Consider the following 120,494-nt stretch of genomic DNA (forward strand, 5'->3'; position numbering starts at 1 on the left):
AATATGAAAATGTCCAGAGGTATCTCTCTCTCTCTCTCTCTCTCTCTCTCTCTCTCTCTCGACCATCGTATCAGGATACGGGCTAAAATCTATGAAATGACGAGCGTAGAGGATTTTCGTTTGTGTCATCCCATGATGTCTTTGGACTTATGAATGATGGTAAAAGTTAAGTCAAACCAACCAAAGAGAGAGAGAGAGAGAGAGAGAGAGAGAGAGAGAGAGAGAGTTTGTGGTCAGTGTTACTATTACTAAAGCAGAATAATGACTTAGATCAACTGTAAATATAGTAAAATATTATAATTGCCTCTTGTTGGTTCCTCATTTTGCTTAGTTTCTATTCTTCATTAATTTCCATGCGTCGGTACGTGAATGGCTAAGCATTCGTGTGAATGGCATAGTTAACCATGTGTTTGTAGTACTCTACCTTTTATCATTAAAACCATCTTTCATGTTTAAACCATAAGCGTGGATTATATTGATTTAATCAATGTAAAGAAAAATATAAACTAAAAAAGGAAACATTCAACTTATCAATATGCAAAGGCGATGGTGAATAGCCACAAAAGGCATAGAACTACATCTTGTAGCGGACACACTCGGGATGTAAGGAGTTCATTCACTCGGTCAATATACAGCTGCCTGTAGTAAACTCCGTTCAAAGAGCAAATATATGTAGTTGTACGTGATATAAATAAAATATCTGTACAGTATGTACAAGCCTCGTTTCCTTTTAATGAAAAATTTATACATATCGAGTTATGTCATTGACAGCGTACACACACACACACACACACATTCATACATACATACATACATACATATCTGTGTGTGTGTGTGTGACAGTAGCAACTGTTGATATGTTTATAGCAATATTGCAAAATGGTAATATTATAAGCTGGCTAATTGTTTGTTTAGATCCCAAATAAGTTATTTAACTTATTGTGGCATCGGGGCAGCTGTTATTTGTATGTATTTCTGAGGTTTCGGCACGGCATTATAAAGAGAAGAATCAAGGCCTTCCGGGGCCCTAAACACTGAAAATATTATTGTACCCCCTACAAAATGTGAAAATTCACATTGATATTAAAAAGCTACAAATGTGGGAATATACCAGTGTAGCCATCATTCCAAAGCAAAAATCCTTGTACATGCAGATTGAAAAGGTCATACATAATTCATTAAATTTGTATCATCAACAGGTAATTTGATTTTTTTGTCTGGTGGCTCTGTTGGTCTGGTGCCCTAAGCACGTACTTAATGTGCTTAATGGGTAATTAATCCGGCACTGCCTACAACCATTAGTATCACTGTTATGTATCAATTGAAAGTCCAAGCGTCTAACTCTTCTGGCTAATGTTACAACAGGACTACCATCTTAATAATTCTTTGATGGTAATTATTGTATTCACTGTGTCGTCCATTTTGTCTTACTGTCACAGAGTGTTTTCTTTTGTCATAAGAATACCCTTCTGGACTACGATGTTGTTGATGGTAGCGCTCAATCCAAATTTGTAAGACTGAATGTATTTCGTTAAATTGTTCTTTCATTCGACAGTACTATTTTCATAATCACGTAACATGGTAAAATAAATGCGCAGTCACACCCAACAGTATGGATTAATTTCACTTTTGAATCTGATATATATTACTGAAATTTTACAATGACTTTTTTAATCTGTGCGATAACTTTTCTGTACTAAAATGAATAGCTCCATTAAAATTCTAACAATATCTGATACAGTGGAGAGAGAGGCTGTGGACTATTTGTTTTGTATCGCACTTGTGCACCTGAAATATAGATTACAGAAGACAATGTATTGTCAATCACTCTTGCTATTCCCTCACCTTGCGTCCATTGCTGACTTTGAGAGAAAAATACTCCAGTCAGTAGGGTTATCTTTGTCTACCAGATGATTCATTTTCTCAGCTGATAATGTTCACCAATATTCAACAACTCCTGCTCCGTAAGTATATGTACGTTTGTACGAAGCTAACAACTAAATGTGAAGCTTCCATAAAATTCTTGTTGTACAGTTTGATGTTCTTCTGGTCCATTATCAAACAAATATTGTTTATTTTCCCTAAGATATATCCAAGTCATACTGAGGAGGAATTTTGAAATCGTCACTGATCAAATTGAATTAATCCATGTATATGTTATTGTTATTTTATTTGAATGCATCATCATTACATAAAGGTACTTGAGATTACAAGATCACTTTTTACATCTGGAATTAAATTGATATGACTAATTATGGTGCGATTTCGTCAATTAATGCCAGTAGGCCATTCCACAACCAGATGTTGCCACCGGCACCACCCAGCTTAGTAGTAGTAAATCTCATGGAACAATGTGTTATACATCTGTTCACATAATCATCAATGTTGAATTGTGTAAGTGTATCACATATCTCGATAAAATGAGTTGTTCGCACAGTAAGATTGTATCCCGCGAAACGCATTTGCAATATTAACATGTCTTAAAGGGATCGAAGCAATTTATTGTATTAAATTCATTTGCAGAACTAGGGTAAGTTCCTGTGTTGGTCTGTTTTCTTCATTTGATATTCATTGGATCAGAGACAACGTGTGCTGATCTCTCTTGGTCTTATCTTTCAGCTGGAGATGGTAATGCAATGTTTCTATAGGGTATACAAATGCAGTAAAGTAGAAGTGTCAATAAATAAGCATAGTTCCATATTTGAAGTGTCAAAAATTCATGTGAATTTGTATAATTCTACACACTATCAAATGGACTGGATTTGTAGTCATAGCTATGTTGTAGAAACGCCTTCCATATCAATTGAGTTTGGTTATGTTTGGGTAATTCTTTGACATTGAACATTGTCTGAACGTGATGCAATTGTCCATAGTAAAACCTTTGTACAGTTCATATAAATGGTGTCATTTTTCTACTGTCTTTGTCTAATTTTTGAAATAAATATAAATGTTCGAATTATTGCATGAACATTGATGTAATTTTCGTTGCCACATATATCATCTAAAACAAACTAACTTGTAGTATTTTGTATTACATTTGTTGGTCAGCTTTTCGAGGTGTAGTTGAATCAGCTTCGTAGTTTTAAATTTATTATTCACTTTCGTAATATTTTACCCTGCTAGGACATTGTCTACCTTGTATCGTTTATTACCCTGCTAGGACATTGTCTACATTATATAATTTATTACCCTGCTTGGACATTGTCTACATTATATAATTTATTACCCTGCTAGGACATTGTCTACATTATATAATTTATTACCCTGCTAGGATATTGTCTACATTATATAATTTATTACCCTGCTAGGACATTGTCTACATTATATAATTTATTACCCTGCTAGGACATTGTCTACATTATATAATTTATTACCCTGCTAGGACATTGTCTACATTATATAATTTATTACCCTGCTAGGACATTGTCTACATTATATAATTTATTACCCTGCTAGGACATTGTCTACCTTGTATCGTTTATTACCCTGCTAGGGCATTGTCTACATTATATAATTTATTACCCTGCTAGGACATTGTCTACATTATATAATTTATTACCCTGCTAGGACATTGTCTACATTATATAATTTATTACCCTGCTAGGACATTGTCTACATTATACCATTTATTACCCTGCTAGGACATTGTCTACATTATATAATTTATTACCCTGCTAGGACATTGTCTACATTATATAATTTATTACCCTGCTAGGACATTGTCTACATTATATAATTTATTACCCTGCTAGGACATTGTCTACATTATATAATTTATTACCCTGCTAGGACATTGTCTACATTATATAATGTATTACCCTGCTAGGACATTGTCTACATTATACCATTTATTACCCTGCTAGGACATTGTCTACATTATATAATTTATTACCCTGCTAGGACATTGTCTACATTATATAATTTATTACCCTGCTAGGACATTGTCTACATTATATAATTTATTACCCTGCTAGGACATTGTCTACATTATATAATGTATTACCCTGCTAGGACATTGTCTACCTTGTATCGTTTATTACCCTGCTAGGACATTGTCTACATTATATAATTTATTACCCTGCTAGGACATTGTCTACATTATATAATTTATTACCCTGCTAGGACATTGTCTACCTTGTATCGTTTATTACCCTACTAGGACATTGTCTACATTATATAATTTATTACCCTGCTAGGACATTGTCTACATTATATAATTTATTACCCTGCTAGGACATTGTCTACATTATATAATTTATTACCCTGCTAGGACATTGTCTACATTATATAATTTATTACCCTGCTAGGACATTGTCTACCTTGTATCGTTTATTACCCTGCTAGGACATTGTCTACATTATATAATTTATTACCCTGCTAGGACATTGTCTACATTATATAATTTATTACCCTGCTAGGACATTGTCTACCTTGTATCGTTTATTACCCTGCTAGGACATTGTCTACATTATATAATTTATTACCCTGCTAGGACATTGTCTACATTATACCATTTATTACCCTGCTAGGGCATTGTATCATTTACAAAATTTCATGGATTCTTCATAGACCTGATGATAATATTCTACGTTCCTCCCTGGTACCCCAGATCACTTCTGTATTATATGCCGTCTTAACGTATCAGTCCCTAACCCTCCACCTTTGTTTACTACTAAGAGAAACCTCCGTATGATAAATAAAACCAAAATAATGCATGACATCTAAGCAAACCTAACAACTTGTCTATCTCCTACAGCAGAACAACTTGATAACTGCCTGCGGTCATTGCTTGACAAACATTACCCAACCACCGAGTGCAAATTTCTTCCTTGACAAAGTACAAACCATTAGAGATAAGCTTGACAACACAATTTCAATTGACTCGTCGTCATCGTACGGTTGGGATACAGAATTTCAGCGGAAACCGTTAGCAGCATTTGAACCTGTCTCTATGGATTTAGTACGTACTATCATGACGAAGAGTGCACCAGAGTCATGTGAACTTGATCCAATTCCAACATAACTGCTGCTTGAGTGCTTAGATCCAGTATTGCCTTCACTAACTGATAATATTAATACCTCTCTCTCATCCGGGGAATTCCCATCATTTTTCAAAACTGCCATTGTAAACCCTCTGCTGAAGAAACCAACACTCGACCATAACGATTTAAAGAACTACCACCCAGTTTCTAATCTCCCATTCATATAGTAAATCTTAGAAAAGGTTGTTCTATCCCAGCTTGTATCTCATCTGAATTCAAACAGTCTTTTTAGCCATGTACAATCTGCATATCGCCCTTGCCACAGTACTGAAACTACTCTTCTAAAAGTAGTTAATGACATTCTCCCTGCTTTGGATAGCGGAAACATTACAGTCAGTCCTCACCCTCCTTGATTTGTCAGCAGCATTTGACACAATAGACCATGATATATTACTTCACCGTCTCAGCATTATTTGGTATTCATTATACAGCCTTACTGTGGTTCAAGTCCTACTTGGTCAACAGGACACAAATTGTGTCTGCAAATGGAATACACTCCAGCCTAATTAATCTATATTGTGGTATTCCACAGGGTCTGTTCTTGGACCTGTTATCTTCATTCTTTACACTCAGCCGCTCTCAAGTGTCATAGATCATCATCCAGTGTCTCACCAATTGTACGCTGACAACACCCAAATATACAAATCTAGCCACCCAACTGAAGACACATCCATTACCTCAAACAATAAATATCAGTAACACCAACATTAAATTTACACAGTCAGTCCGAAACATGTGTCATTCTGCACAATGCTCTCACGTTGCACCAACATGTCATGAACATATGCAAGGCTGCATATCTTGAGCTCAGACGCATCAGCTTCATTCGCAGATATGTTTCAATTGATGCCATAAAACACTTGTATGTTCATTAGTATTTTCAAGACTGGACTATTTAACTCAGTTATGTCTAGTTCATCTCAATACCTACTTCAAAAAGTTCAAAAACACAACTGTTCGGATCATACTTAGAGTACCACGATCAGAGCAAACCTATCATTTATTATCCTGCTAGGCAATTGTCTATACTGTATCATTTATTACCATGGTAGGACAGTGTCTATATTTTATCATTTATTAACCTGGTAGGAAATTGTCTGTCTACATTGTATCATTTATTACCCAGGTAGGACATTGTCTACATTGTATCATTTATTGCCCAGCTAGGATATTGTATACAGTGTATCATTTTTTGCCCTGCTAGGACATTGTATCATCTATTGCCCTGCTATGACATTGTCTACAGTTTATCATTTATTGCCCTGCTAGGATACTGTCTACATTGTATCATGTATTACCCTGCTAGGACATTGTCTACATTGTATCTTTTATTACCCTGGCAGGACATTGTCTACATTCTATCATTTATTACCCATCTAGGACATTGTCTACATTGTATCATTCATTACCCTGCTAGGACATTGTCCACATTGTATCTTTTATTACCTGGCAGGACATTGTCTACATTGTATCATTTATTACCCTGCTTGGACATTGTCTACATTGTATCATTTACTACCCAAGAAGGACATTGTCTATATTGTATCATGTATTACCCTGCTATGGCATTGTCTACATTACATCATTTATTATCCTGTTAGGACATTGTCACCTTATGATGTTTGTATTGTGTACCATTTTGTTATTTACCTGTAATGATTTTGGACATATTTTCATTTTACTTCAGGGTTTCATATACCACACATGTCTTTGATCTTTCATGGTCTAATTCATAATTTTTTCCTACATCTGTCACATTCTAAAAGCTCCTTATATTTGATACAAAAACCAAAAAACTCTAAATAGTCATACTTGAAACTGTTAGATATGTTTATGTCTTGCGCTTCCTCGTCATTTATTTAATTGCATCATAATCTTAAATGTTAAGTGCACTATTCATCTTATAATTTTTCAGTTCAAAGATACATGCCTGACATCTTGTGTTTGATAAAAATTGATCTCCGGTTCTTAAAGCTATGCTCTTGACATTATCTCCCTTTAAGTCTTCTAGCTTACATATGACTGAATAGTCCAAAGTTACTTGCCTGATTTTTAAATGTTACAATGGTTAGAGTTAGGAAAGTATCCCTTTTCAAAAGTTGCTTTATATATTGAAATTCTTTTAACCAGGTTTTAATGTAGGCTTCTCCAGATACATCATTCGTCAAGTAACGGAATGGTTTGACACATACTTTTGATCTGTTTCTTCCATGATTACTTCTGTCGGAGTCATGCTTATGGGCTTCTGATGCGTGTTACTATATCAATCAGAAAGCTTCGATAACGCGTCAGTTTGGTTCCTGTTTCGTTTGTTTCCTAAATATTCTTTTTAACTTTTCCATTACATTCCCTTTTTTCAAGGTAAAATAAAAATATATTGAAGGTGTTTTCCTTTTCCACAAATCCTAACCTTTCCTATCGTAAAACGTTTTCCCTTCATCAAACTTTCCACTTTAATGATTTAAGGAAACGTATTATGTTTGTAATTCTCCTTTCAGTGTTCCTCCCATCATAAGATACTAGTATCTGAAAGAATATCTTTCCCTGCAAAAATGTGATTTTTCCATTGTTGTCTTTGTCATATGTTTGCATGCGAAACAGTTTTTCCTTTCACCGATTATTCACGTGACTAATACATAATCTTACGTAAGAAAATCTTTTAACTCGTGTTTGTGTAATATGTAGGTAAATTATTCAGTTAATCATTCCTTTAAATCAGTGCAATTTAATTTCTTTCTGTTCCGTTTAATTTGTGTCTACGATTGCTTTATCTTTATGTAAGTGTTTGGATAAATTGTTTTTAGGTTGTTAAGAAGCCGATAAGGCCCAATGGGGGGAGGGGGCGCTGGGGGCAACTGGGCCAGGCCTCAACCCATAAGTGGCCTCGTAAACTGATTTTAAGATTAAAAATTCTGAAAACAACAAATATACTTCGTTGTTTACTAATGGTCTTTAAAATCTTTATATAGTAAATTATATGGGCATGTTTTTGGCATTCCAAATTTCAATAGAACTAGGGCCTAGGGGCATCAAACTCGAGAAGTGGCCCGCACCTCTTTCAGCTCCTGAATGTGCCTGCTGTCCATGATCATGTGATATCACTGAATCAGGATACAGTCGAAGGCATTTTGTTGCAGATGGCTTTTCCAGGTTATTAGTAACCAAGCTTGCATATTCAAATCTGGAGTTTTCATGTGAGATTATGTAACTTGCACATCACGTATTCTTGAAAACTTCTTTTAACCTTTCTCTCCCTTCTCAATTACTGATAGATGACTTCCCTCCTGTCTGGCCAGTTTTCGCTGGGACAACGATTTCCTCCTCAAGCTCAGTCAGGTACTTATGGATATTTCTATGCCTGTCTGTCTGTCTGTCTATATATACGTATGTATGTATTTGTGCGTATTAATAAGGAGTATTTATGAAAGGGTGGATGGATGCATGTATGTGTGGATTCATTTCAGTTTACCTGCCAATTACGATGATCGTTTCTTCTGATGTTTTTGTTTCTGTCGATCGCTATCTGTGTCTCTGTCCGTCCTGCATCTGTCTGCTATTATTGCTGGTACAAAAGTTGTCAATCAGTTTAGATTCATCTGTACAGATACATTATTTCCTGACGAAAGCAACACAATTTCCGTTAAAGAGAATGAAAGGCCCAGATAACATTGGTCAAAAAAAATCCCTCCATATACGCAAAATAAATAAATAAGTAACCTATAAATAAAAGCTATAAAATGTTTCTCATATCTTTTTGCCTATTTGGAACGAAACGCATTTTTTTTTGACAAACTGGTATGTTTATGTGTGGGTCACGGTTCTCATATGAGAAATAAAATAACCTATATTTGCTTATTTACTATAATATGGTCGAATCAGACTCATTACAAATAACCTTGATGATGACATAAACATGGCGTTGTGGCTACTTACGCACAAATTAATCTAACTGTGACTTTAGTTACGTACAAATTAATCTGACTGTGACTTTAGTTACGTATAAATTAATCTGACTGTGACTTTAGTTACGTACAAATTAATCTGACGCTGTGACTTTAGTTACGTATAAATTAATCTGACGCTGTGACTTTAGTTACGTACAAATTAATCTGACGCTGTGACTTTAGTTACGTATAAATTAATCTGACGCTGTAACTTTAGTTACGCACAAATTAATCTGACTGTGACTTTAGTTACGTATAAATTAATCTGACTGTGACTTTAGTTACGTATAAATTAATCTGAAGCTGTGACTTTAGTTACGTACAAGTTAATCTGAATGAAATATTGGGAAAAGAACTAGTTTAGTGAAAGGAAATAAATGCTAACAATCAATCATTCAGTATACACATTGTAGAATATTTCATAATTGTCAGAACATTTGATTTGTATCCATAAAGACCCTTATGTTTGGGACGATTTCGAAAAAACAGAGCCCTGAAATGTTTTCTTATACAGATAACGAGGGCTCAAAATAACTGCTTCTTATACATTATGAACAAAATATCAATTAGCAGATGAGCGAAGGTAGAAACACGCAGACAGACACAAACACAGACACACATAGAGGCAAACAGACACACAAGCAAACATTCTATGATCATTTCGTCAACGTTTAAAGTTCTAACGTAGCAGGATAATTAGCTTTTATTTTAAATTAAAAGTCCATAGTACGTTCCTGGAAAACCAGTACGTACTTTTAATTTTCTAGTGTTTTATCCAGCCTAATAGGGTGACGGCCAAAACCAGTCCGTTCCTGGCAAAAACAATATTTATTATATTAAAACAAAAAAAAAAACATCAGCAATTACACAAAAAATAATGTATACATTTACAGCCATAATGATACGTTAAAGTGGAAAGGTATCCATCATTTGAACGATTTTTTTTTACATGCATAATTTTGTTAATAGTGAGCTGAATACCTAATACTTGTTCTTGCTAACTTGCCAGTTTCTTTTCTGTATATTTTGCCAGAAATAAAAAGTTCTGCATGTGGCGAAAGAAAACGTAAATAACGAAAACGATGTCGATTTAGATTTACTACACTATAGAATAACATCCCTTCTTATTTTAATTGGTAGATGGTTGACATTTAGATTTATTTTACCTGTTACTGCAGGGTAGGTGGTTCTTTCCGGAGTTTTCCCGGGTTCTTCATCCACAATTAATACTGGCCGCCATGTATAGCCTATCTTGTGCTGAAAAATGGAGTTAAACCATACCACACCAACAACAACAACATGTTACTGCAAATTACCCACGTAATAAATCAAATCAGGAATAATTACCTAAAACGTTTGCAAAATGAAATTTTGTGAGTAAATGGCGACCCAAAAAATTGCGAAGAAAAAGAATCAGCGCGAAGATAGGACTATAGTTTTGCAGGACTTATTGTGCATTTTTTCCCCATATTTTACTGGGAACACTATTTAATGAGATCTACAGATTTCGATGGTAAGATGTTATACTGTAGCCTTTCTTATGTAAACATTTTCTATGTTTCTGAACATTATTTTCTTTCAGTGCCTGTGTCGGTTTATGGCGTTGAACCACTAGAATCTGGAGTTATCGGTCTGAGCCTTCTAGCGGCAGTCATTCTCTCTGTCAGTCGTAAGTGTTCGCGTACTTCAGCCTCTTCCCCCCCCCCCTTTTTTTTTTCTCAAGTTGTTTATTTACTTTGTATGGCATTTATGTCTTACAGAGAGCACGAAGATTACATTTCAAAGAAAGAAAAATCGCCACTTCAATTAAAGATCACATAAAAACGCATTCACATAAAAGATACAGCAACAAAAAAATACACGAATAAGACTTTTATGCATGTTCAGATACGAGGCGAAAAGATACGCACACAGAATAATTTATCTCTTAGGTTATGGTTCCACCAAGAAAATTGATAAGCAGCTCACGCTTCATTGTGATTTTTCCTCGGCTGTTGATACCTCGGTTAAGAACGGGTGAGAGAAAGCACAATGTGTTACAACACTCACACCTTCCTGTCAAGCTAAATTTAACGCTTCAGTTGCTTCTGTTAAGTTCCGTAAAACTTATTCTGCTTTACCGTTTACGGATAACTTGTTCAACCTAACGTGAACCTCAGTTCTATAAAAAAAAAAGCAGCGCATGACTCTAACAGGTCACAGTGACCTATCTTTTCGTCCGTCTATATCAGTTTCATCTACAGAGACTTTCTTGTCTGAAGGAAACATTTCTCGATTCTTTTAAAATTTGCCTTTTCTTTCAAATTTTGTCTTTTACTTTGATTTTAAAATTTTCAAGTCTAAATAAACTGAAAAATTAAATTAATTACTTGCATGGAGGAAAATAAAAGTACAAATTTAGGAAATTTGTATGATAATCTACTGTAAAACTGGAAGTTTTTGCACCAGTGCTGTTATAACGCATTTTCTGAGAATGAAGTGAAAAGGGTACAGTATCATGTCTTGCTTCTTACCAGTATCGTAAAACCAACCAAACAAAAGGAGCAACATTAAAGTAAACAACAACACCCCCAACCAAAGCTGCCACAACACTTAGATACTGAGCAGCATGCACACAATCGTATACAACTGGCATTTTTTTAGTTAATAATGGTAAAGCATCCAAGGTGTCCAATTGCAGTTGTTCAAGAGCCATAAGTTTGCATATTTCATGGACGTTTAAAGCAACACTTTACTTTCGTTTTTTAGATATGCTTCCCTCTAAAAAAAATTGCTTTAGATTTTATTAGGGTATTTGTTTGGTATTTAAAGAGAGGACTCATCACTGCTCGGATACTCTTAAAATGTGATATGTCCAATAACCTGATAACTTAATATCTACTATGCCAGATCACAGACTGGTGCAAAAATCGGGACAAATACATATCTAGTTATAATCTTTATCTTGAATATACATCAGTAAACCCCAAAAAACTTCCCCATTACGATTAATGTCGTGGTAAATATGTGCTAACATACAGTGCGTACAAGAAATGAATTCTTTCCTTCGTTATCACCCTCTGCTTAATATCAACATAATTATCATGGCGATTACTATGATAATGATAATCGTCATCATCATCATGATTTTCCGTGTAACTCATGCTCCTGTATACAGAGATGCACCCAGTAAAGGACTTAAATGAATGTCGATGATGGTGATAACGTTCATTTTCAGATGTAACTGATACTAGAGTTAGAATGTTAACACACGTCTGAAAAAGCCACACCAAAAAATGGAAAAGAAGTTTTGAATTCGGGATTTCGGACAGATAATCATTTACTTTGGTATAGTATTAAAACATGACTTCTCAATATGTTGAGTGGGTGAGTTGTTGTTTTTGTATTTAACGCGATCTCTCACTGCAAGATAGGCGGGAAGTAAAACCTACGGAGGAAGAATTTGATTAAATCCCGATAAGAACCACCAACCCGCGGGAATGGCAGGCTTTCTCATATACCCACATTGGCCGAGAGTGATCAGTAAAGGCAATCACTTTAGACCACTCGGCCACCTGGGACCCTGGGTAGATGAATGGGTGAATAACTGTCTTTGTGCATGAATAAGACAATGACAACAATAATAACAGGAGCAACAACCAAACTCCGTTTATTATAGCCGTGTGGCTACAATTCCAATGGCACTATGAACGCAGATAAGATTTTGTAAAGGCATTACTGACTGGCTGGAAAGTAATAGTGGTGTCCCAACAACATTTTACCATGAAAGAACTGGTTTGCATTCACAGAACACGAGCTTGGAGAAAGAATTACCTAAATATAAACTTTTGCTTCGATTGCAAAAATAGTTCTTAATGTATGGACAGCATGATGGTAACTTTTCATTCAAAATTCTTAGCCTACATTTGTAGATGGAGAAAAAATAATTTGAATTCATATTTAAAAACTTAAATCGTTAAAAAAGTATTTTCCCCAAAAAGAATACGGAAGTATCAAGCAAGTTATTTACAAATTGATACTTTGAGTTTTATTATTTTAATAATTGATAATTTTAAGAATAAATCTTCTTGCGTTTATTTTCTTCAAAGTTCACTACATATGGTAACTATATAGTATGCACATTTCGATGTAAAATGGAACTATTTGAATTTTTAGCACCACTTAAGTACAAATTATATCGATTTTAATATTAATTTTAATATTAATAGATCTTGCTCATTATGAACAGGAAAACACATTGTCTCCAGTTATGGGCCTCCGCGTGCACTAAAATATCAGTGTTGATGTCGGGATTGTTATATTTGTTTGTAGAGTCACAACATAAAATATTTGATGTATCTCCGGAACTAATTTTCATCTTTTCCTGATAGTCCCAATCATTCTATGATAATTATACTCTGGTGCTTTACCCTATCGTTCACAGATTGCGGAGATCCACCCAAACCATATCGCTACACGCTGATTTCCTTAACGGGCCGACACCTTGGTTCAACCGCGGAGTACATTTGCTTCACTGACTTTATAAAGTTTATCACAATCAAATGCACGAGCAGAGGATGGGAAAGTTTGCCGCCATGCCTTAGTAAGTTTTTCCTTCATGTGTCGCTGGCCTTCTTGCTTTACTTCTTTGTTTGTCTTGCATGTTTATTTTATACTTATACCATAAAATCCGGGCTAGCAATCAATGTCCATCTCAAAGTGTGTAACGTTGTGCATTATTCACAATATTCGTTCATTCGGAACACTGACCTCTGCCGCTTATAATTAGCAAAAAGAAAATCTAATTAGTTTTTAGCAGGTGAGTAATGCCGGGGCTGGACCTTAGTTTAATTCAAAACAGTACAGACATTTCTGGCATGGGCAACACATTATTTAATAAAAATGATTAACTCATTCGTTTAAATTTCAGCTCTGTCATTACATACATAATAAACCGCTCCGGTGGTCTAGTTGTTAGAGTGTCCGCCTCGGATATCGGAGGTCGAGGGTACTAACTCCAGCCAAGTCATATCAAAGAGTTATAAAAAATGGTACTAACAGGCACTCAGCATAAAGAGGTTAGTGTTAGGACTGGTCGGCCTTGTGTCAGGATAGTGTGACTGGGTGAGACATTATGCTACATGTCTGCGGCATGATGCCTCAGTGCTAGACATCACTATAAACCGAATGAAAATGTTAAAGCTACGTTAAAAATCCAAGGCGCACATACGTGCTCTACACCGAAATATTCATAAGGCTTAGTGATAGTATATAACTGGTCCATTAGTAAATTAAACAAAATACCGTAAAATTCCAGGATCACAATGTTTTTTATTTTTTTTATTACAAATACCAAACACAGAATAATTTGAAAATCTTCATGTCACATAAATGGAGCAAAATTATAATGCTATCTACGCAAATGTTAAGAAAGGTGTTTGCATTAGAAACTTGTCATCAGTATGCTATATACATGTCTTCATAATAGACGAGTGTCTGAAATATGTGTTAAAGGGAAATAATTCTCTAGTTCTTGACAACTATGAGAAAAATGTCCTTGATTGTACTTTCGGTACCGACTACCGACTGTCTTCGGCACGACTGCATCTATACACTAACACTGGTACGATATATACAATTTTCCACACAACACAAACACGATTCTGTTATAATATAGTAACGGTTTATATATATGTCAATGATATAGTTGGAAATAGCTTTGGGAATGTCTGGCGGTACTGTCGGCTGGCCATTTGTCGGATTGCTGCGCTCAGAATAAAGCGGAAGTAGTTAAAGGGTTCGTCCTAAATTTAGTGCTGGACATATGGCCGGAGGGAGTTTAAAAATTCTCAAGTTCACCTCGGAAGACGTTCACACCTGCGACTAGGAGCTAAGCCCAAGGTAGCGATTCTGTTATGCTCCTTATTTGATGAGGAACTAAAATATTGCGTAGTGTCAAGCACCCAGTGCAAGCATGGGCTGTACAATTTATGACCAGCGAAATATATTATACTTTTTTTTCACACACGCATCCAAATAGTAAATTATTTAAAATGAAAATAAAATATTGACATTTAGTAATGAAGTAAAATTTTTACTTGAAAAAATAACTGATGAAGAACTATATACTTGATTTACTGACTCTTAGAGTAATTAAAAATACTTAATAATAATAATAATAATGTGAACTTAGCACAGCGCCTAATCTTTAAAATCTCTAATTTACAATATTAGACGACACATAACTACATATATTCCGATAATATTACAAAAACAAACACCATGAAATTACAAAACAAAAACATGCTGACAGTAATTAAGGAAGAAAACATAAAGTCTTTAAGTCTGTTCTTGTAGCCTAAATAGGTGAGTTTTAAGAGCACTCTTGAATCAGATCACAATGTCCTTGTGTCAAAGATCTGTTGGCAATTTCTTCCACGTAGCTGTACCTTGGTAAGTAAATGAACGTTGTCCGTTGGTCCGAGTTTCCTCTGAGCATTGCCAACCCATTTTTGATATTTGGAGATTTATGTTGGGGTGTATTGTTAGAGTCCATTGCCTGTCGAAAAGCTGGAATTCGCCGACACGATTTGGTGTCGGCATAGGATAGCGCTTAGTAGCCGACTGCGAGGTATTTGTAGTCACCTGACTATGAATGTAAATGAGAGATCCAGGTCAAATTTCATCAACGCTGTAGTGTCGTCTCGTCTGTCAGCGGATTGGAGATATAACGAATGCTATGTTCGCAATTTATGAGAAAATAAATCATATTCATATCGATTTCATGCAGGTATATTTCGATGCAAGGTTGTTCAAGTTTGCTAGGCCGGCTAGTAAGCGGCTACCTTATGCCGACGCCAAATGGTGTCGGCGAATTACAACTTTTCGATAGGCAATGGACTTTGACTCTATATCCCAACATAAATGTCTAAATATCAAAAATGGCGTGGCAAGGGTCAAAGGAAACTCGGATTAGATGTCCGTATGACTTCGTTTTAGCAGTGGAAACAATTAGAATGCGAGTGTCGGCTGAAGAGTGTAAGTTTCTAGATGGGGTATCCACATGGCTGAAGACAGATAGGTTAGATAGGTATATTGGACTGGAGCCAGTCAACGAAATATAGCATAGTGAACAAATTTTGTTTTTGATTCTCGATCAAAAGGGTAGCCAGTGAAGGTTACAGAGCGGGGGTGGGTGGGTGGAGGTGTGCTCAGTTCTTCTTCCTCTAAGAATGATCTGAGCATTCGCGTTTTGAACTTTTTGAAGTTCCTCTAGTAGATACCGAGGCGAACCATATATAAATAAATTACAATAGTCCAGTATGGAAAGTACCAAGAAACAAACAATTGTTTTAGTCGCATCAATCGAAACAAAATTGTGAATGGAGCTGATGAGTCTCAGTTGCGTATGTTCATTACATATTGATGTAATGAGAGCGTACAGTCGAGAGTGACATCTAGGTTTCGTACTAACCGAGTGAGTTGATGCTGGCATTGTCGATGCTAAACAATGCAGAGGTAAAGGATATGAATGAAAAAGTATTTATATGATGATTAGGATGGCTTCAGTTTTATCATCATTCATCTGCTGCTTGTTACGTGTCTTCCATGACTTCCCATCGGAAATGCTCGCTCTACGCCCTATATGGTAGTACAAACTTCAGCTGGGCAGCTAGATTTGTTTGTCTGAGTATCGTCATCGTACAAGTGGTGAGACACCGGATGCTGCACTATGACACTAAAGAGAATCTCAGTGGTTATAATGAAGAGAACGGGGCCGAGAACAGAGCCTTGCGGAACACCAAAAATAAATTAACTGTCATGTTGTACTGCTGCAGGAGGTAACGAAAACGAAGTTTTTAGGTTTGTTTGGATGTCATGCTTTAGTTGGGTTTTATTTATTATACAGAGATTTCTCCTAGTAGCAACATAGACGGAAGGTCAGGGTCTGATATGTTGAGATGACATATGATCCAAGTTCATGGGACATTAATGAAGACTGAAGAATATTATCATCAGGTCTATGAAGAACCCAGTCTAAAATGGGAACATGTTTATGGGTATGTTGGCTGGCTCACTGTTTGAGGTTGAAAATATGAATAAAATCTATATAAAAAAATTATACGTTTGGATTTCCAGAACAGCCAAAATGAAAGTTGAAATCTCAAAAATTAACCAGGTTACCACCTATTGAATTTCCATACAACAGGAGGTTAAGAAACTGTTCTAAAATGGTGTGATTCAGTCACCTTGTTTTGTTTTTTTGCTTTTTTTTTTTTGGTTTTTTTTGTTGTTGTTGTTGTTGTTGTTGTCGTCGTTGTTTTTTCGACTAGGAGGTTAACTATTTACTTAAAGAGTTATTTTATAGAATGTAAAAGAGTAAAGATTTTATGACGGACAGATATCAAGATTTGCAGGAATTGTTCAATGACACTGAACCGTTGCTGAAAATAAATATGTCATTTGGAAAATCCGGCAATTTGATTCAGTTAAAGTTTAGCTGGATTTGACTCTAGGACGCACGAAGAGAGACATTTTAGTACATATAATTTAAGTTTACAGCAAGACCTACGAATATGATCAATACAGATGACATAGATAATGCCATTGAACAAATGTATTTAAAGTTTAAGTACCAAATTTGCCGACGAAATAATCCAAAGTACAAGGTAGATATTTGACAGAATAAAATACATCATCCTCTGATAGGAAGTTCATATTCATATATATATATATATATATATATATATATATATATATATATATATATATATATATATATATATATATATATATATGAAATTAGGTTAAAAATAAAATTGACTTGCATTAATGTAAAAAAATAGAGCTGACACTTTACTGTTTGACTGTTTTTAAGATACAGTAATTCTTGCTTTGTAACATTTCTCTACATGTCAGCAAATGAATATCACATACGTCTAAATTTGTATGAAATAGTTGAAGACAAACACCGGATATTTGGAGTGATGGAAAACAGAAGATGTTGAGTCCTTTCTATGGATTTGTATCTGAGTTGACCTCGTTGCTTGAAAAATATAATTAAGTTTGTATTACACATTTATTATAATTGGCGTCATCAAAAATAAACAACGATGACGAAAGAAATATAACTGCAAGGAAGCTTGAATATTTAGAATACAGAACGAAAGCTAATATATAACAAAAGAATACTAAAATGTGTATATAAACCAATGGACATATTGCCTGAAGAGGAATCAGCTGCCAAAGTCAGAAACTACCTTGACCATTTAATTAAAAGCTTCCCATGTTGTTTATGTCAATCTGAAGGTATACTAGATACAGCAGACGAAGTACGCGTATCAGCATCATCACCATCTCCGATTTTATCGTTATCCTTCAGTACGATGACTAGGCTTGCATCAAAGGTTCAGTGACGCTAAGCAAATTCAGTTTATTTTTTTTTTTTTTTTTTTATTTTTTTTTTTTTGCACCTCAAGTCGACTCAGACATGTTCCAGTCCAATAGTTTACAAGTGTGCTGTTGCTATCATGTGTTTTATAGCTGGTAGGGTAGCATAGCTAGAAAAGAGTGCAGCGAGCTGAAAAATGTGTGTATATGCTTAACATATATTCCACTATTCAATTAGTGGTTTAATTTAAATTTAATATGGTTAATATATATTCCACTATTCATTCATTGACTGTAATTTAAATTTAATATGCCCAACATGTATAACATTTTCCATTCAATACTTGTCCGGTTATGCCATTCATCGGTTCGTCAAAACCTGCGTGAAATATGATCTGGCTAATGATCTGAAAATCATACCAAATAAAAAGGAGAAATCTATTTTATTCAAGCAACAATGTCGTATTCGATAGGTACATAAACACGGAATTGTCTGGAACGAACAATAACTAACCGTGTCTAAGAGACAACGACGGCAAGGAAATGGCATCTAAAAGGACCGTTCGATTCTCGTCACAGCTGAAACCACCACCCACCCACCCCCAACAAAAAAAAAAATAGTTTAAATCACGTCTGGGTGATTCAAACATTTTCGATGATGATTACCGGTTTGAAGTTGTGATTCTTACGTCAGGAAAGAAGGACACACAGTAATGCCATGTGACATTTTAGTGTAGAAATATCTGCATAATACACTGCATGACTTAGTAAAGCACACCGGGACTAGCTCACGATACCGGTATACAAAGATATCATGTAGATTTTGAACTTTTGAGAGATTATGACACGTTATTGTTAACTGAGAGCCGATTAAGACGTGGAATTTGTCTGATTACACAGTCATGCCGAATCACATCTAGCATACTATCAGACTTAGGCCGCAAGATATATATATAAAAATAATGAAGAGTACGATGGCTCAGTACTCTCCCACTGTGTGTCTTTGTATTAATAAACTGTATGGCTGGGCTATAAGCAAATACATACCAGTATTATACTACATGGTCTTGACAAATGATGAATAAATTGGCTAGAAACGCGGAAGAAAATCTGAGTGGATTTTAGAAGTGAGTTTGCAACACATTTACACCACCACTTCAAGAAGTATACCCTTGTTCGAGAGTCAGAAATACAAGGCGAAGCTTCCTCTCCTCCACAACAAAAAATTATAACTTATTCAATGAGTAGCAGACAAACTATTCTAAAGTTAGTTGCTACTTTGAAATATATATATATATACGGGATACATCGCAGATAATTTAAACCTTATCTGCAAATGCGACTAAATCTTAATAACATTGCGCCGATAAATTTTGTTTGGACAGTTCTGCCTACATAGCTATACTGACATGAGTACCAGTTTAAAACAAAGGCTAAATAATAATAATAATAATAATAATAATAATAATAATAATTCATTTATTAATTTTAGGCCACCGGTCCATATAATAATAATAATAATAATAATAATAATAATAATAATAATGACCTTATTTAAAGAGGGTAACACAATTAGCTAAGAACTAATCTACCTTGAGGCCCTCATACAAAGGAATTTATTTATTTAAGCTGCATCTCTGAAGCCACTGAATATATTGGGTTTGGAAGAAGGAAATAGAGTGGGCATTTCTAATCTCAGCTGGAATACTATTCCAGAGCAGAGTTCCAGAGTATTGGAAACTTTTTTTAAATAACTCCTTATTTGGTTTGGGAATTTTATACTGTTTGGTAGACATGGATCGCAGGTGGGGAGTATTACCAGGTAGCCTATACTGGAATAGTGATTGTAAATATTCAGGAGCACTATTCTGAGATATCCTGTACATTAATTTGGCTTTTCTCAAACAGATTCGGTCTTTAATAGGTAATATTTTTAACCTACCAGCTAAACTTTCCTTGCTTTCTTTCTGGATTGATATTAGCCCAAATGCTCTTTTTTGAAGATGTGCCAGCTTTGCTATGTTTTTATCATTTGAATTACCCCATACTGTACTACAGTAGTCCAAATAGGGTTGTATGTAACTGTTATAAAATAGTTTCCTGTGCCTTTCAGGGAGAAAATGTCTTATCCTACTGAGAAGCCATAAACTTGAATTGCCTTTTTTACTGGTATGTTTGATATGTTCAGTCCATGATAGGTTATTATCTACCAGAACACCAAGTAGCCTATCATGACAGACTATTTGCAGATTTGTATCCTTCCATGTCAGACATAGTTCATCACTATCAAGATTTGTCCTTCTTTGCCGTGTTGAGATAAGTAATATTTTAGTTTTACCAGTATTTACCACCATGCCATTACATGTGCACCAGTTTTCCAGTTAAAGGTAGTTTGCGCCATGGTGTACAGAAATTAAATTTGGCGTTCAACATGAGTATACATACAACATTTCCTATAATCGGTGCAAAATTATACAGGTGTTACTACATCTAGGTATATTATTCACCATTCGTTTGAGTTATCATGGACTGTCTAAGACGAAAGGCCAATTGATATAATAAGAAATATTTCTTAAGGTTAATTTATTACTATGCATCAGGAGAGTTACAAATTAGCCTACTGATGGATAGAGATAATAAACTTTAAAATTTCTGCCTGAAAGGGTCAAAAGCTGCATAAACACAAACAAAATGGAATGCATCTTCTACAAATAAACGTAATTTTTCCGGCACAATCCACAGTACCTATTAATTCTTCCAATCCCGATATGCCTACATATCTCTGTTTTCAGCGTATACGTTGAGCATCTAAATTTAGCCAGTAACTTCCTAAACATATTACAGGCCACATGATAGGTATATTTTCGATTCTAATTCAGTTTTATACATGTTATAATACACACATTTATGTGAATTGTTAATATTATTTTGCCAGTATTGGAATGTTGAATCCTAAATGCTTTGCGAAAATAGTGAGCAAATTGTTTTTCGTCTCCAACATCTTGATTCAGCCAGACATACCCTAAACAGAAGCGAAATAACATGTCTTTAACTTTGGTAGCCCATTTAACAAGGTTGGTTTTATCTAATCTTTTCAGCATCAAATAGCATAGGTGTGGAAAGTGAGTTGAAGGCATTGTTACAACCTTCATCCAGTATTTAATACATCGTGAAAAATACGAGGTACAAATAGGATATCTTCCGGACTTCCCTAGCACAATCGCAGAGACGTTCAATAACATTTATTTTATTCTGAAGGAGCTTAGCTGTATCAGCGCTATTGACAAGATCATCGGCGTAAAGTACTGCAAAAATGTCATCATTATCTTCCGAGAAAGAAACACCTCTGTTGCATTCTTGCTTTAGCTGTGTAATGAAATCATTAATATAAAGGAAGAATATGATAGAGCTAAAACCACAGCCCTGCCATGTACCTAATGTACATTCAAAGTAACTAGTTAAACCTTTAGGTGTTTGGACACAATCTTTCAAGGTTTTATACATATCTATTAAAATGTTTACTATTTTAGCATTCATACTCTTGCGTATTAATGATGACCATAATATGGCATTCTGTACCTTACCAAGAGCTTTTAAAACTGACAAAAAGGCAACAAAATCTACCTTTTTCTTTTATAAAAAAAAATGTTTTGAGCAAAAGCCTGAATAATAAACATACTGTCGTTTGCGGAGTTTTATTCTCCCCTAAACCATGCAAGCTCTTCGTCTATCAGACCATTGTCTTCCACCCACATGCGTGTATATATATATATATATATATATATATATATATATATATATATATATATATATATATATATATATATATTGGGAGAGATAAGTTCATGTTAAGAATAATGCGTTTCTTGTTTTAAAAGATGTCAAAATTGTCGAGGGATTATCATCGCTTGAGTTAATGTATTCATATGGGACTCTCTTGTGTATCTTTTCTTGAGTGTGATTATTGATTTAAACACGGATTTATACTATTTATATAACTCAAGGACATTTTCATTCTTTGAGAATCTAATGTGTCGTAAATAGCAGATTTTATTATTTCTTGCCTTATCTCATTCATTGTCCTACCAAGGTGATTGTATTTTGTTAATACATCAGGCGCCTTGCGTCTAGTCTGAAAAACTGAAACTCTTCTGAGGTAATTTATCTAATATTCTGAGGGAAAAGTCAACATTAGTTTCAAGTTTCAGAAAAGATCATTTTTGCGTCTTCATGCTGCACTAAACATTCTTACAAATGCTTGTATATTGTCGTCAGTAAGGCGAGAATATTCCCAGTTAGTAAGGGTACAAGTATCGATATTGATTTTCTCTGCATCACAATACGTTTGATGATCATTAACATTCTCTGTTCGGAAAATTCTACCATCGTTTCTCAAGCAATGACAATGCTTAAATGAACAATATATAGGAAAATGTGTCGAGTCATCGCGAGTGCCTACTCGAAAACTGGTGATATAACTAAATAGCTCAGAAGAACATATCAAATAATCAACTACACTGCAACCATATTGAGATATGGATGTGAACTGACAATTTAAAGAGTTTTATGAACTTTAACATTTCTGCATAAATCTATCAGGGATGAGAGAAAAAATTATACATTTTATCGTCTTTTGTCTGCCTCTGCAATGACGAATTATCTGCACCATAGTCAATATTGCATCCATACACAAAATCATGTGTATCGTCAAGGATACAATCTTCGAAATTCTTAATTTTAGCATTCAAATCTCTTGATAACAAAAGATAACAATTACAATATTGACTTGATTGTAAACAACTTCTTGTTAATAACTCAATTCCAGCTTTATTATTATTATTATTATTATTATTATTATTATTATATATTGGGGAATATTCAGGGGAAATGTACGTAAAATCCATGATCATAACTTTATCAGTATGCAAAAATGATGACGTAAATAGCAAAACTACGCAATCATCAGTTGTATCAAACTCACTCAACAAAATCTTTCATTACGATAGATTTACGCACAAAAGAGTTGCTCCTCCAGAATTCACACCTTTACGGAAATTTTGTTATGAACACTACTATAAGAGACTTATTCTTCAAGAAAATTCTCAATTTCCAGCAATGATTTTCCCTTAGCAAACGCGGGTCCCGATTTTGGATCATTTTGGTGAGACCCCCTGGATTAATGCGAGGGGCCTCACTGTGAGTACGGCATTTGGAAATAAACTTTTAAACAAGTTTTGTATGATATTGAACTTAACATTTTCTTCAGTCGCTTTATAATTACTTTCTCTCTATAAATATACTCTCAAAAATTACTAACGTGCGGGGTCCCTAAGAATGCGGGGCCCGAATAGGCCTAAGGTCGGCCCTGTGTATGTATGAATGTATGTATGTATGTGTTTTTTATTTACTATTTATATCAACGCAGAGAAACTTTGAATTATTAATACGTTTTATTTCATAATGTCTTTTGTTTTCAGTATCTTGTGGTAACCCCCCAGCTATGCCTGGTCTACAAATGCTCGATTTTACAAGTGGAACTGAGGAGGGGGACACCCGCTACTACACATGTGCCAACCGTGACCAAACATTTTCTCCGGCATCTCCCGCCAGTTCCGCGTGCTCTAGTGTTACATGCCAGAACGGCAGAACGTGGACAAGTTTAAGCTTCACTTGCAATAGTAAGTTTTAACATTGAAATAAAGATGGTATTGGTTCCCTTTGAAAGGACAGTAAATTAAACAGACACAAATGTATGTACAGTAAACGGTCTATTATATGAACGCTACTTCTAGCTTTTCATCACCGGGACCAATGGAGTGATCCCTGGATGCAACATTTCTTGTCTAAAGTTTCCGCAAATTTAAATGATGAACTTGTTCTTGGACACGTGACCTCACGAGTCTGCATATACCAACGTTCTACTGTAGGTACACAAGTTAATTAAGTCACACCTGCTAGGTTTCTAGACAGCTATGAGATTGTTTTCTTTCGGGGGTGGGGTGCGTGCGAGCGGAAGAGAGAGAGAGAGAGGTGTCGCAAAGTCATGGGTTATTTAACATTTATATTCGGTTAAAAGATATACTTAATTGCATATAGTGGCAACAATAATAGTATTTTAAAAATGTCAGCACAAACCAGATTTTTTTAGGATGCTATGTTTCTTTCGTCGCAGTGATATTGTCAATGCTTTATAGTTTTGTGTTATTTTTAAGATAATTTATTTAAATTTGTCGGAATTTTAGTAGTCTTTATTTTCTGGGTCGGTGTTCCAAACTGTTTTTAATCATAATGTCCCAGTTATCCCCCCCCCCCCCCCCCCGCATTTTGTGGGGGTGGTTTTTCCGAGAAAGACGGCATTTATACTCATTAGCAAACATGATCTCCTTCAATCAGACTTTACGCCGCGCTCGGTAAGATCTTCGCCTATCGATATAGTGGGCACGGACTCTCTAATGTGTAACACTAACATGCAAATTGATAATAAAATGCTCATGCCATCGGTCACTAGGAACTTGTCGGCTCTGGCGGCAACAATGGCGAATTACATCCCATTAATCAATGCGTTCTATTTATGTTGTGTCAAAAGTATTGAGTAATATCTCTGCATGCCTACTAAGTGTTCGATTTTCGGTAAAAGAATACTGTCTTGCAGCCAGTAACGTACTAACCCCTGGCGCCAGAGATCTTGGGGCACCAAAACGCCTTTGGCCCTTCAACGTCGCCCGGGACGCCATTTACCCTTAGTACGCCACTGCTTGCGTCCTCATCAGCTAATCCGTCTACAACAAATGGAGTCAACCATTTTGCCTACAGATGTGTCCCATGATATTGCAGTTGAGATAGTCGTGCATTTTCTTAATAACAGCGCGGTTTATTTAAAATATGGACATTGTATTACACTGGTTTCACCCATTAGGGGCTTTATGTTTGCTTGTTTGTCTTTTTGGGGTTACCTTAACGCATTCGGCGCTGCACTATATAGCCAGGGTTGTACCGATGTTCCCCGAAGCCCTGTGCATATACATTTATATACCGTTTGAGTGCCAGTCTAGATCATCGTATTGATACAATGTGTTTGTTATTTATTGTGTTTGCTCTCCTATTCCTCAGTTAGTAAAACCAGAGAGATAGTCCAGCTTGGTAATGTATAGCTTTTCAATAACCCTGTTATTTGTTGTTGTTGTTGTTATAGGGTTTAACGCCATTTTTCAGCACAATATAGGCTATACATGGCGGCCAGTATTAATGGTGGAGGAAGAACCCGGGAAAACCCCAGAAAGAACCACCGACCCACGAGAAGCTACCGGCAAGCTTTCTCACATATCCACATTGGCCGAACCCGAGACTCAAACCCACGCAGACGGAGGTGAGATGGCAGTGATCCGTGACGTGGCTCCCTGTTAGTATTTTATGGCTCCCAACCTGCTTCTGTAACATATCTTTCGTCATTTGGCAACATGATGTCACTTTAACGGCAGGCAATTCTATTGCTATTGCCACAACTGCTACTGTAACCACACGTATACTTTCTAGCGCTACTTCTAATGTCACTACTACTATTTCTGTTATTACGTCTTGTAATACTACTACTACTACTACTACTACTACTACTACTACCACCGACACTACTCTACCACTTTTAGCAAGATTAATTGTTTATTTCAGCGCCCCCAATGACAACCAACACAGGGGGTTCTCTTTCCGGTACAACGGGCACCATCATCTCTCGGAATCGCCCGGGCAGCTACAGTCCTCCAAACATGGCTATGTACAGATACAGCATCGTTACTCCTGGAAAATCAATAACCTTGACTTTCAACGGCGCTTTCGGCATAGACAGCACTTCTTTTTTGAACATCTACTGTGGATTTGACTTGGCCACAGCCTCACCGTAAGTAACATGTTACCTCCGACAAGGGTCCAAACGTTTAACTTCGGATAGAGAAAACCACGAGTGACTGACGCAAGCGTAATGTTGAAAAACAAAGCAATAACGTAAAGGACAAAAATCATACCGAGTGACAGAAGTTCATCATATTACTGCTATGACCCGTTCGGACTACCGGATCTTGCCTATAAAACTAAAAAAATAATACGAGGTTAGTAACTCCGAAACACACTGTTCCACGCGTGATCATCGATCTCATGCTGCTATTTCCGTCTGTGAAAGCTCTCATGCATAATCCATAGCTTATTTTACTCGTGATACATTTGTCTATTTATCAAGGCATTGTTTATTTTTTTTTACACTGGACCAAACTGAAATTACAGGTTCGAAAACGTAAGACTTGCGCGAATATTTGACCTGTTGAACAAGTTACGCTCATATACGACTTACAGGTACTTACAGCTTTATGTGACTGTACTAAGCATTCCTTCATCAATTTAAGTTCCGATTTGGATACAAATTAATTTTCTACGTACTGGAAGCTCGGGATTCTAGCTATTCCATGGAAGAATTACACATGTGCTTGCAGAAGTCCATTTACTTGTAATTCAGTAAATGCAAAAAGTATTACTTCCTGAACGAAGAGCGCCTTTACGGCACGCAAAAGTCATCAGGGAATGATACATGGTTTAAAAGTTACTACCTATGATTTTCAATAAACCCAAACTTTTACTGAAATCATAATTAACCTCAGTCTTAATAAAATGCAATGATATGTACTGCAACCACTTTTTATATAGTAAATTTTGAGCCAATCATCTTTGACGCTGACTTTTATTGCATGATAACAGGGTCTAATAATCAGAACGGGTTATAGCAATAACTTTGAAGAACGTTTGTTACTCGGTATGATTTTCTTTTCTCACTTCAGACTATTGCTTTTTTTACATCAATAAGATTGAGTCAGGCACCTGTAAATGGAACTATTATGCCCATTATCGCCGTATTGTTTTATAAGAAATTGTTTGTGAATTTATTCCAGCAGAATCTACTCCTATCGGGTTTTCTTCTCCCAAAATGGTGAATAACTTTCTTATTTAAAAACAGACCGTGTCCAGTGACATATTTTGAACAATAGTATGATTGGCCATGTGTAGGTTTATAAAACTAGTCGTATTGACAAGTCACATTGCAGTATTTTTTTTTTCATCACTGTTAACAAAGGTGTCATGAATGTATGACCACCTAAGGTATTGGTAGGTCTTATAGAACATCGGTTTTGTGCACGGGCTTAATAGTCCTTCTCAGAAATAAAAGTAAATATTTTCAAATTATGGCAAACTTGTTATTTATTTGAAAAGTTTGCGCACATTCAGGAGATTGATTGCACATATTGTGCTCAGAATGACGGAAATGAGCCAGTTATTAGAATCCAAGCATTATCTTGGTCTTCGAACGGTTTGGGTGAGATCAGTTGGCCACTGTATCATACCAGTGCTGTAATATTACACAGGAAGTAATATACTCAAGCTAGGCCTTAAGATCAAATGAAAGATAAGGCTAGAAAAAACATATACTTTTCTTTTTTTGTCGACCGATTTTCATGATCTTTTCATCCTAATGATGTTGTTTCCCTCAAAACATCTGATATTTATGCAGAAAAAATGTTGTGTTTTTGAGATGAAGTTTAAGGCCACAGTTGTTATGGTCTGTAATTCTCAAAGTGAGCAATTTTGCGATGAACAAAAATCGGTCATCGCATGGTCCACGTTCTTCTTTGAATCATTTCCCATGTTTGCGTCTCGCTTGATACGCCGTCATTTTCCCGATTTCTTTTTGTATTCATCTTTAATGGGATTGCGCTATTTTGCTCACGGCTGGAAGATGCGTCGGCGTTTAATTAAAAGTAGGAAATAATCAGAAGAAATGTTAATCATGGAAATAATTTATTTTACGAGTATAAAATGTATACATGATTGATGGTTGCACTGTGATGAATTGCAGTGGTGGATTTTCATCCTGTATGGTGAATGCAAACGCACTAACTATGCCCTGTAGTGTTCAACGCTGCTTAGATAAGCAAGCCTACTTGAATCGCAAGGGTCATGCTCGCTTTGAGGTGTCGTTTTATTCATATTAATATCGAACTTTGGTTTAAAAAAGATGATGGAGTTCCTGGTTAATGTCTCAGAATTTCAATATTACCCTCTCCTTTTTGAGAATCCTTTGAAAATGAGACTACAATAAGAGCGGGCGTATCTGCAAAAAATTGACCCATTTTTGATTTGGTTTGGAAGTAGTGTTTCTGGAAAAGTGAGATCTCTACATGCTGAGCAGATTGATTTAAAGACATATTTTATAAACATATTTCTGTCAAAGTTTTGTTTATTGCGAACGCATTTCTTCTTATACCAAGATTTAAATTTATTGATTTAAGTTATTTCGTTTAAGATTAATTTAACGTCCACCACTGCTGCTGTATTGTTTTCTTTTGAGGAGCTTTTCTATATTTTTTAATATTAGGTACATAATGTATGGGTAAAGGTTATGAGGCCACAAATGAAATAGCTTTTGCTATTCATCCAATCAAAGCGACGGTGATATTAATACATAACTCACATACTGGCATTGGCAAATCCAATTTCATTCCTACGGATCATATTTCGAAGGTATCTATTTCAGTAGCTGCCATTCGGACCAGATCAGCTATTTACGAAACAAAGATAGACAGAGACTTTGCGAATGCATCGAATTATTGTTTAATTTCCAACTTCTCGGTCAATCCTTCGGTCGATCGGATTGTAGAAATAACTGAGGTTGTCCCAATAGACTGAGGTATCCATTTTGCTAAGACAATTCTGACGACCAAAATGTACGAATTTTTTCTTCGGTAAATTAATAAATCATCATACATCCGAGGTATGTTTTTGTGTTTCGCAGAAATAGTAGAGGTGTTTCGAATGACATTCTGGGTCTACATAGTGTTCCAGACACGGACTAAATTTTCCTACTGCATTACAATTTCCAGAAGCCTGATTGGCCATTCCCTTTTGAATTTATTTCGTTCCCCTCAGAGAGAGAGAGAGAGAGAGAGAGATGATTACAAATACAAATACACACCAAACAGAACGGAAAGCGCTATCCCTGGGTTCTACAGGAGAATGGTTGATAATTGAGAATTTTAGTTCGTACTCGATAAAAATCATGTTAGTATTATCAGGCATTCTGCCGCAGAATCAAAAGATATCACTTTCCGTTCTCTTTGTAATCGTATATAATTATTGTTATATACCTTTATTTGTCTTAGGAATCTGGATTGACTGTACAGATGAGAATTAATTACTAGATCGACATGTGGATGTGTCTGCTACGCGCTGGTGCATATACCACCGACTTGAGTAATATCATTATTGAGCTCAGTCGAGATGACATGACGCTGAGCTAGCGCACATATGCCCTTTACAGCGGGCATGACTGGTTCGTCGACCAGTATTACTGTGTCTATCGTTGGAAATGCGTACACCTGAATATGAGGCGCTATAGCGGACAAAAGCTTGTCCAATCAGAACGTTGCCGTTGAAATTTTAATGTCATGTGTCCAGAATTCCAATATCATGTGTTGTATCAAACCTTCTTGTCTTTAAAATCCCATTTTTTAAGTCGAGATTTTAGATTGTGTCTGTTGATTTAAACAGTAGTGGTTGAAAGTTATATTTTCTATGTCGAGGTTTTAGATTGTGTCTTCTGAATTACAAGGCGGTGGTTGAAATGTCAATGTCATACGTCGAGAATTCCTAGTTTACGTATTGGTTCAAGAGTTTACGTATTGGTTCAAGAGTTTACGTATTGGTTCAAGAGTTTACGTATCGGTTCAAAGAGTTTATGTTGAAAGTTCCATTTCATACGTTGAGTACTTAGATTTCATCTGTTGAATTACACAGCACTGGTTGAAAATTCGATGTCCAATGTCGAGTTTTTAGATTGTATATTTTGAATTACACGGCGGTTGTTGAAATTTTAATGTCATATGTCGAGAGTTTCAATTTAACATGTTGAATCACATTGATTGTGCTGAAAGTTCCATTTCGTATGTTGAGTTTTTAGATTGTAGCTGTTGAATTATACAGCGATGGTTGGACATTTTATTGTGCTTGTCAAAATTGTTATCTTTATATGGTGAAATGATGTGTTGGTGTTAAAAGTGACATTACACAATATCCACGTTAACGACTCAAAATAATATCGAGTATTAAGATACACCATTGGTGTATTCAATTATGAGGCGCCATTGCATTTCATGCATTTACAGTTTGAAGTTACCATTCATAACTCGAAATATACTATGAATTTCTTCGCTAGACGTCGCTCTCGTGAATCGACCGCGTTAATTTTAAACAAAGAGGCTGCATCTTGTTGCTGTGACAGTCAGCAGATGAGAAATAAATACTCGCCATATCAAACTAAATTTTCATCACAAACAATTACATATAACGTGTGAATTAGGGATTCTCGACATATGATATTGAACTTTCAACCACCGCTGTGTAATTCAACATAAAAAAATCTAAAATCTTAATCTAGGAAATGGAACTTTACGGACATGCAATTTGATCCAACTTGTGATATTGGATTTCTCGACATACGATATCGAAATTTCATCTGCAACTTTCTCATTGGACGAGCTTTTGTCTGCTACAGAGTCCTTACAAGGCATCAAGCTGTGTAATTACACTGAAAAATTCCAACCCTATTAGCTGGAACGTGGCGGGAACCATTGACGGAAGAAATCAGATAAGAAAGTTCCCACATACAGCAATTTGCACATGCCATAGTAAGTCGGTCGATGAAGTGAGTGAAACTATACATGTCAAAATTGTCTGACCGAACTGAAATACACCATTGGTAAAACTGTACACGACTGCAGGTTCCATCTTATACTTATATAGAATATACTGTAACTGTCATCGTACGTACAGATTTCCGTGAGAGCCTTGTCTACTTACCGATCGTCGAAATCTCTTCACCCCATCATCTTCATTAAGGGACCAGAGCACTGAGAAAAAATACCAATACAGTGAATAACGTAATCTGCAGATGTATTTCAATCTTTACTTTGCATTTCAAATTCAAACTTATTTCGGTATGTAATTCATATTTGTTCCATCTTTTGTCAAGCGAAAAGCTGACCAAAGTTTTCACACGCTTCCCACACACGGTGTGTACGAACTGCATGTCCATTTTTCAGCAAGACAAATTTGCAGTGGTTACGCCACTATCCAGGCTTAGAAATGTTACCCAAGAAGTGTACTATTAAAAACTATGGTGACTGCAAATGTTTTTTGTTTCATTATTGCATTTATTATATAAACTGTTTTCTTTCCCTGTTGTGATACTAAAGTCACACAGTTTAAAAGCACATTTTATCAACTGACAACATACATAAAGCCACACAAATTTATATCAGATTGGAAAAATACAAAGTTTGATTTATACTCAGTTATTAGCAAATACAGTACTAATTTGCTGTCAAATAAACAGATTCTAACTCAATTCTTTTGTATTTAGCGATCTGAATGTTAAAGATTGCCTCTAAATAATTTAAATGTTGATTTATCTTGTAGTCTATTACTCTTTACAAATCGCATAAAGTCAGGTGATCCAATTAGAGGTCAATTAGAGCACAAATACAAAATTTTAGTTATATACATTTATCATCAAAAAAATCTAGTGTCGTTTTGATAGCTAAACAAGAATGTAGTGTCTATTAAACATCAGGGGAAACAGTGTGCAAACTTGGAAGCGGGAATAATGACAGTGCTAGGTATCCATTTGTCCAGTTTAGTGTACTGGTTTTTTCAATACGACATTGCTTTGCTTCCTTATTTAGGTTGTACTAAGATGTTTGACTTTATCTTAACCTGAACACAATAAAGAATCACAAAACTTGAATGTGATCGACGTACTAGCCAAGGTTCCGATACAATAACCTTTCTTCACCTTGGCGGATCGAACAGATATATTGGTGCCTTTTCTAGCGACATCTATTGGATTTCATGAGTTTTCACCCTTAGTATATATTACCAACTAATCAATATCGCAGTGCATTGTTCATCGGCCGAAAATGGTGAGGGCTATGGACCTAAAAAAGATACTTTGGAAGTTTAACATCTAATGAATGACTACGTATCAGAGGCAAGCCATTCAGGTGTATTTGAGTGAAAGGTATTTGTGCAAACACGGACCGGCAATGGAAAATTGCTTATTTATCAGTCATTCAAGTTGTTATTCCCTTGTCTCGATCATATAGGAACAGTGTTCAAATTTGAACAAGTTAATTTTGATTGGATGCGATGGCTTGTCGCCACATTTAATGAAATCCACAGACCCGAAGCACAGAAATATCTGCTCGATACGCCAAGGTGTAAATATGGTTATCACATGGGAACCTTGGCCAGCGAAGATGAGAACTAATGAAAATATATGTTTTATAGAAATATGAGTGATTCATAATCAGTCTCTAAGAAGGTTGTGAATTTAGACATTAACATTTTAAGTACATAGCGTCCAGCGACATCTAATTCTTATTGCTTGCGACAGGAGAGCTGTGTATTTCAAATACTTTTCAAATTTTAACAATACACGTGGATATAATATGAAAAATATTCCAGCTACTCTTTTCATGTATGTATGTATGTATGTATGTATGTATGTATGTATGTAATGGCTATGGAGGTAATGTATTTCTTTTCTTCACAGGACTGTATCATACACAGCTACTTCTGTAAGTCCTCGACAATTCACGTGTCCAACGGGATGTGCCACCATAGTGTTCAACGTAATACCTGGGGGCGTTGGAAGTCAGGCCGGCTTTGACATCACCTGGAAAGCCAATCTTTAAGGCAAATAACAACAAAAACAAAAACAACAAAAATTATTACTGCTACCACTAGCACGACAGCTACTTCTGTTACTATTAATTCAATGTGATCCTAATGTCGTCGATACTTCTTCTGCTCCTATAGTCTTTATTAATCTGTATCCTCCATCTCCCTCTAAGTACTCCTCCTAATGCCATGTTTATCGGCGAAAAATTGCACGGTACTCCGAATGTTTATATGAAAACTATTACTCACTGATGCTTGTTATTACTATTGTGCCGCTGTGGCTGTGTTTGGAGTGACAGACTCGCGACCACAAGTGCGCGAGTTTAATCAGCACATACCAGGTTGAGTCGACCGCCAAAGTGTGTGTGTGCAACAAGCTTTAGTGCAGTTACCTCACCATCATATAACCTTTTGTGTTAAGGTACTATTAAACACTAAATCAAGAAGAAATAAACCCCTTCTGTTGATGATGAATGTATGTATGTATGTATGTATGCGTGTGTGTGTCAGTGTGTGTGTGACTAATGATCAAGTAACGATAATGAAGAATTATAATTCTGTTTTAAATCTGTTCATTTGTGAACTAGAAACATCCTACATAAACAAATGTCTGATAGTTTTATGACTTGTTACTCATATATAATCTTTTTCTTTATAATGGATTATTAGACTCGCATTTGTCGAAACTGTTAGCTGTTTTGCTCTTTCTACGAAACATCTAGCTTCGAGTCCGAAACAGATCATAAGAGATTGATTGAATACAGTCGCCTGACCACAAATATAGAAGTCAAAATGTTTTGATCTGGGACTATAACTTTGGAAATTTGCTATCTTTTGTTTCCGATAATGAGTTAACATTTGCAATCGTTTCGATTTTAAACCTGTCCTCTTGTATTCAGCTAAAAGGAGTCAAAAGTTAAAAGTAACTAAACGGTCCACATTTCTGTGCTGTAAAATCAACTTACTGTAAAGAGAATAAAATTTGTTTTACTTTTCTTCTTATTGTATTATCTTTGTGTCCGACTTTAAGCACTCACGAGATATGCCAAGCATATTGATTTATGTTGGTACTGTGCATTTCGTATAGAAATTTTGTACCAATATAAGAAGACGAAAGGACTATTAGGGACTACGTAATTCTTATTTCGATACAAATTTACTTGCATGCAAGGTCCATCAAGGTTAAATGATCAAGACAATAACCATAATGAAAGAAATATAAAAACCGATGAAATTGTCTATTCATGCTACGAAGGAAAATACCATTTTTCCACTAAACACACATTTACAATAATTTAAAACATTTTTAAGGAAGTTATTTAGGGGATGGGTAAAACCGAAGGATAATAACAATATATGGGTAAAACCGAAGGATAATAACAATAATATATATATTAGTTCAATTGCACACTCTCTCTCTCTTTCAAAACAATTTTAAGAAATACGCGTAGAGACGCTGTGTCCGTTTCCTGAAAATACCATGACCTAATTCACACTAAGAACCTTATTAATTTTATTGTCAGATAAGTATATTTATATTTTAAAAAATGTATTAAATCCATGAAATGTTTTCTCACTGAATATTGCTTAGATACAATTATGCGATTCACACATTGCTTCATATTTATATGACGTAATTATTTAAAAGAAGTAAATAAAACATCTCATTTTTATGTTATAAATAAAAGGAATACGATATTATTTTTCATAATTCAGTACAGTTATTGAGGCAAGCATATCATGTTTATGGCGTTTACAAACTAAAAATGTTGATTATGGTACACGATAATAAATAACATTGAAATAATACTATTGCAGTTGCGAAAAACAAATGCATATTAACTACAGTCATGAATTAGCATATGGAGATGATTTAGGATGGTTTAATATTTTGAAATATGAACAATACACAAAAGTAGTATAAAATTACATTATTGTGTATTGTTTAATATTTTCAAATGTAAACAATACACAAAAGTAGTATAAAAATTACATTACTGGACCAATCATATAATTACATTGTAATCACCTATCTCTGTACGAAAATAACTGAGGATAATTGATATATTTATATTTAAGAGAAAGTGTATGTGTAAAGTATCGAATTTTGACTTGTATTGAACCTTAAAGTTGAATGTATTGAAAATAAGAATTTTATCACATTTAAGCCAGAAAAGTTTTTGTCAAGATTCACTTCGACCTTTCTTTCTTTCTTCCTCCCCACCCCTCATGTCAATATCAAGCTTGAAAGACTAGCATTTATGACTCATTGAGATTTGACAGGGCATTGCTACGCTGTCCTGAGAAAGTAAACATTTGAGCTACCAACCATAACCACTTGATAGGAACTCATGTCAAATCATCACTTTCAAAAGGGAAATTGATATGCAACGTAGTTTAGAGATTTTAGGCTATCCAAAATCTGACGAAAGAAATGATTATCTTAAGAAAATTTTAGGAACCGCTTCGTACGATTGGCGAGAGTAAGTTAAGGGGTAGACTTTGGAAGTAATGTGAATTTAAAGGGATGACCAGGGTCGAAATTCTTTAGTCCGAAAATCCTGAGAGAAGAGACGTTTTGCTCCGAGGAAGCCTAAAAGTAATAGTGCTTTCTTCGTTAAACAAGAAAAGGGGACCAGGTGGCTATCTTGTAAGAAAGATATGGTTTAATGCTAGAACACACACTTTCTTAAAGAGAACAGCGTTAAGGAAACGGCTTTCTGGGAGAGACTGGACAGTCCGAAGACGGATGTCGAGAAATAGATGACGTGTTCAGATTAAAGGACTAGATAGTCCAGGAACAGATGAAGCCTTCGGAATAGGAAGACGTGATACACGGGTCACGAGAGGAAAGTGATGGAATCAGTCGTGGGCATTGCGCTCTTTTGACCACTCATTATTATGATGAAAATAATCCAAATTAGACACTGCTATTAAATTCTGTTGACATAGCTTAGATTGAATTGGAGTTGCCGTTATTAATTGTTATTGATTAAATTTTGTTATTTTCCTTGTCCAAGGAGGCTCGTAGTGTATTATTTCTTCCCAATAGTCTTGCTCAGTTGTCTGTTGATATTCTATCTGTCCACTCCTACCGGGCTATAAAATCGAGGGAGGTCATCCTCTAGATAACGCCAACCAAATCCAGTTAACCACCCCTAATTTTAAGAGGGCGACGTTACAGTTATGTATGTATGTATGTATGTTTGCACGCACACACACTCACACACATGATAACTGCGCAAATACAAACACGGTTTCCCCACTTTTAGAGGTAAAAAAGATTTTCGTCAAGGGAAGAAAAATATATACCCATAAAAGAAACACATAAGACGAAACAAAACAACAACAGAAAACACAACAATTTATTGACTCTTACAAGTTTCAGTCACAGGGTGAAATCTACAAATAAGAGACAAAACTCGAAGAAAAAGAAAATTGGCAAACGGCTTTTAAACGGGCAATTTAGCTGTCTTCTTTTGCTGTCTTCATATCACATTAAACCAAACAGTCATTATTTTCAATTTTAATCTCCGTTTACCGATGCGAATATATATCTGGACCATTCATGTATTTTTAAAACAAAATACCTTAAATCCATGGATCTTACTAGACACTGGTGCTTGTCTCATAAAAATGCCTTAAGTCCCGGAATCGTACTAGACACTGGTGCTTGTCTCAGATAAAAATGCCTTAAGTCAATGGATCGTGCTAGACACTGGTGTTTGTCTCAGACAAAAATGCCCCAAATCCCTGATCGTACTAGACACTGGTGTTGTCTCAGACAAAAATGCCCCAAATCCCTGATCGTGCTATAGACACTGGTGCTTGTCTCAGACAAAAATGCCCCAAATCCATGATCGTACTATAGACGCTGGTGTTTGTCTCAGACAAAAATGCCCCAAATCCCTGATCGTACTATAGACACTGGTGCTTGTCTCAGACAAAAATGCCCCAAATCCCTGATCGAACTATAGACGCTGGTGTTTGTCTCAGACAAAAATGCCCCAAATCCCTAATCGTACTAGACACTGGTGCTTGTCTCAGACAAAAATGTCTTGAGTCCATAATCGTACTAGACACTGGTGCTTGTCTCATACATTCATATGCAGAATCACTCACAACGAAAATGTAGTATACAGTGTTAATTTTTTATATATAAATTAATGTGCACAAATTAATAAAAGAATAAAGAGAACACTAATATGATTGTTTACATCAGTTTGACTTACTTAATAGAAAGTTAACTTTACTTTCAGAGAGGTGGTGGAACTATTTATGGTTGTTGTTGTAGGGTTTAACATTTTTCAGCACACGATAGGCAATACATGGCGGCCAGAATAACTGTTGGAGGAAGAACCTTGGAAACCCCGGGAAGAACCACCGACCCACGAGAAGCTACTGACAAGCTTTCTCAGTACCCATGTTAGCCGAACCTGAGACTCGAAACCCATGCAGACAGCGGTGAGATGGCAGTGATCCAGAACAGTGTTTATTTTAGGCCACTCGTGGATCCCAAATATATATATATATATATATATATATATATATATATATATATATATATATATATATATATATATATATGTGTGTGTGTGTGTGTGTGTGTGTGTGTGTTATTTTGATCAAACATAACAAAAATATAAAACAATGCTTGGGAAAACAGTATACATATATTTATACATACTGATTATAATTATGTAAGGCCTCTTTATATCCCATTGATTTTCATTATCCTTTGTAGTTTTATATGGTAGCTTAAAACATTTCGTCCGTAGAAATCCAAAATGGCCATTTGGGAAATGCCTTAGAATGAACAACGGTTTTTATTTGCTGCAAGTGAAATAATTTTACAAGACTAATCGTTGTATTTGCTCCAAGTAATAAAACCTGTGAGATTTTATAGTTTACTTTAATTCCTGTAAATTTATGCAACCTTTATTGACTCCATGAAAAACGAACGTGTCCATCTTAGATGCTAATACATGTAGCGTAATTATCTAGAATTTTTTAAACAGTGGAGCATTACGTTTTCGAGAGAGGATTCGCTATGTAAAGTCTCCACTTGTCAAAGTTTTACCATGGAGTAATTAAAATTTATATAAATGTTGATATTTTAATTTGAAGATAAAGTACCGGGTAAATATGACATACGAGGCTACAACATGAGTACTCTGCTCATATGGATTGCACATCAAAACATGCTTATTTGGCCTACCATCGTTTTTAACCGTGACCATGTGTTTGCCCCCTCCCACCGCCCCTTTGAACAATTTTCTGCAGGCGCCCATGGGATACTGTGATATCACTAGTACTATGTTTACCGCCTACACGGGTAACCAAATTGAAGCGCTCGCCATTACCGATCAATGCCATCTCACCTCTGTCCGCGCGAGTTCGAGTCTCGCCTTCGGCAACTGTGGGTATGTGTGAACGCTGCCATTAGCTTACCGTAGGTAGGTGGTTCTAATCACATGGGTTCGTATCGTCACTGCCGACAAGAGGGGGGCGGGCCGGGGATATATTCTCGGGGCCCGGGCCGAACAACACTGTTTAATTTTATAATAGAAATTTTTTGTTTGAACAAGAACTATGAGAGGTCTGGTTGTTTCTTACCCCAGGGCCCGTGATCGCTCTCTACAGCCCTTCGTATCGTTGCTTACAACTTACCTATCAACAACAACCTAGGCTACACGATAACTGATTTGGAAGTGAAAGACCGATTCATCATCATTATTCGCGGCTTAGTTTCGGGAGACCATGCGAGTAGCGCCCTTGGAGTGTCGTCTGTCTCTGGGGTTTTGGCATCGTCTGTTGTGGCTGTGCAGGCCTGTGCGCGAGTCACAGTCCCTACTGCAGTTGGTGCAGACGTATTGGAAGTTTTTGTTGTTGGGGTAGCTGCCACACTCTTCTTTCTGTCACGTTTTTCTGCAGCCAGCTGGCCTCTCCTCACATCAGCGAGTGATATGCCCTTGCGGACCGTCAGTCTCCAGATGCCTCGGTCCTCGGCCTGCACTTCCCAGCCGTCGGGTGAAAAGACCGATTCATGCACTGGGATGAATAACCGACTCAAGTATGACTCATATAATCATATGGCACTGTACCAAGTCTTGCAATCGTTGTCATCACTTACCATGTTTTTCTAGATATTTCTGCCAAGTAGCCTAACATTTTTTGTTTGTCGCTATCTGACAGTTTAGCAGACGAAACTCTAACCGAGCAAATTTCTGATTGACGCGTGTCACTATATTCTTTCCCATTTTCCTAGAGCTTAAGCAAGCCTTCATGTCAGCTTCCTGCTTAACCATCCAATGAGAATCCGGTGCTTGTATTGAAATTTAATATTCTCATCTTCCCATATATTTTCAAGAATCACCGCTTAAAGTTTAGACTCCGCCCACCATGCAGTTTTAGATCGTTGTTCTAATTTACGAGGCGCCGTAGCGGACAAAAGTTGGTCCAATGAGAAAGTTACCGTATGTCGAGAAATCCAATATCACGTGTTGGATCATACTGCATGTCCTTAAAATTCCATTTTCTAGACCGAGATTTTAGATTTTATATGTCGACGTTTTACAGTGTATATTCTGAATTACACAGCGGTGGTTAAATTTCAATATCACATGTCGATAATCCCCAATTCACACATTGTATGCAACTCTTTGTGATGAAAGTTCACAATGTCCACTTTAACAATTCAGAATAATATTTCATGCATTTCATGCATTTACAGTTTGAAAGTTACCATTCACAGGTCGCGATTTGCTATGAATTTCTTCGATAGATGTCACTGTCGTGAACAGACCGAGTTATTTTTAAACAAGCAGGCTGCTTCTCGTTGTAATGAAATTCAACAGATGAAATCTAAATACTCAACATATGAAATGGAACTTTCAACATAAATTCTTTGAACCAATTCTTTGACTCCTTCCTACAGAACTATGCGTAGGGAGGAGGTAGTCATTGCAAGAATCCGAATTGGTCACACTTATATCACCCACTCCCACATACTAAAAGGTGAAGACCCACCAGAGTGCATTTCTTGCAATGAACCATTCACTGTTAAGCACTTTATGATAGAGTGTTTTGACCTGCAACCTACGCGCGATCGTTATTACATTGTGCATGACATGAAAGAACTTTTTGATACTATAAACACATCACTCGTATTATAGAGTTCCTGAAAGCAGTAAATATTTACTCTAAACTCTAACTTTTATGCAATCACCTTGTGCAGTTTAATGCAATATATATATATATATATATATATATATATATATATATATATATATATATATATATATATATAATATATATATATATATATATACCATCCCTTTTTAATACCTTTTCATCATTTTTCATTAACACAGAACATTTACATCCCCCGTTGATCGGGAGGCTTTATTTTGCACCGTTACCATCTTACCGTTTTAATTTCAATCATTTGTTCTTTTATATCGCTGGTCGATATAAGACCTTTTATAATTTTTAACGGATTATACAAATAACATTTTGTTTGGCGCTAAAAAGCCTAACAGTGCTGATGCGCCGTTAAAAATAAATTAAAAAAATAAATTTTAAAAAAATCAATCAATCTTGAACGAATACGAAAATTAGGAATTCTGGACGTATGACATTGAAATTTCAACCACCGCTGTGTAATTGAAAAGACACAATATAAAACCTCGACATAGAAAATGTAACTTTCAACCACTGCTGTTTAATTCAACAGATACAATCTAAAATGTCGACATAGAAAATGGAACTTTAAGGACAAGAATTTTTGAAACAACACATGAAATTGGAATTCTGGACATATGACATTAAATTTTCAACGGCAACGTTCTGATTGGACCAGTTTTTGTCCGCTACGGCGACTCATACTGACTCATCTGATTGGCGCGCTCACATCCTTAGAATTTACGGCGTATGTGTCAAGTTATTCTTATGTCACATTTTTAATTTCGAATAAACAGTAACACAAGAGTGAAAACAACAAGCTTTGAAAAATACAATAATTTATTTCCCTGGTAAAATTCTGTAAAAATGAAAAAAAAATATGAACTGACGGTTTTATAGAATCAAATCCAAAAATAATCCAAGAATAATCCACGAATACAATTTTTGAAGTCCTAATAACAAAATGCTCAAACTGATGTCAAGTTCGAATCCCGACGAAGAATCCAAGATGCAAGACGATGACGTATGGTGAAATCTGTAGTGTTGAATTCCACAGTTCCTTGTAGAAACAAGAATTATCACTCCGGTTTCTGATAGCTGAAAAAAAAATTGTATAAAACATTTTCCTTGTTCAAAAAGTTGACAGGAGCACACGTATTTTCCAGAAAAATAACAGAATTAATCCTTTTGAATCCAAGTAATTTGAAATAATTCCAATCCATGTAATTTTAAATAACTTCAAACAGCACAACATCCAACTTACAGTTTAACAACCCAGCTTCTACTGAGAATTCTCTAAAAGATAGGTTATAAGTCTTCTTAACGTAAACAAGGGGTCACGTGATCATCTTCTCGAAGCTTATAGAAACTATGTACCTGCTAAAAAATCACGTACACCCAGTGTGACCCTGACGAAAACCAATCATTTTACTCTAAGAAATAAAAATATAAAAAATTATTTACATCTTAAAGACGAAGTCCCATCATGACCTCGACAACCACCAATCATTTTAAAATAAAGATAGAACTTGTTTACGTGATTGCCACAAATTTTAAAACTAGGTCTGGATTTAGATCAACACCTGGTGTTTCTAAACTATCAGTAGAGGTCAAAATTTATTTTCTGAAAAGAGTAGTACCTCTAGAGAATAAATTTACATTGCAATATCATGTAATGAAAAATATAAAAATAAAATAAAACTGACAAACAATTAAATTGAAATAAATATATATTAAATCAGATACAAGTAAATCAAATATACATAACAGTATCAACATCGGATGTAATGATCCCTTAGTCCAAGTTTCCTCTGACCCTTGCCAGCCCATTTTTTTATATTTTGACATTTATGTTGGGGTGTAGGGTCCGAGTCCATACCCTATCGAAAAGTTAGAATTCGCTGACACCATTTGGTGTCGGCATGGGGTAGCTGCTTACTAGCCGACCAGCAATATGATTTATTTTCTCAGAAATTGTGATCACAGCATTCGTTATGTCTTTAATCCGTTGACAGACGAGACGAAAGTACATCGTTACTGAAATTTGACCTGGATCTGTCCATTTGCATTCCTATTCACGTAACTACACAACTCTTGCAACCTACATGTCAGTGATACCAGAGGTCAATTGAAATAGATCAGCTGTACAGAATTTAAACGTCCACCTGAAATAGGATATTTATCCAGTTATTTATCCTTCCTTTCCATGTGATATACAGGTAGTTTAATAAACTGGGTCAAAAAATTAATGTCTTGAGTTCCATGTGAGAAGTAAGATTTTTACATTCCCCCATCTTTAAAAATAGATACTTACCGAACATGCTAAAAAATCTCCCTCTGCTTGGGACCTTCTAACTTAATAAGTTAGGCAGCATTATGATTTTTTAAGTTGCTTGTTGTTAAGGTGTCTGTACTCCTGAGAAAGCCATTTCATGTTTCAAACTCTTCCTACTGGACATAATATTTCTCCAAACCATCTTCTTCTTATAGGATTTTTCTCCCAGTCGGGTTCTCCATTCTTCATATGTCTCTACAGATGTTAGTGAACAAAACCAGTTTCCAAAATATTGCTTATGATCTTTGCGTCTTGCTTTTCCACACTTTCTGCACATGATGACGTCAGTCTTTCTGACATATTTCCTACATGGAATACCAGCTGCCTCTCTTTCTAATTTTTGTTTTCTATACCACTTTGTACTTGGTGGTAGGGCAGGATATTTAATTTGTGGCTGAGAACAATGTGGCAGTTCATCTGAGGTACATACTGTAGGCTGATAAGCAATACGTACTGGTTGTATCTAGGTTTTGGCTGACCAGCAGTATTTATTGGTGGGGAAAAAGTCCATTCTTTAATGGATGGAGCTGGCAGCGATACTGGCTTTTGAACTGGTGATGGCAATATTCATTGGCAAGAAAAAACATGGTTCTTTAATGGATGGAGCTGGCAGCAATACTGACTTTGAACTGGTGATGGCAGTATTCATTGGCAAGAGAAAAACGAATGGTTCTTTAATGGATGTAGCTGGCAGTGATACTGACTTTTGAACTGGTGATGGCAGTAATCATTGGCAAAAGAAGGATTCTTTAATGGATGGAGCTGGCATTGATACTGGCTTTAACTGGTGATGGCAGTAATCATTGGCAAGAGATGGATTCTTTAATGGATGGAGCCGGCATTGATACTGGCTTTTGAACTGGTGATGGCAGAGGCTCTGATGTACAAAGTGGCAGAGTTGGTAGTGATAAACATTGCTCCAAGATGAATTTCTCCTCTTTCTTTGACTTCTTTTAGCACCTTGAACCAGTAAATATAATAAATGTACAATGCAAAGAATACACAAGAATGAAAAACCCAATTATTTTATATCTTATTTACTGACAGAAGAAACTTTCTGACCATGAATAATACAAATTCTTTACATTTGTAACACCTACTGCTATATGGAAAAAATTATAATAAATAATGAAAATATGAGTGTTCGATATTGCACAAAGACTGACACTTACACTACAACAACAAAAATAAGAATGAAGATATTTACTACTTACCACTGTGTCAGTGTTGTTTGGTTTATTTCTACAAGATGTATGGCTGTTTCCCTCATGACCAGGGCATTATTTGGGATCTTCCATCGAATGTCCTTGTAAGCCCTGCAGATGAGTGTCCACCTCAGTGTTGAATGGCCTTGGACACGTCTTGTTGAGGGAAAACAATTACACAGTTTGGAGACCAGACACTCAACATATCTGTTGCAGTTGGGCCACTGAGCTAGACTGGAATTTTGACCCAGAATGCACCTGAAAGAAAATGAAGTAACTAATATACTTTCAGGTTTTTGTAGAACTGAATGAAGGTCTATAAATTATTAAAAATTGCTCTGCAAGTAACAAACTTTATGATGATGAAGTAAAGTGATTTATACAAATAACTGTAAATATGTTCTGCACCTCCCACAAATTTATTCTAACCTTTTAGTGCTTTCAACACCTGGGGCAACAGTTGATTTTGAGTTTTTAAATCTGCTTTGTATCAGTCTGATTTGATAGCGAGGAGGAAAGCGTGTTGGCTGCTTGTCATATGGAGCAAGACTGTTCCAAAGGGCTATAATTTTATTTGCCTCTTCATTTGTTAAGGCTCCATTAGTTGTTCGCAAATTGAACAGGGTCTCTGCCAAGGCCTCCACTTGTCCATACCCAGGAATGTTTTTTGGTCCAACTGACTCCTGAAAGGAAATATCAGAAAATATGTACTTATATATTGCTATTCTGCCTGATGAAAAATATGATATGGTTTATTAGTTTTGACTAAGCAATATACTACTTTCCAGTTTTCATAAATTCTGCATATGATGTTTAAAATAAATCAACATTTACCCTGTTGTATCGCCTTTTATTTTACATACACTTATTCGCCTTTATTCTAACCAGTAAGAGAAATACTTTTACACTGTCAGATATCTTCATGCTAAGTTATGGAGAAAAATTCTCCTAAACGGCTTTCTTTAAGTTATGGTAATGTATTAAAACACTACATACATCATCACTGTTTAATGAGTTGTCTGGAAGAAACACTCTTGCGTTAGTTTCCAACTCTGGTATGACATTACTAGAGGAACTTGTCTCTGGATATGTTGTCATTGCTGCAACATTTAGAGAAGCCATTCTCAGCTGTTGGTGCTTCAGGGGAAATAATCTTCACTGGTGATAACTGTGTTCTGAAACTTGTCATGCTGACTACTTTGAACACTACAATAAATAGAGAAGAAAATGCACATGAACCTTTTATATTTGACATTTCTAAAGACTATTACATGCTAATCAGAAAAAAGATGATTTTCAAAACCTGTTTTAATTGTCTTAAGTTACAGGAATTATATGCTCATAACCGAACACAATATTCTTTTGAGACAACAATCAGAAAAGAAAACATATCAATTATATGTTGCTCACAATGCTTGATGGAAATTTGCAGAGAAAGTAATTCTATACATACATTCTTGTGTACGTTGCTCTGAATTAGTTGCATCCTTAAGTGCATTCAAGGTACATTTGTTGCCAATTATGATATGAGAAACTGGCTGGTCCAAGGAAATTGTTGGGTCTTCCATATCACTTTCCTGAAATCCTTCATCATCATCTTCAATTGCCTCGCTTATTTCCAGCTGCTCTGCTTCAGGTCCATCAGGGTCGACAGTAAAATAGACTTGACCAGTTTGGCTGAACAAATACTCCACTCCAATCAGTTCACCTATAACAAAAGTTTGCATAGTAATTAACATGCTAGACCATGCTGTATTAATATTTGTGAGAAGCATACATTAGGCATCATGTACAGAAGGCAGTCTTCAAATAATGAAATGGAAGAACAGTATAAAGTAAAAACTGCAATGTGTACCTGTGTATTTTTGAGGTTCTTTGTATGAAGGATTAAACTGTTTCCCCAAAACGGTGCTTCCAAGTTTATTGACAGCAAGACGAATCAGACCGTTGTATGACTGTGGTTCATGAGTGATTTCACTGACAGCTGCAGATGCTCTGTCTTCATTCCATCGCACCAACCCCTCTAACAAATAAGCTTCGAAATGCATATCGCTTGCACTTTTTCCTAAAATCAGAAACAATATTTAAAAAATCCAGGCATTTCTAGTAATACGATTTGAAAATGTCATATCATTCATTCAAAGTTATGGAAAGGAGGTCTATGTGGATGTGAGAATTTTTAGTAATCATTGCTTGACTTGCAGAAAAGATTTAAATATCTCAAAATGTCAAGAACTTAATTTATTACAGCATAATTTATGAAACTGAAACATTAGTGACAATTATGTTGTTAATCAGAACCTGTTTTTTCACAACTCGTAACAGAGTAAATATTCACCTGGAATAAAATGGTTTAAATGTAGATGGAATGACTCTAATGATGTGGAGCCTCTTGCACATCTGTAAACAGGTAGCTGTATCCCTCCCTTTGTCAGATGGTCAATCTGGGTGTACAGCTGAACACCTTCTGCGTCTTGTATACAAGCTATATGTTTTTTCTGGGTATCCCAAATCGCCATGATTCTTTCTTTGTCCAGCTGTGGAACACCCAGTATGTCGGTTCCCTTGTCACCTTCAAATGCCTCCAAAAGGTCTTTAATGAGCTTGGTTGTGACCTCAACTCCTCTTGTTCGGCGCCTGCAATGCAGAGATAGCTCTTTCTTTGTTATGGTCTTCATAACGTCAGCATCAGTGGGATCCATGATGTTTCTTGATCTCATCTCTGCACGTTTTGCTGACTTCAGCCAACTTAAATCATCAGCACTCCATTCGAAAATGCAGGCTGAAAGATGACCCATGAAGATACCATAAAGTTGGTGGGCATCAGTGATACAGCTTGAAGAAAATCTTCTCATGAAGTGCCAGACATCTACATGAATCTTTAGATCAGGCCAAACTGAAAACATGGTTCTCCTACCTCCACAGCAATCTCAATCAACATACAGCAGTCCTGGCGTTGAAACACCAGCTGACCTGTATCGCTGTACAATTCCACTGACCATTGGCTCAAGTCCATACCCCTCGCTAGTTGTCAAAACACTCATCAGCACCTGACCATATTCATTCCCTATATTTGTGGCCCAAGATGCAGTTCCTGCACTGTGCCCAGCAAGTTTTTTCACAACCTGGTGATCAGAAGCAAAATACAGATATTATTTAATATACATCCTTCAAAAAATATCTTAGATCAATATGAGGGTATTTTAAATTATTGCTTTATACACTTACTGATTCATATGTTATCTACCCTGAAATTGCAAGGTAATGGGATGAATATATAAATGTGTTACTAGAGGTCATCAGGCATTTTTTCTTTGTGATTATAATGAGAAAGTTTGTTCCTTCATAACTATCGTTACAGTCTGTCTTTGTTAAATATTAATTTTTTTACATCTGTGAATTCTGTGTATACAAGTCTTGAATTGCTGAAATGATAACACTGAGTGAACTATATGGTTATTGTTAGGTACAGTTTCAAATATTACCTTTTTTGTTGAATCCATTTTTAATATTGTGCCAAATGTTGAGGTAATGGCAGCCTTGACCTCATCCAGCCTGAGAAGCACATCACTGCAGTAGACTGTCTGTAGCCACTTATACGTTGGGACTGGTATCAGTGTTGGTGGATCCTCAAAGTTTGGTTTGTTTACCAATACCATTGCATTATCGGTAACAAATGCCTGACAGTCAGTAAGGTAATGTGCAACTTTCTGCAACCATGCTTCACTATGCTGTTCTTTAAGTTTCCGCTGCAGCTGACTGGCACTGTTTCCAAGACCACGCTGCCGTAACAATCTAATTACCTGGATGTCACAAGCATATCTGTAGGTCAGTAGAACTGGAAATTGCAAATGGTGATCAACATCCAGTTGCTTAGTAATGGCACCACTCCAGCTTATCACCTTCTACTTACAGCTAGAACATTCTAAATACTCTGAAGCAAGGTTGTAATACTCATCAATATCAAGGACCTGGCGAACACGTGGATATATTCCTGCGGAAGTCAGGTCCCGTTTTTCACAGAACGGACACTGGATTCGAAGGCGCCAGTTTTTTTGGCATCCACAGTAGTAATTGCTGTGCAAAATAACAACCAGGATTAGGTGACTGACTGCATACCAGGCTGGGCTGTGGTGGGTACCACCAAAGCCTGTTGAGTATATCCCAGTCCAATTCTGGCTTTCCTTTCTTGGACACTTTGAAAAGTGCCTTTGATATCCACTGATGGTCAGCTGAGGGAAGTGACTGTTTCCAGCCCAGTGGCAATAAGGTATCTTTGAATATACAGAAATGCAACAAAATTATTTTAAAAAAAGGTAATTACCAGGTGAGCTAGAATCATGACATTCACATAACAATGCACCAATGTTTCTAATGCTACTGACAGACACCAAATAAATTGTGCCATTTACCCAGCTGACAATAAAGGTGTCTTCAGTGGTAAAGAATTATATACACAAAAACAATAATCACATGTCTCTCCAAGTATGTGGAAAGTATTCCACCATTTAACTACCAAGTCAGATCATACGCATGAAATGTACAAATTGTAGTCTTACCAAAAAACCAACTAAACAACAAACCAATAAGAAAAATATGTGGTTTGAACAATGGCTGTACATTAATAACTACAATAATAAATGCTTGCATGAAAATATGTACCTTTATTTGATACATCTGTACTTGACACAGCGGAAGACTTACATGAAGTCTTTTCCATCTCATTGGGGACTGTACTTTCTGTACTTTTTGATGAAGGTACCTGTACCTCAGCAGAAAGCTGTGCAACTGCCAGTGAGATTAACAATAAAATATTAAAGTTAAAACAATAAAGATAATTATCCTGAATATTTTCATTGTGAAAACAGTTAACATGTACAATGGAATATTAATCAGTCAGACAATGAGAAATAATTTTCATTCAGATATTTTCGATAACACCTAAGAGTCACTTAGCAAAAACTAAGATAAAAATTAAGTCATTCTAACAATAGCAACATTTTTCACTACTCATTTACATAATGACTCTTGTATTATTGATTTACAATCAAAACATTTTATTTTCAAGTTTTTAAAATTCAATTATGCTAGACAGTGTGCACTAAAACAAAAATAAACATTTCTTTTTAAACAACTAATAAACAAAATGTAATTAAGCATAAGTAATAATTAAAAAAATCTTAACACCAACACCGCCACAACCATACTGCACTATAATAGCTATATTTCAGCATTTTTACTAGAAGCCTGAAACAACATGTAGTTTAAAGAACATATAAGCAAGTGATTTGCAATTCTTAAGACAGTAACAGAAGGGAATATATATATATATATATATATTAGTAAGACATTATTAAGCAGGTTACAGGAGAAGAAAATGAAATAAAATGTGACAAATTCCAACACCAAATATTATTTAAGATCTCTTACCTTTATAAAATGCTTGAGTCTAAATATAAACAAAATCATAACATGAAAATATAATGTACTTTGTAAATGGTATAGAATGTATAGAATGCTATGTTTTCTTGAATAAACTATACAAAAACTAGACACATAACTTAAGTAATTTTATTGTGATGTGGGCTTTTTAAGTATGGCAGACAAACAAAATTTATAATCAACTGTCATTTTAAGACCCTAGAAGGTAAAAAGAAATAGATTAGTATGAAAAGTACAAGAAATATTACAAATTATGATTTCAATACATCTTGTTCTGTCATGTTCATTTTACAACTCTTCCATCATCTAACACATTACCTTGTATACCTGACTGACTAGCTTGAGCTTCAAATCTATCCATGGCAGCAACAAGTTCATAGTCATCGGCTTCATCAATACTGCTGGAGTCAACTGTAAATTTACAGGATATATGTAGTATCTATATATACAATTAGAAGAACATTTACAATAGACAGTAACTGAAATCCACCCCCCCAATTTAAATTGTAAAAAATGATCACATTGTTATCAATTATTTTACATGACTTACAATAGAACTAATTATATACATGTATATATAATGGTACCGTAAAAAATTACCAGTTTTAACTGGAGACTTTAACTTCTGTGATGCAAGTTTCTGCAGCTTGCATTTTATTGCATGTTTCGATAATGGTCGCCCAAACAAAGGTGATGATAGTGATGCTGATGTGGTTTGACCTGGTTTGACACGCTCTTGAGGCAGTAATCCTGATGTCTTTGAAAGGCATTCCTTTTTCTTTCTCTCAACCTTCGGGAAATGATTCTACATAATACTTCAAGTGGAACTTGTTCTGACTCAATGGCATATCAACAGGTCTTTCTCCACGAAAGCCAGCTACCAACCATGCAGCATATCCAAGACCATTTTCTAACATCCACTTAAATGTTTGTCCCCGTATGCCCCAAACTGCAGAACATGCTGACCAAGGACAAGCAAATCATTTTTTATATCTCCTCCATTTTTGTGAACATAAACAAGAGCATTTTGCCTCACAATAGCTGGTGGTAGACAGTTACCAGACAATGCAGATTTGTTTGCCTGAGCCACCTGCTTGGCTACTTCTCTGTAACCAAAATACAACTGCCATTCATGCAATCTTCTAAACTTGATCCTTGCATCCATGTCTGAAAAACAAAATATATTAATATATGGATGTTAGAAGTCAACATCACTAATTTGAATTGTTATGCTCTCAAATTATTTATGTAAAATAATCAACTATATAAAATCTGTGTTTTAAAAAAAGACAACCTACAAACATAATACATCTATATTCATGGTTCACATACTCTGGTTATAAACCAGGGGGTGGGGTGTTTTAATGTGAATATAAACGATCTTCTTTCTTCTTTTTCTTTCCTAACGAAAACGAATTTGAGCATGAAACAAAACAAAAAATAAATATATTAATAAAGAAGAAAAAAAAAAACGATATAAATTAACCACTGGTGTTCAAAATGTTGCTAACACTATCGGATCTAAACGTCCGACCAATCCAACCCTCCTTCACCAGGCAATAAACAGCTATCCGATATATTCAACTATTTAGTCAATGTATCTGCTTTATTAATCACGTTAATTTATTAATTTCTGTCATAAAGTACGCAACCTAAATATTATGTATTCACTCGCTGCCTTATCATAACAATGTATAACACGGTACTGCATCGTACCTTTAACGTTAACACCATTGAAACATTAAAAGTTATACCTGACTGTCTACATTCTATACTCATTTTTTATCATTTTGATTAAAATTCCTTCGCAAAGAAATATATCAAATCAATAGTACAACAGGAGAAAAAGACCTAGACGAGATGAACTCTACTGTAGGCCTATACTACACTACAGTACTGTATACATGTTAATCGCTACAGTTAATTTGACCTAGATTCCTACTATCTATGTAAATGCTAAATTTAGTGAATAAATCTCTTTCAGAACCACAAAGAAATCCAATATCTCTAATAAATAAATCCACTCGCCTGTACAAAACTATGAAAATTGTGAAAATCCCAAGAAAAATGTTTTAGAAATTTCGAATCGTCAGGACAAAATGGCGGAAATTAATACCTTAGCGACTAGAATAAAAATCAAAACGAGGCAAGGTCCAATCTTGGAAAAATCTAGCTATCCTATTGGTCAAATCTTGGAAATAGCTTGGAAAAATCCAAGATTACGATTGGTTAAATCTTGGAAACCTTTCCACGAATTTCGGCTTCAATTAAGCGCAAGGGATGTTCCAATCTTGGAAAAATCTAGCTATCCTATTGGTCAAATCTTGGAAATATCTTGGAAAAATCCAGCTATCCTGTTGGTCAAATCTTGGAAATATCTTGGAAAAATCCAAGATTACGATTGGTTAAATCTTGGAAACCTTTCCACAAATTTCGGCTTCAATTAAGCGCAAAGGATGACACGCAAATTCGTGAAGCGTTCCATATTTTTTTATTTTCGTTATCAAAACTTACCAGTTTAGAACGCATTCATGTTCAACAGGTAGATTTTATTTGCTGCAATTAATTTTGCGTAATTGTTCCTTTGATAACGTTATTTACTGCATGGACCAATTAAAACAATTTCAATCCAGCAGACAATCTGTGAAATAAATGCTCCTATCTTCTATTTAATTCTTGAAATATATTTCCAATTAAATTAAAAACGACTAAGTTAATGTTGACTTAAAATAACCAAATTTATCCGTACTTGCATCCCCCGTCCCCCTGTTTTAATTCATATCCCACTAACCTGAATAAGAATTTAAGAAAATATATGAATTCAACTTGACGAAGTTGGCTTGTTTTTTTTCCAATATGGCGTATACTGTAAATTTCTTGAAATTTGGGAGAATAACATACGTCAATGATGGAGGTTCATCTTCATTGGTGAAGACTTGGAACAACTTGGAACAAACTTGGAACAAAGTGGCCAGTGAAATTGCGAATTTTGTTCCAAGTTTGTTCCATGTTTTGTTCCATGTTTAACTCGAAGTGATACCAGTGTGATGAAAGAACAATTAGATGGTTTACTTCTTACTTAAGTGAGAGAACACAACATGTTTACATAAATAATGTTCTGTTTGAACCTGAAACAATTAGATATGGAGTACAACAAGGCTCAATTTTAGGTCCATTACTATTCATTTTATTTATTAATGACCTACCACTTGTACTATTAGACTCAATATCATCTACAGATCTCTATGTAGATGACACTCCATTGTCAGACATCCAAAACACAAAGCATGAACTCGAAATTTCTTTCCAGAATGCCCTAAACAAACTGGAAAACTGGTGCACATGCAATGGCATGGTGGTAAATACTGGTAAAACTAAAATATTTCTTATCTCAACACGGCAAAGAAGGACAAATCTTGATGTCTGTCATGGAAGGATACAAATTTACAAATGGTCTGTCATGATAGACTACTTGGTGTTCTGGTAGATAATAACCTATCATTGACTGAACATATCAAACATATCAGTTAAAAAAAGTAAATTCAAATTATGGCTTCTCAGTAGGATAAGACATTTTCTCCCTGAAAGGCACAGAAAGCTATTTTATAACAGTTACATACAACCCTATTTGGACTATTGTAGTACAGTATGGGGTAATTCATATGATAAAAACATAGCAAAGCTGGCACATCTTCAAAAAAGGGCATTTGGGCTAATATCAATCCAAAACGAATTCAAGGAAAATGTAGCTGGTAGGTTAAAAATATTACCTAATAAAGACCAAATCTGTTTGAGGAAAGCCAAATTAATGTACAGGATATCTCAAAATAGTTAGTTAGTTTTGCCCGTCACCCCTGCCGGGGTATAGGCCGCCCACAAAAGATCGCCAGAGGCTTCTGTCCCGTGCCATCCCTTCAAGCTGACTCCAGGTGTGACCCATCTTAGTGATATCCGCCTCAAGGTCGCGTCGCCAGGTGTTTCTTGGTTGTCCCCTTCTACGCTTGCCTTGAGGGTTCCATTTCAATGCCTGTCTGGTAATATTGGTTGGCGGCTTACGTAGGGTGTGTCCTATCCAACCCCAGCTTCTCTTCTTGATCTCGTCCTCTACTGGAAGCTGGGAGGTTCTCTGCCACAGGTTGGTGTTGCTGATTGTGTCTGGCCAGCGGATCTGAAGATTTCTTCTTAGGCAGCTGTTGATGAAGGTCGACTTGGTGATTTTCCAGGTCTCTGCTTGGTGGTTCTCCAGGTCTCTGCTCCATACAATAGGACTAACTTCACATTGGAGTTGAACAGTCTGATCTTGGTAGATAAGGAAATTTCATTGGAGCTCCAGATGTTCTTGAGCTGTATGAAAGCTGCTCTCGCCTTTCCGATCCTTGCCTTGACATCTGCATCTGTGCATCTCAGAATAGTGTTCCTGAATATTTACAATCACTATTACAGTATAGGCAACCTGGTAATACTCCCCACCTGCGATCCATGTCTACTAAACAGTATAAAATTCCCAAACCAAATAAGGAATTATTTTAAAAAAAAGTTTCCAATACTCTTGAACTCTGCTCTGGAATAGTATTCCAGTTGAGATTAGAAATGCCCACTCTATTTCCTCCTTCCAAACCCAATATATCCAGTGGCGTCAGAGATGCAGCTAAAATAAATAAATTCCCTTGTATGAGGGCCTCAAGGAAGATTAGTTTTTAGCTAATTGTGTTACCCTCTTTAAATAAGGTCATTATTATTATATAGAGGTAGCTATATAAATGATACAAAGGTAGCAATACAAGAGACACAGAGGTAGCTATACGAGTGATGGAGAGGTAGCTATAAAAGTGCTACAAAAGTAGCTATACAAGTGATATAAAGGTAGCTATAGTAATGATACAAAGGTAGCAATACAAGAGACACAGATGTAGCTATACGAGTGATGCAGAGGTAGTTATACAAGTGATACACAGGTAGCAATACAAATCATGTACAGATAGCTATACAAGTTATACAGAGGTAGCTATACAAGTGATAAAGATGTAGCAATACAAGTGATACAAAGGTAGCAATACAAGTGATGCAGAAGTAGCTATACAAGTGATACAAAGGTAGCAATACAAGTGAAACAGATGTAGCACATACATATTAATACGGTAAAACAGATGAGTTTTGAAACTATCATAAGCCGCCACTACTTGCATGCTTTCCAACTGATTCAACAAGTGTCCGCGAAGACATCAACGATTGCGACTATGAGTTCAGAAGTACGAGCTTTGTCTTATTTATACGCCTGGAAAAGAAATGTTTACAACGGATACATTGTCACGAGCTCCATTAAATAATACGGAGCTGATGATCTAGAGAACGGAAGTGGAGGTATTTGTAGATGGTGTGATGTCTACTTTACAGGTATCAGACAGAAAACAAGAGGAAATTAAGCGTGAAATCGCTACAGAATCATGAAAACGTGATGGATACTCTCAAGAATGGATGGAAGGGAGAGAAAAAACGAGTATTCACGAGAAATTCAGCCATATTCGAACTTATGAGATGAACTGTCCGTGATTAATGGCACGCAGTAATAAAGTAAAGTACTGATTTAAGAAAGGATAAATATTTAAATTGAGAAGGACTTTTAACATCCGTAATATTAAGTAGTTTTGTTCAGTCTGTTCAGGATAAATGGTAAGTTTAATTTCTATTAATCGTGTTTTAGATTATCTGTTCTTTTTATAATGTTAATTAAAGTTTGATCTGTACATTGTAACTCATTAACCATGATAGATAGGATCGAAGTTTTATGTAACAAGATTGTACATCTGTAAATGATACACAAAGTTAACATTAATAGATTTTAATCTTTTTTTTTTCTAAGAATGGGTGATGTAATGTACGGTATATCTTATTCCTGCCTCCCTAGTCTGTTTGCCTATAACATACTCCGTTTACAGTTAGGCCAAGAGCTCCCACAGATATCATATTACTGAAACATAACATTTTAGTCCAGCTTTTAGCCCCTATGACACCTCATACCATGAAGATAGATGCTGGGGAGGTTCTGGGCTTCCCACTCTCTCCCATAATCAATAGTTATATCCTGTGGGGACTACCCTCTCTAAACGTCAGACAAACAAGTGATACCGAGGTAAAACGGGACTGGATTTCAGAGATTACTGACAATCAAGTGATACAGAGGTAACTATAAAAGTGATGCAGAAGTAGTTATACAAGTGATTCAGAGGTATCTATACAACTGATCCAGAGTTACAATACAAGATACACAGAGGTAGCTATACAATGCTACAGAGGTAGCAATACAAGTGATACGGATGTAGCTATACAAGTGCTACATAAGTAGTTATACAAGTGATATAACGGTAGTTATAGAAATGATACAAAGGTAGCAATACAAGAGACACAGAGGTAGCCATACGAGTGATGCAGAGGTACCTATACAAGTGATACAGAGGTAGCAATACAAACCATGTACAGGTAGCCATACACGTTATACAGACGTAGCTATACAAATGATACAGAAGTAGCAAGACAAGGGATACAGAGGTAGCTATACAAGTGACGCAGAGGCAGAGGCAGCTATACAAGTGATACAGAGGTAGCTATACAAGTGATACAGATGCAGCAATATAAGAGATGCAGATGCTGCTATACAAGCGACACAGATGTAGCTATACACGTGATACAGAGGTAGCTATACAAGTGATACAGATGCAACTATACAAGTGATACAGAGGTAGCTATACACGTGATACAGATGCAGTTATACAAGTGACACAGAGGTAGCTATACACGTGATACAGAGGTAACTATAGAAGAGATACAGATAAGTGATACAGAGGTAGCTATACACTTGATACAGATGCAGCAATATAAGAGATGCAGAGGCTGCTATACAAGTGACACAGAGGTAGCTATACACGTGATACAGAGGTAGCTATACAAGTGACACAGAGGTAGCTATACAAGACATACAGATGCAGCAATACAAGTGATACAGAGGTAGCATACAAGTGATACAGATGCAGCAATATAAGAGATGCAGAGGCTGCTATACAAGTTACACAGAGATAGACATACGCATGATACAGAAGTAGCTGTACAAGTGATACAGATGTAGCAATACAAGTGATACAAAGGTAGCAATACAAGTGATGCAGAGGCAGCTATACAAGTGATACAAAGGTAGCTATACAAGTGATACAGATGTTGCAATACACGTGATGCAGATGTAGCAATACAAGTGATGCAGAAGTAGCTATACAAGTGAAACAGATGTAACAGGTGAAACGGATGAATTTTGAAACTATCATAAGCCACCACTACTTGCATGCTTTCCAACGGATTCAAAGATGGTGTAATGTCTACTATACAGGTATCAGACAGAAAACAAGAGGAAATTAAGCGTGAAATCGCTAGAGTCATGAAAACTTGATGGATAATGTCAAGAATGGATTGAAGAAAAAAAAAGAGTATTCACGAGAAATTCAGCCATATTCGAACTTTTGAGATGAACTCTCCGTGATTAACGGCACGCAGTAATAAAGTAAAGTACTGATTTAAGAAAGGATAAATATTCAAATTGAGAAGGACTTTTAACATCCGTCATATTAAGTAGTTTTGTTCAGTCTGTTCAGGATAAATGGTAAGTTTAAATTCTGTTAATCATGTTTTAGATTATCTGTTTTTTTAATATAATGTTAATTAAAGTTTGATCTGTACATGGTAACTCATTAACCATGATAGATAGGATCGAAATTTTATGTAAGAAGATTGTAAATCTGTAAATGATACACAAAGTTAACATTAATAGATTTAAATTTTTTTTTTTTTAAAGAAAGGGATATGTAATGTACGGTGTATTTTATGCCTGCCTCCCTAGTCTGTTTGCCTATAACATACCCCGTTTACAGTTAGGCCAAGAGCTCCCACAGATATCATATTACTGAAACATACATTATAGTCCAGCTTCTAGCCCCTATGACACATCATGCCATGAAGTTACATGCTGGGAAGGTTCTGGGCTCCCCACGCCCTCCCATAATCAATCAGGATAGTTATATCCTGTGGGGAATGCCCTCTCTAAAAGTCTAAGGGACTTTCCATCCGCGAAGTTTTTGTTGGGTGAGCTATTCCTTATATAGTGACTGTAGAGTTTATGTTGGTTGGCAATTTTTAATAGTAATCCTTAGGTGGAAACATTTTATTTAGTGTAATTCGATATGTTTAAATCAATTTCCATTGTAAAGTTGTAGCTCGTTATCCGCTACATTTGGAGTCGGGCTAAACCATCATGTATATAGGTCTATTAGTGGAAATTCTTGGTTTAATGGCCTAGGCTACACCGTTTTGTTCGTATATATCCGTGTGCTGGAGACTGTATTGTTGTTTCTTACACATCTTTCTCATCGTTTGCAAAATTTTCCGTAGTTCCATATGTATAGAAATAGAAGTAGATTTTGTGTTGCCAGGGAGCTTAGTAGCCGTGTTCATCGTGTAAACAGCCATCATATAGAATCTTTAAACGGACTTACAGAAATCATGACATATATGCGTGATTTGGATTTTTAATGTGGTTTTAACAGTTTTAGTCATATCTACGATGTCTGCAGTGTGGCAGTTTATAATGACGTCAAGCACTTGAGCATCATGCCGCAGACATGTATCATCATCTTCCGCCCAGTCACATTATCCTGACACCAGAACAACCATTCCTAATACTAACCTCTTAATGCTGAGCGCCAAGCGAGGCAGCTGCTAGTACAATTTTTATGTCCTTGGTATGACTTGGCCTGGGTTCGAACCTGCGACTTCCCGCATCCGAGGCGGACGCTATAGCTACTTAGGCCTCCGGAGCGTTATAAAAAGTCAGTAAGTAAATGATGAGGATATATGATTCTCCCACGTTACAGTGCTTTTAATCTGTTTGATAAAATTGAATATTTCATTAAATCGTGCTTTGTTCTTAATATGTTTAGTTTTTATTATCAGATTTTTAAATTTGTTTTTGTATTGTGCTTTAATGTTTTTTACGTCTGGTGTTTTTAACACTTAAAAAAAGAATTATTGTCTATTTTTGAGCGCGTTGTTTCATATCAAATGTATTGCTGGTAAAACCACGGCCTGTGCAAAGGTATTTAGTGCCCGAGGGGAACCTTCCATCTTGCACCACCACCATCCCGGCATCGTTTATTATAAAATGTTCGTTAATATTAATACACATTCGGCTTGATAATTTATTAATTTCATAATTTAGTATAAATATTCAATGATAATAAATAAATGACCTGGCCGTGTACTTTGTTTTTGGCACCTCCCCAATCTTGGTGCCCCTGGCGGCCGCTTAGTGTGCCTTATGGTTAAAACAGCCTTGGGTAAAACGTAACACAGAAATGAAGAAGAATATAAAGAAGTTCAAAGAAGTGGTCCACTCTCTGGTGTACGTTTTTAGCTTCGTTATTAAATGCAGTAATGTAAACAATATGATTCGTAAACACCGATGTCTGAAAAAAGCGGTACAAGTTTTTTTTGTAATTTGTTTTATATATGCAGTTGCAGAAAATTGTGATAAAGAAACAAATTAGGGTATACATGTGGTTCGTTTTATATTGCTTTCTTTGACACGCAGTGCTGGGAAATATGTTCTATCAATACAAAAGTGCATCTTTAAAGAATTAACGATGCTACATCTCTGTGCACATCTCTGTGCATTACTATGTTTTAGGATACTCTTTTCTATTCATCAAAGCCGTGGAAGGGAGAACAGCGATACGAAATCCTATTAGTCGTGACCTTGAATTTCAACAACATGGCTGAGAACAAAAGTATGCTTTAAAAAATTCATCGTTATGATGGAAATTTTTAAAAACTATAATATTTATTGTTCGTATTTTTTTTTTAAAAAAAAAAATAATTTCTATTGCTCAAAAAGTATATTAAATACTGTATATTTCTTTTATCTGAAATTTACGTATTTACAACATAAACAATTTGTTTGAATGTTTGAAAGATTCCAAATGTTTAATTTTTTTATAATACAAATTAGGCCAATCAGGAGCGAATCAAACTCGTGTTAGCCAAAAAGAATCTTAAGTAGGCTATGTTGATTGTTATTTTATTTTTTATCCTGGTAAAATCCGGCAATGAAGGGAGATTACTGTTACAACATTTTGCAACGTTTTTGTGCTTTGTACACGTATGCAAATACACTATACCTGTTATTTTAAAAACATGTGATAACACATTTTATAAGGAATTCAACATACACAGTATATTGTACTTGCTTCGGCAGTACATATATTAAAATTGGAACGATACAGAGAAGATTAGCATGGCCCCTGCGCAAGGATGACACGCAAATTCGTGAAGCGTTCCATATTTTTAATTTTATTTTCATCATCAAAACTTACCAAACGGTTTAGAACGCGTTCTTTTTCAACAGGTAGATTTTATTTTGCTGCAATTAGTTTTGCGTAATTGCTCCTTTGATAACGTTACTTTACTGCATGGATCAATTAAAACGATTTCAATCCAGCAGACAATCTGTGAAATAAATGCTCATAACTTATATTTGATTCTTGAAATATATTTCCAATTAAATTAAACACCACTAAGTTAATGTTGACTTAAAATAACCAAACTTGCATCCCCCGTCCCCTTTCCGGACAACAGGGGTTCGTACTATCATAATCAAACTTATCCGCACCTGTTATGAAATTTACAGTTTACTTGTACACCTGTAATATGCATGTTATTATTGCATGTACTCAATATAGTACATGTATATAGGTAAAGTGTAAGCAACAATACAAGCCCCTATGTTTCGGACATGTTTCACTGCGAAATGACCATCATCACAAACAAAGAGAAAAAATGGAATTGGCCAGTGTGTCAAAGCAAACTTTTAGTAGTGTATGTATGCCAACCCAATGACCTAGGTACATGGATGGCAATGATAAAACAAAAGGCCAAAATATAAATATAAATTGCTGCACGATCCTGACGGGTTGTATGTTAACACTAAAATAACAAACTCAGATTTAGAAGACACTAACGCAGGATAAGCTTTTGCTCTGACAAATTCAAGTAGTAAACAACAACCCTCATATTTTAAAAAAATATCTAGCGTACAAAAAAAAGGAAACAGTTGGTGACAAAACGGATAATGGCGAAATACATAAAGCAATTGACCAAGGGAGGTAAATCTCTTAGTGTTATGGTATGCTCTCAGAAAGTTACTTACCTTTAGCTTATGAACGAGAAAATGTACACGTTAAAAAAAAAATCAAAAAAAAAAAAAATAGTATTTAATTTTCTTGACTTTGTGTAAAACAATCTCAAAAAGAATTGCATGCCTTGAACTATATTTGACACAAGTAGGTTGTTACAACTCTAGGTCTTGAAATATCTCACAGAAAGAAGCAAAACAAAGAATTAATTAAAACCAACAAGTCATTTATTTTTCAAAATACAAAATAAAATTCAAGATACACTTGCAGTATTGTGAATTAAATCCCAAATAATTCTAAAAATCGTACCACAGATCCAAAAATTATAGAACGTGCTGAATAAATTCAAATAGTCTTGAATGTCCTGATGTAGCACAATACCTTTGAGTTTACAGACGTCCAAAACAATGTATTAATAAACAATTAAGTGTCCATTTTAGCAATGTAAACATATCTGTTTGGTGTATGCCTTTCTGCTCTGCTAACTTTAATGACCTCTGGTGTACTTTGTCCTGTGTTAGGGCCTGTGGCCTGTCCTTTCTGGCATTTTCTTGGTCAACTCTCACAGCCTCCTGACTATCTATTAACAAGATATACCCAGTTGAGGTAGCGCTAACTTTTGGTATTTTGTTCATTGTCCTGCAGATATATTGAGAAATATAAAACAAAATAATAGAATATATTTCAAAGGAATACATGTTTAAAAAAAGGACATTAGAACACAGGAAAATATCCAGCATACAATCCAAGGCTATAGTTTATTCACTAAATGTTATATCAAGCATGTTTATCTGGTCCAAAATTTGTCTTGTTAATGTTTTCGTCTGTTCATGGAGAAATCAGTGACGAAAATATGCAAAGCTACATGAATTTCAAAGAATGAAAAACAAACATATTTGGTCGACGTTTCATTCTTTAAGGACAGATTATCTATATTAAGACTTTGGCTAAATCCGTAACAAAACATTTGTCTGTTCCAAGTTACTGTCCATTCTTGACAACGCAATAAGATTATGTTTATAAGAAGTCAAAACAATGATAATTTATTTCTGGGTGATAACAGTGTCAAATAGTACAAATATTTAAATAAAAATACTCGTCCTGCAAATTGAGTATTTCCGGACATAGATTTCGTATATGACACATTTGTCTGATCGTTGTACGATTGAGTTCACTAAAAGCGATTTCTGAAAGGAACATGGCTATATATGTTCCAAGTCTGATAAATATTTAATTCATTTCATTAGACGAGTTGGCTAAAAAGTGCAAATATAAGAAAAATTGCTAAGACTGGGGCCATTCTGGTGAAAGGTATCTAAAACGAATCGACGAAAAGCGTAAGATTCAAGCAAGGTAAAATGTCGTAATAGCGCAATATAAACCAATGTCGCGGAACAGCACGTAAGCGGGGTGAGCGGGGTTTATTGTTTTAATTCATATCCCATTTACCTGAATAAGAATTTTAAAAAATATATGAATCCAACTAGACGAAGTTTGCTTGTTCTTTTTCCAATATGGAGTATACTGTAAATTTCTTGAAATTTGGGAGAATGACATACATCACTGATGGCGGTTCGTTTTCTTTGGTGAAGACTTGGAACAACTTGGAACAAACTTGGAACAAAGTGGCCAATGAAACTGCGACTTTTGTTCCAACTTTGTTCCATGTTTGACTCGAAGGTCACCCAGTCTTCGAGGTCAGTGTTCCAAGTTTAAAAGTGATCTTAGCGTTACATAAATGTTTAAAACGATAAAAAGTATTAAGTTCCTTCTTGTTTTAATTTCTAATTTTGCAGAAGTCGTTCCTTATCATTCTTCTTCTTATTATTATTATTTATTTTATGCATTAAAAATAACATGGCATTTAAAATGTTGGTATAAAGCTAATTGATATACCAATACTATTGATAATCAAATTGTAATCGGCCCATAGCACCATAATACAAATATATATATATATATATATATATATATATATATATATATATATATATATATATATATATATATATATATACATACACACACACACACATTCCTTCAACTGGAGTCATATAGATCAATGATAATTTTCTACTCATTCATTATTCATAAATGAAATGAAAAAACAATAAAAAGTATTAAGTTCCTGCTTGTTTCCTAACTTTACAGACGTCGTTGCTTATCACTCATTATTATTATTATTTATTTATACCATATATATATATATATATATATATATATATATATATATATATATATATATATATATATATATATATATATACATACATACATACATATATACATACATACATACATATATATATATATATATATATATATATATATATATATATATATATATATATATATATATATATATATATATATATATATATATATATATATATATATATATATATATATATATATATATATTCGCATACATTCTTTCAACTGCAGGCCTATAGATCAATGATAATTTCTACTCATTCATTATTCATAAATCACATATGAAAATATGATAAAACGAACTAATATTCTCTGTTTTCTAACTGAAATTAAAATAGTACACAATTTCATTAGAATCATTTCTTTATTTTGTTGTCAAAACATAATTCTCAAAAACTATAGTCCACTTAATTGCACATGACTAATGAAAAGTGGTATAACATGGGCTGATCTTGATGAAATTGTCAGTGTATGTTCTGCATGGATCGTTTGTTATCTACAAATTTTCTTTTCCTGCATATATTTGAAATAAAATTCTTCCATTAAGTTCTAAATTTGCAACTTCTGCTAACTTGGTCATCCCTAGATGGAATCCCTTTTATCTTTATACATAGTCAAACCTGTCTACAACAACCACCCATGGGAAAAGGCAAAATTGGCCTTTGTAGACAGATGACGTCTGAAGGTAGGTTTAAGAATCCAACCTGGTTCATGACCAATTTATGTAATATGAACTGAACAGCATTATTATTATTATTATTATTGCACATATATTCTTTTTAGTAGCAGTAGTATGCTACCAAGATATGTGTATTTAGTTATTCAGCAAAAACAAATTCACAAAATAATTTCTACATAAGGATACTGTGTCCTTTTTTTAAACTTGCCAGTGACAAGAAGTGTTATCTTCTCTCCTGTAGAACATTCTGTTACTTATCACTACCTGACTCTGCCTCTCGTTTAATGTTTTATTAAACCAACCTGATACTCTAAGCATGTTGTTGTTGTTGTGGGATTTAACGACATTTTTCAGCACACGATAGGCTATACATGGCGGCCAGTATTAATGGTTGAGGAAGAACCCGAGAAAACCCTGGAAAGAACCACTGACCCACGAGAAGGTACTGGAAAGCTTTCTCACATACCCACATTGGCTGAATCCGAGACTCGAACCGGCGTAGACAGAGGTGACATGGCAGTGATCCATAACGGAGAGCGCTTTAGACCACTCGGCCACTCGGGGCCCCAATACTCTCATTAAATGAAAGAGAAACAACTTTGAGCATGCATTCATTTATACATCTCTCTCCTCTCTCACACATGCAAACACTTTTATCTCATTATCAGTAGAAACGGATCACAGATAAAATTTGCTAATAGCTTAAGTGTAATTGTGAAAGACAACTGATATTTTGTTTGGGCAGTTGGTATCATTAGGCAGTTACGTGTTTAGGCTCGAATAAACAGTAACACAGAAAGAACAACAAGCTTTTTTAAGATTTAACAGAAAATTTATTTTCATGCAAACATTCTGTAAAAATGAAAAAAGGTGAAGAACTTATGGTTTCAAGAATCAAATCCAAAAATAATCTCAGAATAAGTCACAAATTATTTGGCAAAAGTCCTAGTAATAAATGTTCTAATAATTTCAAGTTCGAATCCTGACGGAAAATCCAAGATGGATGACAATGCCTTATGCTTTAGTCAGTACTATGCTTATCTACAGTAGAAATACAATTAATGGCACTCCGGTGTTGGAAATCCAAATTGAATTTGTAAGCAATGTCTTTCCAAAATTTCTGTGTGAGCACTCCTCAAAATATTTCCAGAGACAAAAGAATTAATCCTTGTGAAATCCAACCTTGGAAACAACCAATCATTTTAAAATAAAATAGAACTTGTTCATGAAGGTAGCTACAAGTTCTAAAACAAGATCAGAATTTATATCAACACCTGGTGTTTATAAGCTAACAGTCATGGTCAAACAATTCTCCTAAAAAAGTATCATCTCTAGTGAAAAAATTTACGTTATAATAGTATCTAATAGAATAAAAAAAACAAACTGACATATAATTAAATTAAAATAAATATGAATTAAATCAGATATACATAACAAGACACAAAAACAATTTTAATGGATTGAGCAGTTGCTAAACTCACTGACATGGTCTTTGTGACCTTAGATGATTAGAAAATGAAAAGAAGTTGTGGCTATTGTTAGTATCACCTACACTGTTAGTCTGAGTCTGACCGTTTCCACCTCAGTTTAGATATTTCAACATTTATGCTGTTATGTAGTGTTAGAGTCAATAGCTTATAGAAAAGTTGGAATTCATCAAGTCATGAAATCATATGAAAATGATTGGTTTTCTGAGAAATTGCAAGCATTATAATTGTTATGTCTTTAATTCGCTGACTGGGAATATGCAGCTAGATCATTGATGAAATTAAACCTGCTACTCACCATTTGCATTTCTTATTCTAAGAACAACAACCATTAACTGTTGCCATTGGCAACCTGGAGAACGTCAGATTCATCAAGAAAAGAGTCAACACTGGGGTTCTTTTTGTTTCAAATGACTACCATGCTGACGTGTGCATGATGAATCTGGTATGTGGAATATGAATCGCTGAAACATCAATTCATGTAATATACCATGATATATACCATGGCTTGCTCAGCAAACAAATGAACTTTAATTTGCATACTTGGAACAGTCACAGCTGATACACTCCAAATCACTGCAGAAGACAGGGTGAAGCCACTGCTTCGTTACCAATCACATAGCTGCTGTCCGTGGAAAATAGGTTACTGTTGATTACATGACAAATATATATGAATTTTGATGTAAATTAGAATGGCCAGTGTAAACAGGTGGCTGCCAAACTCGGGTGACTTCTAAGACTGGTTTGACTGTACTATTATATATGAAACTTTTAGTTCCATCGAATATTATTGTAACAGGAAAGTAAAACATAACTATATAGGCGGTCAGATTCGAAATTTGTTGATTACATTTGAACCATATACATTAACTTGGGTATATTACTTTTAATGTTTAGAAGTCTAACTACTGTTGTATATTTTGAATGCTCCAAATCATTTCATTCAGTATTGCCTCTGCTGGGGACCGAACCCAGGTCTCTTTCCAAAAAGATGGAAAGGATTCTACCACTGAATTACAAAGGCTGATTATATACATGAAATTCACAACTTGGAGCATTAGACACAATGAGCAATTTCAGAAATGCAACAATTAATTTGATCATAAAGTAATAATTACTTCTTCCCCTTTGCTTTTATAAGGGCTTGGGACCTTCTACCTGGCTAGGTAGGCAGCATTTGAGGAAGTCATGATGTGAATTAATTAGTAATGTTTCTGTATCTCTTCATTCATTTCTACATTGTTTATGCACGTTACTGTTGTTCTCCTTGTGAATGATCTGTTTTCAATTTCTTTTCCTTTCTGCACTTTTGTTTTGAGGACCTCCACTGCTCAAAACTCTCTGTATCAGTTGATGCACAATACCACTGTCCATAGTATTGTGCATGTTTCTCTGAGGTCCTCAGTTTGCCACACCTCTTACAGGTGTATGTCGATGCGGCTGGCCGTTGATACTGGCGAACATACTCCCCTTCAGCCTTTTTCCTCTCCTGCCTCTTCCGATACCAGTCCGTTGAACGTGGTAATTTAAAGCATTCAATGGGGGCGGACAGGTATAGGTGCCCTTGGAAGAGTTGATTCAGGATTGGCTGGAGACTCCACTGGGGCCATGTGACGCTTCCTGATGTTACTAGACAAGCCAGTTTGATTGGTGGCAAGACAAACCCATGCTGGTCATGTGGTGGCACAGGAGACTTTTCACTCAGTGGAACCCTGGAAAGCAGTGGAGGGAGGGGCCTTGGGGCTTCCATGGCCGGTACTGGAAGTCGGAGTCCCTGTTCCAGCATCTGTCTCTCCTGATCCTTGGTGCGTTTGTTATACCACTGCAATAGTGTCGCATTGTTGATTTCCAGGAGAGTAATGTTGGTCTCTGACATAACCCTGGCATTGCTCAAGAACATCTCCCTGATTGCCTTATATGCTTACGATACCAGAGTCCACCGCTGGATGGTCTTCCCTTTTGTCCTTGTTGATGATGGGTATGCATTGCAGAGCTTTATAGTGAGCCACATAACGACTACAGTCTGGTCTCTGTGCAGGGCCTGTTCCTTGTCCAAGGAAACACCTACAAAGCACACAAGAAAAACTTGTTAATTTCAAACTATTAATTGAAAAATATAAGTTATATTTCATTGTTAACTTATTCATTATAATGTAAAAGCTCCAATATGTGGGAGAAGTGTTTTTAATGCTGTTTTTCAGTAAGTTGGAAATGTAATGGTTGCGAGTCAATTAGTATAACTTTAAGTAAATACCTTCGTGTGCTGTCAACTCCAGGCACAACAGATGTTTTTGACCTTGATTTAAACCTCCCCTTAGTCAGCGGTTTCTTATGGCGAGGACTGGGAAGAGTTGGCCGCTTATCATAATCAGACAGATTTTTCCAGAGCTGAATCAGATGGTCTGCTTCATTGTTGGTGAGTGCCCTGGAATGATCTCTTAAAGAAAACAGGTACTCGGCCAACACTTCCGTCTGCTGAAAACCCCCAATATTGTGTCTGGACCAACTGCATCCTAAAGCATGAAACAACACTGTTTTATATTGGTGAAATCATATAGGAGAAAATAACATTTCAATATCCATTTTAATTGTATTGATTGCTAATAAGAGATAAAAGTAGTGAAGTGGGGCACTATAGGGTCTATGGGAATTAGCATTAAAAACACCCCTGGGTCGATATAGGGTCTATGTAAATTTAACATGGAGAAAAATCGTGGGTCGATATAGGGTCTATGGGAATTAGCATTACAGACTTAACCTGGGTCTGTATAGGGTCTATGTAAATTTAACATTAATCACCCTGGGTCTGTATAGGGTCTATGTAAATTTAACATGGACAAAAAAACCCCTGGGTCTGTATCGGGTCTATGTAAAATTGAAACAGGGAGGGTCTCTATTTTTTTTTTTAAAATAAAATATAAGAAGGGGTAGGCAATGGAAAGACTATCTCTTTTCGAGAAATATGGGGGCCCTGAAAAGGGCCTTTGGGTTTTCTTCTGCTTCTAATTTCTTCTTTTCCTCCACCAACTTCTTATTTTATCTCCAACACTCTTTCTCTTCTTTTTTTTCTCCTTCTCTTCTTTCTTCTCTTCCTCTTCTTCTTTCTTCCTCTTCTCATTTTCTTCTTCTTTTTCAATTTTTTCGTTCCATGTTCTTATTCTTATCTTTTCCTCTTCATCCTCCTTCTCCTCCTTGATTTCCTTCATCACACCACTAATCTTGTCCTTTGCTTTTCTTAAGTTGTTAATTTCCATCTTTACACGATGGGGACTATAGGAATAATGGTCTTCAACCAGTCTTATTAGCATCTGTTCCATTATTCCTAAGTTGTCTAAAACGTCTTGCAAGGTTTGTATTTTGTCCATTTGGTTTGACGCCATCTTCTTTTTATTCTTTGCAGAATGGTTTGAACGACGAACACTGTGGGTTCTTATAGTGAAAGCGCGAACGTGATGGAAAACATCCCCCTAAAAAACATAAAATGGATCTTACCTAGATCATAACCCAACAACGTGCGGACGTGAAGGAAAACATCTCCACTTTTCTCATTTCATATAATCAAACCCAAACTATACTCTCCACATACTCTAAGAAACAATAAAGAAACCCATAATCTACTATTCACACAAACATACCTGAGCTCTTACAAACACAAACACAAAACACACAAACACATACCCTCACATTTTTTTAAAAAGAGTTAGTGTTTATAATCACACTACTCTACCTACACACATTGGCAAATGGATCGTTATTTCTTTTCTAGAGTATTGGGTAGCCCTGAAAAGGGCTGTTTTGTTTGGAACTTCATGGACACCTGGTTAATGGTGGCACCTTCCAGGCCTGGCGCCACATACACATCTTATCCCCCAGTTACTTTTTACCTTTTGGGGGGAGAGAGCAGAGGCAGGATATGTCGCTTCAGAATCCCAATTTTCGCTCTCTGGGATTTTGAAAATTCTTCTCTCTTTTTCCTCCTCCTCTTCTTTGTTTCTTCTTTCCTCTTTATATCTTCTTTCTTCTTCTTCTTTATATCTTCTCTCCTCCTCTTCTTTGTTTCTTCTTTCCTCCTCTCTTATCCTTCCCTCCTCGACAATGGCTTCCGCGGCCAGTTCATTTAATATGCGCCTGGCATATTCCAGATGCACATGAAGCTCCAACAGTTTCTCAAGTCTCGTGTTCATTTTTTGGTGTTGATCAATCAACAAGGGTAGCTGGACTGCCGAACGAGTTTCAATTTATACTGAAAGCGCGGACGTGAAGGAAAACATCCCCCTAATAACATAAAATTCATCTTACCTAGATCATGACCAAAAAAAAACAACAACGCGCGGACCTAAAAGAAACACTCACTCACTTTTTATGCTACCCATTACTATTTAAAATTTTTTATAAATCACTTCAATAGACTATCCACATACACAAGGCAATCAAATCTAACCCCAAATATTCACCTCAAACAGCCCCAAAAAAAACAAACATCATTTTAATCTACTATCCACACCAACCTACTTTATCACTTACAAACACACAAACACACAAACACACAAACACATACACTTCCACTATTAATAAAGAGTTAGTGTTTATTTTCACACTACTCTACCTACACACATTGGCGAATCGATCGTTACTTCTTTTCTAGAGTATTGGGGTAGCCCTGAAAAGGGCTGTTTTTTTGTTTGCTATGGCATTCTTTTTTTAGTTTCTAAGAATGCGATGTCCTCTGATTATAGACTTTCTGGCGATAGGTCTGCTTCTTCGGAAAGAGAAGAAGAACTCTTTGGTGTCGATACGGCAATCGACAAAGCCTCTGTCAGCTTCAGGTTGCTGCTGCTGTTGTTGTTGTTGCTGTTGTTGCTGCTGTTGCTACTGTCTCTGAAGTCTGTACTTCTCTGTCCATTCTTCTTTTTCCCTGTTCACTTCTTCTCTGAAGAGCTCTTCTATTAGGTCTTCAGTGATTTTTAACATTCTCACATTCTCTATTTCTTCTGGCTTTGGTATCAGACTGTGTCTGACCCTATGCAAATTCACGTAGGCTTCGTTGAGCTTAGCTAGTTTGGAGCACATCTTCGTAGGAGGATGAGTCGACAATGGATGGTTAGACTGGGAACAAACCGGTTCTTAAAGTCAAAGCGCGGACGTGAAGGAAAACATCCCCCACACGGTTTTCGAGCCGCAACGTTCATGAGAGGGATAGTAAGAAATCAAAGAGCATCAATCCAACATTCTTATAGCTAAACAAACCACAAAGGCATTTTTTTCAAAACACAACATTTTTTATTCAAAAATCACTTAACACTAAACAACAACTCTAACATTTTTTAACAATAATCTAACATTATAACATCAAACATTTTTTTCTAATCACAAAAATTTTTTTCTCAATTAACAATCTACTTTAAATAGGGTTGACAACGTTGTGAATGAAATTGTGATTTCCACTGTTGGAAATCATTAGGCCATTGATGGACACTACGTTTCCTAGCTTGAGACAAAAGATAAGCATAATGGTCACAAAACCATCGATCTACTTTCACATCGTTTCTAGCAGAAGAACGAGGATCAAAATGAGTCACTAAATGTTCTAAGGAATAGCCCAGGCTGCGATGATGCAGAAAATACACGCAGTACTGTCCACACACCAAAGAATCTGTGCCTTGTAATTTCACGTTATTGAATCGGGTGGTTTGAGCATTTCTTCTCATAAAGTCGATGATATCGTCTTCCAAAGGGGGCAATCCGTACGAATCGAAATATTCCATCCTTCTTGAGGAAGGTAGACGGCTACCCAGTGGGTTCCTGGGAGATGACTGTCGTCCGTGTTGATCACGTAAGCTTGATGGTCTTTAGGTTTGCGATGAGGGAGTTCATCTTTAGCACAGACGACAGGATTCCAAGAAGCCGTATACGAACTGTGGTTCAAAAGGTAATAAAGTTCCCAGGTATCCATTGTTTTGTGTTTTTTTCTTCTTCTTCTTCTTCACAGGTAATAATAAGTCGTCAATTCGATCCTGACTTTTTGCTTGAAAATGTCTGACGAATAAACGGTTATTCGTTCTGTTTCCTCACTCTGATTCAGGAGAGCTTCGATACGATGGATCTCTTGAGTGGTTAATGGTGGACAAGAATGTTCACGCAAGTCTTTATACCACTGGTGCAACACGTCTTTGTTCGAGATGAGACTCCAAGCTTCGTCCAGATACTCGTCCAATTTTTCTTCTTGACTTAACATCAGGCATTTATCGTGTTGAATTTGACTGGGATGATCGTTTTGACATCCATAACAATTTTTCTTGATCAATTCCGTCATTTTATCGACCAAGTGTTTGGCAAAACAGGAGACTAAATGGGCTTCTTGTTCTGGCCATCTCGATTTCATCATGATCACTTCTTCTTCTTCCACAGTCTCCTTACATTCCATGTCCAAAGTTTCTCCACTAGGTAAAGAGGGATAACAGTCTTCCATGGCTTCTAGTAATCTAGAATGACTTCTCTCAAACTATTGATTTCTATGGTATTATCAAATTCGGCATACAGGATGACGTTCACCGTTACATCAGGGTCTCGGTTTGCAAACTGAATTTCCACACGAATTTGGCCGGATTTTATAGGGTGGAAATGTCCCTCGTCGCTGCCTTGGTCTGGAGTGAAATCGAAAGCCCACAAAGCATAACCTCCTGCGTAATCCTCGTACGTAATGCCGTGACTGGTGTTGGTTCCTAACTGGCCGGTGGCTTCGTACAGGGACAAGTACGATCTCAAGTAATTCTTCTTCTCAAAGTCAGGTTCGAAAGGTCGGGTACACAAGGTCTTGCCATCGCGACTGACTTCGATCTTGGACACGCCAAAGTGTTGAAAGTAGAAAGGATTTTTTTCGACAGCTCCGTTGAAGGCTGTATTCTCGACGATACCAACGATTAAACGTTTGGGTAGCTGTCCTTGGAACAGATGATCTTCGATCATGGATCGCTGTCCCTTGGGAATGGTGAACGTTTTCACTTCCACGCGTCGTATGGGATACTTGGCGGTCGTTCTGCTCAACGTCTGACTGATTTCGTTACCCACTTTAGGTAACACTTCCACACGGCGTACGTAGAGCCTGGCTTCCTCGATGACAGTTTTGCAAACAGTAGTACCTATCAAATGGAAAGCGGCACTGCTACGATTCAGTCTCAGGCGAACATTCACCCCGTTTAGCAAATATTTCTCTTGCAACCACATGTCCAGATGTAAACGATCCATCAGTTCTAAACTTTGTCCGTTTTTGATTTTGTCTCTTCGTTCTACAAATCCGTCATTGTTTGGTGTTTTGCTTGCATCAGTTTCGAATCTTTCAAACTGGCCTGCTTCGTCAGCTTCCCATAGCACACAGGCATTGAGATGAGTGTTCTTGGCATCTATTCCGTACGTCAAGAGATTTTCCAGGTACGCTCGATAAGGGTAAGTATCCATGCTGCTGCTGACCAGTTTGTTGTTCAAGTACAAGTCCACTCCGCTAAACAAGGAATGCATGAAATTGTTGACGGGAGCTATTACCTCATCGCCATCTAGGGTCGAATTGTCCTCATCGACAACTTTGACTTTCAAGTACAAGTAACTGCTATTCAGATCGATGTAATCTTCGAAAATGGAGTTTCACCGTGACTTTTCCTTTGGTGAATGGAATATTTTGTCCCAAATCTCCTTTTATAGTAATGTTGACTGTGTCCAAATACGACTTGCTGACAGACAAATAGTGAGGATGGACAAATTCACGGTGGACGTGGTAAGTGTTTCCACCTTCCTCGTCAGCGTTTGCGGCAGAATCCACTTTGAAAGGAATGACACGCAGTAACGGTACGGAGGTGTGTCCCACCACGTTGTACTCCACCACATCGGAGTACACGAACATCAAAATTCAGTCCTTGGTTCAGTTCTACCGGGGTACGAAAATACTTGGCAAAAGAATCGTTGTCAGAAATGACTGGTAATTCACCTTTTTCTTTTTCTACTTTCTTCCTTAGCTCCATGTCACCGCCCAACATGTCAAACAATTCATGACAAAATAAGAAAGACATGATTTTGGGCCCCTCAGGAAATTTCATCAGGAAGCGACGAGCTGTTTTGTGGTACTCCAGGGTGACACTTTTTTTGACACTTTCCAAAGCTTTCAGAAACACACTATTAAACCTGGTGGCTATGGTGTTGACCAAATGTTGACCACTAAAATAATAGCCTGGGGGAATGAACAAGTGATAGGTGGTCCACTTTGAATTTGGTGTACGGGTTTTCTTGTCATATTTGCTATGGGTATCCATCCACTGTTGCATTTGCTCGTCATGAACTTCCACATCAAATTTATTTTCATTGGGAAGGACATTGAGGACTTGGGTCGGGTGAATCATTTCTACTAAAGCCACTTCCCAATGGGCTTCGTGATCTAAGGGGATGGCCTGAGGTAATTTGGCCGTGTAACAGCACAACGTGTTGTGGGGAAACACCTCCATGGAACTGTCACTGGGTAAGGTTAAGTAAAATTGGTTTTGGTGACTCATAATTCCAGAGTTCTGTGGCTGTCCGAGGGGATATTACTGGACGTCAGAGGCGTGTCTCCGCCCAAAATGGGGTTCTGGTTGTGGTTGGACTGGTGACTGGCACTGGCACTGGACACAACGTTCCCGTTCGAGGAGAATTTCAGGGAGGGATTGGGAAGCAGGTAACCGATGCAACTGCTCAATAAAATGGTCCACAATTGTTTGTCTCCTTGTTGCAAACTCAAATTGGCAATGGCTGCCCCGATGACACAATACACCACGAAGATTTGGCAGAAAAAGACGATTTGCGTTTTAGGCACACGTTCTCCACACCACACCCACAAGGGTTGTTTTTGTAAATCTTGCACAGAAGAACTAGGGGAAGAAGGAGTGGTCGACGTAGCTGCGTCTGCTGTGTGAAAGGGCATGATGGTCACTTCTTCTTTTTATAGTCGATGACTTGCGAAGCGTCGATCCAAGAATCGAAACTGGGTGGATATCCTTTCCAACGTACTTTGACTTCTTTGACACGTCGTTTGCCCACTTTACGGGTTCTGCGCTCGAGAATGCTTTCGATGTCGTACACGTCGTCTTCTTTTTTGGTGACACGTTGTAACTCGGGCAAATAAAACGTTCCTTTGAGTACTTCTCCGTTCATGTCTTCCAATTTATAGACGGCAGGATGACGGCCATGCACTCGTCCTGTGACGCGAAACAATTCGGTCGTCCAGTTAGGTAAGTAACCTTTGTCGAAAGTGCGTTTGGTTTTGCCAATGCGCACCCAATCTCCTACGACCAACTCTCCACTTTTTTTGGGGACAGCCCTCGTCGGGGACGTACCAAACAGACGCTCGAACACCAGCACTTCGTTCTCGGGAGTCACGTCTTGCGGGGCACGTCCGATGCTTCGATGGTAAGATTGGTTGTACGCTTGCACCAGGTGCGGTAAGATGTCGATGTACTTCAGAGTGTGGTGATGCGTAAAATATTTCCACATGCGTTCTTTCAAAGTACGTTGAAAACGTTCCACGATGCTGGCTTTGGTTTCGGGATTCTCGGTGGTAAAAAAATGAATGTCACGTTTCTTTAATTCTTTTTGGAAAGCTTGGTTCAGAAATTCGGTGCCTTTGTCCGTTTGCCATCGAAGAGGGCGACGACCGCTTTGTTTCAACACCCGTTGCAGGGCTCGCACTAACTCGCTGCTCGATTTGGAAGTCAAAGGCACGACCCAGGCAAATTTGGAAAAGACGTCGATGACACAAAACAAATATTTGTAGCCGCGATTGTAGCTGGCCAAATGAGAGACATCGGCTAAATCGGCTTGCCATTGATGATCGATGCCATCCACTCGGGTGCGACTTCTGGCAAACTTGCGTCGAATGGGTTTGTGTAAAGTGTAGGTAGCTTGTTCTTGTAACCATCGTTGCACTTGAGGTAAACGGAGACTTTTCAGTCGAGTTTTGGCAGCACGATACAATTTTTGAACTCCTGCGTAACCTGCAGGATGTGAGGGATCGTAGTAAATGCTGGCTAAGACTTTTTCCATTTTTTATTTTGTGTTGGCGTGTTAATAAGTCACCCACTCTTCGGTGATGCTACTTTGGGTGGGTCGAAAGGGTGGTTTGGAAACGGATTTACGTGTCCGATGGGCTACGGGAGTAGAAGTCGAAGGTAGTGGTGGTGGTGGTGGTGGCAATGGAATGGCTTTGGTCTTCTTTTCTTTTTTCGCTTCTGGTTTCCCTTCTTTCTTTTTCACTTCTGTCGAAGGAGGCGTGGACATCATCTTTTTAACCCAAGCTTTCATTTCTTCTCGTTGGGGTGTAGGGGACGGGGTCAACAAGGATGCTGCAATCTTACTCGAAATGGGAGCTGCTGACGGTGTTTGAAACACTTCGCGCATCTCTTCTTCCTCAGGTCTTTGTGGGGTAGCATCTCTGGTGACCCTTGGGGATGGTAGTGGTGGTAATGATGATGATGATGGTGCTGGACTTTTCATCAAGGTCTTAAAATCTTTTAGAGTGGGTAAAGCTGTTTCGTCTAAAGCTTTCTGGTGAAAGAGTTGCAGTCGTTGCAAGAGTTGACCGTACTTTTGCGATTTTTCTGTTTCGGACAAATCTTGGCGATCCATCAAGGACTGCAATTCGTGTTGTAACTGGGACATCTCGCTCAAATTGGGATTGGGAGGTAAATGCGGGGTGCGTTGTTCTTGCCACCGATGGTATTCCATCCATCGTTTGTAAGGCACTAAAGCTAGTTTTCGTCCTTCCATGGGGTTGTCAGGGGTCGATTCTGAGATCTTGGGACTTTCGAAGGCCTTTTTATCTTGCTCCCATCAGTCCTCCCAACATGGTTCCCAAGACTCCTTTCAGTATGGGGCCTAACAAGAGAGGCAAAATGCCTCCACGTTGAACCAACATCTTCTTTTTTTGACGAATGGGAATTTTCTTTTGAACCATTTGGCGAAGAACGTGACGATGTTTGCCTAAGCATTGTTTCTGGTGTTTGGACAAAGGGATCGTGCCTTTCAAAACGTTCAAACAACATTCGCACACGGTATCGATGACCTCTTTGGAGGCCGTTTGAATGAGTTTTTTTCGTAGGGGTGGAGAAGCTTTGGACAGGACAGATAACAGGTCCCCATGTTTGGCTAAACGTGGTGGCAGTCCTTTCCTTTTCTTTCCTTGGGGTTTTCTGGAGGGTGACATCTTTGAGTCTTTAGGAGCACCAAAAGAACACTGATACCCTACTTGGTCACAGGTCTTTTTTATACTGGAACGCGTCGCCACTGATTGTCTTTACGGCGTATTAGTTTGAGGACAGGCATGACACTTCGTGCAGGGGTACGTAACGGACTAAATCGAGTCAGTTCTTGCTTGGACAAATCCAGTAAACTTTGTAACATGCCCGATCTTTCATGGACTTTGATTTTGGGAGAAGGTAATTTGTGAGCAGCAGCCACTGCCGCTAAATGGGAAGGTCCTGCCACTGGGGAAGTTCTTTTGGGGGTCATCAACGGAGAAGTTCTTGGTGTAATCAACGTCTCCAAGTACTCTTCAGTTCCTGGTGACATCAACGGAGAAGTGGACAAACGTGAGGCTGTCGGAGACGCTGTGGCAGGTCGTGGTTTGCGAGTGTAAGGCTGCGTCCTGGCCGCAGTGCCTCTCTTGCGACTAGTTTTCTTCTGTGGACTTTTCTTTTTCTGAGGACTTTTTCTCTGTTTCTTTTTCTGGGGGCTTCTTTTCTTTTTCCGGGGTGGTGTCTGGTAAGAGGAGGGTCCTGCCACTGGAGAAGTCATTCTTCTTGGGGACCTGGTCTTTTTCTTTTTCTTCTTGGGGCTTCTTTGGACTTTTGTCTTGGGGATAACTTTGGGGGCATTAGGATCCCATCTTAAGAGTGAGCGAATGATGACCCCTCCTAGAGTACCGCTCCCTCCAGGTTTCAAAATGATTTGTTTTTTGGTTTGAGTGTCAATGCGGGGATCGGCCAGTTGGACCAAAGCGACTTTGTTTCGATCGAAAAAGCGTTGGGTTTGATGAGGAATCTGAATGATTCCTTGGAGTAATTGACGTGCCGTCACCGTGAACCATCGTAAGACTTCTTTGAGACTAGCTTCTAAGACACGGGCTCGTGTTTGTGGATCTTTTTCTCGACTGATGCCATACAAGGCACGAATCAATTTGACGGGAAGATGCGACTGAAGGGACGTCATGTTCACACTGTGTGAGACAGACGAAAAAGGGTCTGAGGTTTTTATAGATTTTTTGATGGGGAGTGAAATGAAGTCGAGGACGGAGACGTGTACAGGACAGGCCCTCCGTCTTGGCACCAGTGGTGAAACAAGTGGGTACGAAATCGCAAATCCTCGGGGGTCGTAGGTTTCAAATCGACGAGTAAATAGGCGTGTGGCGTTTGAGTGGCTTCGTCGTACGCCTGAGTCAGCCAAGGCGTTCCTAACTGTTTGGCTAAGACTTGCACTTGCGATTTATCTCGAGGGCTTTTAAACAAGACCACGTAATGCGCATTGAGACTGATGGTGCGATGGGCTTTACTTTGTTGAAACAAGTTTTGGGTGATGTAAACGACACTGGCATTACGGTGATGCCCTTTGCGCGTGAACCACAATTTAATTTCTTCTTCGTCTTCACCTAACATGTCGTCGAAAATGACCAAATGGGTTTGACGGGAGTCAGAGACGATGCCGTCGTCTTCTTTAGGAATGCCTTCCACAAACACGATGGAATCGCCTTGACTTTCTCGCAAGAGGCTGTACGCCGATTGCCACTCTTTGTAACACCACACGATCCGTTGAGGGGGTCGATCGATCAAATGATGTTTATGTTCGATCAAACGTTTGACGAATTCGGTTTTGCCTGAACCGCTAGGTCCAGCAATGAGCATGTTAAAGGGATGGCGAAGATACAAAGCCTCCCAACTGGCACGATCTAAGTGTTCGTCGATGACTTTGACAGTAGAGGAAGAGGGAGCAGAGACAGCAGAGGTAGCCATGGTGTGAGAAATGTCACTTGTGACACGAAAAACAAACAAGAGTTTATATACTTTTTCAGAACATGTTTATTGAATGTTTCAAATATGAACACGAAAGACAAAAATACATACAACCCAAATAGTGATGTACAGGAATATAAAACACAGCAAAGCGATCAAAGTGGAATATAAACAAGTGTCTGTACAACATGTTTTGGGTAACCAAGATGTCCTAGGGACAGTGTGTAATGTTCTTACAGTCTCTACATGAGGTATTGTCACACAAGTGTCCTCCCGGAATGACCTTTCAGGAATGTCCATGACAGTCCTGTCCTGAAGCGAGTGGTTGTTCTCGGTGACGGGTTCTTCTGGCACCGTCACTAACACAGGTTGAAAAGTAACTTTTTTCCTTGAACAACTCTTGTGCATACTGGGCCACTTCTTGGGTCCAAGCCTCAAAACCCCCCTTTTTCCAGTCACGAACATCTGTCCAATGAGGGTGTAAGTCACAAGCTACACACACATCGTCATACACGTCTTGGGTAGCTAAAAGTTGACGAATCTTTTTTTCCTGTTGAGGTCGAGAAGTATCCAGATGAAACCGCAAGGCTTTGAGCAAAAGGAGTTTTTCGTGACCATTTAAGGCCATGGAGGTGGTAAGTACTGATCGTAAAGAGTCCACAAAGAATCGGCTGGTAAACGAAATCCCAGAAAACAAGTCACTAAGACACACACCACTTGTCGTCCCAAATTGAATGGATACAGTTCTTGTAATAATCGATGGTAATGATCCACGGTTTGAATATGGTCATTGAGTTCCTTCCACGGAATCTGTTGGATGACATGTGACATAAGTCGTGGCATGGCAGCCTGTTTTTATAGTCTCTTTGTTTCGGAAACAATACACGTACTTTCTAGCCAGAGATCTTCGTTCTCCAGTAGGGAATCTAAATCTTGCATACTGTAACCGAAACTTCAGAGTTCGTTTAGAAGTTTCCTCTTCCTCTAAGTAGATTCCACGTAAAATATGTTGATAATCCTTTAACTTGTCTTCCTCAATGTATTGCTGTAGGTGAATCTCGAAGTAACCAAAATAATGAACATTTCGATCATTCACTAACTCAAAGTGTTGAACAAGGTCTGACCACTGAAACAATTTCTGACGAATCAGTTCTCTTATACCATTCAGGTACCAGTGGTTAAAGATCTGGTGACGTAACGGATGCAATTGTTCTTTACGTTTGACTTGTATTTTCACCAGCTCTCGGTAAATGCGTTCTCTCAACTCCACAGGCAAAGCACGAATGTTCTCTAGCAAAGTATCCATGAATAGGTCATACTAAATCCTCTTTGGTCTGACACAAGAAATGTACTGTTTGCACAAACATGGTTTCACTTCAGTGTCGAATTTAAATCGTTGAGTCACTAATCTACACATTACAATTCGTTCAGAAGTTTCCTCTTTCACTAAGTTGACATTGTGTTCAAGATGTTGGTAATTCGTTAACTCTTCCTCTGGAATTCGATGCAGTACGTTTACAATGATGTAGGTAGAATCGTCCATACCAAACCAATCCTTTTTAAAACTAGAGGATCGTTGATCAATGTCTGTCCGATGGAACACTTTCAATTGAATCAATCCTTGTATAGCCTTCAGGTACCAGTGGTTCAAACACCGGTGACGTAACGGATGCAATTGTTCTTTACGTTTCACTTGTATTTTGACCAGCTCTCGGTAAATGCGTTCTCTCAACTCCACAGGCAAAGCACGAATGTTCTCTTGTAAAGTATCCATGAACAGATTATTATGGTAAGAAGTTACTTCAATGTCTCGGTCCCACTAAAGGTAAGTAATGACAATTCGGTGACCATCGAGCATGTTCAACGTAGGCCGAATCTTGCGGTTCCCAGTGGTGAAGTGACACACCGCAACTGAAGCACTTGACTTTATCTCCTTCGCCCAAGTAGAAAAATCCGGCTCTGGCTAATTCTTCAGGGGTCGGTCCTCCCAGATACTTTGGCCATTTTCCTTTGAACGATTGAAGACGATTTTCAAAGTCGCAGTATTCCGACAAACGCACAGGGAACGAATATTCGTCTTTCACAGGTTCGTTTCGATGAGGGTTGGGTGACAGGAACAGGAGTTTGCTCAGGGCTGGATGACATCCGTAGGGAGGTAAACGTGAAGGTCGACATTCCCCTTTAAACCCGGTAAAATGTCTAAGAGGACGAGCGGCATCGCTTTCACATCCCTCAGGTTTGACACGCACAGCATCACTTTCCATGACAGGGGCAGTGAGAACAAAGTTCCCATGATGCTTTACGGCATCGCACAGGTCACAACGTACAGCATCGGTCCCATCGCACGGCTCACAATCGCACTCGTCTGCAAACTCCGTTACGCAATTACAATGGTAACCACATGGACAATCGCAGTTTCCTTCCGGACATTTTCCGTCGCAATGCCTGGGTCTTATCCATCCAATATTAGTCACACTAGAGGAAGATACAACTTTTTTACAATCCCCAAACTGAAACGATGTCTTTTTCAAAGTATTCATCTTGTTCGCTCGGTCTTGGTAGTCCCAATGAACTATCGATCTTGCCTAGGGTTCCTTTTATATACAGACCAATACCAAAGTGACCGTACGGTAAGGTGAAATGATTGGGAAGTCGCACTCGCTTCTGGTACACGATTTGATAGACTTTTTCCAAGGGTCGACTGACGATGTGGTGAGTGGGTAAACGTACAATCTTGTTCGGTTGATAGGTGGTCACTTTAAAGTTTCCATCCTCTCCCGATTGCAAGGCTTCTTTCAATACCCCAAAGTTGACCACTCGACTGGTACGATAATTCAGAGTCAGTCCTTTCACTTTGCACGTCGTGTGCACTTCTCCTTGTTTGTCCCGGTATTCGTAGCCGTAATTTTTGGGACCGCCACTGACGAAACTTAGAATCTTGTCGTCGGGATGCTCGTCTGTCCAGGCTCCTAAACGGTCTCCTTCGATGTTAGGGTGATGTTGAATCGGGTGATGGATGTAAATGCAACTGTCCGTGTCAAAGTACAGGACGCGTTCTCCTAACAGTTCTAAAGCTTCGTACAATTTTAAGCGAGCATGGGCTGTCACGTAAGCCGCAATGATGACATTTCCAAAAGGGTCGTCTTGTACAAAGTCCAGATCTTCTTCGTAATTGACCAAGATCAAATTCTCTCGAACGACGTCCACGTGTTTCATGTATTTGGTTTTGTCGTGAATCATCTGGAAGTAGCGGGAAGGTTCTGTCAAATATTCCGTCTTGGGTAAACACGGCCGTTGTGCCATTTCACCCCACAAGCAATTTAACATCACTTTGGCAAACGATCGCCTGCCTTCGTTTTTCTCGATGTGGTCTAAAGTGATGCCTTCTTGTTCGTAGTATTTCTCTTTGAATTGTATTTGGTCTTCGGGAGTGTGACACCAGGAAGGATAGCCGCTGGCTTCTTGCTTCAGTTTCAAAAAGGCATCCACGTAGTCTGCGAAAATGCCTTTCTGAGTAGGGTCACCCTTGTGGTATTGTTGTGTCTTGGGAAAGTGGCAAATTTCGTACCCTTCTAACAGTTGGTATCCCATGTCCAGAGCTTTGAACAATTCTACGCTGACCCAGGTTCCCGTCAAGGCCCGTTCTTCCTGGCTGTGATGACAAGGCTGGTCTTGGTTGCACGTTTCGGCACAAGTACGGCACAAGGGAAACATCAGTTTGCCTTGACAATGGTGAGGTAAGACGGGATGGTATAGGTTCGTGGGAGGCAAAACTTTGCACTTGATCAAGCCTTCGTATTGTCGAATGTTTTTCAGGTCGATGTGTTCCGTCAGCAATTGCGGGTGCCCTACAGGAAAGCGACAATATTTGCACACGTAGGGATACAGCGAACACACGTCCAAGTATTTGATTTCTTCTCCTTTCTCTTCGTCGGCTTGGTACAGCAAACAGGTGGCATTGGTCCTTCCTCCGTACAAACTATCCCTCGGGTTCAGCGGGTCCATGAACTGGTAACTTTCCACGAGGCGTTTAAACTCGGGATCGGTTTTCATACGGTGATCGTACTCGTGTTCCCACATTTCCACCACTTGGTATCCTTCCTGTTCTAACTTTAGGCGCCGCTGACAAGTGTCCTGGTACAAGTCTTCCATGGTTCGTTGCAAAAACTGATTTTTAGTGCCACGGTCAGGGTAACAGACGGGACATCCGTGAAATAAGCAGCCGTTAAACTCGTACACGATCTTGGGGTTTTCTAAGTCCCAACCATCGACCGAATACGTTCCGATGGTCTTTTCACCCCCTCCGTTGCGGGCATGCTGAATCCACTTGTCTTCCTTGTCGCACAAGTAATGTAACCAACGTAGGGCTTTGACCGAGTATTGACGTTTGACATAGTGGGTCGTTTGAGGACTGATGACAGCCACGGTCTTTTCAGGCATGAATCGTTGTCGATACACTAAGGAACACGCTTTGGCAATGGTGCAAGCTTCTTTCAAAGGATCGACCCCTCCGTGTTCCATGAACAGTTCTCGAAATTTTCCACAGCAACGTCGTAAAATGTCCACGTCGGAACGACAATACTTTAGCATTTCTTCCTGAAAGTCGAAAGGGTCCGAGGCGTGAGCCTGGTACCAAGCGTAGAAATCTTCTCGTTGTTCGGTACGCATGTTGTCGGGGTCGTAATAGTGAGCCTCAGGCAAATGGGGTAAAACGGCGTGTTGATTGGCTTCCGTATTGAAAAAGTGTGGAAAGTACCCTTTAGCCATTTCTGTCATTCCAAACGTTTTAGGCATTCGACTCAAAGGCATGGCCAAATAGCTCATCGAATCTTTAAACTGTACTTGTCCCACTTGCATGAAAATGATTTTGGCTCCGTTCAAAGTCACTTTAGGACGCTCGGTGCCTTGTTCCGTATAATACCTCAAAAGAAACTGTCCATCGTATCCGGAAAAATTGTGAGCCATCACCGTGGCATGACGATGACAATCTCCGTAACGTTCGATGTCCTCTTGGCTCCACGTCTTGTCGATGGGGTCTAAAACCCATTGGGCAAAATCGGCTAACGTGTTTGGTCCCCGAAAGATTTTTTCACGCCCTCCGGGAATCTTGCTGCAGTGAGGGCAATGACTGAAGATAGGTTCTTGAATGCACTTCTCGCACGCTCGATGAGCCACGCAGAAATTAGGAATGTGAATGCCAGTCTCTTGCATGCATTCGAAATCGAAAAAGATGAAATTGCCTTTCTTCTTGTGACCGTCCTCTTTCTCTGGTGGGGGATGGTATTTTTGCACGTAGCATTCGTGTTCCAAGTCCACGATGTGGTGACAAATGTGACATTTTTTCTTTCCTCGACATACGTGTGCCTTGGCATTGTTGGTACGTATGCCTTGTCCACACGCGGGGCACAATCTCAGCAGTTGACAAGCGCATTTCTTCTGTGAACCTTGCGTCTTCAAATGTTGTTGGTAACAGGTAGGGCTGACAAACGTGCGCAGACAAGTTGAACAAGGCACTGGTTCTTCGCTCAGACAGGGTGGAGAGGCCAAACATCCTGAGCATTTCCATCCACAATGTTTGTGCTGCTCTCGATTATTATAACCATAGTCACATTTCTCACAATAATAAACATATCCCAGGAATCCAGTGATACTGGTAATGGTATCGAAATGGTCATCGTGATGATAAACAAAAATGTATTTTCCGTCCTTAAAATCTTGCCCTCGAAACAACAGAGGCCCGCGCACTTCTTGAGGGTACACTTTCATGGTGTATCGTGGAGCTAGGGCATCTTGCAATTTTTGCATCTCAGGAATGCCACAGGGTGTGTCTTTGGACATGCCAGCTTGTCGTAACAGGAGTTCTGCTTCACTTCGTTGTTTGGCTCGGTCCGATTGTCGAATGTTCTCCCAGTCTCTTTTCCATTCTACCGTGTCGTTCTTGTTGGCATAGGTTCGTCCCACCACGATGGCACGGGCTAAACACATCTGGTCATGAGGATTGTGAATTTGGACAAGGCTACGCTTAATGCTGCGAAGGTCGTTCACCAATAACATCTTTTTGCGTCCGGTCCCTTGAGGAGGAGAGACGTGGGTCATGTCCAATGTGGCTTTTCCATCGGTGATGTCAAACTGGTCATTAGATTGTTGCACGTGTTGAATCTTGTCCATGACTTTGGAAGCGGTCAATTCTGCAGGGGTGCTAAACTCGATCCAAACAGGGGATTTCAAACCGTCGTGTTGTATGGAAAGTCTCAAGCGGTCGTCTTCTTTGGGTTGACATTGTCGCTTGAGTGCAGTGAGCAGAGAATCCCACACTCCGGTGATGAACCCTTCTGCTTTCTCTAACGGTACTTCGGACTTGAAATCTTTAAACTTCACCGTGTATTTGTAAGCCGTGGTTCTAAATTTTCTAGAGGAACGCTTTTCCGTCTCTCGAATGGAATAGTATTTTTCAGGGTTGACTAAGGGTGGTGAACTTGGTTTAGAGGGTTCGGATTCTGGTTCACTCATGTCCTCTTCAAAATCACTGGCATGAATCTGTGCCAAGATTTCAGCCCTGGTTCGAGGCGATAGATCACGTTTCTGCCTCTTACTTTCTTCTTTCTTCTCGAACGAATGGGATCGTTTCATCTTGAAAGCAAAAAGTCAAATGACTCAAGTTCAAACACCATGAGCTACTTTATAGTCATAGCAGACCAGCGTATATAAAAGGGTGTGTGTCTTATCCTTTCACTATTCATTTCACTCTCAAGCCGAGCACAACGATGGAAGAGACTAACCAGATGGAACGTTTCGTCAGAGCTTTGCGAGGGGTCATTAGAAAATTCTCTTCAGACCAGCCTACGGACTACTCTCCTTCCTTTCGAGATAAAAGTCAAGATACTTGCTATATCTGTCAGAAGAAAGGGCATTGGTCTTCAGAGTGTCCAGACCGTCAAAAACGAACAAAAACAGGGACTAAAAAAGACAAAAGTCAAGATACCTGTTATTATTGTCAAGAAAAAGGACATTGGTCTCCAGATTGCCCAAAAAAGAAACAAGAGGAGTCAGAAGAAAAGAGGGATTCTTCAGAAGAAGAGAGGGGTTCTTCAGAGGAAGAGAGGGATTCTTCAGAGGAAGAAAGCAGACAGGTGAAGAAAAAGAAACAGGAGAAGAAAAGAAGAAGGGAAGAAAGTGAGGAGGAAGAAGAGGAAAAGAGTGTGACAGTGAAGAAATTCAAAAAACAGAGAGACTAAACAAGGAGACAGAAGAAGTCAATGAACTTTTAATTAAAGTGTTGTGTTGAGAATTGTGAATTGGATTGTAACAATGGATAAAAGAATAAATGAATGATATAAGGTAAGTGTCTTTGAGTTTTGATTTTAAAATAAGAAGCTACACTCACGCACTCATACACAGACACGTACTATAAGGGTAAAATGGGTGGGGTTTTTTTGAGTTATTGGCAAATTGAAATTGTATTTCTTTTCGAGAAATGTGGGTGGCCCTGAAAAGGGCCTTTTTTTATTTATGGTGTAGGGGTGAGTTTAAGCAATCAACTTTAACTGCCTTATGCCTTTGCCACGGCCAAGGCCTACTTCTGGACTGCGTAATGTTGATGATGATGATGATAATGATTGAGTTGAAATCACTAAGGGTGGTACGGTAGGCTTAGTCACAGGGTTGACGTGTTTAGCTCGGGAAGGTCGTATTCTCTTCGGTCGTGATAAAGAAGTATGATACATTTGTTTCAGACTTCTTAACTCCGCTAAAATGTCCAACAGTACCGTGACCGTTTGATTTTCACCCTCTTGTTTCTTTGCTGCTACTTCTTCTTGCTGTTGCTGCTGTTGTTTTTTTCTTACCTCTTCTTCTTGTTGCTATTGCTGTAGGAGAAAAGCCTGTTCCGCTTCCTTTTGTCGTTGTATAAATTTCTCCAATTCTTCTTTCTGTCTCTGTCTAAAATTTTCCACTTGCGGTAATGAAGAAGGTAACGAAGGTTCCGGAACAAATTCTTGCGAGGAGAGAAAATCCACAAAATCCCAATTCACCTCTTCTGAAAGTAAGTCCGGGTTCCCTTGGGCGGTCTCCCCTGTTGGTGCACCCCATTGGATCGTTTTCTGAGTTTCCGTCATGTTGAATCACTGTCGCATAGATTGACTGCACACAAGCGCTAGCGAATCTATATAGACTACGTGACGTCACAGACTGCTCTCTTCAGATTGGATGCAGGCTGACTGAATTCTGTAACGCGTGTTCGGATTGGTGAATGAACTCAATCCGTTTCAATCCTTTCTGTCCCTATAAATAAGCGCAGTTCACTGCATTGATTCACCTATTGTCGGAGCCTCAACATGTGGACAGACGTTGAATCTTCAACCCTTGTGTCAACAATGATGTTCAGGACGGACATGCTCATGTATGTCCGATCCAAGTGGACCGTTGTCCACAGGACCAGCAGCAGCCTGTGGATAAGAAGAGTCTATATAGAGAGACAAGGTTGCCTCAAGAGGACTCTGATGTATGGCCCTGCTGTAAGACGAAGTTTGAGGACAAGAAGATGTCGCAAATGCCCTTTATGTTAAGGGCATATTAACATAAACCAAAGACCCTTTTCAGGGCCAGCCATATATCTCGAAAAGAGATAGCCTTACCATTGCCTACCCCTTTTTTTATTTAGTTTTTTTTTAAAAAAATAGAGACCCTCCCTGTTTCAATTTTACATAGACCCGATACAGACCCAGGGTTTTTTTTGTCCATGTTAAATTTACATAGACCCTATACAGACCCAGGGTGATTAATGTTAAATTTACATAGACCCTATACAGACCCAGGTTAAGTCTGTAATGCTAATTCCCATAGACCCTATATCGACCCACGATTTTTCTCCATGTTAAATTTACATAGACCCTATATCGACCCAGGGGTGTTTTTAATGCTAATTCCCATAGACCCTATAGTGCCCCACTTCACTACTGATAAACTAAATTTCAATATATTACACTAGGGTTTAGGTTGTGACGTTGTTGATCGTCTTTGGTGGTTGATGGTGGAGCTATCATGTGAGTGATCCTTCCAGTTGAAGTAGCAATCTCCACACCTGATGGTGGTGCAATCTGGCTGGCTTGAATGGGTGGTAGGGTTAGATCCTCAAATTCAGTGTCCTCAAACCCTGGATCTTCATCCTGATCATCTGTGTCCATGTCACCATCCAACTGGGCTGAGGCTTTGCTGTCTGGATCCAGTGTGAAATCATGCAAAACCTGTCCAGTTTGACTGTAGAGATACTAAACTCCAATCTTCTCTCCTAAAAATTAAAGAACAGAACAAATTAACATAATCAAATATTCTTAAGGCTTGAAAAAATGCAGGTGAAGAAAAAAATGGAAATCATCAATATTTACCTGTGTACTTTCTAGGCGTCTGGTAATCACAAACGATTTTCTTTGCAAGAATACTCTGAGGCCATTCACAGAGTGTCGTAACAATCCACTGTATTTTGAAGCACCAACGGATTTGGATACTTCCTGACATCTGTCCTCATTCCATCTCACTAGGCCATCCAGCAGATAGGTCTGAAAGTGCATATCTGAGGCAGTAGTGCCTAAAAGTAAATAATGTTCAATCAATATTAGAATAACCAATCCATAAGACAATCCTGCAATAATCCCTGGCAGCATTAATGAATTAGAACAGTCAAAATACTCAAAGTGTAAAAAACAAAGACAAATTGGTTCCAACATAGTTACCTGGAATGAACCTAGCCAGATGAAGATGGAAGGACTCCAGTGAGGTTGAGCCACAAGCACACCTGTAGATGGGAAGCTGGACATCACCTTTCTTCAAGAAGCCCACATGTGTGTATAGGGAGAATCCGTGAGGGTCCTGGATGCATGGCACATGCTTCTTCTGTGACTCCCATATATTCAGGATCTTTTCTTTCTCAAATAAAGGTACGCCCATTGTGTCCAATCCTTGTTCTCCAGTGAATGCCTCTATCAGCTGTCCTATCAGGCATGTTGTTTCCTGGCTTCCACGAGTCTGGCGGCGACAGTGAAGTGCCAACTCTCGTTTACTAAGTTGGTGAATTATGTCGTTAGTAGATGGGTCAATGTGCTTCTTCAGTAGCTCAGACCGCTTTGCATCCTTGAGATTTTGCAGATCCTCGCTACTCCACTCGAAGATGCACTTTGATATTCTTCCCATAAACACGCCATACAACTGGTGGGCATTAGTACTGCAACCGGCCGAGAAACGCCGCACAAAGTGCCAGATGTCAAGACATATCCAGAGGTCAGTCCATAGATGAAATATCTGCCGTATGATGCTGTCTCCACAACAGTCACGGTCAATGTAAAGGACTTCTGGAGGAGGTATGCCAGCCATAGAGTAACGGTCTATTATTCCTCGCACAATCGGTCCCAATCCATACCCTTCCTAACATGTTAAGACATACATCAACACCTGACCATCTTCATTGCCAATATTGGTCTCCCATGTTGCAGTACTGGCACTATGCCCAGCCAACTTCTTTGCCACCTAGAAGCAAATGAAATTAGAGAACAATAAGCACATGATAAGGAGATCATTTTGCATGTTAAAAGGCCATAACTGACATTTATTTATTTTTTCAAAAGTTTAAATTAAAAAAATCCATAATCTTGTATTATCAATTACAGTTTGTTCATAAAGACTGCAGTCTATAAGATCTGTTAATTTTTAAAATGGATGTATATACCTTTTTCGTAGAATCAATTTTTAGGACTTGCCCAAAAGTGGAAGTTATTGCTGCCTTGACCTCCTCTATCCTGTTCATGACATCACTGCAGTACACTGTCTGTAAGGACAGTCAAAGGCTGCTGATGATATTGATGTTTACCTTACTACAGAATTTCTACAGAAATTAAAAGATAAAATTTAAATGTTGTTAAATATGTAGAAAAAGTGAAGTAGTATAAGTAAGTATTGACAGCTACTAACCGGAATGTCAGAAGCACTGGGAATTGGTAACGGTGTCCCACATTCAGCTGTTTCACAATATCCCCACTCCATGCTATCAACTTCTTCTTGCAATGCCGACGTTCCAGGTACTCTGTAGCCAGGTTGTAGTGGCCTGCAACATCTACCACCTGTCTCACATGAGGGTAGATTCCAGCAGAGGTGAGCTCATTGTCATCACAATATGGACAGTGGAGACGAACACACCATAACCATCTGGGCATCCACAACAGTAATGGATGAGCAAAGTACCTGTCAATGCCGGGAAGATGATTAGGTATTAGTACTGGCTGTGGTGGGTAATACCATAGTTGTGCCAACTGATGCGGCTGCAGCTCCAGGTTAGCAGCCTTGCCATACCAAAACAGGGCCTTGGAAATCCACTTACGGTCCTCCTGGGGTAATGTTTGTTTCCATCCCTCTGGCAATGGATATTCATCTAAAATGTCCACATACTTTTAGTCAAAATATATTCCATACTTTTTCATAGCAAATATTATTAACTTGCATTATAAGGAATAGTGTCTGTGAAAATGAATATAAGGAATCTAAGAAAAAAATGAATGAATTATGTTCCCTTTTTTTACCCAAGTTATATTGGATCACTAATGGATTTGAACAAAGTAAAAGAGAGGAAAAATTAATTTAAAACAATATATTTTAAATATATTTATATAAATGGCAATAAGTAAGCATAAGGATACATAACTTAAGTACTGCTATAAGAAGAAGGAAAAATAAAAAAGCAGTCTTGAGTACAACAATAGAGAGAAATACTGCAAAGACAGATAAGAGAAGAAAACCAAGGGTCACAAAAGGTTACAGAAAGGCACATATCCTATTAAAAAGCCACAACCAAGCTTAAAGGAGACCAGAAATCAAAATTATCCTTTTACGTATGCAATTCTCTAGAGATTTTAATTCGACTGTCATGTTTATAAATTAAATATCGTAAGCGGGTAGTGATTATATTGCATGTAAGATACCACAATTCCGTAAATTGCCGAGTTTGAATGAGACGACCCCCCTGCGGGTCCGGGGTTGTAGAATTGGCCCGACGTGCCTCGCTATGTGTCGTAAAAGGCGACTAAGTAGAGGCAACCTGTTTGCCGTGGGTTGCGTCCCGTGTCGGAGGAGGAAAGGATCCTGGTAGTTGAGCAGAGGCTTTCCCTGCAATACACTACTTTGGCCTCTACTTCTCTTAGACGGGTGGTCGGGATGGGCCCGGTTCCGACAAATCGGCTGGTCACGCCGAGCCCTAGGAAGTCTTTATTTACTCTATCACCTTCTTTATCTGTCTCCTTGTATCTCTCTTGATACCACCGTTGCCCCTGTATTCTAGTCCTTTATCTTTCCCTTTTCCAAGTCTTAGAAGACTTTCTAGAAGGCGGTGGCTTAACGGGTCAGTCGGGGGGTAATTTTACCGACCTTAGAAACTGGCGACTTCAGGGTCAATCAAAGGTAATTTTATCAACTGAGTATGGCATCAGTGTATCCCTGACACTTGAAAAGTGTCCCCTTGTTGGACTCCTTGGTGGGTGGGGAGCACGGGTGCTGAATTTTTAATTAGCCAAAATGGATATTTCCCAAAAAAATCAAAATAAACGTACGAAAACTTTATCTGACTCGGACAACGAACCATGTAGTGTGGACACATTTCCACGCTTCATGGTAATACAATCTAAAGATGCCGCAAAATCCCTTGCTTCACTCTCTCCGTTTGTGATCGAGAAAACAATTACAGGTTTGATTGGTACGCCAAAGAGTGTCAAAAAAATGAAATCGGGTTGCCTTCTCGTGGAATGTGAGCGACGAGGTCAGTCAGACAATATCAAGAAGATAAAAACTTTCTTCGATATTCCAGTGACCTCATTCGCTCACACCACACTCAATACGTCCAAAGGCGTGATTCGCTGTCGTGACTTGGCTGGAGTCACCGACGCAGATATCATTGAAGGAATGAAAAGTGAAGGTGTCACTGCAGTCCGTCGAATACGTATCAAACGTAATAATAACCTGCAGGACACCAACACCATTGTACTCACTTTCAACAAGCCAACTGTACCCAAAGTGGTCAAAGTTGGCTTCTTGCAAGTGAAGGTTGAGATCTACATTCCAAACCCCCTTCGATGTTATAAGTGTCAAAAATACGGCCATCACGAAGACCGCTGCTCTAAAACCCAAATATGTGGCCGATGCGGAGAAAATTCTCATCAGGAAGCTGACTGTAGAGCAACTCCGCATTGTGTCAACTGTGGAAAAGAGCACCACGCAAATTCCAAGGATTGCGATACCTGGAAACAGGAGAAGGAAATTCAGAGGGTAAAATACACAAATAATATTCCCTATCCAGAATCCAGAAAACTTGTACAGGCGAAAACAGCCCATCCTGGCCCATCCTTCTCCACTGTAGTGAAGAGCAATCCTAAAACAACGAAGGACGCTCAAACACAAACAGAAGCACCCGATTCAACACCAAGCTCAAACACCCCTCATTACCAATCACAGAGAAACACGGCATCTACACAAATTACATTCAGCAATACCCAACAACATAAATCACCAAAAAAAATAAATAAATAAATCTCATGGAAACAGGCAACAAAAGGGGTCAGATGACCCCATCAAACTTTATAACAGGTTTGGAGACATCGAGAGCATGGATGCAGAAGAATCTGCTCCATGCGCCCAAGGGAACTCCAGACCTACAAACAAAAATTCACCCCCGTACTTCCTCCAGAGAAATAACAAAACAAATTCCCTCTGCGAAAGGTCTAACGTAGCTCCACAATCTTTAATTTAAATTTATAATGAAAAACACTATCATACAATGGAATTGCCGAGGACTTAAAGCAAATTACAATGATATTCTCCTGCTTTTAAACGAACATGATCCTGCGGTACTATGAAACATTCTTGAAGGATACGGACAATATCACATTTAAAAACTACTCCCTGTTGAACACCTGCTCTCCAAATGTTGATAGGGCATCAGGAGGAGTTTCTGTTATTGTGAACAACAGAGCTCCTCATAGCTTCATTCATTTAAACACCAATTTACAAGCCATTGCTGTAAGCGTCACTCTACATCGAGTGATTACATTTTGCTCTATTTACTTACCACCAAACACTAACCTAGTACCAAACGAATTAGACGACCTTGTTCAACAGCTTCCCGCGCCATTTGTTTTACTCGGGGATTTTAATGCCCATAACATTTTATGGGGATCGAATCATATAAGTGACAGAGGTCACAAAGTTGAAGACCTTATTTCTAGACACGATCTGTGTCTATATAATACCAAAACACCTACATATTTACACCCAGGCACGGGTACATACACATGCATCGATTTGACAATTTGTTCTCCTTCGCTGCTTTTGGACTATGAATGGAAGGTCGCTGATGACCTTCACAGCAGCGATCACCTCCCAATCTCCCTTGTAAATCATAACTCTACAATTGATGAAGTAATTCCACAATGGAATTTAAAGAAAGCCGACTGGGCCAAGTTCGAAACACTCTGTAAAACTAGGCTGAATGAGGATACAGTTTTCAATGTTAACGATCCCATTCAGCATTTTACATCTATTTTAACCGACATTGCAGAAGAATCTATCCCCAAGTCCTCAACAAACTGTAAAAGAACCCTAAAACCTTGGGTCACTAAGGAATGTAAGGAAGCCATATGGCAACGCCGAGAAGCATTAAAAAAATTAAATAATCACCCGACGCCCGAAAACTTAAATATATATCGCATTGTCCGGGCCAAAGCTCGCCGCACAATCAAAGAAAGTAAAAGAGCATCATGGAAGAAATATGTTTTTTCTTTAAACTCTCGTTCCTCTGTTAAGAAAGTTTGGGACACTATACGCAAAATAAACGGAAAGAGAAAACAAAACCCTCTCCGACATCTGACACTGAACAATAACAACTTTAGGTCAAAACGTGACATTGCAAATATTCTTGCTGACAGTTTCTCGAAAAATTCCTCATCATCTAATTATTCAGAAGCCTTCCGAAAACTTAAAACTCAAAAAGAAAAGTCACGTTTAAAATTTACATCCAACAACTCGGAAAGTTATAATCAATTGTTCTCACTATCGGAGCTTAGGCAGGCTTTAGATAAGGCCCATGATACTTCCGCTGGGCCTGACGAAATACATTACCAGTTTTTGAAACACCTTCCTGAATCATCTTTAACATCTCTTTTGAAACTCTTCAATGATTTATGGATTACTGGTAATGCACCTATAATCTGGAAAGAAGCAACTGTAATACCAGTCCCCAAACCCGGTAAAGATAGCGAAGAAACCAACAGCTATCGACCAATTGCACTCACAAGCTGTGTGTGCAAAACAATGGAACGAATGATCAATTCTCGGCTTGTCTGGTATTTGGAAACTAACAATTTAATATCTCCTTTCCAAAGTGGCTTTCGATATGGCCGGAGCACCAATGATCATCTGGTTAGACTGGAAACATTTATTCGCGATGCATTTATTAAGAAAGAACATTTAGTAGCGGTTTCCTTTGATTTAGAAAAGGCCTATGACACGACATGGAAGTACGGGATACTACATGACCTGAACGATCTAGGTCTAAAAGGCCGTCTGCCCTATTTCATATCCAACTTTCTCTCCGACAAAGAATTCAAAGTACGAGTGGGCTCTACCCTCTCAGATCTGCACGAGCAAGAGATGGGTGTGCTCCAGGGCAGTATTTTATCTGTGACGCTCTTTAACATCAAAATTAATAGCATCACCAAGTGTTTGACTCCTGGTGTGGATTGCTCGTTATACGTTGATGATTTTCTAATGTTATCGGTCAAAAGACATGCATACAATTGAAAGACACCTGCAGCAAAATATAAACAAAATTCAAAATTGGGCCAATGCAAACGGTTTCAAATTCTCGAAATCAAAAACGGTATGCATGCATTTCTGTCAGTTACGAAAACATCACGATGAACCGAACCTCACGCTGGATGGAACACCTATTCCAGTTGTTGAGGAAACAAAATTTTTAGGTATAATCTTTGACAGAAAACTGACCTTTATTCCACACCTAAAGAACTTAAAAGCTAAATGCCTAAAAGCACTTAACCTACTTAAAGTAGTAGCGCACACTGACTGGGGTGCTGATAGAAAAGTCATCCTAAATTTATACAGAACATTTATTCGCTCCAAACTGGACTATGGTTGCGTTGTGTATGGTTCAGCCCGAAAGTCATATCTTAAAATGCTTGATCCAATTCATCATCAGGGAATAAGACTGGCTTTGGGAGTATTTAAAACATCCCCGTGTGAAAGCCTTGTAGCTGAGGCGAATGAACCACCGTTATCGCATCGTAGAGAAATGCTTTCCGCACAGTATGCTCTCAAATTAAAATCAAACCCTCTGAATCCTGCTTTTTCGGCTGTTTTTCAACCCAAATACAAAACTTTATACAAAAATAAACCAAACGCCATACCTTCCTTTGGCATCAGAATATCATCCAGCCTTGACATTACAAATATAGATCTTAATAAAATTCACAAAACGTCTATGTCCGAGACACCACCCTGGCTAATTAAACAACCAAAAGTACGTTTTACGCTACACGATGGAAAAAAATCCGAAACAAACCCTTCTGTCTTCCACAACTCTTACCATGAACTCCTCGCCGAATTTAAAAACTACACCAGAATTTACACTGATGGATCAAAGGATGAGGAAAAGGCTGCTGCAGCCTTTGTTTGTGGAAATCACACAACGCAAGTTCGCTTACCAAATGGAGCATCAATTTTTACAGCCGAAATCAGAGCAATAGACCTTGCTCTGCAACATATAGAAAAGAAACATATTTTAAACAGTATCATCTTCTCCGACTCGCTATCAGTACTCCAGTCACTACACAATAGAAAACTGGAGAACCCATTATTGAAAAACATACTGATCAAAAATACCGAGCTGAGTGTCTCCCACAATATAATATACTGTTGGTTACCTAGCCACATTGGTATTAAAGGTAACGAAAAAGCAGATCGAGCTGCTAAAATGGCCCTTACTCAAGAACCATCTGATTTTAAAATACCATATACTGATTTTAAACCTTGTATCAGAAAGTTCTTTCGTCAGAAGTGGCAGGCATCATGGAATGATGCCGTGAATAACAAACTTCATGCAATCAAGCCAGCTCTAGGAGAATGGAGTCCTTCCTACAGAACCATTCGTAGGGAGGAGGTAGTCATTGCAAGAATCCGAATTGGTCATACTTATATCACCCACACCCACATACTAAAAGGTGAAGACCCACCAGAGTGCATTTCTTGCAATGAACCGTTCACTGTCAAGCACTTTATGATAGAGTGCTTTGACCTACAACCTACGCGCGATCGTTATTACATTGTGCATGACATGAAAGAACTTTTTGATAATATAAACATCACTCGTATTTACTCATAGGACAGGCCCCAAAAATTTGGATAGTTTCTATCCAAGGTAATATGACATCCCAGCTGAATGGCCCTCTGCTATTAACATCCCAAGCCCATGCCTGTGTGAGCCTGATGAGTTCTTCCAGGCTGGTGTAAACTACTGTATGAACCCGGTTATTAGTTCACAGAACCTCCAAATATTGCAATTGAAGCAAGTGTTTGGACAATATAATGAGTGTCGTTTTATATGCATTTCATTACTGTACTATAAAGGCTTATTACTTCATATGATTTTTTTCTTCCAGCCACATAGAAACATTCTATATGGTTTTATGAATAGTCCATATACATGTTGTTACATCCCACATTGTAATTTGTCGGTCTCAAAGAATAATGCACCTGCTTTTTTAATTTCAATGAATGTGCATTTTAGAAAAAAAATATCACATAATACTTTTAGAAATTCTAAGATGGTAAACACATGAACTTATGAAAAAATCATTTGCTATGCCCCGTTTTTACATATGACTCTTCTACTGTAACACTTTTGTACAAAATATGTTTAACATCTATTGCAGACTGTACTGTAAATTAATAAAGTCCAATGAACGAATCTGATATTTATTTTCCAAATGATGATATGTAAATTAAAAGTATTGTCAAAGTTTACATAAACATTTCGTACATCCGAACCAGAACACATCAGAGGTAACATCTATGGTACGATATCAACTATGCGTCTATCCATGCTTATTACAAGATCCTAGAATTATTTGAGCATAGTATTTACAACTGTTCAAAATGCTGCCCTATGGGGTACACTGTCCACATTCTGTGTTATTTCCATTTCAAATGAATTCCTTTTTAAGGTATGAGTCGTTATCCTATCTGAATTGCATTGGACTTTAATGGCCATTCAGTATTTTCATCATTCCTTTCTAAGTCCTGTAGTACATTATTTGTTGTGTTTTACAACGTCTGGTTGCTGATCGCTAGGAAAACTTCATCTTTCTCGAAAAGAACACAAATTCATCCATGTACACTGCTGTATGGTAAACAATGAAACTTAGATTCAAAAATAGATCTTGATGGAATGCGATTTATGGGTTCCTCAAAACTGTATATATAGATGCACCACGTTAAGGTATATAAATCAGTTTAATACGGATAATTAACACATAGATGCATGCAAAGTTTTTGTCCCAAGAAGAATGTATCTACTGAGACAAATAAGTACTGATGTTGATAAAATGTAAATTGATCTACAATTGGCCATTTGATATGTGACGTTTGACCAAAACAGTCCAGTACAAATTTTCCCCATATTTAGCGGCTAAGTTAACAGTTTTTCTTTCAAAGATGTTGCCAGGAAAAATGAGAAGCAGAAATATATGAGAAGTAGCTATACATTTAAAATGGTCTAAAAATAATTTTGTTTATTTTATGAATAGCTATCTGATAAACCTTACTGAAGCATTTTATGATCAAATAGAATAATTTAAACTGTGTATAACGGCAATGTACATGTATGCATGTGTGGTGTGCTTAATTACAATTCAAATTCAACTGCACAGCTTGTTCATTGAGAACCCAAAAAGAAAGAGAAAGAGAGAAAAAAGAAATTTGTTGAGTTAAAAATGTTTGTATGCTTACCTTGGAGTTGACATTAGAGGCTGTCGTTTTCTCGGATTCTGTTTGCATGGTGTATCATGCAAGGCACGTTTCTTTGATGTTCGTACTCTAGTTTGTTTCGCACAATTAATTTTCTCCTGGAGTAGCTCCTCTGATAATAATTGTTCTTTGTCAGATACATGAACATCATCTCCAAAACTGTAATAAACTTCACCGTCTGGACACATGGAAATACAACAGTATCGAAGAAGATCTGGCAAAGCGGCCTCGTGACATCATATAGTCAATAAATAATCTATCTGAACTTGAATAAGGCTTCCTAAATTCCTCAGGGCACTTTCCGGGGGCATCCATGTTTGTGGATGTCGGAATTCTTTCCCAGGCATTTTGATTGTCATTTGCCTTACTTCTTCAAAGGACAATGCAGCTGCATTGTAGATCTTTGGACAGTACAAATCCTTTAAAAAGGAAATGTATGCATCAATATTTAGCATTATGGATGAAACTGACTCATCTGTATCATGGATTTCCATGTGAAAGAGTTTGAAAAGCTCAAGACCTTGATTGTCAATGGCTTTCATTAAAATCTTTTCGTGTGAAATTCCATAATGTCGTGGCAAAATGTCATTTCCTTCCATGCACAAAATGATGGCAATCAGAGCCGCCGAATACTTCTTATTGAAGTATCTTTCAATACTTTCTATGATTTTGGAAATGTTGTACAGCTCAGGCTTTTGTTTCTGTAGCCAAACATAAACAGGGCGTGTAAAGGTTCCAGTTTGGTTTCTTTTCCAGTGGAGACTGATACCAAATAGGTGAATTAGGACTGTGTCGATATCAGCTGATGATACAAAGTTGACAACAGAATCTCCATCAGACAACTCAGCATCAAGCTCCTTCATCCAATCAAGTTGAGCCATTTCTGCTTCTCCCTTTCTCTGCCTGATGTTAGACAGCTTCTCCATACCAACAATTCCTGATTCGGAAGTAAATCGAACTCTCAGTGGTGTTGTGAAGGGACAACATGTGCAGGGGACCTCTTGGCAATGACATGCTGTCAGCAGAGCTTCACTGTCTATATCCAGTATAATATTTTGCTTAAGAAGAAGCTGATCAATGTGATTGCCTAAATAGGAACTTACAAGTTTCTTGCCGGTCGCTGTTCCCACAACAGAGGGCTTGTGAAATTTATCTTTACTGATCACCTCTTTTTCTTCCTTCAAATGTAAGATAGATATTTTTCCTTTAGAATCCCGCATTTTTCTTGTATGTGCTTTTAGTGTGTCTGGTGTGAAGGAATATTTTGCCTCACATATAACAATGTGACGTAAATTTGGAAGGTGTCCTATCAGCTTGTGAAGAATTGCCTTTGATACGTGCTCTAAGTACTGGTCTCCAGTCGAAGCTGATGTCTTGAACTTCACACCGGCAAATTCTACAACTGAAGCTTTCGTTTGTTCCTTTATGGTCGGTGGAACAGCTTTGAAATCTGTTAGGATGAACTCATCTAAGTCTGGCAAATCGTCCTTTTGCTCACTTGTAGCTCTGGTATCAGATATTTTCTTTATCAACTCGAGAAGAGCTCTTTTCACACCAGCTGATTTATTTGTGGATGATTTTGTCCCATCTGGCTTAAAGATTGACTGACAAGTATTCATGGAAGAGCTTAGACAGTCCACAATCGTTGTCATCTTCTTTACTGCCCTTTTTCTTTTCTCCTCGCTTTTTTCTTTCATGCTCTTACATGATGTATTTTTTGGTACGCCTTTAGTCCTCTTGATTGTTGACCCTTTTGATCTTTTTTATTCTGTTAATGAGATGTCTGGGTCCGTTTATCAATTCAATGTTAGGACAATCACTAAGTGTCATACCCAATAGACACTCTCTTGCTGCATATCTGTGAATCATGAATGTTCCTATCTCTTCTGTGGTTGAATCTAACATCTCTTGCTGAACCTCTGGATTCTCCTTGTGATATACATTTCTTAGAATGGGATCAAAACTTGATGACATTCCATTTCTTCGATGTATCAGACCAACTGTTCTTACAATATGGCCCAAGTGATTATCACTGGCTTTTCTTCCCATGTACCTTTCTGAAATTTTGGATGCTATCTCTTCATCTTTTTTCTCATCTTGCTTAATCTTTGAAGCATCCTCTCCTGAGATGACAGACTGGATTACTTTATGGACTTGTCTCTGCTCGTCTACTGTGGACATCCTTATCATTACATTGCTTAGTGTGGCCCCTGGTCGAATACATTTCTTTGCATCTCTGTGGTCAATCTCTCGAGCAGTGTCTAATCCAAACCTGACAATACTACCATTGTGAGAGGTACTGAATAGAGCATGTTTCATTTGTCTGTGAAAGTGACTTGATTTGTAATGTTCTATCAAAAGCCGTGTGCAAAATCCAGCATAACTGGAAGCTCCATTTAAGAATGAGAACGGAAGTGAAGACTTCACACTGGCCAATAGTAAGTTGTATCCATCTTTTTCTCCTAGTCTTTCAGCAACGGCGATGGCTACAATTTCGTCACAATGCCTCATTATATCAATATGCAGGGAAAACGTTTTATTCTCAGTGGATGTTTTCTTAATGAATTCTTTCAACATTTGTCCCCATCTCAATTCAAGCTGGCTGATGGATAACTCCTGATCACACAAATTTTTTTCCAGCTCCTCTGCATGTGAATGTGGTAGCGAGTTGATAAACGTGATGATAACCTAGATATGCAAAGCTGCTGACAATCGCCAAACATTTCGCGTGGCTGTCTCGATGTTCTCGATACTTACCAATTTACTGCAGTCTTTTTCAATATCATCATCTCTCATATATTTCAGTATATGAATGAGGCCTGATGTTTCATAAGCTGATATTAAATTCATGATTTTAGACTTTCTCAAGTGCAGTACTGGAAATTCTGGAAGAAATGTTGCATACTTTTTGTTCCCATCTATAAGCTTAAAAAGATTTCTGGCAATCTTGTAGTCAGGTGCAAACAGAACCTTATCATTTGTTTCACTCAGTTCAGCCTCTCCAAAAAATCATCCAGAACCACTTTCAATGTGGCTATGTCGTCATCTCTACCAATGGAGGGTGGAGGATGGCGGCATAATAGTGGCTGTGATGGTGTGTTGTTTAGATCCTGATACTCTAGTATGCTACTATCAATACTGCAGACAACAGTTTCATCTTTGTTTGTCATAAATGGTATCTGTATTTCTTCAAGGAGGGCTTGAACATCTTGGAGAATATCTTTATTAGCACCAACTTTTATCCTAATATTTGAATATTCTTCCTCCTCCTCTTCGTCTTCTTTTCCTCTTTTTTTTATTCATTTTATCTTTATACGTTGGATGTACATCCTCCTCATCTATATCACTGACATCAATATATGGTAACAAATCACAAGATACATTTGGATCATCCTGGATGTTTTTCATATCCTCGATTGTATCCCCATTACTGTCAACTGATCTAATGGAGGTAATGGCTCCATTAATGCTCTCTATATCTTCACTGGAGATGTTTAGTGGGAAGTTTTCAGTTCTATCATTATTACTGATTTTATCCATTTTCTCCAAATCATGAATGGCCAAGGATGAAAAGCTTTCATCTAGATCCATGTTTTCTTCCTGAAATTCTGAATTTTCCATCGAAGCCGCTTTGCCTAGAATGTTTGTGAAGGGCTGTAATGATGTAAGTCTTGTCCATATGTATTTCAGGCCCCATTTGGCTTGCTGCTGAAAACGTTCAAAAGCACACTCTTCATCAGAGGTCATCTTTAGTAGAACCCATTCTAGATCTTCTTTTTCCAGCGGTGGTGCTTCCTTGCATGCACAATTAGCTTTTTCTTCACACAGTGGAAGATGCCATGTTAATACATCGTTTGAATCTTTTGGAATGCCTTTGATTGTAATGGGCAGGGTGCATAGTTGATTTATTCTCCTTTCACCAGGTTGTGGGTCAGTTTTCATGGTGAGCTGGACCAGATTGTCCATGAAAAATATAAGATGACAGTCTTTGAGACAAACCAAATGTTCAGAAGATGAGACATCACTTCCTTTTATATAGCAAAGTGGATATGGTTTCAGATACGTTTTAAAGTGACAAAGTTCTGGATCTGCAGCTTTCTTAAGACGTCTGTCTCCATTTCGTAGACTTTGACTCATATTGGTAGTCGATGTTATGGAAAAAACAGATGTGATGTTATAGTAGTTGATGAACAACTCATCTGTGACAATATCTTGTATGAGACCACAGTAATTTCTGTTAAGTATGTTCAGTGATGAATCGAAATGGCAATATAAAGAGGATAGTTTTGATGTGTAGAAATCATCTGATGATCGACGCCTGAGGCTGTCTTTGTTCAGTATTGTTTGTTCTAATAAACACTGGAATGGTAAAGGAACGTGCAAGCGCCATTCTCTCATTATTTGAAAGTGGTTCATATCTAAGGGATCAGCAAGCCAATGTTTCTCCTCTTTAAAACATTGAAAGCAAAAGGAGTCAAGAATTCTATATTCCTCTGGGAGACCTTGGTCATCCAGACAAGATGAAAGTGACACATAATGGGGTTGGAGTTTTCCAGATTTTCTTGCAAGAAAACGCTCACCAGGCGGAAGGCAGCCTTTGGGAAAGAAGAGTATGACAGGCACATAAACATTGTGACTTTTCTTCAGAGAGGCATGAACTATCAGAGACATATCATCATACATTTCAATATTATGTTGCAATTCCTGCAATTCGATACCAATGTGTACTCCTGCTTTATGTGCACACACATTTGTGCACTGAAAACAAATAATATTTTGAAACTGAGGAGCAGGTATGTCTCTAAGAGCATTTTCTGTGTCGGTTTCTATTTTCTCAGGTCGATGGATACTTTCAAGATGGATAGTAATTCCATTTATTGCATCAGCAGCAAACTTTCGAGCAACATTCCGCTGACATACCTTCAAGCACAACTGATAGAGTTCTTGTCCTTTTTCTGCCAACTCTTTACATAATCTAAAGAATTCCCATTTACTTTCCTGCTCATCTTCGTAGTCTGATGCTTCTTTCTTACAAAAGGAACTATAATGCCATTCGAACAATTGAATTTTATTCCATTCGCTGTCGGTGAACAGTGTTTTATAATCAATAAGGCCAAAATTAAAATTAAGTTTGTTTCCCCTTACCCGACCGACCCTCTTAAAATCCGCCGACTGAAAAAAATTTTTTGAAAAATTTGCGATAGTATTTTTTTTTTTTTTCGTTTTGTTCAAAAGTTCGTTTTTTCGTTTCGTTTCGTTGTGCGATCCGTATTTTCATGCAGTCAACAAAATCGATGTCACTAGCGCGCGAAAAACGTTTGTTGCAAGGTGTTTAAATTAGATAGGAAAAGCATCATGACCGGCATGGCCGGCAAAAGAAAATACGAAGAAGATTTCATTATATGTGTAAGCGTAATCGCGAAATGCGGGAAATCAAACAAAAAAATTTGTAACAACAGAATACTAGAATACTCAACGGAGTGTACATGGGATGATGTATATCACGACATTACCAATGATACAGACTTTCGCCCTCATAAAGCAGATGTACTGAACGTCAGTTTATCAGACAAACTGGATGGAACGATGACTTTTCATCCAGACCTTCACGAAGGTCTGCATGTGGTGAAAGAGTTTAATCAGCGACTGAAATATGTTACATTTACGGTGACCCGTGATGAAAGTGTTGGGTTGGATGATGTTTCCTCAACTACTACTAGTACAGAAAATCAACAAGCACCACCTACACGGACTGCCTTTTCTGTTTTAATGTCTACTTCCGTGGCAACAAAGCTACCACAACTTAAGGACACAAATGCTGAGCGTTTCACTGGTATAAACAATTTTTTATATATGAAATAATGTTATTTTCAAACATCTGTCTGACAGTTATTAGAAATGAATTCATGCACCCTCTGACAACTGCAATCTTTCTAGAATTTTTACTGCCTTCCTAATAATATATTTAAAGTCAGTTTGTCAAGTACAAATGTTTAAGCTTTGACCGACAATAAACACAGAGCATACACAATATAGCAAAAACTATACATATATAACATACAAAACAAAAGCAGACAATAAAAACATTAAAGACATACATAAACATGATTAAAACATTATTTTGATACCTGCAGTGCATAATGAATATGGCAGTGTTAAAGTCTATTAATTATGAAATCCGTTTGTTGATATTAGATTCAAGGTTTTGAATTTTATCTGCCATGGGGCACGATTGCAAGACAGCCAACAGTAACTGGTGTCACATTGAAGACTGCTGTCTGTTTTTTGTGTGCCATGTACACTTATTCCACATCTCATATCTCATTTAATATTATCTATCAGTAAAGCTGGCCATTCCATCTCAGTGAAAGGTTTTTTTTATTCCATTTTTTCAGCTAAAGATGAGTTGTTTAACGGCATAGTCAAAGATATGATAGAATGTGGAGACAAATTTCCTGGAAGCATGTCCCACCAGAGTATATCTGAACAAGTCCTGGTGCTAGTAAATGCTTTGTGGTACATAAGTGGCAACATGTCCACAATAGAAGAGAGAGCGGCCCACCTGACAAGAATCAAGCACATCCCGGAGAGGTGTTTATCTTTGATAATATTAAATTGAAGTAAAAGATTAATCTTTATTCAATGTATATTTATTACAAACATTCCTGCAACACATAATTCTAGAGAAATTTAATATAGTAAGTGTCTTAATGTCCATAGTTTTTTTTTTTTTTTTGATTTTCAATGATAAAACTGAGCAAGCAATACTATCTCACGTTAAAGGAAAATATGACATAGACTTTTTAATATTTGGTAAGCTGATTAAAATAAAGGTTCAATGTCATAAGATTTAAAAAATTGGTTGAACACTTGACTTTTTTATTTCTTTTGTGTTGCTACCCAACCCTAATATTGCGATGGAAGAGGGTGGTTTTATAGCACCATAAAATCTGGTTCAACCTTCCACGGTTTCATTTAAGCCTGTACAAAGTCAGGACCATTGCGGTTGTCAATTTCTCCATTATGTACATGTAGTAACCTCCATTTTGCTTACTTTACTTTTCCGTGACATTTGTCAGAGATTGATTATCCTTGTTCAGTAATTTTGTTGTAACTTACCTTTTTTACAGGTTTTTAAAGTTTGATGGTGCTAATGATTATAAAAGAAAGAAGCAAAAACGTCTACAGCTTACTGCAAAAGATCTGAAGTTACAAGTCCAGTGTTTATTCAGGCTAATCTCAAGACCTTTTACACAGCATTGGACCATAAGAGGTGACATTGAAACCTTAACTGGATGTTTACAGTCTTATGCAGATTATTTAGAAAAAGCAAATGAAAAACAGATATCACGACAATTACAAATGAATCCAGTTCGTCAGATTGATTCCAATCTCTCCATTGCACATCGTCCTAGACAAGATGAAATCTTACCATGTTACAGTCGATTGGATGGTCAGGTATCTCAGATGGCAATGTTTCAACCTCTCTTCTTTGATGAAGATTTGCATTTAAATGAACCATTTAAAGGGCCAGAACAACGATTTAGATATTTTGAGAAACTTTGTCTGACCATACCAGTACATATGTTAAGGTACGACCCTGGTGGAGGGATTGGGGCGATTTCTTTTATCTGGAGAATTCCTGAAGATGGGATGTCTTCTTCGGAAATGTTTATGAGAGACAACCAAGTTTTGCACAGCTTACGCAGTAAACTGCCTGAATATCACACAAGACAAATGAGACAGGAGTTCTTCAATGCTTACGGAAATATTGCTGGAACCATTATACCTCCACACATTTTGCGGTCTATCTACACAACCTTTACAAATGATGCTTCAGCAGATCAAAATAAGGAAATAGATAACCGAGTACGTCTTTCTGTTTTGGGGATTGATCCTGATCTTGTGGTAGATTTACGTCACTTAAATAAGGGTAGACCTAATGACACTTTCGATGTATTTTTTCAGACCCTTGAAAAGGAGATTCAGGACATGGTTGCTGCAGATGAGAGGAGACACAATACAGAGCATATTTCACGTTTTTTGTCTGTTAGGGATATGATAGAGCAGGTGAAAAGTAAAGTACCAGAAGGAACCAATATTCCCAGTGAGTCATCAGTCCTACTAGCATTTGTTCCAAAAAATGCACATCAAAATGTAGCCAAGTTATACAAAGGTAGAGTACCTATTAGATTGAAAGTACAGACCAGGCAACTTCGTGCACAACACCAAGATGATCACTACTGTTCAGCTCTTTTTAAATATTGTAGAGCATATGCAACACAATTTAGAGACATTAGTAATTTTGTGTGTATGGACGACAAGTCTAAGCTGGACTTTGGAGAACCTGATCTCTTCACCTCAACAGGGGTAAGAGGGAAGAAATCCATAGTTCCGATGAATTCAGTACTTTCCTGTCTTGATCATGATGTGCAGAGCAAAGGCTCACTTACTCCTTCTGTCGTACTTGATGTAGATATTCCAGGTGATGCAACAGAAACATTCTACAGGGGACAAGTCTCGGTTACATTCAAAGATAGTATCTTCCAGGCAAGCACCCCCTTCCGTCACATAGTAGAGCTTGAAACTATTCTGAAAGCTAAAAATGAGAACAAACCAGCTTTATTTATGTACACAGATGGTGGTCCTGACCATCGGGTCACATATGGAGCAGTAAAGTTGTCATTGATTGTTTTATTCAGAAGACTCCGGTTAGAATTCTTAGTTGCCTGCAGAACTGCACCAGGTCACTCTTGGACTAATCCGGCTGAGCGGATTATGTCACTTCTCAACATTGCCTTCCAAAACACTGCACTTGCACGAGAGCTTGCCTCATCTGATGTAGAAACAATTCTGAAAACATGCGGAAGTATGAATGAAATCAGAACAAAAGCTGGAAAAAACAATCAAATTAAAACAGAATGGCTACAGTCAGTTCAACCTATGATCAAAACCCTGTCCTCAAGAACAGAGAGAGTCCAGCTTAAGGAAAAGTCTTTCAAAGTATTTAAAGCAGCAGAGGATGCTGATGTTGAAATGGCTGAAGCTGAAGTGACCCTTATAGACCCTGCCATCAAAGTTGGAAAGTATCAGCAGCAGCAACTTAGCCATGCAACACAGCTGAAAAAATTTATTGGTAAGTACAGAGATCTACAGAACATTTTTATTGCTTGCGACACTCAGAAAGTGCCAGGGTTGAAGTTGCAATATCTTGTCAGTCTGTCCGTAATTTCAAGGGTGAGTGTCAGAGCATTTTATAATTCCAAACTGAAAGTGGACATGCAGCTCTCCCGATTTGTTAGACTTCTACATTATAAAAACTCAACATTGACAGATAAATCATGATTTATTTACAGATATACACAAATTTTAAAAATAGAATAACATTGCATACAAATTGTCTTTGTAAGTCGACAGGAATTATTTTGAAATATTAATTTAATGGCCCAGGGCACTACTCTTAAACATTATGCCAGGAATCCGTTCATTGTGCATTTTCTCATTTTTTCTTCATATGAAACATAACTCAAACATAATTTAGTCCTTAAACTTATTGGCTCATTTTCAAAAGTGATGTGTTAAATGTCCCTGCATGTCAGCCCTTTCTATTAAATAAAAGATTTTCATGTCTCTTGGTATTTTATTACAGCTGATCACTGCCATGAACGCCATTACTCCTTTCAGATCAGAAGATGTCATGATGAGGGTTGCTGTCCTACTCCAGAGAGGGAATGGGCGTGGTTACCAGACCCCATATTAGACATAACTGGACAGCATTACAAGCCATTTGATGAACTGCTTGGTAAAGAAACTACAGATAAGGACAGGCCGTCTAGTTTAAAGCAAACTGTAGCTGCTGTGGCACAAGAACAACAGGTAAGGATGTTCATAAATCTTATTAAAATATAGAAGTTTTATAAAGTATTGATTTAACAGTTATAAATTGTGCAATAATAACAACACATGTATATAAAAAAGTTATTTAAGAAACTGCAACTTTAATAGAACCCCTTGTAACATAATAAGTTACAAAATAGAGGGCATGTCACTACACAACACTTAAAACACAAGTGATGATATTTATGTTTCTTTTTACAGGGTTGTAAAAACAGTATTCTTGTGGGACATAATGTTAGACAAACTGTTAACTGCTGTGAGTGTCTAAAACCACGATGCATATACGCTAAGACGAAACTAACAGCAAGAGACCAGAGAGCTTTGACACATACTTTGGAGAAATACGACTATACTTGTGGTTCTGTTATCACACCTGATGGTAAGTTCTAATGATTTAATATTTTATACTTTTATCCAAGTCCTTAATACTTTATTCAAAAATATACCTATACACTCTTCACATACTGAATGCGGTTTGACTCTTACCTTGATTTAGAATCATGTCTGACACTGTCAGAGAGCCCAGATAGTTTTTAATGCTCTTTCATGTCAGATATTGCTTTTTTTAACTGTGATTTTCTCTTAGTACTAGCCATTGCACTAAAATTTTAATGTGAATATTATTTTACAAGTATTCCTGTTTCCTGGTCCATGCTCCCAATTTTTAGTGAAGTCCAAGTTGCTCATTTATCTTTTTATACTAGTTTCTCTGTGTTTATAAAGATAATTATTTACAGATTTAGTTTCAGGTTCTATATGCTATTTGTTGTGTATCATGTCTAGTCACCTTCGGACATTAAAGTTCAATTTTGGATAATTGGTGTTCTATTTAATATATTTTAGGAGACATCCTACAGGGAAAAGTGTTTGTAAGACTACAATTGTCTTGTGCTGTACACATTGAATTCCCATACTATGCCAGCAACATTGGCAGACCAGATATTTGTGCTCATTGTGGAGCCATAGGAGCAGAAAAATCCCAGGAAATGACTGGAAGATTCCGTACTGTTCTACCAGTGTGCCAGCAATGTTTAGCATCTGGAAAGGACATTCCAAAACGAAACCCAGTTAAAAACTAACCAGCAGCTCTTAGTGACATTTAAAATGATGTTTTGCATTGTTTGTTTCTTTTTTGTTAGTTAGATTTCTACATGTATTTAGTGTTCTGACATTACTTTATTGACATGTTTCTGCATATTTGAGACACTATTCAATGTCTAACTTTATATTTGTGCATTTTGACAGGTCTTGCAAATATGTTAAGTCTCATTATATATTGAACCCAATGATACTAGTCAGAAAGAATACTCAAGACTTTTAAAATACTTTTATTAATTATTTTAAAACATTTTTATACATTTGACCTAGTCAGAAAAAATACTAAGGGTTATTCCAGCAAATATCTACCTTAACCCAACACTCCTCAAAAACTCGGAAAAAAACACTTCTTGCACCTTTACATGTGTATCTTTATATTTCATTGAAATTACTCTCATTTAATATATGTTTCAAAATTTGAGTAAATCTGTTAAATTGGTACCCTGGCCAATGCCTGCAGGGAGTATTTTTATTGGAATAGCCCTTATCAAAAACTAATCTAGTCTATAAAACATTTTAAACTTGTTCACAAGTTACTGTATTTCAGTTCATGAGTTACTGTATTTCAGTATTATTATTAAAGTTGAATTTATCGTTTTTCTGTTTCCTATGTGTCAGTTTATAGTGTCATGAATTTCATGAGAAAAAAAAATTATTAGCCTACCTACCTACCCAACTTCAAATTGTTGGGTAGGGTAAGGGGAAACAAAGATATTTTTAATTGCGGCCTCATCATTTTAGAGTTTAAGTTATACGAATTTATTAGAATTGTCTTGAAAGTACTAAAATAGTTTAATAAATGAGCTTGAAAATTAATGTCTTGAGTTCCATGTGAGAAGGAAGACTTTTACATTCCACCATTTTGAAAAATAGGGATACTTACTAACGATGCTAAAAAATCTCCCTCTGCTTTTGTAAGGGCTTGGGACCTTCTAACTTAAAAAGTTAGGCAGCATTAGGATTTTTTGGTGTCGCTTGTTGTTGAGAAAGGTGACTACTCCTGGGAAAGTTATTTCAATTTTCAAACGTTTCCATTTCTTCACTCCATCTTCTTCTTCTTATAGGATTTTCAGCATTACAATTTTTCTGATGTTGCTTGTTGTTAAGAAAGGTGACTATTCCTGAGAATGTTATTTCCAGTTTCAAACTTTTCCTACTGGACATTTGTTCACTCGATCTTCTTCTTCTTCCTATAGGATTTTTCTTCCAATCTGGTTCTCCATTTTTCGTACGTCTCTGCAGATGTCTGTGAACAGAACCAGCTTCCAAAGTACTGCTTATGATCTTCTTTGTTTCTTCCTTTTCCACACTTTTTGCATATGATGTTGTAGGCTGATAAGCAACATGTACTGGTTTTGCTCTAGGTATTGACTGACCAGCAGTATTCACTGGTAAAACAAACACAAATGGTTCTTTAACGGATGGAGCTGGCAGTGATACTGGCTTTTGAATTGGTGATGGCAGAGACTCTGATGTACAAAGTGGCGGATTTGGTAGAGATAAACCTTGCTCCAAAATGGCTTTCTCCTCTTTCTTTGACTTCTTGTTGTACCTTGAATGAGTAAATATAATAAATGTACAATGCAAATTAATCAAATATACTATTTGCTACAGAAGAATAAAAACCCTATTATTTTATGTCTTATTTATTGACAGAAGAAACTTTCTAACCATGAAGAATCCAAATTCTTTACATTTACAATGCCCACTGGTATGAGGAAAAACTATTAAACAATGAAATTATTAGCGTTCAATATCGCATGAAAGCTGACACATACACTACAACAACAAAAATGAGAATGAAGATATTTACTACTACTTACCACTGTGTTAGTGTCGTTTGGTTTATTTCTATAAGCTGTATAGCTGTTTCCCTCATGACCAGGGCATTATTTAGGATCTTTTGTCGATATGTCCTTGTGAGCCCTGCAGATGAGTGTCCACCTCAGTGTTGAATGGCCTTGGACACGTCTTGTTGAGGGAAAACAATTACAGTTTGGAGACGAGACACTCAACATATCTGTTGCAGTTGGGCCACTGAGCTGGACCGGAATTTTCACCCAGAAAGCACCTGAAAAGAAATTTAAGCAACTAATATACTTTCAAGATTTTGTAGAACTGAATGAAGGTCTATAAATTATTAAAGATTACTCTGCAAGTAACAAACTTTATGATGATGAAGTAAAGTGATTTATAAAAATAACTAAATATGTTCTGCACCTCCCACCAATTTATTCTAACCTTTTAGTGCTTTCAACACCTGGGGCAACAGTTGATTTTGAGTTTTTAAATCTGCCTTGTATCAGTCTGATTCGACAGCGAGGGGGAAAGCGTGTTGGCTGCTTGTCATATGGAGCAAGACTGTTCCAAAGGGCTATAATTTTATTTGCCTCTTCATTTGTTAAGGCTCCATTAGTTGTTCGCAAATTGAACAGGGTCTCTGCCAAGGCCTCCACTTGTCCATACCCAGGAATGTTATTTGGTCCAACTGACGCCTGAAAGGAAATATCAGAAAATATGTACTTATATATTGCTATTTTGCCTGACGAAAAATATGATAAGGTTTATTAGTTTTGACTAAGCAATATACTATTTTCCAGTCTTCATAAATTCTGCATATGATGTTTAAAATAAATCAACATTTACCCTGTTGTATCGCCTTTTATTTTACATACACTTATTCGCCTTTATTCTAACCAGTAAGAGAAATACGTTTACATTTGTCAGATATCTTCATGCTAAGTAATAGAGAGAAATTCTCCTAAACAGCTTTCTTTAAGTTACAGTAATGTATTAAAACACTACATACATCATCACTGTTTAATGACTTGTCTGGAAGAAACGCTCTTGCGTTTGTTTCCAACTCTGGTATGACATTACTAGAGGAACTTGTCTCTGGGTATGTTGTCCCCATCACTGCTGCATCATTTAGAGAAGCTAAATTCCCAGATGTTGGTGCTTCAGGTGAAATCATCTTTACTGGTGGTAACTGTGTTCTGAAACTTGTCATGCTGACTACTTTCAACACTACAATAAAGAGAGAAGAAAATGCACATAAACCTTGTCTATTTGACAATTCAAAAGAATATTTCATACAAATCAGAAAAAAGATGGTTTACAAAACCTGTTTTAATTGTCTTAAGTTAACGAATTACATGATCATAACCAAACACAGAATTTATTGAGACAACAAGCAGAAAAGAAAACATATCATTATATGTTCCTGACAGTGCTTGATGTAAATTTGCAGTGGAAGTATTACAATACATACATTTTTGTGTTGGTTCCTCTTAATTATTTGCATCATCTGGCACATTCAATGTACATTTGTTGCCAATTATGATATGCGAAACTGGCTGGTCCAAGGAAACAGTTGGGTCATCTATATCAGTTTCTTCAAATCCTTCATCATCATCTTCAACCACTTCAGTTAGTTCCAGCCGCTCTGCTTCAGGTCCATCAGGGTCAACAGTAAAATCCTGTAAGACCTGACCAGTTTGGCTGAACAAATATTCAACTCCAATCAGTTCACCTATAATAAAATATTACATGGTAATTAACATGTTTGACCATCTTGTATTAATATTTGTGAGAAGCATACAATAGGCATCATGTACAGAAGTCATTCTTCAAATAATGGAAAGGAAGAATAGTATAAAGTAAAAACTGCAAGGTGTACCTGTATATTTTTGTGGTTCTTTGTATGAAGGATTAAACTGTTTCCCAAAAACAGTACTTCCAAGCTTATTTACAGCAAGACGAATCAGACCGTTGTATGACTGCGGTTCTCGAGTGATTTCACTGACAGCTGCAGATGCTCTGTCTTCATTCCACCGCACCAACCCCTCTAACAAATAAGCTTGGAAGTGCATATCACTTGCACTTGTTCCTGAAATGAGAAACAATTTTTTAAAAATCCAGGCATTTCTAGCAATAAGATTTGAAAATGTCATATCATTCATTCAAAGTTATGGAAAGGAGGTCTATGTGGATGTGGGAATTTTTGGTAATCAGTGCTTGACTTACAGAAAAGATTTTAATATCTCATAATGTCAAGAACTTAATTTATTACAGCATAATTTATGAAAGTGAAACACTAGTGACAATTATGTCGTTAATCACTACCGGTTTTTTCACAACACATAACAGAGTAAATATTCACCTGGAATAAAACGGTTTAAATGTAGATGGAATGACTCTAATAATGTGGAGCCTCTTGCACATCTGTAAACAGGTAGCTGTATCCCTCCCTTTGTCAGATGGTCAATCTGGGTGTACAGCTGAACACCTTCTGCGTCTTGTATACAAGCTATATGTTTTTTCTGGATATCCCAAATCTCCATGATTCTTTCTTTGTCCAGCAGTGGAACACCCAGTGTGTCGGTTCCCTTGTCACCTTCAAATGCCTCCAAAAGGTCTTTAATGAGCTTGGTTGTGACCTCAACTCCTCTCGTTCGGCGCCTGCAATGCAGAGATAACTCTTTCTTTGTTATGGTCTTCATAACGTCATCATCAGTGGGATCCATAATGTTTCTTGATCTCATCTCTGCACGTTTTGCTGACTTCAGGCAACTTAGATCATCAACACTCCATTCGAAGATGCAGGCTGAAAGACGACCCATGAAGATACCATAAAGTTCGTGGGCATCAGTGGTACAGCCTGAAGAAAATCTGCTCATGAAGTGCCAAACATCCAAACGAATCTTCAGCTCAGGCCAAGCTGAAAACATGGTTCTCCTACCTCCACAGCAATCTCGATCAACATACAGCAATCCTGGTGGTGAAACACCAGCTGACCTGTATCGCTCTACAATCCCATTGATCATTGGCTCAAGTCCATACCCCTCACTAGTTGTCAAAACACTCATCAGCACCTGACCATATTCATTCCCTATATTTGTGGCCCAAGATGCAGTTCCTGCACTGTGTCCAGCAAGTTTTTTCACAACCTAGAGATCAGAAGCAAAATACATATATTATTTAATATGCATCCTTCAAAAAATATCTCAGATCGATAATATGAGGGTATTTTAAATTATTGCTTTATACACTTACTGATTCATATATCTACCCTGAAATTGCAAGGTAACAAATATATAAATGTGTTACAAGAGGTGATCAGGCATTTTTTCTTTATTATAATAATGAGAAAGTTCATTCCTTCATAAATATCATTACAGTTTGTCTTTGTTAAATATCACTGAATGAACTATACGGTTCTTGTCAGGTACCGCTTCAAATATTACCTTTTTTGTTGAATCCATTTTTAATATTGTGCCAAATGTAGAGGTAATGGCAGCCTTGACCTCATCCAGCCTAAGCAGCACATCATTGCAGTAGAATGTCTGTAGCCACTTATACGTTGGAACTGGTATTAGTGTTGGTGGATCCTCAAAGTTTGGTTTGTTTACCAATACCATTGCATTATCGGTAACAAATGCCTGACAGTCAGTAAGGTAATGTGCAACTTTCTGCAACCATGCTTCACTATGCTGTTCTTTAAGTTTCCGCTGCAGCTGACTGGCACTGTTTCCAAGACCACGCTGCCGTAACAATCTAATTACCTGGATGTCACAAGCATATCTGTAGGTCAGCAGGACTGGAAATTGCAAACGGTGACCAACATCCAGTTGCTTAGTAATGGCACCACTCCAACTTATCACCTTCTTCTTACAGCCAGAACATTCTAAATACTCTGAGGCAAGGTTGTAATACCCATCAATATCAAGGACCTGGCGAACACGTGGATATATTCCTGCGGAAGTCAGGTCCCGTTTTTCACAGAACGGACACTGGATTCTAAGGCGCCACAGTTTTTTTGGCATCCACAGTAGTAATCGCTGTGCAAAATAACGACCAGAATTAGGTGACTGACTGCATACCAGGCTGGGCTGTGGTGGGTACCACCAAAGCCTGTCAACTCTATCCCAGTCCAATTCTGGCTTTCCTTTCTTGGACACTTTGAAAAGTGCCTTTGATATCCACTGATGGTCAGCTGAGGAAAGTGACTGTTTCCAGCCCGGTGGCAATAAGGTATCTTTGAATATACAGAAATGTAAAAAAATTATTTTAAAAAAAGGTAAATTACCAGGTGAGCTAGAATCATGACATTCACATAACAATGCACCAAAAACAATAATCACATGTCTCTCTCTCCAAGTATGTTGAAAGTATTCCACCATTTAACTACCAAGTCAGATCATACACATGAAATGTACAAATTGTAGTCTTACCAAGAAACCAACTAAACAACAAACCAATAAGAAAAATATGTGGTTTGGTTTGAACAATGCCTGTACATTAATAACTACAATAATAAATGCTTGCATGAAAATATGTACCTTTATTTGATACATCTGTACTTGACACAGCAGAAGACTTACATGAAGTCTTTTCCATCTCATTGGGGACTGTAGTTTCTTAACTTTTTGATGAATGTAATTGTACCTCAGCAGAAAGCTGTGCAACTGCCAGTGAGATTAAAAATAAAACTATAAAGATAATTATCCTCAATATTTTCAATATAAAAACATTTAACATGTACAGTGGAATATTAATCAGTCAGACAATGAGAAATAATTTTCATTCAGATATTTTCGATAACACCTAAGAGTCACTTAGCAAAAACTAAGATAAAAATTAAGTCATTCTATCAATAGCAACATTCTTCACTACCCAGTTACATAATGACTCTTGTATTATTGATTTACAATCAAAACATTTTATTTTCAAGGTTTTAAAATTTCATTATGCTAGACAGTGTGTACTAAAACAAAAATATTTATTTTTAAACAAGTAATAAACAAAATGCAATTAAGCATAAAAAATAATTAAAACAATCTTAACACCCCACCGCCACAACCGTATTGCACTAATAGCTATATTTCAGCATTTTTACTACAAGCCTGAAACAACATGTAGTTTAAAGAACCTATAAGCTAGTGAATTTCAATTCTTAAAACAGTAATAGAAGGGTGTGTGTATATATATATATATATATATATATATATATATATATATATATATATATTAGTAAGACATTATTAAGCAGGTTACAGGAGAAGAAATGAAATAAAATGTGACAAATTCCAACACCAAATATTATTTAAGATCCCTTACCTTTATAAAATGCTTGAGTCTAAATATAAACAAAATCATAAAATGAAAATATAATGTACTTTGTAAATGGTATAGAATGCTATGTTTTCTTTAATAAACTATACAAAAACTAGACACCATAACTTAAGTAATTTTATTGTGATGTGGGCTTTGTAAGTATGCCAGACAAACAAAATTTGTAATTAACTATCATTTTAAGACCTTAGAAAGTAAAATCAAATTGATTATTATGAACAGTACAAGAAATATTACAAATTATGATGTTCTGTCATGTTCATTTTACAACTCTTCCATCATCTGAACACATTACCTTGCATACCTGACTGACTAGCTTGAGCTTCAAATCTATACATGGCAGCAACAACTTCATAGTCATCGGCTTCATCAATACTGCTGGAGTCAACTGTAAATTTACTGGATATATTGAGTATCTTTATATACAATTAGAATAACATTTACTATAGACTGTAACTGCCCCCCCCCCCCCATGTAAATTGTAAAAAATAATCACATTGTTATCAATTATTTTATGACTTACAATATAACTAATTATATACATGTATATATAATGGTACTGTTAAAAATTACCAGTTTTAACTGGAGACTTTAACTTCTGTGATGCAAGTTTCTGCAGCTTGCATTTATTTGCATTTTTATATACAATTAGAAGAACATTTACTATAGACTGTAACTGCCCCCCCAATGTAAATTGTAAAAAATAATCACATTGTTATCAATTATTTTATATGACTTACAATATAACTAATTATATACATGTATATATAATGGTACTGTTAAAAATTACCAGTTTTAACTGGAGACTAACTTCTGTGATGCAAGTTTCTGCAGCTTGCATTTTATTGCATGTTCCGATAATGGTCGCCCAACCAAAAGTGATGATAGTGATGCTGATGTGGTTTGACCTGGTTTGACAAGCTCTTGAGGCAGTAATCCTGATGTCTTTGAAAGGCGTTCCTTTTTCTTTCTCTCAACTGCCTCTATTCCTTCTGGAAACGATTCTACATAACGCTTGAATTGGAACTTGTTCTGACTCAAGGGCGTTTCAACAGGCCTTTCTCCACGAAGGCCATCTACCAACCACGCTGCATGTCCAAGACCATTTTCTAACATCCACTTAAATGTTTGTCCCCGGTATGCCCCAAACTGCAGAACATGCTGACCAAGGACAAGCAAATCATTTGTTATATCTCCTCCATTTTTGTGAACATAATCAAGAGCATTTTGCCTCACAATAGCTGGTGGTAGACAGTTACCAGACTTTGCAGATTTGTTTGCCTGAGCCACCTGCTTGGCTACTTCTGTGTAACCAAAATACAACTGCCCATCATGCATTCTTCTAAACTTGATCCTTGCATCCATGTCTGAAAAACAAAATATATTAATATATGGATGTTAGAAGTCAACATCACTAACTGCAAGTGTTATGCTCTCAAATTATTTATGTAAAATAATCAACTATATAAAATCTGTGTTTTAAAAAAGACAACCTACAAACATAATACATCTATATTCATGGTTCACATACTCTGGTTATAAACCAGGGGGTGGGGTGTTTTAATGTGAATATAAACGATCTTCTTTCTTCTTTTTCTTTCCTAACGAAAACGAATTTGAGCATGAAACAAAATAAAATATAAATATAATAATACAGAAAGAAAAAAAACCATATAAATTAACCACTGGTGTTCAAAATGTTGCTAACACTATCAGACCTAAACGTCCATATGTATTCACTCGATGCCTTATCATAACAACATAGAACACGGTACTGCATCGTACCTTTAACATTAACACCATTCAAACATTAAAAGTTATACCTGACTGTCTACATTAAAAACTCATTTGTTATTACTTTGCAAAGAAATATATCAAATCAATAGTGCAACAGGAGAAAAAGACCTAGACGAGATCTCTAGTGTAGACCTACACTACGGTACTGTACTGTATACATGTTAATCGCTACAGTTGATTTGACCTAGATTCCTACTATCTATGTAAATGCTAAATTTAGTGAATAAATCTCTCTCTGAACCACAAAGAAATCCAATATCTCTACTAAATAAATCCACTCACCTGTGCAAAACATGGGAAATTGTGAAAATCCCAAGAAAAATGTTTTAGAAATTTCGAATCAGCAGGACAAAATGGCGGATATTAATTCCTTAGCGACGAGAAGAAAAATCAAAACGAGGCAAGGTCCAATCTTGGAAAAATCTAACTATCCTATTGGTCAAATCTTGGAAATATCTTGGAAAAATTCAAGATTACGATTGGTTAAATCTTGGAAACCTTTCCACGAATTTCGGCTTCAACGTAGCTCACGGATGACACGCAAATTCGTGAAACGTTCCATATTTTTGTTATTTTCGTTATCAAAACTTGCCAGTTTAGAACGCATTCTTTTTCAGCAGGTAGATTTTATTTGCTGCAATTAATTTTGCGTAATTGTTCCTTTGCTAACGTTACTTTACTGCATGGACCAGTTAAAACAATTTAAATCCAGCAGACAATCTGTGAAATAAATGCTCCTATCTTATAATTGATTCTTGAAATATATTTCCAATTAAATTAAACACCTTTAAGTTAATATTGACTTAAAATAACCAAACTTATCCGTACTTGCATCCCCGTCCCCTTTCCGGACAACAGGGGCTCGTACTATAATAATCAAACTTATCCGCACCTGTTATGAAATTTAGAGTTTACTTATACACCTGTAATATGCATGTTATTATTGCATGTACTCAATATAGTACATGTATATAGGTAAAGTGTAAGCAACAATACAAGCCCCTGTGTTTCGGACATGTTTCACTGCGAAATGTTCATCATCAAAAACAAAGAGAAAAAATTGAATTGGCCAGTGTGTCAAAGCAAACTTAATAGTAGTATATGTATGACAACCCAATGACCTAGGTATATGGATGGCAATGATATAACAAAAGGCCAAAATATAAATATAAATTGCTGCACGATCCTGACGGGTTGTATGTTAACACTAAAATAACAAACTCAGATTTAGAAGACACTAACGCAGGATAAGCTTTTGCTCTGACAAATTCAAGTAGTAAACAACAACACTCGTATTTTCAAAAAAAGTCTCTCGTACAAATAAAAGGAAATAGTTGGTGACAAAACGGATAATGGTGAAATACGTAAAGCAATTGACCAAGGGAGATAAATCTCTTAGCGTTATTGTGTGCTCTCAGAAAGTTACTTACCTTTAGCTTACTAATGAGAAAATTTACTATTTAAAAAACAAAACAAATAGTATTTAATTTTCTCTTTACGTTGTGTAAAACAATCTCAGAAAGGGTTTGCATGCCTTGAACTATATTTGACACGAGTAGGTTGTTACAACTCTAGATCTTGAAATATCTCACAGAAAGAAGCAAAACAAAGAATCTAATTAAAACCAACAAGTCATTTATTTTTGAAAATACAAAATAAAATTCAAGAGACACTTGCAGTATTGTGAATTAAATCCCAAAAAATTCTAAAAATCGTACCACAAATCCAAAAATTATAGAACGTGCTGAATAAATTCCAATAGTCTTTAATGTCCGGATGTAGCACAATACCTTTGAGTTTACAAACGTACAAAATGATGTATTAATAAAAAAGTAAATGACCATTTTAGTAATTACAGTTAATATCTTAAATAGTTAATTATATATGAAAGATTGATCTAAAACAGGAATTAATCATTTGTTTATCAATTCAATATTTATGCACATATTCATTCGAATTACAACATAATAGAATGTGACGATTTCCGACGGTATATCCAGGTCTAACTGTAAACAAGACCGACCTTGATGTCTGGCTATGTAAACATACTGTTTAAAACTTACAAGCATGGACAAAAGTTAGCTGTATAAACATTATTTTTACAACTTACAACCATGAGCAAAAGTTAAGCAGACAATATCAATTAAATATGCATAAAATGTATTTAAAGAAAACATACCGTTGGTAAGAACAACGTTGAAAGAAATGCGAACACGTGCAGAGATAACCGGGGGGGGGGGGGATGCCCGCAGTTACGGGTAAGGTATAACTTTCATTATCGTCATCAATTGTCACAGGGGTAAACAGTTTATTTTTTACTTCGCGATACTTCGGACTTAGTGCGAGTCTCTATGTGTTGGGGTACTAAAAGGACCAAGCACCTGATCACTAGTCTTGGAGTTTTTATTTTAAAAATTATCAGTAAAATACTTAAAAGATTCGTTCTGGAAATCATTGGATGTGCTATATTTGAAGATCATCAGTAGACAAAATTGGTTCTGTGAAAGCTTAATTAAACTTAATGATCAGATTATGGAAGCGGTAAAAATGTTCAGGATAAAAATATTTAATCCAAGACAAAAACAAAACCCTTCTAAAATACATTAAAAAGGAAATATGCGTAAGTACAAGGTGGATGGTGGATTGAACAATTAGTGTCGACATACGCGAATCTCATAAACTGAGTGGTCTTAATAGGCTAAGTCAGAAAAAGTTTGTACTAACAGAAAAAGGTACCATAGTAAATGTTCCGTTCATGGTGTGGATTATTTATTAAGTACTCTCCAAAAGATTACCAGATGCCATCAAAAGGCAATGTATACAGATACCGGCATTGGCTTGATAGATGTCTGATACAAAAGGTAGAGGCTACTGGGAAATGTGAAAATGAATTTATACTGTAAATGGGTGTTAATATTGGAAGGGGGAGAAAACAGTTTTTTTCGGAGGAAACAGAGATATATTAAATCTGAGTAAAGGAGAGATTTGTTCACATGTTAATTATATTTAAATAATTGTGGACTTACTGACAGCAAAGACGGAAGATATAATTAAGTTGGAATAAAAAAAAAACATTTGTTCAAAACATCAATGTCATCACGGTGAAGACCTGACGGTTATGAATACACGCTGCAACTTATAGCAACCCGTAAACTATTAAGTATTCAGCTGTAAAGTGGCTTAAAGAAACATGATTTAATAGCTTTGATTTCTTCATTATCAATGGTTGACAGTGGACCAGATGCTAAAACTCGATCGCTTTTTCGAAAGCTGAAGTAATAGCGAGGTTTAATTTTTGTACCATAAATTGTGATGATAATGCTTTTCGCTTCAATTACAAATTGTCTGCTGTGCTATTTATTAGCCAGAAATTTTAATGCATTAGCAATGTAAGTTTGATTTAACCTTTACGTCCACAGTTTTGTTAGGTAAATGTCTAAACCAAATAAGCGAAAATGGAATCATTACTTTTGCAAGTTCTCCGATATCCGTGTTTGATATTTGGTCTTAAACTTCTTCACAACCATCATATAGCCAAATGTACAAGCAGAGTTTAATTCTGTATGGTAAAAAAGAATT

The 120,494-nt window shown here is 37.2% G+C and overlaps 8 protein-coding genes, 2 long non-coding RNA genes, 1 other non-coding gene and 2 pseudogenes across 13 annotated transcripts; 3 read left to right on the forward strand and 10 right to left on the reverse strand.

Annotated features, from left to right (window-relative positions):
- Positions 1-14,727: 14,727 nt before the first annotated feature.
- Positions 14,728-34,229, forward strand: LOC149791417 (uncharacterized). Its single transcript, XM_089969197.1, has 4 exons — positions 14,728-14,866; positions 23,833-24,033; positions 26,021-26,246; positions 33,000-34,229. Exons 2-4 carry the CDS (start codon positions 23,856-23,858, stop codon positions 33,139-33,141), a joined length of 546 nt encoding a protein of 181 aa, XP_089825323.1. The 5' UTR covers positions 14,728-14,866; positions 23,833-23,855; the 3' UTR covers positions 33,142-34,229.
- A 6,908-nt stretch (positions 34,230-41,137) lies between these two features.
- On the reverse strand, positions 41,138-46,755 carry LOC149791418 (uncharacterized). Of its 2 annotated transcripts, none has more exons than XM_089969967.1 (5): positions 45,303-45,440; positions 44,846-45,055; positions 44,279-44,532; positions 43,859-44,107; positions 41,138-41,407 (listed from the first exon to the last, which is right to left on the reverse strand). In XM_089969967.1, exons 2-5 carry the CDS (start codon positions 44,969-44,971, stop codon positions 41,389-41,391), a joined length of 648 nt encoding a protein of 215 aa, XP_089826093.1. In that variant the 5' UTR covers positions 44,972-45,055; positions 45,303-45,440; the 3' UTR covers positions 41,138-41,388. The 2 variants fall into 2 exon arrangements, with proteins under 2 accessions (XP_089826093.1, XP_089826092.1); XM_089969966.1 differs by lacking the exons at positions 41,138-41,407; positions 43,859-44,107 and adding exons at positions 45,705-45,914; positions 46,188-46,755 and having other exon boundaries at positions 44,428-44,532; positions 45,303-45,557.
- Positions 46,756-46,779: 24 nt separating this feature from the next.
- On the reverse strand, positions 46,780-47,841 carry LOC149791419 (uncharacterized). The gene is made up of 2 exons (XM_089969969.1): positions 47,335-47,841; positions 46,780-46,974 (listed from the first exon to the last, which is right to left on the reverse strand). Exons 1-2 carry the CDS (start codon positions 47,506-47,508, stop codon positions 46,780-46,782), a joined length of 369 nt encoding a protein of 122 aa, XP_089826095.1. The 5' UTR covers positions 47,509-47,841.
- A 22-nt stretch (positions 47,842-47,863) lies between these two features.
- Positions 47,864-50,075, reverse strand: LOC149791420 (uncharacterized). The gene is made up of 4 exons (XM_089969968.1): positions 49,892-50,075; positions 49,610-49,702; positions 48,512-48,637; positions 47,864-48,123 (listed from the first exon to the last, which is right to left on the reverse strand). Exons 2-4 carry the CDS (start codon positions 49,650-49,652, stop codon positions 47,867-47,869), a joined length of 426 nt encoding a protein of 141 aa, XP_089826094.1. The 5' UTR covers positions 49,653-49,702; positions 49,892-50,075; the 3' UTR covers positions 47,864-47,866.
- Positions 50,076-50,081: 6 nt separating this feature from the next.
- Positions 50,082-51,262, reverse strand: LOC149791421 (uncharacterized). The gene is made up of 2 exons (XR_016423355.1): positions 51,046-51,262; positions 50,082-50,458 (listed from the first exon to the last, which is right to left on the reverse strand). It is a non-coding gene; the product is annotated as an uncharacterized LOC149791421 (long non-coding RNA).
- Positions 51,263-58,409: 7,147 nt separating this feature from the next.
- On the reverse strand, positions 58,410-62,449 carry LOC149791422 (uncharacterized). The gene is made up of 2 exons (XM_089969954.1): positions 61,969-62,449; positions 58,410-61,158 (listed from the first exon to the last, which is right to left on the reverse strand). Exons 1-2 carry the CDS (start codon positions 62,184-62,186, stop codon positions 60,909-60,911), a joined length of 468 nt encoding a protein of 155 aa, XP_089826080.1. The 5' UTR covers positions 62,187-62,449; the 3' UTR covers positions 58,410-60,908.
- On the forward strand, positions 59,567-59,673 carry LOC149791423 (U6 spliceosomal RNA). Its single transcript, XR_016423604.1, has one exon. It is a non-coding gene; the product is annotated as a U6 spliceosomal RNA (small nuclear RNA).
- Positions 62,450-66,151: 3,702 nt separating the features above from the next.
- LOC149791424 (uncharacterized) lies at positions 66,152-88,175 on the reverse strand (annotated as a pseudogene).
- A 7,750-nt stretch (positions 88,176-95,925) lies between these two features.
- Positions 95,926-97,106, reverse strand: LOC149791425 (uncharacterized). Its single transcript, XR_016423353.1, has 2 exons — positions 96,972-97,106; positions 95,926-96,329 (listed from the first exon to the last, which is right to left on the reverse strand). It is a non-coding gene; the product is annotated as an uncharacterized LOC149791425 (long non-coding RNA).
- Positions 97,107-97,122: 16 nt separating this feature from the next.
- On the reverse strand, positions 97,123-100,955 carry LOC149791426 (uncharacterized; annotated as a pseudogene).
- A 1,146-nt stretch (positions 100,956-102,101) lies between these two features.
- LOC149791427 (uncharacterized) lies at positions 102,102-108,581 on the forward strand. Of its 2 annotated transcripts, XM_089969956.1 has the most exons (6): positions 102,102-102,822; positions 103,385-103,580; positions 104,120-106,125; positions 106,639-106,865; positions 107,088-107,265; positions 107,730-108,581. In XM_089969956.1, exons 1-6 carry the CDS (start codon positions 102,345-102,347, stop codon positions 107,963-107,965), a joined length of 3,321 nt encoding a protein of 1,106 aa, XP_089826082.1. In that variant the 5' UTR covers positions 102,102-102,344; the 3' UTR covers positions 107,966-108,581. The 2 variants fall into 2 exon arrangements, with proteins under 2 accessions (XP_089826082.1, XP_089826081.1); XM_089969955.1 differs by lacking the exons at positions 107,088-107,265; positions 107,730-108,581 and having other exon boundaries at positions 106,674-107,079.
- A 358-nt stretch (positions 108,582-108,939) lies between these two features.
- LOC149791428 (uncharacterized) lies at positions 108,940-114,746 on the reverse strand. The gene is made up of 9 exons (XM_089971352.1): positions 114,326-114,746; positions 113,231-114,021; positions 112,147-112,933; positions 111,664-111,873; positions 111,277-111,516; positions 110,794-111,011; positions 110,226-110,479; positions 109,808-110,055; positions 108,940-109,536 (listed from the first exon to the last, which is right to left on the reverse strand). The coding sequence occupies exons 1-8, from the start codon at positions 114,381-114,383 to the stop codon at positions 109,974-109,976; spliced, it is 2,640 nt and encodes an 879-aa protein (XP_089827478.1). The 5' UTR covers positions 114,384-114,746; the 3' UTR covers positions 108,940-109,536; positions 109,808-109,973.
- A 1,167-nt stretch (positions 114,747-115,913) lies between these two features.
- On the reverse strand, positions 115,914-117,282 carry LOC149791429 (uncharacterized). The gene is made up of 2 exons (XM_089971353.1): positions 117,198-117,282; positions 115,914-116,485 (listed from the first exon to the last, which is right to left on the reverse strand). The coding sequence occupies exons 1-2, from the start codon at positions 117,208-117,210 to the stop codon at positions 115,914-115,916; spliced, it is 585 nt and encodes a 194-aa protein (XP_089827479.1). The 5' UTR covers positions 117,211-117,282.
- Positions 117,283-120,494: the final 3,212 nt, after the last annotated feature.

This window comes from Sinohyriopsis cumingii, chromosome 9 (assembly GCF_028554795.1).
Source record: "Sinohyriopsis cumingii isolate HCF-2022 chromosome 9, ASM2855479v2, whole genome shotgun sequence".
Lineage (NCBI taxonomy): Eukaryota > Metazoa > Mollusca > Bivalvia > Unionida > Unionidae > Sinohyriopsis > Sinohyriopsis cumingii.

Excerpts from the sequence above, each read along its gene's own strand:
- LOC149791418 (XM_089969966.1), bottom strand. The coding sequence starts at position 46,755 with ATGTTTTCAGTTTGGCCTGATCTAAAGATTCATGTAGATGTCTGGCAC. Across the intron at positions 45,915-46,187 it reads TTTAAACCATTTTATTCCAG|GAAAAAGTGCAAGCGATATG; the intron begins GTGAATATTTAC and ends TTCTGATTTTAG. Across the intron at positions 45,558-45,704 it reads AGAACCTCAAAAATACACAG|GTGAACTGATTGGAGTGGAG; the intron begins GTACACATTGCA and ends CTTTTGTTATAG.
- LOC149791420 (XM_089969968.1), bottom strand. The coding sequence starts at position 49,652 with ATGGATAGATTTGAAGCTCAAGCTAGTCAGTCAGGTATACAAG. Across the intron at positions 48,638-49,609 it reads TAGTCAGTCAGGTATACAAG|TTGCACAGCTTTCTGCTGAG; the intron begins GTAATGTGTTAG and ends TCTCACTGGCAG. Across the intron at positions 48,124-48,511 it reads TACAGATGTATCAAATAAAG|ATACCTTATTGCCACTGGGC; the intron begins GTACATATTTTC and ends GTATATTCAAAG.
- LOC149791427 (XM_089969956.1), top strand. The coding sequence starts at position 102,345 with ATGACCGGCATGGCCGGCAAAAGAAAATACGAAGAAGATTTCATTATA. Across the intron at positions 102,823-103,384 it reads AAATGCTGAGCGTTTCACTG|CTAAAGATGAGTTGTTTAAC; the intron begins GTATAAACAATT and ends CCATTTTTTCAG. Across the intron at positions 106,866-107,087 it reads CTGTGGCACAAGAACAACAG|GGTTGTAAAAACAGTATTCT; the intron begins GTAAGGATGTTC and ends TTCTTTTTACAG.
- LOC149791422 (XM_089969954.1), bottom strand. The coding sequence starts at position 62,186 with ATGGAACAAAGTTGGAACAAAAGTCGCAGTTTCATTGGCCACTTTGTT. Across the intron at positions 61,159-61,968 it reads TTTTTAAAATTCTTATTCAG|GACAATGAACAAAATACCAA; the intron begins GTAAATGGGATA and ends ATATATCTGCAG.
- LOC149791428 (XM_089971352.1), bottom strand. The coding sequence starts at position 114,383 with ATGGAAAAGACTTCATGTAAGTCTTCTGCTGTGTCAAGTACAGATGTA. Across the intron at positions 111,517-111,663 it reads AGAACCACAAAAATATACAG|GTGAACTGATTGGAGTTGAA; the intron begins GTACACCTTGCA and ends ATTTTATTATAG. Across the intron at positions 110,480-110,793 it reads AGTCATTAAACAGTGATGAT|GCGTCAGTTGGACCAAATAA; the intron begins GTATGTAGTGTT and ends ATTTCCTTTCAG.
- LOC149791419 (XM_089969969.1), bottom strand. The coding sequence starts at position 47,508 with ATGGTATTGGTAAACAAACCAAACTTTGAGGATCCACCAACACTGATA. Across the intron at positions 46,975-47,334 it reads AAATGGATTCAACAAAAAAG|GTTGTGAAAAAACTTGCTGG; the intron begins GTAATATTTGAA and ends TCTGATCACCAG.
- LOC149791417 (XM_089969197.1), top strand. The coding sequence starts at position 23,856 with ATGCCTGGTCTACAAATGCTCGATTTTACAAGTGGAACTGAGGAGGGG. Across the intron at positions 24,034-26,020 it reads TTTAAGCTTCACTTGCAATA|CGCCCCCAATGACAACCAAC; the intron begins GTAAGTTTTAAC and ends TGTTTATTTCAG. Across the intron at positions 26,247-32,999 it reads GACTTGGCCACAGCCTCACC|GACTGTATCATACACAGCTA; the intron begins GTAAGTAACATG and ends TTTTCTTCACAG.